This window comes from Falco cherrug, chromosome 9 (genome assembly GCF_023634085.1).
Source record: "Falco cherrug isolate bFalChe1 chromosome 9, bFalChe1.pri, whole genome shotgun sequence".
NCBI lineage: Eukaryota > Metazoa > Chordata > Aves > Falconiformes > Falconidae > Falco > Falco cherrug.
In genome coordinates, this window is record NC_073705.1 from 51,396,057 (window position 1) to 51,506,324 (window position 110,268).

The window sequence follows — 110,268 nt, forward strand, 5'->3', positions numbered from 1 at the left end:
ACAAACCCACACTGAGTGCTTCTGATTCCTTTGGAAAAGCAGGAAGCACAGGGATAACTCGTACCCATCTTTATGCAAGCTGGAAAGTTTACTGTATTAGGGTGAGGGCTTTTGGGTTCCGGCTGCGCATTGCAGTGTGTGCATAGAAAGCTGTATTTAGGATTTCAACTTTTTCCCCTCTGAATTTCTTACAAATGTCTCTGTTTACCACAAACAGACTTTTCTCCCTAGAGTACCTAATCTGGAAATGGGCTGCCCTTTGCAATCTTTGGCAGGGGTCTGCATGCCACTGTTTTGAGGACCAGGTTGAGAGGCACTTGCTCCCTGCTGCAGCAAAGGCAGAATTTCAGCCCCAGCCCCCTGCAGCACACAGAGCGTGTGATGCTCGGGGTCGGCGGCTGATTTCAACCCCACCTGCAGCGAGTTACTGTTAAGACTTTGCCATAGCGTTTCTGTACAGTATCTGGCCGCCTGCCCTCTTCCCTCGCTGCAGACCCAGGCATGTTAGCACAGATATTTTTGCCTTACACCCCTCTCCAGGGCTGAGCTCATAAACCATGTCCAGGAAGGAGGATAAATCCCCCCCAAGCAGAGGCAATGTGGAGGGTAGGAAAGAGCTGCCATAAAAGCGGGCAGCTGAGGTGGGTAGGACCCCCCCCACACACCCCGTGCCAGCGAGCATCACAACGGGAATAGAGAGCTCGGCAGCACATACTGCTCTTACTTCAGAGACGCGGTTTGCACAGAAGTTCTTAGCTATATATATTTATCTGCTTGGGCTTTTTGTGCATGGTTGCTTTTTGTTTGCGTGTGTTTTCTTTCTCTGAATTAGAACATTTTTAGGGTTGGTTTGTGGGGGGGTTCTTAGTTTCCTTTTTTTTTTTTTTTTTTTTTTTATGTGCTTTTTTGAATAGCCTTAGCAATATGCCTTATTTTGAAACCAGCGCAATAGTACACCCTCCTGCTTCCTCTGAGACTGTCTAACAATGCAACTTTGATGCGGTAGTAGAAAAAAAGGTAAGTTCATCTTCATTCCATGTATACATAATCTGGAAGCAAAAGGGCTGGTATTTGTTTTCCTACTGAGCTCTGCATCTGTTGAAAAAATAACTTTTTTCCTATATTAAGAAAAGAAGAGTCTCAGTGGTTTTACTATTGTGAAGCTAGCTTAAAAAATACTGCCCTTCTGTAACTCCTTTTACAGAATCTTGTAAATTTTCTGGGGGAAAGAGACGTTCTGTTGGGGCAAAGGGAATTAATTTTTTTAAGCTAGTCATTAATTTTTAAATACTATACTTGTTACTTGTGTAGGAACTGAACAGAAAAAAAGAAATATTTTCTTTTTTTCTTTATATAAATTCTATTGACTTGTTAAGAAATAAGCTCATACTGCTTTTCTCCGTACTCTTCATCTCAACACTTCTACCCCTACAGCCATGGAGTTTCTATTTTCTTCAAATCAAGAAATTCTGACTTATCTGTAACTTTTGGTTTGCTCATTATGTATACTGGTCTCAGCAGATACTGAACGTGATTTAAGTCCGTAGGCGTTTGCAGCCGATCCAAAGCTGTGGAGCAAAATGGGGAAAAGCTAAAGTGAAAACCTGGGCTTGCTGGGCTTGCTCAGTGATTAATGAAGCTCTTCTAAAAATCCTAAGGAATAGAAAGCAGTGGAAAATTTAATTTTCTGCTTGGAAAACTAGCCCTAGTTAAGCATTTTTTAAAAAAATATTTTTGTTTCTCTGCATGTTTTTCCTTGGAGTAAAGTCAGTATGTGGTTGTGGATGCTTCATGTTCCATGGTTTGGGTAAATTTAACCTCAGCTGCTCTGTGTCTATGTGGATGTTTAAAGTTCTTGAGCTGTCATAGCTGTGTGACTGCTGCTATTGGATGTGTGCTTAAAATCTTAGTTTCCACTGAGTATGATGAGGATATTGGAAACTTGTGAGCTCAGGATGATGGCAGATTTGCCTGAGATTTAATATAACCAGGAAATATAGCACATCTTTTTATGAGTGGGCTTGACAATCTCTTTTAGAAATACGCGGAAAGGTGTATGATTTGGTTGGAGAATACCAGTTCTGGCTACAAAATGGGAAGTAAAAACCAACTTAGAAAAGAAACCACCGGCAATCCCAGTTCTGGTTGTATTGGTACATGTACTTAGGAAGAGATTTTTTTCTGAATACATGCTATGTCAAGCAATTCATCATCGCTTATGTATGGACTGCCTGTGTGCACCCACCCTTGAGGATGTGCCTTAGTCACAGGAATGCTTTTAGTATCAGGGATGATCAGAAAGCCCATCTTGTCACGTAAGATACTGTCAGGTTCCCTCTACCTACATACAGATGGCAGATTTATGCCTTATTCTGTGGCTTCTGTGCTGGGTGCGTGAGTAAGATCCCACCACTGAGTGTTGTGTCCTAAAATACCTCTTCTGTATGTGTCACTAACCTGCTCTAACCCACAAACTGGGAGGTTAAGAGAATACAGCTGCTTGCTTTTGTATTACTTGAACACCCGGGAGGGATCGGATGCTTCCCAATGCTTGCTCTGGGATGCTGTTTCCTCTTTCTGAAAGTTAACCTGCTCCTGACCCTCTATGGTAGAGCGTTTTTGAGCAGAATACGTAGTGATATCTGTACATAGCAAAGATCAGAGCCTGAAGGTTGTTTCTGTGTGATAAAACATGTTCCTTTAATCAATGTTTGCTGGCAAGGGCTACTGAGACGATTGAATAGAGCTGAGGTCTGCTGTGGCATGTTAAATAAGAGACTGGAGACTGAAGTAAATATTTTTAATTATTAGTTGATGACAGAGTTGCAGCAGCCCAAGCAAGTTTGTGGACAATGCAAGAGCTAGTAGGTGCATGGTGAAAACATAGTGCAACCAGTGCAATGAACTGCCTCAGATCCTTCTTTCTAGTGTCATGGCCCTGCTCTGAATAGGAAAATACCGTGCTCGTTGGTCCTAGATGTCTTCCTAATGCCTCAGAGTTCAGTGGGGCTACTGGGGACTTAGATTCAAAATTCTGCCCTGTGGTGGTTGCTTTTTTGTTTTTCCTTGTTGTATTTGTGGGGGTTTGGGGATGTTTTTTGCGGGGTTTGTTGGGGCATCCTGAACATACGCTTTCTGCAGTTTCTTTGCCATTGCACTTCTTTCTGTATTGGGATGAAGAGAAATAGTCACGGGTAATTCATTCATCGGCCTTCACTCACCTTGTACTTTCTGTAGCTTAAAAAAATGACAAAAACTCACTACAAGACTCATGATGGGCATACCCACAGCTGGGCACTGTGTGGGCAGAGTTTCATCACTTTTCCTTTTTTACAGGGAGGTAGAGCAACGTTGCCACTTGTCCCTGTGGGAGGACTCTGTTGCTGTCCCCATTTGGAGGGGGACCAGTGTCTGGGAGAATATTTGAGGGTATCCATGCTGTCCCTGACAGAGGCCACTTGGCCTCAGCTAGGCAAATAAATACCTGGTCTTCAGCTGCTACGCTCTGTTATGTGCCCAAGAGTGTGTCTGTTTCTTTTGGATGTACCAGTTGGTGGAATAAAAGTTATTGCATTTTCCTACAAACTGTGCTTGCTTTAGTATTCTAAGGGCATCTGAAGTGGAAAATAAAAAAAAAAGTTGGCTCCTTATGTCTTTAATTAACACACATCTTCAGGCACTACACCAAGAAATCCCGCCTTCTCTTACTTTACTCTTGATATGCCTGTTTGAATAGAAATTACTGTAATTAACTCCAGCCTTCAAAATATCAACATGTGGAAGTGTTTGTGTACCCTCTAAATGATCGTCGCTGGAAGAACACAGACATTACAGGATGCTGAGATAATTCCCATTCACTAGGCAAGGGAAAACATTAAGGACCTGAAAATAAATAGACAACAAGATCTGTAAAATTATCTTCAATGGGGTAAATCTTAAAGTAAAATGAAACCATTATAATGAAATACAAACAATTCAGCTTAATGGGGACAGCCTTGCTTGATTAAAAAACAAGCCGAGTCCTGTTATTCATTACTTCATCTGCTGTTACGGTAGCATTGAGTGCATTTACCTGAGTGCAGGCGAAGTAATGGAGCTGAGAAATGGCCAGGTTCCGAGGATGGCTGCGTTCGCCTCAGTGGAAATAGGTGATATTACAGCTGCTGTGATCTGGATATGAAGAATCAACACGGAGCTGGATAGTGCTACGGCAGGGGGAACAGGCAGAGATCCCAACCGCTCGCAGAGAATCCCTGAGCCATCAGCCAGCTCAGGCTGGTCAGAAAGGGGCTTATCCTCAGTGGCTTCAATTTACTTTGTCTTTTCTTTCTTTTTTCTCCATTCTTTCTGGACTTTTTTTCTAGGATCCTCAAAACCGACCCTATGATTTCACACCCTATTGGCTGGTCCTAGCTCTTCAGTATGTCTCTTGCCTTACACAAAACTGTAGGCTCAGGGGCTTATACAGAAATTATACCATCTGAGTAGAGCTCACAGTGCCTTGGGCACCAAAATCCTGAATCCTGGCTGTGGCAATCAGGAATAATTACAGTAGAAAATGAAATAATAGCTATTACATAGTTGTTTCAATTCTAATCAAAATATGAGCACGGGTAGCAGATGCAAATGAAAAAATGTAGGCAAAATAGTGGGCTGAGACAACACAAGGTTGGCTTCCATCCTTGGACTTAATGGCTAACATATTTTATTAGAAATAAAATAAAGTTAAAGCTGTCTAATATTAATGCGTGCTACTCATGGTTGGACGTACGGATTCCTATGGTGTAGGGCCAAGTAGCAATTAGAGAAGCACACATTCAGCTCTGCTTAATGGTCTGACTGGAGCCACTGGCACAGGAGGGCTTGGGAGCTCCACTCCTGGGAGGCAGCAGCTGATGGCTGGGTTAGCCATTACTTGGAGGGCAAAGAGAATAACACAATTGAGCTACAAAATCCTAACAAAAAGGATCCATTCTAGTTTCAGTTTGCGTTCCCTTTTGAAAGGGCATAACTCGCTATGTTGATGTCCTGGGTCCAACTTTAAAAAAATTTAAAAGTACTGGTTTAGAAAGTAGTTTACAAATATCAAACTAATACTGACTGTTGCACCAAGCTTTTTATTGTGACTTACAGAGCTATTTTATCAATAGAAGTATCTGAAACTGTCATAATGGCAAATAGACCAGTTTAGGTAAAATATTGGAACAAAGGACAGAAAAAAATGCTCCGTGCATCTGCTTCCCTTGGTCTACATTTGAGCCTGCCTACTGATTCAACAGATATTCCCACCAGTTTCCTTCTCATGCTGATTTTCAGTACTGTCCTACCAGACATTTCTGTTTCTTTCACATGAGAAAGTTTTTCTTTCTTGTGCTCTTTGCATGCCAACTACCTAATCCAGCAATCTGCTAGGCTAATTAAGGGGAGTGCAATGCCACTGTGAGGCCACCTGATCTCATGGCACAGTTCTCAGATGTGAACAGATTTATCAGCCGAGCCACCGCTGGCAGCTACCTAACTCCCATCAGTCACCTCTGAGACCGGTACACAGGACATCAATGCCTAGAGAGGAGATCCTGGATGCAATACAAGGGAATTACACAATTTACCTTCCTCCACTTGTCATGGACAGCATGTGGCTGCAGTGCTTGCGTGACATGGCATGGAAAAAGCTTAGCCTGTGTGCCTTGTCTGTTGAGAAGTGTCTAATGGAAGGATGGTGGAACCCAAGTGCTGCTTGTGTCCAAGGCTGCATCTGGGTTAGGCAATCCCAAGCACAAACGCAGGCTGGGTGGAGAATGGATTGAGAGCAGCCCTGAGGAGAAGGACTTGGGGGTGTTGGTTGACAAGAAGCTCAACATGAGCTGGCAATGTGTGCTTGCAGTCTAGAAAGCCAACTGTGCCCTGGGCTGCATCACCAGCAGCGTGGCCAGCAGGGCTGGAGGGGGAATTCTTCTCTGCTCTTGTGAGACCCAACCTGCAATATTGCATTCAGCTCTGGGGCTGCCAGTATAAGAAGGACATGGAGCTGTTGGAGTGGGTCCAGAGGGGGCCACAAAGATGGTCAGGGGGCTGAAGCCCCTCTGCCATGGAGCCGGGCTGGGAGAGCTGGGGCTGCTCAGCCTGGGGAGGAGAAGGCTCCGGGGAGACCTTAGAGCAGCTCCCAGCACCTACAGGGGCCGGCAAGAAGCTGGAGAGGGGCTTTGTACGTGGGCACGTGGTGACAGGCCAAGGGGGAATGGCCTTAAGCTGGGAGAGGAGAGATGTAGATGAGCTGTGAGGCAGAAATTGTTCCCCGTGAGGGCGGCGAGGCGCTGGCCCAGGCTGCCCAGAGCAGCTGTGGGTGCCCCATCCCTGGCAGTGCTCAAGGCCAGGCTGGATGGGGCTGGGAGCAGCCGGGGCTGGGGGGAGGGGGCCCTGCCCAGGGCACGGGCGTGAAGTGAGATGATCTTTGAAGTCCCTTCCAACCCAAACCATTCTGTGATTCTAAGAGTGTGAGCCTGTGTGACATGGGATGGAGTCACACAATTGCCCTGCCAGTGTCTTTAGGGCACATCAGAGAGACCTGGGAATGCAATATAGGAACTGCAGGTCTGAAGCCTTGCTCAGCCACTGGAATGCCGTGGCACCTTAACCAACTGCTGCTTCTGCTGGACAGTGAAAATAGTCACCTTAATAATACTGTAATGGTTTAAAAGTAGAACTAATGTGAATGACTTTGTTATGGAAGTTCTAAGCAGAATAAACTGAAAACCTATGAGAACCTATTTTACGTTTTGATGTCTCCATAAATAATGGCCTGGGTTGCTCTTTCTTAATGCAAAACAAAAAATAAGAGCAAAGCAAAGTGGTTTATGTTATATGTTTAAGGGGAAAGACCTGGCTTAGACCACAGTGTTTCAGTCGTTCTTTGAAAACTCTTAAGGGAATCTGCTAAAAAAGATCTCAACAAAACTGAAGAATCACAGAAATCCCATGTGGAGCTCAGCATCACTGTCTGAAGCACATGTGAGAAAGAATGACCAGGGTGTTTCTTTAATTGATAATATTAAGCACATGACAGAATAAGTAAACTTACTGCATGATAATTTTTACATCTTAATAAGAAATAAACAGGAAAGCTTTATTGTTACATATTCTTTTTGCAGCAGATCCTGCTTGTCAGTAGAGCAGGTTTAAAGCAGCAATGCCTGTGACTCATTAGATTCCCACAAATCCTCCAGGAAACTCCCAGAGTGAGTGATGGCATCTCTGCAGATCTTGTTCCCAAACTGAGAACCAACAAAATGATGAGCGGACAGTGATAACGAGTGTGTGATTTGCCTAGCTTAACCTGGGCACTCTAGCAGAGGTGCTTGGTGGAATATGAAAATGGGACAAGTTAGGGCGTGGGGGGAAAGCCTGGTCCTTCATTAGTCACTTAAATCTTTCCTGCAATGTTTGTCATGGACAGTTACTCTGAATGCAGAGGGCAAAACATTGTTCATCTAGCCATGTTAAACAGATTAAGTTTTAGGGTATGAAAATGCAGACCAAACGCTTCCAGCCTCTTAAATGAAGCTGTGCTAACACGATTTTTTGGAGACTAGGGGTTTGTATACCATCTGCCCAGCCATTATCAACAGGCAGTGTTCTACATGTATCAAGAAAGAACTGAGCATTAAAGCATGTGATTTAGCCTGGGTAATCCTATTTGAACTTCTTCTGAAGTTTTATTTTTCCATGCACATGCTGAAATCTAGGAAAACTTGAGGGTTTTAACATCCACACAAACTAAAACAATGCTAAAAAAGAGGTGCAGTTTGTTTGTTTACAGCTCTACATCTAATCTTAATTAACAGATAGCTCAGAAAAGTAGATTTCTTCAGTGGTTTTCTGGGCTTAATAAGTTGTCTTTTCCTTGCTACCAGTGTCTCTATTGCCGTAGGTGTTGTGGATGCTTACCAGTGTCTCTATTGCCGTAGGTGTTGTGGATGCTTGGTAGACTGCCTAGAAGTCATGGTCTAGCCAGGACAACTGCATCTGAAGGTGTTAGCACAAGTGACTGGCTCAAGAGCAAAAAAATCCTCATGGCAGGGGAGGGAAACGAGCACAGATTTCCAAGCACTTTGCCTTCTGCGTTTGGGATACAGAACCCTTCCTCTCTTGAAATAAAAATGAATGGTTTGTATCCAAACTATTCATATCCTTTCTGTTTCCAGCCAAGTTTTGGTCAATGCTTTTCCCTGGCTATTTTTAATCTAAACCATTTTACTCTACCTTATTCTTCTCAATTTTAATGTCAAGTCTTTTTTCCATCCCTTCATGATGCCAAAACCTCTTCTTTAGCTTTCAGCCAAGAACTTTGTCTGCTGTTGTCTCATACCCATCTCTACAGTTCAAACACTGGGCTCTTCCATCACCCAAGTTCTCATATTGCTGTTCCAATCTTTTTTCTTCCATACCAGTTCTTCTCTAAACTCAGTATTCATTTTCTCAATCTCCAGTATGTATCACTAGAGCTCTAAATGGACAAGATTTAATTCCATCTGCTGCTGCTTTCCTCAATTAAATTTCATTTTCAGTGATGAAGAGGAAAGATGCCATGCTTTATGGTAATTCATGTTAACCTCTAATCTGAACCTGTCAGTATAGCACCACGTGTTGACGTAGATGTACCCCTGGGAAAATCTTTGCCTGATTATGAAGACAAGAGATGACAAACCATAATGAAATGTATACTGTTGTCAAGAGCAGTCATGGAAGATCATCTATTAATTGTTTCTTTCCAGTACCTTCTGGAAAGCATTTTATTCTTTGCCAGACAAAACAAATATTTCTAATTGGCTGCTGGATGGAAAAAACATCCTGATATCTGTGCAAAAAGACCCTGATTAGAAAATTTAATATTCAGGTACCAGTGTATTGAGGCCAACCGGGTGACTGGAAAGTGTAATGAAATATTCAAAACAAAAAAGCAAGATTGCTTTCTGTTCTGTTTTTTTTTTTTACTACTTCAACGGCCAAAAGGTTCCGTATATTAACTTTTCAGTCACGGTGTGTAAGATAGCCATGAGTTGTGGTAGGAGATACAGGCAGGCATGACAAAAAGAAAGGAATGGCAGGGCAGCTTTCCTTCACCGCTTCTCCTGAGCACGGTGGCAATTGTCAGCTGTGGGAGTCACTCCAGCAAATATGAATGTTCAGAGCAGCTATAGAGGAAAAGCTATAAAATACCCGACTGTACCAAGAACTGCAACAAAGGTTTCCTTTTTGATCAAAATAATTACCAGCAAAAGAAAAGCCCCAAACGGTTGCAGCACAAAGTTTTTCATCCACATTAATTACTTTCCATAGGGAAGTCACTAAAAATCCAAATGGTGCTTGTCAGAGGGTTACAAAATGGTAGCACAAGAGCCCCAGGCGGGGATATGTGAATGGTTATTCAAACACAGACTGACACAATGAGATGGGGCTTTTAGGCTCAAGCATTTTTTTTATTATTTTTTTTTTCTGTAGGTAGGTGTGTGCTGCTGGATTTCGTCCATGCACAGCCTCAGCATTTGCTTTCTGTGACAGGCAAGCTGTAATGAATTACCTTGGTACCTAAGAACTGAAACTGGCTTTGTTTAAAGTGAAAGCCCATCATCATTAACAAAAGCGATATCTCAGAGAAAATGAGCCATAGAAATACATGTTCTGATGAGGAGCAATCAAACAATATTCTGAAAATCTCCAAGGTGGTTATGAGCGCTGTGTATGAAACATTGAATTTGGCTTGTTCAGTGCTGTTCAAAAAGGGAAAAGTTCTTTGTCAGTGATTCCCAGCGATCCAGACAAATGTGCCTCTTTCTGAAAAGCATATTTTACTGCATAATGACAAGGGGCAAGCAAATGCATTAATTAGCCATTGGAATTCACTGCTGCAGCCAGAGCGCATTGGAAGGGAAATCTTCCAATTGCAATTAAAATATCAGCGTTAGTTAGAGTGAGTTTATAGCTTTCCAGAGCCAAGTAACTAAGGGACAGCAGGGATGGGATATGATTAAACTTTACTGTGTTGCATCTAAATTGGTGAACTGTGGCCGGCTGGAGCAGAGGAGGGCAATGAAAAGTGCAGGCTAGTAAGACACTGGTAGCTAAATCAGAAAAAGTAGTTTTATAGGAACATTGAAAAATGCCTGTGATGGCGTTCTTATGGGGGCTCCTGAGAGCAAAGCAAAAGCCAGAGGCAACCCTTGTGCCCCCATCTCCCAGGATTTCCATGGGGCACTCATGTCCAAAAGTCAGGGAGGGGATAATTATTAATCTGTTCTGTCTCTTTGGAAAAGCGGGGTTATAGCACAGGGGAAATGATGCTTCTTATCCATTTTAAATTGTAGAAGTAGTTAAGATTACAGAACCATGCACTGCTGAAACCACTTTGCTGTTAAACTCCCTTGCAGCCCCTTGAGCTGTGAACATTTGGTTGGAGACAAGCTGGAATCTCTGAAGTCCAGAAAAGAATTCTCTTACAGTAAATGAGCCATCTCAAGAAAATCTGTGATACCTAGAGAATAAATAAACCAAAGCCCTGATAGCATATCTTAAGATGCTGCTTTTTTTTCCTCTGTCTCTTGGGTTTTTTTGGGTTTGGGTTTTTTTTGGGTTTTTTGTTTTTTTTTAATGGATGCCTGCAGGAGATTCAGGAGAGACTAAAACTTTAACTCTGCCATTAAACCCTACTATGACCATCCCTCTTTTATTTATTTTTTCCTGATAAAGAACTCGTATTTCCTATGAACAACACTTTACACACATCCATCAGTTTATTGGCTTTGATGGTTTTAAACTGTTGGGAAAAAAAACCCACAACAAAACAAAACAAAAAAAAAGCAAAGAAAACCCAGGAAACATCATTTGTAATGAGCCTACAACCATCTGTGGGGTTTTTGTGTGTGTATTGCTAATGATTCCATTTATTTAGTGGTCCAAAACATCTCCTTGCAGAGGTGTGTGTATGTGTCTGAGGACTGAAATGGCAAACAATTTCGTTGACACAGGATGCTATGCAAGTGTGAGCATAAAATATGGCTCTGGCTTATATCACTTATTGGATCCACTGCATGTTGCAGCTATAAAGCAAGTCATGCATTCGTTTGCTATCAATTTTAGCAAGTAAATGAGTTATGAAATAATTATATTTACAGTTCTGAATCTATAAAATGCCTCTGCAGAGCAATTTATACCTGCTTGTGTTAATTTTGTCTTCCATCAGACTTCAGCATGTTTAAATTCAAGATATGCTGAAAATCTTCTCTATGTCAGGAATTAAACTGTTAACAATCAATGATTGCTAATTAAAACACAGTTTCCTCCTTCTCTTGATACTTCTGTGACTCCCTACCTCAGGTTTAATATCTCTGTACATTGTAGCTCTGTGAAAGAGTAGACTGCTGGCTTTATTTTCTTGAAGAATAGAAGTGAATAGTGAAATAGAGTATTTTAAATAAGCAAAGATACTAGTTTAAAATGTTTCTTTTAGAATAAATAAAATATCTTCCTAAATCTGAAGGCAAATTATTTTCCTGTCTCCCTGGCACTGCATGTGGTAGTGAAGAACCAGTTGCATGTGACTTTTGCTTTCAAATACTACCTGACATTGGAACAATGTCACTGCAGCTACACCTGGTTCTCATTAGCACCAGTGAAGGCTAAAACTTCTTTGTTGTTTTGTTAATTATTTACTGTTTAATTACAGTGACTCCACACATTAATTTCAAAATAAAGTCATGCATATCCTTTATTGCTTATAGGGAAGAAACCTGAATGAAGGTAGTAAAATGAGATCTGCAGCAAACGGTGCTGGGAATCAGGCAAGAAATGGATGTTTTCCTAAGGCTGCTCTGCCAGGTTTTCTCTTTGCTGCTGCCCTCAAAGCCAGATGCTGGGAACAGGAGCTGGTGATAGGAAGCCAGATGATTTGGGATCATCAGTGTGCTGGTTTTAAGGTAATGGAAAAGGGGTAATATCTCAAAACAGAAAAACAAACAGAGAAATGACATCCTTGTAAAACAGGAGTCCGTGATCAGGCTCCAGGAAAATGGTTTTACTGAGTTTAGTTTAAATCTTTTCAGACTAAGAAAGCAGGAAACCTTGGGAGCGGTAAGTATGTTCCATCCTTTCATAAAATATAATACAACACACTCTGTTCTCCCTGTCCATGTTTTTATATATTTATTTTTTTCTCTGCTTGAACACTTCCTGTTGTTTTACTTTCCAGCTCTCTTTTCCAGACTAATTTCACCCTCAGGCTTTTTTTTGTCTTATGTACAGTCTGTTATTTGGGTCTTTTCACAACCTTTCAAGTGCATATGATTCCTCTTGTGATTTTCATCTCCTTTTAGCAGCTGTTTCTCCTTTCAAGTATTTCCTTTTCCTTCTTTAATGAGGTTTCTTAATGGTCATTTTCAGGCTTTCAGGTTGGATCCCCACCCTGCACTCCACTAAGCATGTTTTTGTCTGTGCAACTTTTATGTCTCTTGCCCCCTAACTCCAGCATCTCCCTTTTGTCCTTTTCTTCTTGCCCCTCACTGCCCTGTGATTAATTTTGTTTTGTCTGCACCTAATTTATCTCCTTTCATTGCACTTGGGTAACTCCCATGTTCTTTCATTATGCACCACGGTCATCCTAGATGGAAATTGCATTTAATAACCTAAAGATTATTTTTAATTAATTCCACCTCCTTTTCCTACCCTCTGTCCTTATGTTTACCCTGTGCTATGATTAACAAGGAAGATAACTGTTTTCTAGCTAAAGGATACTTTGGTATCCTCATAAACTAAAGCAAGCTTCACCACTGTCTCCCAGCCTCACAGCTTGTCACGGGGACTGAGACTCTAAATGACCTTGAAGGGAGGAAAAACCCATAAAAGAGGAAAAACAAACTGGAAATTGTACACAAATGACAGTTGTCCTTTTGGAAACCAGTAAGGATCCATTAAGACAATAGCCTGAAGCAGGATGTTGCAGGTGCAGAGTGGGGGAGAAGAAATCTCGTGTGTTCAGTAAGTTAGCCTTACCTGTAAAAAGCACAGTCTGTCTTAGAGCGAAACCCAGCTTTCTCCTGGCTGCCGTAAAACGGGGCGGATGAATAAGGGTGGTTTGATATGAAAAAAATGGAGCTTAAGGACCCAGGTGCTGACTTGATACCCTACAATCAAAAGAAACAGGTTTGGTTTGATCTCTAAGAAGTGGTGACCTGATTATTTTGGCTTTTTATTCAATGTATCAAAATCTGGCCAAAGTTCGGGTCTTGGCTTTACTGAAAACAATGGGAAAGTGTCTCTGAGCAAGTCTCCAAGATGGAGCAACTCAGGATTCGTTCCTTGTGGTGTGGCATGAATCACTGACGTGAATACATGACAACTACTGGATGCCAGGGCTCATATAAACCCAAGAAATTCTGTGGTGTGTGTTTTTTGGTTTTCTTTGTTGTTTAGTTTGGGGTTTTTTTCCCCCTGAAAGTGTTGTGATCAGATTCTTCCTTTAGAGTGCTCTACCTGCTTTATAGACGTCACCTTAGGCTGTAAGCCATCTATGGTGATCAATTTTCCTTAGTTATCCTGTTTGGATATTTCTATGTGATAAGAAAAGCCACTCCACCTTGTTCTTTCTCTTTCTTCTACGTAATTTGGGCATCAGTCGGCATGCCCTTCACTGTGCCATTTAAAACGTAACAAGTTTGTGTCTTTATTGATGTGGCCAGATTTTGGTGTTTGACAAGCTGCCACGGATAATTCCCTGCTTAGCCCACAAGTGAATCCAGGTCTTAAACCTACAGAGGTTGATGAGATCTTAAGCTTCTGGCTGCCTGCATGACAAGCTTTGTCCTCGAGCATCTTGACACCTTCTGCACTGGTGTCACGCTATCACGAGCATCATCAGGTTGTGTTTTCTGTGGGGACTTCTCATGACAAAAAAATACATTTTTCAAGTGTGTTCCTCAGGAACGTTTTCATGACCAAAGAAAAAATGATGGTACATCAGTTATGTTATTCCCCACCCATGTGTCACTCATATGGGAAGTACCCCCCCAGCAATCCTGCGGTCTGAGGCTGGGGGAGTGCTGTAAGAGAAATAGCTCTAACTTTTTATCCATGGGAAGGGCAACACTCATGCTTTCAACTTTAATTATCACTAAATGAAGGACTCTTGTCTGTAGTAGACAAGCAATTTGTGTTGGTTTGTTGTGTACAGGACCAGGATATTTGTCAAGGAAAGCAAATATGATAGTTCTTATCACATACAGCTGGCACACAAGTTCTTGCTTTCAGTCAGAACTGAACAATGCTGAGTTGTACTTCCCACTAGCAGGTTCAGTGTTATATTGAATGTATTGGGGCTGATATGAGCAATGAGAATATTTTTTTCACAAAAGTTCATTTACAATCAGGTAAACATAAAGATGCTCTATTGTGCATTCTTTTTTCCTTTTATTTTTTTTTTCTTTACTACTTCAGTGAAAATTACTGAAAACATCTTCACACATTTGGGGATTTAACTTGCAGGAACTTTAAATTTTTCTGGTTCTGTCAATGAAATGTACTGGGATCTGAAAGTCCTCCATCCTAATCAGCTCTGTGAAGCTCTTCTGAGCAGCACTTCCTTCTGTGATTGTTCTTTGCTATACAGCAAGCATTTCAGCATGTTTGGTACTTATTCTGTGCCAGTGGTGGAAGGGTAGCTTTTATATTACCTTGTGATTCTCCTTTAATATTCATATCCCTACACTACCTGCTTGTCAAGGCTTTTAGCTGAAAGCTAGGACTGCAGTTGGATACGTATTATTACCACTTTCTTAAAAAGAGGGGAAAGTACAGATACAGTCAGTGCTGATTTCTCCAAGGTCAGGGAGAAAGCGAGCATACAGGGGGTGGGGAAGTACTTCAGATATTAGGAAAAAAAACCCATATATATCACTACAGCTGGAGTTAGATTGTCCTGTTAAAATTACAAATCCGCACCGCTAATGCCATTCAACCTCTATGAAAAAGGCCACTAATGGTATCACTCACTGGAAGCTGACAGTTACCCTTTGAGGCTGACCTTTTGATAAACCAATTCTCCCTGACTCAGGCTGTAACGCATCAATATTTCCTCTTTCAAAGAATTGATGTAGAGTAATAGTCCAGAAAATTAGTAACAGTGGAAGAATCTACACCAGCAAAAGGAAAACTTTCTGTAGTTGCCACTCAACAATTTTTTTTTTTTTTATGGGCAGGTCAACATTATCATTTCCGATCAGGTCAGGCATGAGCTTTGGGAGCAATTCAGTTATTCCACCCTCAACACATTTAACATGTTGTGGAGTGGTCTTAGAGTCCACAGCTGGATCCTTTTTGAAGAAGAATAATTAGAAGATGCATTCCTCCTACTAATAGGTGTCCAGTTCTTTGGAGCAGACAAGTCCAAAGCACATAGTGAGGTATGTAGAGTAAGAATATCAGATCCTCAGACAAATGTTCTGCTCTGGTGACTGTCTCCTGCTTCATGATACTACTTGCTAATGAAAACACAGACTCTGTGCAAAAAGAAAGCACCCAACCTGAATCAGATATTGAATTTACAAGTGAATGATGTTCTTCAGGCTTCCTACTTTGGTCTGATCTGAATTTGAGTGTGGTCAGTGTCTCACACAGCTTGTTGGGCTGCATGGACAGTCACGTAAAGAGCAGTTTCCAGTGGAAGCTATTCCTGAGCAATATGTTTTTCTGTACAAAATAGCGGCTGTAAACACTCATAGGTTGGGCTTGAAGTCTCCATACTGTGTTAAGAAGTCAGTTTAGGATATTGTTAGGCACAAGACTTCATGCCTTTTCCTCGTCTGGTCTGTCCACGTTGCTTGAAAGAGCGGGGAGCTGCTCCAGGAGACCTCAAAGTTTCCCTTCTAGTAAGCTGGAAGGCTCAAGCGGTCTATAGTGTGTACTTACCACATCTGATGTGGGTAATAAGTAGTATTTGGCTCTGGAAAGGGCTCAAACTTCCCTTCAAGTGGTTGCTGACATTATCCTATTAAAAATTCTCCATTGAAGCTTTTAACTAAAGTTGGAACACAAGAAATATTTTGATCCAAAGAAAACAGAAACAGAGGAGCCTGCAAGTATGATTTTGACAATCGTACAAATCAATATTTGCCCTTTGGGCTCTCTCTTTGAAAAAAACCTAATCTGACATATCTAGAGGAGCTGGGCAAGAACTGGTGGGGCCTCCTGCTTGCCCTTCTCTACATCAAGCTACAACGGACATCCCCACTGGGCCACTTCTGTCTGAGCTCTGCTGCCAGGAAGGTCGGCTGGCCGTTGGGAATTGGCCAAAGCTTTGCGGTCCTGAGTGAAATAACAACACACAGAGGCCATCCATCGATCCTGGGGTCGAGTTGGTACCTTTAAGTTCTCATCACAGTAGTTCTGGAGTTTTAAGTTATTACCTGAAAAGGCCATTCTGTCTGGAAACTGCTTTACAGCCACATTATCCCCCACGAATATGTAATTCAGTGAATTGTATTATAAACATACTAGATTTCATAATGATATGATGAACTAGGAAGCTTAGGTAATAAATTCCTACGGGTAACCTGTTTTACATTCAGTACTTCAAACCACAGTATATCAACAAATGTCTTGTGTGCTATTGGGAATTGTATAAATAATATCAATAATAAGGACTAAAGGAAACCATAGTAGTAAAAGTCACGTGTGTCTGAAATTACAAGGTAATACATCAGCCTGCAGAGCAAGACAATGTTTTGAGATTGAAAGAATACATTGTTTTAAGTATATTGCCTTAGAGGATATGACATAAATATGTCATTTATGAATAATTGGTGGTATTTAAAATAAATCTTCTGTGTAAGAGAGCTGTAGCATGTTAAAATGTTACACCAATCACAGTGTTTGGATCTAGCTTGAGACTGATGATTTAAGGATGCTTGTAGCCAGCATTCTGTGGTGCAGGTCCTGATTTCTGGATGTAGATCTTTCTTTTTAATTTCTTTCCTGTTTACCAAATAAGGATTACTCAGCTCTTTGGCGTATATTTACAAGCTGTTCTAAAGTGCTCTAGAGTCAATGGAAGTGTTCAGTAGGCATCAGACGAGACCCATTTGAAATGGGTCCTCGGCTGGTATTTTGCAGGGATGAAAGTCTGATACTTTTGGGCATTTGATTCTTAATGGGTCTTACTGTGCAAGCCAGACCTGGAAAACTGGTCTCATTTAAAGCACCAACTGTTTGACTCTCAACAGAGACTTGAATGTCCAACACTGCAGGCTTACCTTGCCGGAGGAGGGCAGCCACAACACTAGCTTTACTGTTCCTACAGCCAGCAAGTGTGACCCCAGGCATGGCCGGTGGCGGTTCTCACATAGAGTATGGGCTCCCAGAAACTCCCACCAGCAGTTTCACAGGCTTCTAGACATTGCGCACAACTATACCTACGGCTAGTTTGCTGGTGCTGCCAAAGCTGGGTGAAAACTCAGCTCTGCAGTTGGGAAGCAGCTGAACTGCAAAGCACCCCGTGCTTTACGAGCACTTTTAAACCCACTCACAGTTGACATACACAACCCAGCAGACATGAAAGCACCTTTTGCAAAAAGGTATAGCTGCAAGGACAAGAGTAATTCTTTCAGTTAAGCATCATGCTAATAGATAATTAGGTTAGACTGAGGGAGGGGTGGAAATGTAGGTGTTTTCTCCCTTTCCGCTGCATAATTCAATATTAAATTTCTGCCAGTTCTCAGATGTCACTTGTTCAGTCCTTGCTGTCTGTAGCAATCCTGAATGCAATCTTTTTTTATGTTGTCTTCAAAGTTTGATTATGTTGGAAGTGTCAGTTTCTTCCCTCTTGATGAGGAAATGTGTTTGTCAGTGTTTACCTCTGCAGAGAATATATATTCAATATTATGTTAAGCAGCATTGCACCAATAGATATTATTGGCAGGAGCTTTGTTAATGAGAAAATGCATTGGATGTTTACCTGGCTGACAAATGATACCGACTTCTAATGTGGTTGGAAGCAAGAAATTTCATTAAGTACTAACAGTTAACGATTTGAATAATTGGCCTCAGAGAGGAAAAGAGATCAGTGATGATACACAGAGAACTGTGGTGGTGCTAGCCCTGTAAAAATGACAGCAAGCAAATAAAACACGTCTGACCTAAGAAGGCAGTGGGGAAGGTTCTTGGGTAACAGAAAAAGTTCCTGTCTGCTTGTAACATTAAAATATTTTTGAATATTCTCAACATTTTACTTTTCAATTTCAGTTTTTTTCTAGACAGGAAATCCCCAGGCTGTCACGGATGTTATCTTCCTTTTCTTTTAACCACATATGGCTGCCCGTGATTCACACCAGGGAAGTTTTAAAATTTGATCTAAAATTACGTGGAAAAAATAAATGAGCAGAAGTTGAAGGTGGTAGATAATCCTCCCAGGTTACCATAGACTGCCAGTAGTTAGTATGATTCCTACCATAAAAATAGTTCTGCCCCAGTATCATGGCTTTATTCCTGCAGGTTTTATCCTGCTGAAAAACTGAAGTTCTGGAGATCCACCCAGCTCACGTGCAGCTGCATTTGCATGATATTCTGATTCTGCAGAATTTCCCAAAAATGTCTCATGCTGCAGTGTGGTCACCTTTGCCAGAAAGGCCACCTCGCTGCTGGCCAGCCTTGCCTTCCAAGCTCTAAAGAGAAACGGGGTGGGCATGGAAGTACAGTTTACAGCAAGATGCTGGGTAAGCGGATAGCTTCAGGGTCAGCAGCTTCCCGAGAGATTCCTCTTGTTCATGGAGAGACACATCTGGTTACGAACTAGGAAACAGCCCTGGTGAGGACGCACAGAGCTGAGATTGTACCTATCACTTCATCAAAACCTGATGCAGACCACTTCTTACCTTCACCAAATTCAATGTAGCAAAATTAATGATTCCACTGCTATATGGATAAAGTAAAGCAGGCCTCCCGTGGGCTGGAGCTGTGCTAGCTAAGCAGTGCTCAGCTCCCAATCCTTCCTTACTACACACGTGCACTGGCACAGATAATATCAACCAGCAATCTGGAGCAATCACCACAGAGAACCCAGGACTGGAAGCAGAATTACTGGTTCATTTTAGGTAGTCCCTCTACACGACAGCTGAGGTGTGTCAGAGGAAAAATGGGATGGGTTTTATTGGCAGCTGTTTTGTGTTTACCTTATGGCTAGCAAATTCTTACTTCCAAAACTCACTGTCCAGTGCCTTTCATTAGTGATACCTCTGCATAGTTACTTGTTAAAACAAGAGACATTCTGGAGAACCAAGATCTGTAACAATCTCTAGGTAATCTCCTGCATGAATGATCTTCTGTAAGTTATTATAGTCACATGGATGTTGCTATGAACTGGTCAGGATCTTCACAAGTTTTACTTCTCCATATTAAACACGTGCATATTGAGCAGTGAGCATTGATTTTGCTATAACATCTCATTTTAGGTTGCTCATCATATTACAAAATGTAATACCATACTTATCAGAATCTCCTAACCCATAAGTATGTTTGTCAATGTCTTTGTCTAGTTTATAATTTTTAATTTTTTTATATTACTGTTGCGCAGTCTGTGCATGATCAGAAATATACATCTGAAGAGCACTTATATTCTCTTAATCTGCCAAGCACAAAATGTTGATTAAAAAACTCTTGTTTATTACAGTCCGAAAAGTCTTATCAATTATTAATTCTTTCCAAATCTCTCTGCTTTGCAATGAAATCATGAGTTCAAGTTATGCTTTTATAACTCTATATAAATTGGAGGCTATAATTCTTGTGGAAAAAAAGTTATTAACTAAGGCAATTTATTATGGAGTCTGAGAAGTAACCAACTTCTCTGTGAGCAGCTATAAATGTAGGTTTTCAGACTGTATAAAAACGCAGCCAGTTTGGAAACATCCAAAAGCTGGAGAGCGAACGGCACGCACCAAGAGATGCCCAGGCAGCCCCAGAGGCACAGGTCCAGCCTCGCTGTGCTGTCCTGCTCTGGGTTCCTCTCTGTGCGTTTTCCCGCTGCACAGAGGAAGGAAGAAGGAAATCTGGCCTAGTGTTTCTGAAGAAGGTGAGAGGACAGACTAACAAAGCATGCAGATGTGCATATGGATGTCCCACTAAAACAGTAAAGCTCACCAGCTTCCTCTTTCCCAAGAGCTGTCTCAATATTTCTTCATGCTATTCACCGTCCTTTTCAGACGGCATTGCAGGAAAGCTTCCACCTTCTTCCCACATCTCCAAACACCTTTCCCTGCTCCCTAATATCCCCAGTTCCCCTGCTTCTCTGAGATTAGCTTGCTTGGCTGGTTTAGAGCCGTGCCTTTGCCCAGCTGCCTCCTGGGACAGATGAGGGCTGATCTCCACCTTCCTTATCTCCGTGGGCTCTAATAAGGTCTCTGTCCTCCCGGTTTGTCCCAGCACCCATCTAGACTCGAGTTCCCTCTCCCTCGTATGCAAGCGACAGGAAAGACAACGGACCGAGAGCATATCGGCTGCTTTGGACATCCCACGCTTCTGTGGCCAGAGAGACGTTAAAGGGGCCTGAGGATGCAGAAAGTTCATCCTTTGCAAATCAGGCTTGTTAAAAAACTTCAGGCTGAATAATCAGAAACATCATTAGCAATTTGGAGAGCTTGGGTACAGCCCCTGCCCTGAGTCCTTGCAGTCGTAACTGAACAGATCTGTGTTCTGCTTTTTTTCTGGATTGGAAAAGGCAAAGCACTAGTCCCTCCGTACACCTCATAAACACGTCTTCTGCGTTTTACCAGCCCTCCAACTCTTCTCCTGTAGCTGCTGCTGCTCCAGGGGGTTCTCCTCCTCCTGCAAGCCTTTACGCAGCTCTTCTGCACGTCTCTGACTTGCAGTACTCCCTTTGCTCCACACCTCTGCTCTTGGCTTCCTGACATCTCCTCATCAATAAGGAGAGCAAAACTGCCCAGTCGCTGCACCACACTGCAACAGCCTTCATATTTCTGATGTCAAAGACATCCCAGGGCAGACTTTGAATCATATGACAAAGTGAGGCTATCTTTACAAACTCCTTGTCAAGCAAAGTTCTTAGCACCTTTTATTTACTACGCAGATTTTCATATTTAAGATGCATTTTTGTTGAGCGGGATTTAAGGACTCGGCTTCCTATCATAGCTGGATGTCATTGAAGAGGGGCTATTTTGAAAAAAAAAACCATCCAGGCAGCAAGGACTCGTATTTAGTGTGGCTCATAGCAGAGAAAACCCAGTGTTTAGAGTAATGTGTGATTTCAGCTGCTTAGGTTATCTTCTGTTGTCTTGTTCTGCAGCGTATTTTCATTTGGGTGAGATATTATGTTTCATTTTCTGCTCCAGCATGGTCAGAGCTAACAATAGACATCTTTATTCAATTCTGTCCTTTGCAGTTTCAGCTTTAATTCTGAAAATTTGGCCCATAAGCTTCAAGACAGATAAAGAGTCCCCAGGATCAAAGAGGTGGTAGCAGATGAAAGGCAAGTAGGGAATGCCTTTAGGGATTAACCAGGAGTCTTGAGGAAAAAGGCACCAAAGGTCCAGTCAGCCACCACCAAACTGTGAAGAAAAATCCTCTTTGTAGAAAAAAAGCAGAATTACGTGGGGAAGTATGATAGCTATTATTTAGGCAAAAGCAAAATTTCTGATGGTGGTGTGAGAGAGAATACATAGGAAGAAAAATGGGTTTTGCCATCATCTTAGAGGCAAAACCAGAAATGGCAACATTCAGTGACCCTCGCTTGAGTCAAAATATAAAATCACTCATGTTCTTCATTCACCCCTGTGATATAAGCTTCCCTTTCTGATATGTTCACGCTGTTCTAAGACAAGTTAATGTTTCTGTAAGAAATCCACTAGAGTTGCAAGACCATGTGTTTCACTTAAATATGGGAAATAACAAATTGCGCTGCAAATACATAAGAATAAGCAAATGCTGACCTGCAATAAATGATCTTTCCGAACAGTATGCTTAGATAACGAGCATAGGAGAATACTAATATGGAGCCTACTACTTAATGGAAATTCTTCCTACTAAATTTAGTTAGCTAAAGGCTATGGAAGAGGAATAAATATCTGCTACCAAATTCTAGGTCGTTATTGCATCTTTCTCTGACATATAATTAGAGAAACTACCTGGAGCAGTCAATGGCAATAACCTGTTCTGCTTTGCTGGAAATGTGGAGTCTAACAACTTTGCCATGTGGCAGCTGAGAGCATCCTTTGGCTCACTGAACACACTGAGTCAATAAAAGCTGAGTAAAGAGCTAAAATTGGCTTATATTGCTTGAGTGACTTTGTCTTAAACTGTTTGTTTGTTCTCTCCTTGAACCACCCCAGAATTTTCACGTCTGAATTACTCAGTTACTTTTTAAAATATGTTAGTTTGTGCAATTAAGGACTCTCTCAGTGAATGCATTCAAAGTGCTTAGCCTAACTAAAATAAAATGCAGCTACTATTTTTAAGTGTTCTTAATTGTATGCTATGTTCAGTGTCCTGTGACCCTTCTGAAGGGTATATGAACCATTCGCTGTTTCATATGCCTTAAATCGTGGGAAATATTTTACTTGTTTAATTCTATCTAGCTCCAATAATTAACTTTTTTCTATAGCTCGCAGCCAGGATGTCCAAGGGAAGAGGCTTTACCTAAGTTCACAAATGAAGTAATTTATAGAAAAGTGCCCTGCAACAAGCCAAGCTTGCAGCAAGTCAGAGTTGGGTATGTGAAAAGACTCAGCCTGGGCCAGACTGTTCTGCTAAGTGGGTAGCTACTGGGATGAGAAAATGATGGGAGGCAGCTACAGCGGCACTGTAGGTCTAACACTTCATCTAGCTTAATAAAGGACAGGCAGGGGGAGGACTGGTGGATTAGGACGACCCAGAAAGCTTAAAGGAAGCTTTGGCAGACAGTCTTAAGAGGCTGGTAGCTGGGAGACTTGCAGACATTGCAGGTGAGGGGGGGTACTCCTTGCCCAGCTATAGGCTTGGTGGAGATTTGGGGTAGTTGCCCTGCCTCAGTCCCTGCAGCCTGGGTTGCCTCGCTCCTTGGCCTCCTTCACTGCAGAGGGAGTCAGGAAAGACTTCAGCTTAGCGTCGCTGGGGCACACAGCCTCTGGAGGGGCTGAGAAGGATCACGGCAGTGTGAATTTCCCACCTTTCTGGAGTGCACTAGGATTTTCCCTACCTATCCACAGTCCCAGGACAGTGTAAAGGCTTTTTCTCACCCTGGCGCATGTCTCTAAACACTTGGGAAATCGCTGACGCTCAGCATCTCAGCGGGTCCAGGTCTGCTGCAGCTTGGAAAGTCCACACGTAGCTGCTGTGGGAAGGTCCCTTCAAGCCTCAGGCTTTTGAAAAATGAACAAGGTTTACTACCAGAAATGTCATCACAAGCAGCTATTTATCACAGCATGGTACACTGCACACTGGAAAGGCGACGTGCTACGGTGTTTGCTTTCACTGGACATTCTGGGAGAAGAAACAAGCCTAGCAAAAATGAAACAGCTTTAGAAATTATTGAAAGAAAATAACACAGTGATCCAAAATATACTCTCATTAGGTTACTAAATTACAGTAAAAACATTAGTCCTGCCCAGATCACTACTTTAGCTTAATGTCACCAGTTAATTAAGACTTTCAAGAAACATTTATGTATGTTTTAGGCTATATACCCCCATGGATAACAGATGCAATTAAAATCCTGCCAAAATCACAATCTTTGCAACAAAGCTTTGTAAGTGCCTATCCGTGCTCCAACAGCATAGGGGTTTTGGTGGTGGAAAACAGTTTTAATTTTATCTATATGGAGTTTTGTTTCTCAAAAACCCTAATTTTGCCCGTAGCACCAAGATAGGAAGTTTTCTGTCATAAATGATTTATGGTTCTTGCAATACCACCCCCTCCTCCTTCCGTGCTTTAGGAAGGTGTATGTTTAGCATATGTCACTGGTAAGGAGGAAATGAGATAGTTAGAAAAGGAATAAGCATCTAATTGATGATAGCCCTCTAGCAAAATTATCATGCTAATTTTTAAAATGTTTTTCACTTCGTAACCTCTTGGGACTGCAATTTGTTTCAACAGCAACTGTATCAAATTTCAAAATATACTACCCAATTCTGCAAAATAAAGATTTAGCATCTTTCTACCAATACTATAAGTTTTTAGTGAAGAATTAATTTAATCTCACTACTTTTTATGATAGGGATGTTAAAACTCATAGTGGAAAAGATACGAATTAATTAAGCAGAGCTGTCGGTATTTGCTCATTGGGACTGCTTCAGTAGATATAAAAGACTTCCTTTCATTATTTAAAGAAAGAGTAATCCCAATGAACTGGTTAACATTTGCTCTACTTGTTAATAGCACAGAATGGCACTGATACGGCATACCTGGAAAATATTGCACGTTAACTGCGACTTCAACACGTCTGTTACCATTTCAGGCTATGAAGTCCTCTGGGGCAGACTGGATGAAGGAATGTTAGCTGTAGTAAATCCCCCTGGCCATTCGCACCTCCCCGCACAACACATGAATTTCTGCCTAGCCGGTAGAATAAAACTAAAAAAATAACAATAATAAAAAAATATGCTTAAGCATAAAAAAAGTTGCCAGTCAGTTTGAATCTGTCGCTTCAGAAATCTAAATCTGCTGTTTGGTTTTCAAAATGTACTTCTCTTGAATGGACTTCATTCTGAGATGAAATAACAATGAATATAAATTCGAGATATGTGCACGTCATCCATGAGTTTTAGCTGATATTTTGAACGAGGTTTTCACCTGTTAATCTTTTTCCTGATACTGTCCCTTCTGCAAAGAAGTTCATGATTTTGCATTCATGTTTACAGATGATGTCCTACAAATAGGTTGTTCTACCTTGTAAAAGCGTTTGCAAATAACGTTTGCTGGAGACCACTGAAGACCTGCTGGACATCAGGGAATGAAACTGGAGGTTTTAAATTCATAGGTTTTGTATGTAAATTCACCATTTAAAAACTGAATCTTTGATGATTGTTTAGCAAACTACCACTATACGCTCTGAGTACGTGTTGTCTTCAGCTTGTTGAGATTAAACAAAGACTTCCCCCATCTCTGCCAGTGTTTTCAGGAGAAAGCTGAGACAGGGCAGAGCAGAGAAGCTCATAAGGTCACTGGCCAGACTGTCAGTGCAGTATATTTCAGAAGGAATAGACCGATTTTGCAAAACTTCAGCCAAGCAATTTAATAAAGAAGCCTGTGGTGCTTGGGAATGTACAACCGTTCTTGGGCTGAAAGGTTATGAAGCATTTCTGCAGAGCTTAAAGATTTATTTGCACATTGTTGCTCATCCCTTTTCTACAAGAAAATGCTAGGCTTTTGGAGTTGTCTTTTGCGGCAGCTGTTCCTTGAACTGTGCCATCTGTTAGCAGGAGAGGAAACAGAGATGGGGGCTTCATACGGTCACTCCTCTATAGAGGGTGCATTACTGATCACAGGGAATTTATCAGCATCACCTCTTCCTCCTGTGTTCCCTGTTTGCACAGACCTCAAGTAAGGGACACTGTAGGCTGTGCTATTGCCTTTTCAGTGTTTCCTGCCCTCAGTGGAGGATTGGGGTCCTGGAGAGTGAGGCCACTGATTGCTCTGACCATCAGAAGTGGCAGAAGACAAACTGCAGAGGCAGCCATCCTGGAGTGGCTGTTGTTCTTCCTACTTGCTGGCTGGGAATCTGCAGACTGGTAGTGACAAAGAGGGGAAATCGTAGCCAGCTCACCTCAGTTATCTCTGTGTGTTGCAAATAACATCCTGAGACTTTCAGCTGCTCATCTCTGGGGAAAAAAAACAAAAACAAAAAAAAAAAAAAAGAAAAAGAAAGAGGATTTTCTTGAAATCCTTACTATAATTAAATAACTCTTTTCCTAATATTCTTCCTAATTTAAATTGTTGGATTTTCTGCCTTTAATGACATGCATGCCACATGGCCAGGACTACAGAATCGTACTCTCAGATTGGCAGATGCTTCTCATAATTAACCTAGTTTTCAGCCGAGGAAGGAAGCCAACATTTTTCAGACTTGTGTGTTGAAGACCTATAAATACACATCATGCCAAGACGGTCTGTTTTCCAAAGGCACTGAGCAAAATCAGGACCTTTTAATGCAAGCAAAAATCAGGTAATTTGAACTGGGGAATCAGGTGTGGATTTGAGCACTGAAGTAGGCAAACCAGCCTGAACAGCTGCTGGGGTAGCAATGGGCAGAGGGGAAGGAGCACAGGGACAAACCCAGCTGGGCGCACGCTGCAGCAGCGTGGGGGCAGTGCGAACGTGGTCGCCCCCCTTGCAAGGCTTGCTCCTGCTGCAGTCGGTGTCAGGGCTGACAGCCCTGGGCTGTACAAAACGACGAAGGTCTTACAGAGACCTTTGCTGCAATGAAAAGCAGTTCTGAATACAGCTTCTTCCTCTCGATTTGAAGTTCAGCAAACTACGTGGACTGGGAACTAATACGTTGTTCTAAAGTTTACGCTTGATTTTGTTTAAAAATCACGATGAAAAAGCATTGTGCACCAGCTGAATCTCTATTAGGTTATTAAAACAAACTTGATGAGCTATAGCAATGGATTTTGATTTAGGTCCACTTAGTTTCTTAACCAAAATTCTGTATTCAGTCAAGAATATCTCTGAGAGGATTTTTATTGGGGGATTGCAACTGGGGAGCAGCTACTTTTCAGGAATAGCAATAAACGCAAATGCAGTGCAAAACATCTCCAAGAATCTTGAAATGCGTTTGCTGAGGTGAGTAAAACTTGCAGCAGGAATCTTGGTGTTATTTGTTGTTTTGGAGGAGTTTCAGATCTTCATCTATAAGAGAAAGGGCTTGCAAGGTTTTGGTCCTGGCTGTTGGCAGTTGTTAGCATTTTCTATAATTTATACATCAATGTAACACAATTTCAGCAGTCTGAGGAGAGAGCTGGGTTCTTGGAAGGAAACCGGGATGTTTCGACTGAATTTGCCAGACAGACATGTTGAGTTGGTTTTCAGCTCTGCAGTGAAAGTTAAAATATTTTGCACAACGCGAGTGAAGATAATGGCAGCGTTTATGCTGGTGAGCGTACTTGGACACCTTAAAGAGCCAGTAAGGAAGGATTTTTTAATAAACTCATCTGTAACTTAGAGTGAACATCAGGATTAAAGTAAGGTTTATCTAAAAATATAATCCAGTTGATGTATATCCTCATTACAGGTGTTTAAGAAATGTTATATACAAATGTAAGTGCCAAGACTACTATTTCACAGGGGATTCTTTTAGGCAAACAGAAGTTTGGGAACGCTTGGAAAGCAAAAGGGAAGTTTCCATTTCGTTTCAGTCAAGGGCTGAACTGTACAAGTTTCTGCTGTATCTCACAAGGGTGGGGAAATTCAGGTTTTTACCAAAAGGGAGTCTGAGGGTTGGCTGTAGTCCTCATTAGCACCATGAGCTCTGTGTGCAGAGAAGAGGATGCAGGTGGAGAGGATGTCTGACTGAGCAAACGCCCTTGAAAGGGATTTGCTTTCTAGGGGGAAAAAAAACCCAAAAAAACAAAAAAACAAACAAACAAACAAAAAAAGTTATTTAAAGTATATCCTGAGCTTCCTAGACTTGTATTTCTTAAAACTGTCCAGTAGTGCCTATCAGTCTAGCAGTCCCTAACTGAGAAAACCATAAACACTTTTACTTGAAGACTGTCTCAACCACAGAAGTGCTATTTGCCTGGCAAAAGCGCTAGTTGCCAGCTTCACTTTCTGAAGGGAAAATGTGATGGGGGATTTCTGGGGAAATCTAGTGTAATTAATTCAAGCCCTGGCACAGGCTGCCCAGGGAGGCGGTGGAGTCACCATCCCTGGAGGTGTTTAAAAGACATATAGATGTGGCGCTGAGGGACATGGTTTAGTGGTGGGCTTGGCAGTGCTGGGTTAACGGTTGGACTCAGTGATTTTAAAGGTCTTTTCCAACCTAAACGATTCTGTGATACTAATATTGAGGTCAAATCTGGGGCAGCACCCTTCACTTTCCTTCCCACTCTGAGGGAATGATTTAACACGATTTATCAAGTGTCTTTGTGCGAGGCATTCGAGGGACTGTGGTTAAGAAAGATTGCTTTTCGCTTTTTACACATGCTGGAATCTTAAACTTAGCATCTCTCAAACTCGAGTAAGTTCTGTCCACCCAAAATGCTAGTGTTGATTCGCTTTCCCACTTTCACAATGATCAGCTAATTTATACTTCACATATGACTCAGCGTACCCACATTCATTTCTGCAGAGGAAAGTCATTTTACACCGTGTAAGCATTAGTTCATCAAATTTTCTCTGGCTGAAAAGACTTATATTACTGTTGTGATAATAAACTATATAATTAATAAAGAAATTGCAGGGTACTGTTACAGTAAACTGCAAGTTGTTTCCTCTGCCTGATCATTTTGGTAAGAAGACATTAATTTCTTCCTACAATTTCATTTCTTGCGTCGTTTAGGGTCTGTAGAATGAAGGCACTTATTCTTACTTTCAGTAAAAGAATGTTCTGTATTTTTTCATAATATATAGTATTATAATCATATGTTTTCACCACTCTTCTTAAAAACAGATTAGTTTTATTAGTCCAAAGTGACAAAGAACCAAACTAGTCAGCCTCTGGAATTCACAATACATTACTATATATCCTGTCTATGATCTGAAAGATTGGTTGCCCTGTGATTGCATAATCCTATTGATTGCAGCTTTGTATTGTTGATCAGTTTAGATGCATGTGTCACTCCCACGGTATTACTGATTAATTCCTTCTCATAAGCTGTTTATGGAAATATTATCCAATTATTAGGGAATACCAGGATATATATGAATGGGTCAACAGATGAATGCACATTTGCTGCGCTATAGACCAGAAGCCGGAGCTCTGTCCTTGAAGTCCATCAACACCTCACAGCTGCCAAAGACCTACCATTATGTCATTGATTAAATTCTATTAGAAATGAGTAGGTGAGATTTTGCTTATTATCTTTCATACATCCCAGTAAATATATGAAATAATGCTAAGCCAAAAAGAACATAAAGTCATGCTTCATACTGATTGCATCCTTCTTTTACAGCCAGACTAGAATTTTTTTATTAAACCTAGTGGTTTTGCATTTATCTTAGATATAAAGCTAATTTTCAGAAGTTTGAAATTACTGGCATAATTTCTGACTTTTGGGAAACTTATGATAATGTTAGGTGTTAATCTAAACGATATATTTTTCAGTATAATGAAATAGAGAAATTGGTTAAATTTAATCAAAGATACACTTCAATCCAGAGGGAAGCCTTTACCATTAGTGCATTGGGCAATATTAGAATGAGACTTTCTATGAAATAGTTCATGCCCTGAAGGCTATTCTGGCTACACTTTTCCATCATTTCAAAGAAAACTCTCTTCTGAGGTGCCAGGAAGAGAGATGTTTAGTTTGCATTCGAAATGAAGTCTGGAGTCTCCATCGTTCTGATTTGTGACTATCCAGTCTTTAGCCTTAGGGTTAAGAAGTCCTGTGGCTTGAGAGTGTGATAAAGCAGATCCCCTCATTGCTTGTGAACCTTAAACATGAGGTAGGAACGGGAAATTTGGGGAATCTGCTACTTGCTCTTTGAAAAATCACTTATTGCAAAGACCGAGTTAACTTTTTTGGTAATGTCCCTTTTACCTATGGAACACAGAAAATGACTTAAAAATCACAAATATAAAATTAACATTTTACAGCATGTGTTGTGAAATATATAAGCCCAGTGTATATTTAAACACAACAAAAAGAAGATACCTATAATATCCAAACGTTTTAACTGTAAGGTATTAGGGAATAGTAACAGATGGCTAGTCTGCAAAACATGACTTTTACCCAAATGATTTACAATAATTAAACAGAAAAATAGTCAGCCACTTGCTGACTTCGTGGGTAGAGTATGTCAGGGGAAAACGACAGTCATATTCAACCTAGCTTTTTAGAAACCTTTGATTTATCACTGCTGGATGTGACTGAAATCTCATTCTCTAGTCCTTTTTCTTTGCATTTCTTCTTTGCTTCCAGTTTCTGATCTTTCTCTCCCTATTTTCTGGCTTTTGGAAAAGACCTACTTTACAAAAACATGAGAGCAATAAAACATAATGAAAAACAAGTCAAGCTAATGCCTAAACCTTTTTGTGTCAGCCATGAACTTGTGGGGATACGTTTTTAATATACTCAGAGCTGTTTGTTAATTAGAAGATGCCATTGCCTTTGAGGGCTCCAGGTGTTATAATCAAAATTCCTAAAGTTCTTGCATGTTTCTAGACAGCTCTGAAAACATATCTCTACAGTGACCAAATGGATCAAAATATGTAAAAATAGAAAAGCTACAAGGGGGTTCAAATGTTTAATCAAAGAGATGGATAGGAATTGCAAATGTACGAGCAACTGCCTTTGGGAAAAGCTACAGTAAATAAGGCAGAGTGTTGTATGCAAATATGCTGACAAAATCCACTTTCTTGTAAGAGACAGGTCATCTCACTGGTGCAATCCATAATCTTTAGAAAGGCTGCAGGGCTGATTTTTTTTAAATATTGTTCTTTTCCAAAATTAAATCTACATTTTAAATCTTAACTCATGCCATCTGAGTAATTAGTTCCAGCATCTATCTGTGCCAGTCACTGCCACTGTAATTTTTGTTAATTAAAACCAGCCATGGCAAGGGAAAATTAAAAATTTAAATGTCTCAAGTTTCATACCAGTTGCTGTTGTTGGAAACTTGGAAGCTTTGTTTGAAAAGGCAAAAATATTTCACTGAAACAATTAATTTGCTGCTGTTGTGTTTCTTCATCAGAATATCAAGGCTGAGGTTACTTAATATGATAAATTCTAACAAGTAGGCTGCATTTCAGTGAACTGTGAGCGAATGCATCAAGTGCTGCTTCCAGGCAGCACCCCTTTCGCCGGGAGAGTGATTGGCCAAATGTGCATGGCAAGAGCGCTCCCATCCCAGGCTGTGCACAGCATCGGCTCCACTTCCACAGTATATGCAAAAACCCAGAAGAGCCAAGAACAGCTCGTTTGCTTTCACATGTCTTTTGCAACTACTTCTCATTGCACCTGCTTTCTTCTTTGCTGTTAAGAGAGAAAAGAACGGATCAAATTCATCCTTGCAGTAAATCCACTGATGTGAGCTCACATTAGAAAACTTCATTCTTTTCAAAAGCAAAATTATCACAAGCAGTGGGAAGGGGTTTTGTGTCACATTAAGGCTTTGTAAAAGAGCCAGAATGCTCATACTTTATTAATGAGGATTTTCTTTTGACAGATGTGCTTTGTATCCCAGTAGCTGCAAGTGGTTTCAATGTTACAAGTATTTTTATGGGAAATGCATGGGTTACTTACAGCTAAACAGCGATTTTCAAAGAAAAGTTGATATGAAATCCACAATGCATCAGTTAATGAGGAGCTTTCGCTGCACAGCCTCCTGCTGTTTGTGAATCCTTTTATTTGTAGGAACACAGACAGGGCATCAGATTGGGACATAAGAGACTCGCATTTTTCCTAGCTGTGCCACCGGTTTGTTGGATGACCTGGATGAGCCTCTTCATGTTCCTCTGAGACAGTTTTTCCTGCAGCAAAATAAGCATCATGACCCTTCTTTCCTTTAGGAAGCATACGGTGAGGAATGTTAAGTGCAGTACAACACATAAGCATTCTTATTTCAGCTATAAGAAGGTAAACAGGTAAACGTTTTCTTTTTAAGGCAGATTCCATCACCGATCCCTTCCTGTGAATGCCTTTGCCAGGCCACCCCAGCAGCAAACTCTTAACGGGACTAATTGCCGCTGCAGTTGCCACTTGGTATCATGTGAGGAATCACAATTAACCAAAGGAAAACTTTTTGGAGTCTAGGGTCCCACTGAGTTCGAACCAGTAAATGCTTCCTTTGTGTAACTGAGACACACAGTGCACAGGCAGCACGGTTTTTCTATTCCTGCTTCAGAGCTACTTATGAACAAACCCATAATTTCCCCACCCCTACATATTTACCAGGATTTTGTGATCTCTCTGCAATCTGGCAGCGTCGCCTATTACTTGTTGTACACTAAGGTGTCTCAGACAGTGACTCACTGAGCTGAATAGGACAGATATTGAAAAATTGCAAATCAAAATGTTTTCAACCTAATGAAAGATGCAAGAACTCATTTTGCCCAGTAGCCTTTCTGAGGACGAAGGAGATCAACATGGAAATTGGAAAACAGCAAAAAGAGGTTGCTGACAGTTAAGAATAATGCAGTTGTATTTTTCATTGAACTTTGCAATGAAATGAGGAATGCACTTAATTATACAATCCCAATGGTAATATCTGAAATAATTAGGTTTCTATTTGGTTCCCTGCTTATTCTTCCCTGCCACCATCCTTGTGTAATTTCTAATCTTGCTAAAATAACTGTTAAATTACTGTCCAGCATTTAATGCATAAATAAGGCTAGGAAGAGGGCTAGAACAGTGCAAATATTAAGTGCCAGCATAATTAGTCTCATCTGCTGCAAAAGTACTTTCCTCTGAGTCACATACCTAGTCCTTCCAAGTTTTTAAAACATGGAAAATAAAGCAAAAATTGAAGAAATGTGATATCATTTAAAGGGGAAAAATGGGTAAGTTTTTTTGTGATGTTTTTTCTCTGTAAATGAGCAATTATCCCGCAGTACATTGTAGTAGAAAGGATTAGACATGCTTGTCAATACCATGTAAAAATCAAGCCCTTGAGATCACTTGTGTTTAAATTACTTTACAAAGGACTACAAAATATTAAGGACTACAAAATATGTTTCAAAACTGGCTTTCTTACTTAAAATTGTGCAAGAAATCATGACTGCTGGCCATGCAAATCATCTGCATCTATCCAATTTGTTGACTTTACATGCCAATCAGCATTTCTATACACTGGAAAGTCAGGGGACTTAAAATCTTCTGGAATTTAAGACTTCCCACTTGAAAACATTTTGCCAAATACAAAACCTTATGGATCTATGTCTGTCTAATTTCTACAGCACACTTTGTGCGCTCAACAATATTGTGTGTACAGCGTGCACAAAAGGTTATGTCCAGACCAAGTAAGAGGGGGATTAACTTGTGCTAGCACGTTCTTTCTTTCTGCATGGTTTCTCCTCCTTTCCTGGAGATTGAAGGCAACCTGCTCTGGCTGCCTTTCCTCTTGCAGGGAGACAGCACCTCTTATGCTAGCGAAGGGGTAACGGGGTGAAGGGTCTCAGCACTGGGCTCTCTGAGGCACAAACTTCAGCACCCACGGGTGGGGAAGTGAGCAGTGAGGAGCTGATGGGCAGGGACAAGGAGAACTGTGACTCCACTAGGCTGAAACCCCCTGCAAGGGCTACCGTGTATTATAGCTGATGGAACAAAAAAGGTTTGTTATTAGAAAGCCTTAAAAAGTCCGAATACTCGTATCTATGAAGCAAAAGAAACTTAAATCTAAATTGTGCTTTCAACCTGTCCAAATGCACGTCAGAAGTTTTGAGCAGTATGTATTATCCTTTCAGAGATACATTGTACAAAAAGTTTGGAAGTTAAATATAGGAACTTGTAGTTTTATGTGAGAAATTATTTGTTGATGCGTTGAATATTTTTTGGTATCAAAATTAACAATTCTTTCTAAATGTCACTGCTGACTTCAAATCTCCTTTCATTTTAATATTGTATAACTCATGCTAAATATTTAGATTTTTTAATATGTTTTCTGCTCTGAAGCTTGCACATCTGGGATGTGATTCAGATTGATAAATGTGCCTTCAAATCAGGGATATTTTATTTAAAATTCTGTGGAAAATAGGAAACTACAGAGCTGTTTTATCATGGAAAACTAAATCCACTACATGAAAAAAATCTCTATTCCCCCATATGCGCAAAATGTAGCAAAGAGAGACAAAGAGGAGAACATGAAAATACAAGAATGAAGATGGAAGAGAATTGATAAGCAGGGAAAAGATGCTTTGGGCTCACAGCTTTAGATCTGTTGATATTGTCAGTGAAAAAGTGGCTCTTTAATTTGTAAAAGCGCATACTGGGTCTCTTCTCATAGCAGAAATTCCAAAAATTGCTGGAAGAAACAGCTTGCAAGGGAATAGGAAATAAAATGAAGGAAGCCTTTCAAAAGTAGCTGAAGATGTAGCCTGTGAAAATTATATTTACCACAGACTCATGTTCCTCCTGGTTTGCTAACAGCTGAGCTCTGTTGATCAGCATTGCTTCAGTGTCCTCCTATAGTCCTTCATCCTTCAGATTTCTCTGCTGTCTCTTGTCTGATACTTCAGTAACTTTTTAGGAGCTCAGGTTGTGGAGCTTGGCTTGTTGAGCTCCAGGTGCAAAGTTCTAACCATGGACCACGGCATCAGCCTCTTTTGGTAATAAAACGATGATTGAAGGGAGATGTTAGGCTATAGGAAACTAGCTCCCTATTGAAATGAGAGTGGTAGCTTCCTTGGTAGAGAGTGAGCGTGTTTGTTTCTCCAGACTAGGAAATTATATCCTCGTTCTGATACTGCAGTAGTCTGTTTACTTTGATAAATAATCATACAATTAATCTTTGCTTAAAACAGGGGTGATTCTATTTGTGCTGCCAGAAGTATACTCAGAGGGAAATACCAGCCTTTGACATTGGAATGTTGGGGCTCTCCACGAATCCCAAATGACATCATGTGAAGAAACATCATCCCAGGACTGGAGAGACCTGACCATCTCCCCACGGTATGTAGGAGACAGTAGCATTCTGATAGGAATATCCCTTTAGTTTGTCAGATATTGCTTAGATTGTTGGTAACTTTTGATAAAAGGTGAGCTGATTTTTTCAATTGACTTCTCTACACATTGGTGCTTCTTGAGCCCACGGAGCCTCCTTTCTTTCATGCTTTTCATGGTCAAAGAGGAGCGGGGACTAAGGTAGTCTCTGCTTCGTAGGGTATGTGAGAAATGCTTCATGTGTTAAGCACTACACCACTGGCAGCGTGCAGAAACTGAATTCCCTCCATTGCTACCACAAGCAGCCACCTGTTGCTCACATCTGCTGCACATTAAAGTTTTGAGGATGGAAACTTTGGTGACATCAGAAACTGTGCTTTTAGTACAGACTTCTAAGCCTTGAAACTCACTGTTTGTTCCCCAAGTGAGTTCAAGAAATATTCTTCTCCCAACATCCATCAAGAGCACTAAGTCTTAGAAAAGTCATTTCTCCTACACTGAAAGCCTCAAGTATACTGGTGCCACATGGTCACCAATACACATACTTATCAAATTATATCCATAAAAAAATAAGGAATAGATAGTCCTTAAAATATGCAAATTTTAGCAGTACTAATTTTTTTTGAATGACTTCCTTCTCAAGGGACATCATGTCCCTAGCAGAAGAATGTTCTTGCTTCTCGCTTTTGAGATATTGTGAAAATGCTATTATAAGGGATCTGGGAGGTTTTAGCATAATGAAGTACAGATACGTTTTACCTAATCTTGCCAGGTCTGGTAAAGTTTGAAGACAGATACATCACAAAGCGAGATGAAACCAGACATAAGTGAACTGTGGTTTTCTTGAATTAGGGAAAATATCCCCTGACTCCACAGAGGAAGACAAATAGTTTTGTTTTGTATTCAACCTTCTGTTAGCACTTTTTGTAATTTAGGCAAACAAACTACAAGCTGGATGGGCAGGCTCCAGTGGTAGGGACCCCAGGGTTGGGATGCTCCTTTGTGCCAGCCCAACTGTGCAGCACAAAGAGCACCTTCTCTAGGATGTAGGTACAAAATTGTTAATAAAGAAGCAAAAGTTCAGGTGTGATTTTAATGGAAAGAAGTACTTTCATTATCACTCAGCACTGTCAGAATTAACAATTTGGCTTAGAGTGAAATCTGGTTTATTTTTTTTTTTGTAGAAGAAAAAGAGAAATGGTTGCATATAAAAATATTTGGGAATAAAGGTTTCTTGCTGGCACAATTTACATCCCATTAAGAATGCCAGTCATCAAGTACATTAGTGTAAATATGGCCTGAAAAAACTGGCTTCAAATGGAATATATCCCTTCCTTCCTGATCTCACAGGAATCCTACTTTGGAGAGGAGAATCAATGGTAAACTGAAATAATCTCCAGTATTTGCAGCACAGGAATATAGTGACTCCTTTATGGCACAGTTTCAAGGCAATAATCCAAAAATGTTTTGCAAGAAAGACGTAGAGGTATCATTTTCATGAGTAACAAAATCCCACTTAATGCCATAGATTTTAAATTCCCCAGCCACATTCTACTCTGCGAAAATCTGCCTTCTTAAATTACCTTACGCAGTGTTGCTTTTAAAGGTTATTTCCACATACGTTTGTCTTAAAAAAGGAGTTGTCAGATGCTTCCAAATATTACTTGTGTGAAAAAATCACTACACATTTTTGCGTTCCTGTATAAATTGCCCTGTAAATTTAATCTTCCACATGCATTTCTTACAGCTCTGCTCTATGACCCTACAATGAATGAAGTTTAAAAAAACCACATCAGGTAGTTTATCTTTTCTGAACCTTTTCAACACTGACTGGGTCACTTCAGGCAAGCTTAATGAGGCATGGAAGAACAGTGTGTATCCTTCCAGAAATCCTAGATTTCAGAGATTTCTTAGTCCTGCATTTCATCATAATTCCCACCTGAACAGAGATCATACTTCTGAAGCGCAAGATGTCTTTAACTGATAAATCTCCTAAAAAGAATTTCAAGCCAACCCCTGAAGGTCTGGTTAGGGGTTTTTTGGTTGGGTTTTTTTTTTTTTTGGTTGGTTTGTTTTGGTTTTGTGGGTTTAGGTTTTGTTTGCGTTTGGGGTTTTTGGTTTGTTTTTTTATTATTATTATTTTAATCTGCCTTTTTTTCTCTTCTGTGCTGAAGAAAGAAAGGTCAGAAATGGAAAGGTAAATAAAATTAAGTATGGGAATATTGCCACAGTATGGATGGCCTTACAGTCAATTTATCACATGGCTGAAGCCAGTGAAACCGTCTCTTGCATACAGTAGAATGAATTAAAACAAGAGCTGCTATTATTTCTCTGATATCCACTGCACGTTGGGAGAACAACTTTACATTTTAAAGAATCTTCTTTAAAGAAAAGGACGTGAACATTTTAGAAAATCACCAATAAAGCAAAGACACAACTCTCTCCCTCCCCACTACTTTAACCAAAGGAGAAAAACAGATGAACACTGCTGATGCCACAGAATATAAACCCAGAGATACAGCTCAAACAGGACTGTAAAGGTGCAACTTTTACTCACAGCTGGTGAGGCAGGGGTCTGATCTCGACTACAATGTCAGAGTTTTGTTTTTTTTTAAATGGACTCTTCAGAGGATGATTTTCATATCTATAGATACATGGTATTTGTCTATTAATAGAGTATTTCAGTCATTTTCTACCCTGCAGACGTTTATAAGAACCGGACACTTTATATGTCAAATGTGATGAGTCTTGTGAGGATTTATCTGAAAGGTCTTTTCCAGCCTGAATGATTCTATGATTCTATGACTTTTACCTCTACATTACCTTTACCAGTGATCATAAAACTTGCTTTTTTAGCACTATTTCAAAGTCAGGTCAAATAATTATTGTACTTATGGGAAACCTTTACATAAGCTCTTTAAAATCTGAACAGTAACACCACACCACAGAAATAGTACGAAGACTCACTTGGTTTCTTTCATTAACTTAATGCCACATAAGAAAGCACTTTTGAGTGTGAAAAACAGCCATGGCAGGAGTCAGCCTGCTGGAAGAAAAGGCCCTTGTGACCAGCCTTCACTCCACTGACCACGTATTTTTCTCTTTGCCGTCATTCCCAGACTCTAATCTACACTAATTGCTATTGACTTCCATTTCTTTCCACTTCTCGCACGTGTGGTGTTTCTGCAGAGCTGCCTTTGACCCTGGCCAGTCTGTCTCACCTGATGAGGTGGGGGCCACCCAAACCGCACAGCTTCCCACAGCCTGCGACCCATGCTTCTGGGCTGCTCACCATGCTGGCTTGCTTTCAGAGCCTTTTCCAGGGTCTTCTTTCATCCTTTACCAACATCAAAGGCCGTTTGTTGCTCCCTCCTCCAGGATATGCCAGTGTCCTTCCCCTGCCCACCCAAGGGCCACAACCTGTGAAGGAGCCTGTAAAGCATCATCAGGAAACCAACTTCAGAAACTGATTTATTAAACACTTCTATTTAATATTTGGATTCCAATGACTCTGTAGAATTTCTCTCTGACTGTCACAAATCTGGGTATTTTTTTCTGCTGCCAATATACAGACTGTATAGACCATAATTTTGTTCTGCCAGACTGCTGCATGATTTTCTGATTCTTACAGACTGGTTCCTAGGAGATCAGTCTTTGCTTTATTTAGACTGAAAGAGTGGCAAATCCCAAATCAATTTGACCAGGAACTCTGATGCACTTACACTCTGTGTTCCAAAAACTGCATCTTTTCCTCCTGCCTGTGATCAATTCATAATTACTCCAGAGGAAAAAGAAATCATGGCACAGCCAGAGAGAAGTTACAGGTCATCACTGTGCCAAGTAGGAAGGAAAGCAAACTTTGTGCATTGTATTTCCAGAATTTTTCTGGAACTTCTATTTTTTGCTTTCATTTACCTGCAAGGCTTTGGTCCTCCACCTAGTATACATCCATATATCAAAGAGATCAGAGCGTTTTCCAGGGGGTTATTCAAAAAAGAGCATTAAGGTTCACCAAAGAACCCCAATCCCACAGCAAAATATTTTGTAAGGCTCTGAAAAGTTATTTTATTAGGAAAAAATGGGAAATTACAAAGCTGCTACTGAGACTGAATACGTAATGCTTCATCAGAAACTACTACCTAAAGCTCCTGATACCTCTCAGAGGAACTGGTGGGAATACCCCCATAACCTGTACTAGTGGTCATCTATTGTAACAACTGATAGCCAAGCCACTGCCATGAGGACTGGAGGCCTCTCAAATGTGTCGAACAAAACCTTACTTTAATATCACTGTCTGCTTGCTAATGCCGTCTGTGTTTAAACAGGGACTTTGTCTTTCACAGGCCATCTTGGCCTTTGATTTGATTCTTTATATCGTATTATCTTGCCATGCTTTAAGCATCCCCAGTTTCCCTTTGAGGCTCAGAGCTCCACGCTATCACTTGGTCGTAAACCAGGCCAGACCACAGAATTCACATCCCATTTTGTGGAGGAGAGACACTGGCGAAGGAATCACCGCGGTTCATGTGGCTGATACGCTAGGCTGTGTGTTTCCTTGCCCTGTGCAGTTTGCAGTGCCACATACTGAATTACACACAGTTATTCTGCACTGTATCAAGATTTTCCATGGATGTCTTCCATCTAAATCCTGGAAGCAGGGCCATACTTGGCATCAACTGCCAAACGTCACTGGACACTGGAATTAGACAAATCCTAATATATATTTTTCCAAAGAATGTGAAAACCCTTTAATGAAAATGTTATACATTATGAAATAAGAATAACTGAAGGCTTATACTCTCATAAGAATCATTTGTGAGCTGTATCCAATCTAAATATTGGTGTGTAGGATATATTACATGCAGAAATTAATGATACTTTACTGGATATACATGGTTACTGTGGGTTTTTGAATATCCAAATTCAGTTTTTTTTAAAAAACACACAACCCGAAACATTAATGGCATTAAAACTTTTCCATCCATTTAATATGCAATATACACAAAGACACTCTTACTTCTCAATATACACTTTATAAAATCCAATAAATTGCTACATTCACATTTTCATTAGCTGTAGTCATGGAGTTGCAGATGGCTCTTAAAATCAATCTTTACTTCATTTTCCTTAATTTTTTTCATGAAGCATGTCTTCTCACAGATTTCTTCTCCCTTAAATATTTATGTCATGGAACATTGGGTTGTCAGGATCACTGACTGGTTTATCAGTCTTGAGTACGCTGCATTGTTTCACATAGATTTCAAATCCCAACTTCACATCACTGTTACTCTTGCCCTGTATATTAAAATGCACTGATGCTGATAAATTATTAGCTACAAAAAAATATTACTTTGAGTACAACTAATAAAATAGTAAACAAATGCTTTCTCAGATTTCTCTGAAATACTCCAAGCTTCTCTCCTTTTAATCATTTGTTGGCACGGATGTTTATTGCACAGTCTGGCATTCCAGGCACAAAACTCCCATGCTTACCTACAGCCGATATGTGTGCACAAGAGCCAGTGTCTGAACTTTAGCAATAGTCACCACTAAAAAAGCTCAGGGCTATGTTAGTGGAATTTTTAATTTCCCTTCTTAGGAAAAAAATAATTTTTGAAGTCCAAATAAATCAAATGGTCATTGGATGTGAATGTCTGGGATTAGCATTCTCATTCCTTCTTTGTGTCTATGAGTGATTACACCCATATTTCAGATCTATCTGTTTATCTGACGGATTTCTCAGGAGAATTTTCACAGTTAGTGTGCAGGATATAACAGGATTGATGGGTACACTTTTTTGCCTTGATATTTTCATGTAGGGCCTCTATGCTGCAATTTAACTGAGAACTTCCATGAGTTCTGAGCACATGAGATGCTGTACAAATGCAGAGTAACAGACAAACCCTGTCTCAAGACCTCATAAATTGAACAGACAAGAGAGAAGTGGAAGAAAAAATGTGCTTCCTTGTCTTGTACTGTTGGGAAATGAGGCAAAGAGATGTAGATTCTAATAAACTCACATAAACTCACTCTCCCTGGGTACTATTTAATGCATGGGACTACACTGGTCAGCACTAGATAAGGTGGAATGATTTAGAGATCGGCACATTTGTGGTAGAACTAGACTGAGCTCTATCCTATTAATTAGCCCTCTCTGTTGTTTTGTGTTTTTGTGGGTTTTTTTGTTGTTTTGGTTTTTTTTTAATGACTTCTCTGGTGCTGTGTTTCAAAGTATTCAACAAACTATTATAACAGTCAAGGTTGATGCAGAAGTAATTTACCTGTTCAAGATTATTCCAGTTAATTATTTCATGGCACCAACACTCAGAAGAGATGTTGCCCAGGTAACAGAATAATCCTTTCTTCTTTTTACAAAAGCTTTAAATCTTTTATGTTTCATTTCATCCCTCATTCAGAGGATTAAGCCACCCCAATATTTTGGTATAGCATCATTACACTGTTATGTTTCCAGCTCCAAAATAGTTTTTTAGTTTCCCTTCATAAAAGTCTACCAAAGCCAGACAAAAGAGGAAAATACACATATCCACATTTAAAAGAGAGAGCGGACACAAGCTGTTGCTTTTACACGTAGGATCTTCATCAACCACAGGCAGCATGGGTCACATAGAACCACTAGCAGTAGGAAGCTCATCCTGGCCTTTGCTCAACATGCTCTTCCCATGTTGACCAGATGCTCACTCTCGTTCCAGATCTCCTCAGACACATCCTGAGCTGCACACTAAGAACAGACACCCATGGGGTGAGATTTCTGCCCCCAAAACAGCTAAAAGAAGCCTTGACAGAGGCTGCCAGCATCACCTTTACCAGACACAAGAGGAGCATCATGGGTCAGAGGACTGTTCTCTTAACAGCTGTCCCTAAGATTTCCTGAAATCACACCTAAACCCCAAACAGTTAAAATTTAGTGAAAATTCTCTTTAACGATGGCAGAGTGCAAATCTACCCCAGCTGTGACCTCAGTTATAGCAATATGTTTCAGGGAGGTGGGTGAATGTTCATCAGTAGCAGTTTGCAAAGGAAGGACACAAAAGGAAACACAGAGGCCAGAGCCCCTCTGTGATGGTGTTAGAGCAGTCACAGATACTCGAAGCTAGGATGAAATCAGAAAGAAATGGAATGAAACTGGCTCTCTTCATAGTTTGCTCCACTGCCCTTGAAAGTTTACATTTACAGGTCCAACAGTTTCAGTGGAACTGGATTGGACCACAGGTGCTCACTTGGAGGACAGTTTCTGGTTAATTTTTGATCTTTTAAGCTGAAAGCATTAGGGAAGGGAGACAAGTATTTGAGCTTTTGTTCAAAAACATCTGGTCTTGCATAAAGCTGATAGGGTTCTAGGTACCAAATATTTCACACTCTGAAATCCATATAGTGACTTATTTTTATGTTAATTTTAGCAGAACTCTGAAGTCCCAGAAATAGAATCTTTTTCATCAATACCTTTTATTTAATCTTTTTCTGAAAATACATGAAATACAAAGATTCCAATTAGGATTACAAAATTAAGCTGTGATTAAATGAGTCTTGACTTCAGACACATTCCCTTTGCAAAAAAAAAAAAAACCAAACCAGCAAAAAAACCCCCAACCAAACAAAACCAAACCCTCCACTTGCTTGATACTAAATAACAAAGTTGTTTACACTAACACTCAAAACAAGGGAGGGCACATTGAATCCCACCTGCGTCCGGGGTGCCTTGAGATGCTTCCATCCCCTTTCTTTAGTGCAGCTTTAGAAATACCTGAGGTGTTTTGCTGCACAGCATGCTTTGCTGAATAAGGATGTGATTGCTCATGCTTTTTTGTTGGAGTGTTTCACTGAAAGAGGACCTAATCCTTTGCTGATTCTAAATGTAGACCTCTCGGTTATCTTCTTGAGAAAACACAGTGTCAGGACAGGTAAAGTGATGGGGAACATGTCTTCTCAAGGGAACTACCTTCCTGAACACAGAGTCTGTGACGTGACACGGCTGTACCATATCTGCCTTTACACTTGGTGATCTCAAGCTGCAGGTGCAGAAGGGCAGCTTGTTTCAGATGAGCTATCTGCCATTTGAGAAGGTTCCAGTTGTGGGGGTAGAGGACATGGCCTGGAGCTGGGGGTGTGTAAGGTATACACACAGCTGTGAGGCTGTACAAGGCAAAGGACAACTGCACAAGTCTCATGTTCTGTGCTTGAGTCCTGGTAAGAGAGAAAGGCACCAGTTCTGTGCATAGCTTTCATCGTCAGACCCCATTGAACAAGGGACACTTAACTAGGAGAGAACTTAAGAAGCCTTAAATGCATAGAGTAGAAATGATAACACTAAGGCAATAGCAACATAGCTTGCAAGGCAAATATAACCCTGTCCCATAGAATATATAGGTTGGTGACATTTCAAACTTGGTTTTGTATAATGGAATGCAACAGTACAGAGTCTCAGACCATTGTGGTTCAGTGGTGGATCCCAGAGCTTCTGGAGCAATAATGTAAGACCCTGGTAATTAAAAGAAGTCTCAGAAGCTTTCACAGGATTATTCCTGCAGTAATTATTATATAAAAGAGAAACCTTAAAGAGGGAGACTGTGCACTCTACCTTGGTCTCACTTTTTTTTGTTCAAACTCACAGAACAATTATTTAGAATCATGATCCAAAAGCTATGTAAAATCATAATTATCACTGTTTATTTAATCATTAATTTATTCAAATGTTTTTTATCATCACCCACAACTTTATCCTCCATATGTACTTTCAGAGGACAACTGGAGCTCAAGCTGTCTGGAATTAAGTCTCTCCCACTGGGTATCATACCTTGGACATTTGCTAGTCCCAGAGATTTTCGTGGATTTCATAGTACTACTGAATATGCAGTTAAACAGCTTTAAGTTTGGTATTTATTATATGTATAGCAGGGAAAAGTGTATTGCTGCATTTACAGACGAATGAGAGGACTAAGTGCCTTGATGTATTTTGCATTCTTGTGTGGCAACGATTTAAATTAACAATAGGATGTAAAAGAGGGCACGCTGTTAAGGACCACTTAGCATCTCTGGTTTTAGTTCACATCCATTTACTGTGCATCAGTCTCTGTGTTGGTGAGTAGCTATGGATGGACCCCAGGAATCACGTGTAGTTCAGCCAGCACACCCCCTTCTTTCTCTTTGACATCTCACAACATTCCTGTTCCTTTCAGCTCTTCCAATGATCCTTATCATTGTTCACAAACCTCTTCCTCATCTCCTCTCTATCCCCCTGACGAATCTTCAGCATGTATTGGTGGCATGCACCCTGACTTTCATCCCACTATCTGACCCTGAAAAACACTAAGATTCTTAATTTTTCATCCACTTTGGTGACACAGCCCCCATTTCTTCTTTTGTGTCCCTTTTTCTGGTACCTTTGTCCTTATCTTCAACTACCTTAAAGTACCTATTTTCTTTAAGCATTTCATTTATCCCTTTTCTCATGTCAAGAAAATGGACCGAAAGCTGTCAAGAAGAGGCTCCGTTGTGCAAAAAAAAAAAGTTCCAAAGCACCCTTCTCAGAAAATCCCAATCCAGCAAAGCAAGCAAAGAACCAAACCCATCCAAAAACATGAGCAGCAGCAGGTTGTCCAAGGACAGAGTAAAAACACAGAATTAGCAAAAAATAATTAAAAGTCATGATGCTGGTGGCTGCTTAGGCTCCCACAGAACTGATATCTGGAGGTGTAGATCATGTCCTCAAATCAATGTTCTCAAAAGAAAAAGGAACAATAAAGCCCTTTACTTCTCCAGTGATTTTTAAGCTTTAAGAGTAAAGAGAGATAATTTGGGAGGAGAAGGTTTTGAGAAATAACTTCCAATATTAAAGTGACCTTAAAGCGGTATTGGGCAATGTACTGTTTCAAAAGCAGATTTCTTTAGAAGGGATTTTTGCATATCAGCTGCAAGTTGTTTCTTTCATTCACACTTGCACAAATTAACTTGTGATTAGAAAGAAAAGAAAGGGGGGGGGGGGAGTGAAATAGCATTATTGCCTCTTCTGTGACAAAGTGACACTGCGGCATCACAAAAACGTGTAGCTGGTGTTACAATCTTGCCGACCTTGGCCATCTAGTGGCATCTTTTTCACTACGAAAAATAAGAAATAAACAATTACTAGCCATCTCTATCTTGAAGAGAAAGAAATGCCCAAACAGTGCATGTTATGTCAAGTAACGTGCCCAGAGCTACCTGAGTCTGGCCACCTTAATGCTGTGGCACAGGAAAAGGTTCTGGATGTTTCAGCGCTTTGCAGCCTGGTGTGTGCCCGTGCAAATGCGGTGTTCTCGCACACGGGTGTGTCAGGCTGGGATGACTACCAAGTGTGAGCCGCAGCTGAGGAGCAGGTTGGAGGAGGAGTTGCTTTAGGTAGGACCTGGTGCCTTATCATGCAAGGCAAGCGCTTTATGCTGCCATTGAGGGATGCTGCAGCAACACAGTGAATACCGTTGAGGCCTATTGCTGTTGAGTTCTGGCGTTTATGAGGTAACTTTGGACCAGAAATTACTATGGTGAATTAAATTCTCTGGTTCTAGTACAGGCTCCTGCGGCACCCATGCACCTGGAGATGGCTGGGGAGCCCTTCACACGGCAAGGTGTTACGGGTGCCGCGTCCCAGGCCGACATCAAGCACGAGTTTCCCTGGAGCTGTTCAGCCAAGGCAGACGGGGCCTCCCGCAGCCCCACGGCGTGTTTTCCCTCCCGACTGCTGATTTAAAGCGAGCGAGGCAAAGCCCGTGTCCCCTGGCCCCGGTGGCTGTCCTGGCGCTGCCCGCAGGCACCGTGGGGCGGGCTGGAAGCCAGACACGGCGGGCCGGTGGCCCAGACGACGGGCCGCCGCCGTGCAGGGGCCGCCGCGGCCTAGCGCAGGCCCAGCGAGCAGCTGCGGGCGTGGCCGCCGCCGGAACTGCCGTTCCCGAGCCACGGGGCCCCGGCGGACCACGGCGGGCCGGACCGGCGGCACCGCTGAGGCGGCGCTTCCTACGCGCCGGCGCTCGGCAGGGCCGCGGTGCTGCTCGGCCACCGACCGCCCGGGCTTGGGCTGCCCCGGCGGGCCCGGCGCTCCCCGGCCTCGCTATGCAGCGCTTCACGGTGAACATCAAGCTGCCGGCGCGGACCCTGACGGGCGCCCTCAGCGCGCCGAACAGGGGCGCGGCGGACTGGTGAGGGGCCGGGCCGCGGCGGGGGCGGTCTGCCGGGCTCGGGGAGGGGAGGGGGGCGGCTGCGGGGTCCCGGCCTCTCCCCGCGGCGTCTCCCGGGGCCGCCCCGCGGCTCCTCCGCCTCAGCCGCGGGCTGGGTTTCGCTCTCGGCTGCCTGCCCCGGTTCTGCCTCCTGCCGCCGCCCGCCAGCCCGCGCTGGTAGCCGGGCCCTTCGCACAGCCCCACGCCCCGGTGCCGAGGCTCCAGCGGCGCCCGGAGCTGCCGGGCGAGCAGGGCGGCGGGGGCAGCGGTGGCCAGCGCAGGCACTTGGGTCTTGTTTTGTGCTGCTGTGGCCGAGGCGAGCCCCGTCCCACTAGCCACGGTGCGAGCTGCTGCGTGCCCGGCCTCGCCGCGGGGCCGGGCGGGGTTGCTGCTGCCTGGCTCGGGCATGAGCGAAACCGCGGCCCTAGGGGAGAACGTTCCCTCCTGGCGATGGCATCTGCCTCACCGGGCAGAGGTCTCGTTGGTGCAGCGAACTGTACAGATCAGAGCAGCTTCTGGTTTGCCTTTCTGTTGTTTTTGAGGCTTGATGTGCAAAGCCAGTACATACCTCGGGGTTTGTGTTCCTTGCTCTGAACAATGAGCTCACCCAGTTGTGCTGTAAAGCATTACCCTAACGCTGCTGAATCTTAGGGCAAGAAATTGAGAGCTGGACCAAGTCATTTTTTTGAAATTTTTAGGTTTGTCAGCTTGCAAAGCAGTGAACGCTGAAGTACTCTGAAGTTCTTACTTTAAAACTTTGGTTTTCTCCTTTGTTGCCATTGCTTGAACTCCACCATCATTTTATAATTGTCATCTCTGGCCGCAGTAACCTCTCCTGAAGTCAGGCCTAAGCAGATTTTGTAATTACTGTATCATTGTTCACATGCTCCTTTTTGTCTCAATAAAATAAAAAAAAGAGAGATGCAATTAATCATATGATTTCAAATATATAGCTTACCTGCGTGCTTATATATAAAATTTGGGAATGCTTTTCCTGAACTCCAATATGAAGTCCTAAATCTACAGAAGATGATTTTATAGATGGACACAAAGAGATGCTTTGCGGTGGCATAGGTTTCCATCAGCAAATGTTTCAACAGATAGTGCAGCAATGGCATTTTATAATACTTTTGAGTTTTATGTTATTAAATAATTTTCACTGTTTGATGTTTGTGTCTAGTAGCATGCAACCAACTTATAAAAAAAAGCCTCGTTCTTGATGTGAAGTGCTTTTTGTTCTTTGATGATGATCATGCTTTCCTAGGGGCTGGCAAGGTTTGATTGCATATGGATGTCATTCTCTGGTGCTGGTAGTTGATGCCAATACTGCTCAGACTTTACAGGTCTTGGAAAGACACAAAGCTAGCGTTGTCAAGGTGAGATGTACGTGTTTTAAGGTATATTACTTGATTCTGGTGTGTGTATTATTTTTCTAGATCACTGTAAATACTTGACATTATATTGCCCTTGATTTTCACATAAAATCTGTTGTAACATGTCTGTATTTTACATGATCTCTTTTACAGCTAAATCAAACCTTACATGCTGAAATTCGAGCTGAGGTTGGTTGTATACCTTCATAGAAGGTACAGAATATACAGAAACATTTGGTAGCATTATAGAACACAGACAGAAATGTTTCCAAGAAAGCTCTTCATGTGACAGAATTTCAAGTGAACATCACAAAATATCAAATGAATGTCTTCGTTGATATCCTGGCTGATCGTTCCTGTTGTGTGGGTAACCAGTGCACCATTCAACTAGAAAGTTACTTTTAAGTTTTTACTTCTCTTCTTACCTATAGGAAAGAAACAATAGCAGACTAAATTGAACATGTATTTAGCAATAAAAAATGTTTAAAATTTAAGCTTAAGGAATTTTATTTGATTAGAGAGAATTTTTAAACTGACTGGCAAAAAAGGAAGGTAGAAGGGTTAGGTTTCAAATTAGATATATTTATGTTGTTTTTTGAGTCTTGTGTACTGTGACATGTTTAAAAATAATGCTGAAACATCACAAAGGACTGAAAACTGATTTTTTCCAGCATGTTTGTGTAGGTACCCTAATCTTTCTGTGAAGTTTGGGGGTTCTCAGGGTTGCCCAAACATTGCTTTCAACTTACAGCTTTTGTCACTGTTATGAATTCGTTGGTGGTAAATGTTAGGCAACTTCTTTGACTCGGTAAGGAGAGATTATTTCTCAGTTATCTCAGAGCAAAGGTGTGTTCATGACAGCAACCACAGAGAATGAGCAGCACTGTGAATCAATACTTTTGCTTGCCTTCTGGCAACTTAACTTCTTTGGGTAAACATGCCTGTAGCCTCAGTTGTCTTCAAGCTGCCCTTTAAGGTGAACATATCCATTCCAATGTCTGTAATTGTGTAAAAAACAGAAAATGTAAGTGGTACAGAGGTAGCAGCTGTAGTGGTGACTGTGTTTTAAAGTTTTCACTTAGCTTGGATAATAAGTTGTCGCAAAATCCGTTTTTGGTCCATGTAGCGATAATATTTTAATGTGCTTCAGCTACATTCACTGGCTTTGAGAAGCAGCGTTATTTCGATGGGAAGCCAAATGCTGGAGTCCAGATAGTTTTTATATAATTTATAAGATAATTTTTCAAAACCACTATGTGATACTTTATTGATAGAAATAGACTGGAAGAAAAAGAGTAATTTGTAAGGAGGAAGAATGAAGTGAAATTCTGTTTTACTTTAAGAAATAGGCATTATATGAGGAAGTTATTATAAGGCCATGAACACTGCAGATACCTTTACATTTCTGAGAAATTTTGTACAATTCCTAACTTTTTTTTAAGCGTTTGTAAGTGCTAACAGCATAAATAAATTGGAGGGGATCTGTAAGAAGTCTGCTGTGTATGTCTGACTTAAACTCTTGGTAGCAGAGGTTCACGCCAGCAGGCTCAGTCTGCTGGTGGTCTTCTCCCCAAAACCCCACTTTCCAGTTCTGAAGAATTTCAACACACGTGAATCTGTAATAAAAACCCAATTGTTCCATAATTCTTCTGCAGTCCATTTAACTATTTTTCTAGAAGTACTTCCTGGCCTTTGGCTGTCATAACTGTGCATGGAATAGGTCGTGGTTTCACTGAAAATTGATCCATCTTTAGTTGTCCATCTGTCCACAGGGTGTTTGTGGGAGACTGATAAGTTTGTACGGAGTGGATTATGTCTGATTTTTTTTGAATCTTAACAAAGAGTACTTGAAAGAGTGCTTTTACAAAAGAAAATCTAGTTACAGGAGGAATTTTTTGATCTATCACAAAAATGAGAAGATTGAAATTGTATTTGTGTCTGTTTCAGTGTATTAATAAACAGATAATAAGGCATTATAAATTAGGTGAGATAGATTGTAAAAAAATACAGTTACTAAAAACCTCGCCTCTGGTTCCTGTTTCTGACAAATGCTGCTGTATTTTGAAGTCAGGGTAGAGAGTAGACTCGCAGTGACCAATACAGTCAGAAAATAATTTCTTGTAGCAGAGGTTCAAGTTGTGTGTGGGGACACTGTTGGAGCAGTGCGACTGCAGTAAGGAAAGGGGGCTTAAGATACCTCCACCTGAGCTGTGGTTAAGACTGATAGTGTAAAGATCTCCTTTTTGTTTTTCATAATTTGGTGACAACTCCTGCCTTGGGAAATAATGTTTTCCAGACTTGGAATTTGCTTCAAAGTAATATATGTTTAACTGAGGAATAAATAGCTTTGTAGGTATCTACAATTACCTTTTTTTAATAGCTACGTATAGGTATCCTTATGGGTAATTTTTTTTTGAACAGCAGGGAAGCAGGAACTGCAAAACTGAAATTTGCAGGTTGAGGAGAGTTTCCCAATAATTCTTTGTTATTCTGGTAGAAACATGGTTTGGGTTTACAGCTAAAGCTCTATGAAGATTGCTTGTCGTGCATGTGTTGTGTTTAATTTATTCTGCTAGGCTTTTGAGATGCGTATCTTGGAGGTGTGACTAGGATGTAGCACAAAGGTGGCTACAGTGCTCTGAATGTCGTTATAAATCTTAATTTATGTTGCAAAGTTAGTGATGCCTAATGAGAACTCTATTTGTATTTTTTTAATGTCATGCTTTCAATATCTGCAAAAAGTCTTGTGTTTGGCCTCACTGTTTCTCTGGTCTGGTACTGTGACAACACATAGCGATCTACAGCATCATTTTTGTAATAGGTAAATTCCCATTAGCTTAGCATTAAGGCTTCTTTATTCTGTTACTGTCTTCAGTCTCTCTTAGGGGCAGAAGTTCTCCTTTAAAGCAGAAAGCAAAACAAGTCTGTATTGAATAGATCAGGAAGAGGTCAGTGTTATCTCCTTATAATCTCATTAATTATAATGTCCTTATAATGTAGACAATGTTTCAAATTTTAAGACACAGTTTTCATAAGTATTTCCAACTTGCAAGCCTGTGCAGCATGAAATCCCAAACCAGAAAGTTGGTATGTAGAAAAATCAGTGGGGGCAACAGGCTGAGGACAAAAAAGATAGTAGATGTCAGCAATAGCGTGGCATGAGATAACACATAGATTAAAGACTAACCTTCCTTCCCAATACTGTAATACATTTATATTTGATGGATTAGGAAAACAACATGGTTTAGGAGGTATATGAAAGTTAGGTGGCAAATTTTTACCTTGCATTTGTTTGGAAATCGTTGGGTATAGGTTTGTGGATGCCCACAGAGCCTTAAACATTGCCATTTAGTTTCCTCTATAAACATTTGTGTAAACTTTTTATAAATATAGCATATATTTACGGATTGATTTAGTTACCATCAGGAACAAGGGTTGTTGATTTATGTAATTTGAAAATACCAACCATCAGCCACGCAGCACAGTTACAACATAACTTAAATTTGCACAACTCATGATCGCTTAAAGGTATGCTCACAGAGATGCTATTAATATTAACTATTACTGCGCTTTTTTGTTAAGTTAATTGTTATTTGTGTATCCATCTGAAAAACGTGAAGTTTGGTATCTTTGTTAGATATGTTTGCCGCCTTTGACCAATTTTCATCTGTATCTTCAGGTTAAATGGGCTAAAGAAAATTACCATCACAATATTTGCTCTCCGTATTCTTTACGTTTAGCTTCTGCTGATGTTAGTGGAAAAATAATTGTGTGGGATGTGGCAACAGGAACAGCTCGTTGTGAAATACAAGAACACGCGAAACCAATTCAAGGTAATGATAGTGCGTGTTGTTTGTATGGAAGTTACTTTATGGTGCATTGTGTACAAATCCATCACCTAGCTTTTGTAGATTGTGCTCAGTTCTGCCATTAAATTTTACTGGTGGGATACTAGCTGCCTGTATGTTTGTTTACTCATTTTATATGTAAATGTAAGATTTACTGTTTCCCAGATGGATGCTGTGAGATTTAATTCATTATGGTAATACCTTCCAAGATTGGCAAAAAGTGGCAAAAAATGTGGCAAAAAAAGTATCTATTTTTATTAATGTTGTTGATTGAAATAGGAATATTTAGTGTCAGGCACCTCAACCTGCTTTTGAATTGGCGATGTAGTGCAGTTTGCACCTGAACGTTAATGCCTTCTGTAGTGGTGTAGTACTTTCTTAACTTACAGCAATGTAATACTGATAGTTTTGATTATGCACGTATACTTTGACAATTATTTAGATCGTTCATTATGTAGCTACTTCTGATCAAATATATTATCATGCTAACATACCTTTGCAATGTAACTAGAGAGAGACAGGGATTTTGGGCATCTGTGCAGTTGTCAAATTTACAACAGCAGGGAGGCTTTTCTGTGCATAGTAATATTACGATGTGAAAAGTGAAATGGAGAAAGAATGAGGTACTGTGTAAATTCTTGCATAGGGGACAGTTGTAAATCAGGTAGGTTTCACGTTGGAGTTGGTCTTATGAAGTCTTGAAACTGAGTATGACATGTTTGAGTAGGTTCAGTGTAATTAAGTAGATGTAAATGGTGAGGACATAAACAGTCCAGAGAAAAAAAGAAATTTAGAGATGGTATAAATAACTGAGTTTGGCTTTCATTTGAAAAAATCTAGTGGTAGTGTTCTCGTCCTTTGATTCTGTTCTGTGGGTGGTAGCCCAGTGCAGCTGGGAAGGTCTGAAAAATATCCAATAAACTCTATGCGAGCAGTTCTGGACAGGTGGATGTTTGGAGATTCTTTATCCCATTACCAGAGAAGAAATTGTGATCTCATTCAGGAATTTCACAAGTCTCTGAGGGAAGTAAAACAACCCCAAACAACAAAACCAAAACCCACAAACAAACCCCAAACAAACAAACAAAATCCTACAAAAAAACCAAAACAAACAAACAAGCGTGGAGAAAGGAGCTATGCATTTATGATGTAAGCTATAGAAGATTTATGTTTGCTTGTGCTAGAGGCAGAAATCTCTAGAAGCTAGAAGCCTGCCACAGAAGTCAGTACTATCTTAGTTGGTCTGATGAAGGAGAGAGAATGGAAAATGTAGCCACTGACCACGTGTAACACAATTAAGAGAATGTATTGGAGAGGAATAATGAGTGTCTTTTTGCTTGCTTTTTTTTGTGCTCGTCTATTAGCAAGGTGTTGTCCATCGGATGCTCCTTTTCATTCGTTAGCATCTTTTACTTCATCAGTGAAAAAGATAAGGTAGTCGTTAGAACAGGGAATCAAAAGATCTAGACTTCATTCCTTGCTGCATCACGCACTCAATACCATTTTTAGTGTTGCTTTAACAGGTGCAGTTTGTAGTTGGTACTAAGTACTCTACTACTGTTGTAACACTTGGGTTTTTTGGTTCTACCTACTTGTGGTAGGCACTTTTCTGTCTGTTGGAACCAGTTCTAACAGAGTGGACCAGGAGCTGGCTGGGGCACTGGCATCTGGTTAGCTTTGTGGCTGTGCTATTGTGGCTGTCACGTTTCCAGAACCTGCGGATGCAGCGAGTGGACTGTTGCCAGCATCAGAGTGGCTCTTTCAGAATTAGCTGGGAGGAATAACTCTGCAAGTACAGCAGCATCTACACGCTCTGCTGCATATTCCAGATTTCTGTTTATTACTACTGCTGTCTATGCTAGCAGTATGCCTGCAGATTATTTCTGAAGTAAAATTCAGAACACTTTTTTTTTTTTTTTTTTTTCCCCCTTCCCTCTGAGAAACTACCATAATGAGTTTCTAAGAATAATTTATAGTTTATTTGGACTATTCTAAAAATTTGTGATGATGATTGTGTTATACCTGTTTTTTATTTTTGATTTCTATATGAAAGTCCACTTATGAGATTAAGTGGGTTTAATTTTATTCTATTTTTATAAATCTTGTGAAAGTAGATGCAATATTGTAAGTCTGATAGTGGGACACTGAAAATTTATTCTGTTGACTGCAGTTGATTTTATTAATTATTTTATTTCTCTGTGTGTGTGTGTTTATAAGTTGCATTTTATTTACTCCTGACACCAGTTCACTGAATGTTTGGTGGAGTTTTGACCATGCCATTTGAAGATTTCTCTAGGTTTTCAGACCCAATGAAGAATTTCCAGTCTGCTGGGTGAGAAAAAAAGTTAGTAAGCAACGGAATTAAAATTCTGTTCTGTCCTCAGTCCCTGATTTGATTCAACAATAACCTCTAACAAAAGCAGATTCTTTTCCTTTCCATTTCTGAGGCCTCTGGCTTTTTACAAGCCTGTAGAAAATGGTGCAAATACAGAGATCGAGCACCAGAGTCACCTGCTGGTTCTCTGTGTGGTACCTGTAAGAGCTTTGTAGGATAACGGGTGGAGCCTCACTGTTTCAGTGAGGATAAAAGCAGTGCATCGGTGTAAGGCACTCTTTATTTGATCCAAACTCAGCATTCAGCTGAGGAGGAGTTAACCTTTTGTTAACTTACGGTGTAGCTGATTAGCACACACATGGCTGATTTATTTATTTATTTTCTATGAAATCCAGTGAAGAGCACTTCCCAGCTCTGAAAAAGCTGAATTGATAGTACAGAGGAACAGCTCAGGAATTAAGTTTTTTGGGTATCTAAATACATATGAATATGCTGTAGAGAAGGTGTGGCTTGGTGGGATCAGGCAGTGAGTGTAGGAGCTGGACTGGGAGGACTTCATCCACTGCCTGGGTGACCCATTCTGTTGTCTAAAGTACTGCCCCATGGAGCATGCAGGTAGCTTTAAGACAGCTCTTTTCAAGTCACTGAGGCATCTCTGACTGTTCTTACTGACAGAAAACTTAGTATTTCATGTCCATTTATCTGGAATGTTTAAATGATGCCCAGCCATGATAACTGGTGACCAGACCTCTTCAGGCTGACCCTAGCATTTAATCACTGTACTTGTATGCTTGATGATGCTTTACAGTCCGTTTCGTTTTACTCTTGAACTTAAGACTCTGTTTAAAAGTATTTGAAGTGGAGAAGACATTTGTTTCCAGGTCCAATACTGATACCATCTCAAATATTAACTTCGGATGGCGTTATGGTTCGTTTGTGGTGTCATCCCAGATATTACCTGGGATGGTGCATGGTTCTTTTGTTTCTACTCTACAGTGGTTCTGTGCAGTGCGGTATGTTGTTTCAGGTAGGAATTCACTGTCTGAAAAGATCTGACTTCCTCAGATAGAGGGTGTGGGTTGTGTGCATGTGGGTAGATGTGTGTAACCCAGTTTGTTGCTGCTTGGTAAAAACAGAAATTCAGGCCGTAAAAAAAATTTATTTTTTTAGAATTGTGAAATAGAGGTATCTTGTTACTAGCAAGTCACTGTTCATTTCATTAAAGGTGGGGTATTACAGAAGAAGAATAGTTTTAAAATAGAACAGGCTTTTTTTGAGAATTAATTTCACTGTTGTTCCTTCTTTCTTTTGACAGACATGCAGTGGTTGTGGAATCAAGATGCTTCTAGAGATTTACTGCTTGCAGTTCACCCGCCTAACTATATTGTACTGTGGAATGCAGACACAGGCACCAAACTGTGGAAGAAAAGTTATGCTGAAAATATCCTGTCTTTTTCATTTGACCCCTTTGATCCATCACACTTAGCTTGTAAGTTTATATGTATAAAATAATGTGACCAGGAAAAATGTTAAACTAAAATGTTAATATTGAGATGAAAAGTAATGGACTGGAGAGAATAATGTCATCAATGCCAAGAAGAAGTTTCAGAACAAAGACGGGAGTCTTTGGCTAGTGTAGAATCTTCTAAAATAAGATGCCATTGTGTAAAGGGGAGATGAAAAGTAGGCATGAGTAGAGAGGTTAGAATTCTGAAAAGAAATGTTTGAGACTTTACAAAAGAAGGTGTAAAGTATGTAGGTAGGGAGCTGGAGGAAGCCAAGTACAGAGAGGCTTGTTAAACTGACATAAAAAGCTAGAAAAGAATGGATGCTGGGGGAATATAGAGTGAGATGAGTAGACAAAAAATAAATACTTTTTTCAACAAAAAGGATTTCTTTTTAAAGGAATACAATGTGAGCATCGATTTCAGAAGCAATTCAGACATCAAAGGGGGATGTAGTGCAGATTTATTCACATTTTAGCAGAAAAAAAACCCCAAGAGAAGTAAGAGTCACTGTTTTATTCTTTAATTAATCTTCATCAGTCCTGATCTGTAATGAGACAGTGCAGTTCTGAGGCTTTGTAGTTGTATTTTTCAAAAATCTGTCATATCGTTCAACCTTCTATAAACGTGTAGTAAAATCTTAGCTCCGTCTTTACAGCTTAGCTGAATCTTTATGCTGCAACATAAACAATGTAAGTTAATGATTCTTTAAGCTATGTTCTGCATGAGAACGAAACTGGTGATGTAGCTGATACGGGCAACCCTGCCTTCTATTTGCATTGTGAAGCTTAAAGAAAAAAAAGTTGATGAGAGAGAATAACTGTTCTGAGCAACCAAGAGGTTTCTGCCAGTAATCCTCACAGTATTTTTTTAGTATAGATTTAATTTTGAAAGATTTAATTTTGTGGATATTAATTAATTGTAATGACCATTTTTTCAGTAGAGTGCGCCAGTGGTCTCAGGTTAAGAGTTTTCTACCTAATACAGTATTATTAAAGTTATTAGCATTTATCTCCACCAAAATTTCATTAAAATGGAATGTCGCAATCAAATTGCAGATTGCATTTTGCTATAATAAAAATTGTTTTTCTTGGTACAGTGCTCACCAGTGAAGGAATAGTGTTCATCTCTGACTTCTCCCCTTCCAAAGCTCCTGCCAGCTCAGGGAAGAAAGTTTACATCTCTAGTCCCCACTCCAGTCCTTCTCACAACAAGCTGGCTGCTGCTACAGGGGCCAAAAAGGCCCTTGATAAAGTAAAAATCTTGATCAGTAACGAAAAACCAAGGTAGGTTGCAAATATTTCTTCTCAGATCATGCTTTGTATACTTACATATTTTATATATATAATGAGGTAATTAGTTTTTAAAAAAAGAAATTTCATTGGGTTAGGCAGATAGATATGCTAGGTGAGGACATTATTTAAGAATAAAACATTGACAGTCATTCATCCTGTTCTGTTTGTAAAAATAGACGTATCATCCCAGTATATTGTATATAAGTTAATCCCATAATGTTCTCCCTTCACTAACAGGTTTTCGTGCAGGTATAAATTCAGAAACGAGTTTCTTAGGGGAAAAAATGTTGAAAATGGCCTAATGTAATTAGTTTCAATTGTGGAATGAGAAGGGATATAATAAGAGAATAAAAATCATGTAAGTACAGATCCCTGAGAAGAGTTTGTCATTCTGATGTAGATGATACTGCAGTAGGGAGGCGGTTTTTAAGTTAATAGTGTATAAATAAAAATAGAATTTATACATACCTATTTGTGTATTTTCTGACCTTTTAAAACTGAAGTTGTTGTGTTTTGAGATACACTTTTTTTTGTTAGAAATTCTCTAGGCCACTTTCCTGTCCAGTATAATTCTTTTTTTTCCTCTTGTATCTTCTACTTAAGTAATACAAGTATTTCTCAAACCTCTAGTGAATGTGAGAACAAGCTAATTATCAGTTAGCAGTTGACACCAAAATTTAGTGAAGCTATGAAATTTATAATCTGTTTTAATAAGGTGTTTAAACTGCAAACTGGAGAGAAGACTTGATACCTCCTCTTGTAATCATTTAAGAATTGTGATTTCCCTGTGAAGTTAATGGCATTGATCTTGTCATTTTGTGTTTTATAATGACTGATTTATGCTGCATTGGACAGAACACATGATTTGCAAGTACTGAGACAGTACATATGCTGCTTCAGCCTTATATGTGCTATGTAGTAACACCAAATCCACAAAAATACAATTTCCCTGCATTCTGCCAACTGCATTTTCAGTTGTATGTGAATATTGCCAAAGGTATGATAGTCTTTTCTTTTCTCCCTCCTTTTCCATCTGGAACACCTGAAAAAACTAGAATGGGAAAAAGGGAAGAATAATTATAGCAGCAATGATTTATGTGGTTTTACATGAGTTTAGGGGAACTTTGGGGAAAGAGGAGCAGGAGGTTGTCAGGAAGGTGATGGCAGACAAAAGGGGACTTGTACTTCTGAAGCAAGGCAGGAGATACAACTGTGTAGGGGGGTTAGTTGTGTGGTAGAATCAGGAGATTAAAAAACACGACTCGGAAGGTGTGATACGTTAAATGAGTTCAGAGGCTTTCAGAACTGAGCACAGTTATGAGAATGGTTTTCTTCAGTGTCACTTAAGTACAGTTCATTGGATTGCATGTACCTAATGAACCTCTTTACCTTGCAGTCAATCTTCTGTTAACATTCAACAAAATAATGAACTTTCCTGCTCTTTGCTACTTTATCTGAGTTTTGAAGGCTAGTGTTCTTGATAGGCTACTTCAATTCATTTCAAAATAAAGTAATATGCATAATAATATAAAAATTGAACTCAGCAGTATGTTTAAGAGTAATTTCCCATGAATACCAGTAAATGTCATTGCAGCTAGCAGTGTTCATAATTGAATTGGTTTGTATTTGAGATATGCAAGAGTTACACTTCTTCCATTTGAATCACATACTATTTTAAAAACTATTTTATAATCTTATTTAGACAAAAGTCAGCAGAGTGTGTATCTTGAAGGTCAGTGATGCTTTGCTATAGCTGTAGCAATTAAATTGAAACCTACAGTTGCCTAGTGATCAAAATAAGGAATATTTGAAAAAATGCAGTTGCAGGAAAATGTGTACTGTTAATTTTATTTTGAACTTGACGTATTTGTTGACACAACTTGATTAAATTTTATATATGATGTTTTACAGTGCTGAATCTGTAACACTCAATGACTGTCTTCAGTTGTCTTATTTGCCTTCCAAAAGAAACTACATGCTGCTGTTGTATCCCAGAGAAATTTTGATTCTTGACTTGGAAGTGAATCAGACAGTGGGTGTGATTGCAATTGAAAGAACAGGTGTGCCTTTCCTACAGGTAATGAAAATTTGATTGGGTTCTATCATTGTGGTAGTTTATTAAGATGATATACGAGTTCGTGACCCTCTGATTAGTTCTAGAGGGTGACAAGGAGTTAGCTTATCAGGAGGAAAAAGGTCCTCTAAACCAAGCATTGTTTAATTTAGTTTTCTGAAGTCTGCAGCAAACCCACTTCATTTTGAGGTGTTACAAAAGTTACCGGTGTGGAAATAGTGCTGTGGAAAAAGGACATTTCATTCTTCGGTGGTGAAGCTGCTTATGCACAAGTTAACACTAGATCTCTGATCATCTGCCTTTGCTTAATTAGACAGCTAAGTCTAGCCTGTGGTCTTACTGATACATCATTATTCACTTGGAATCGTGAATTCTGATGCCAAAAAAGAAAGTGTTGTTCTTTTAAAAAAGTGATAGCTAAAAGGAGTATGTAGGAGTGCATCAGTGTTTATAAAAAAACAAATGGCCAAACCCAAACAAAGCCCAAACCAGCAAATGATTAAAACAAAAACTTTCAATGAATTTCTCAAATTAATGGACTTCTAGTCACAAGTACTATAGCTAAAGAAATCATTGAAATGTTGCATTAATGGTAACTCTTTGTTGACCTGTATATACATCGGGAATTGCATGTTCATTTGCAAGTGTACTTTGCAAAGGATAAAATTTTGATAATGGAATATAATGTAGTATCTCTTTACCTAGGTAATTCCTTGTTTTCAGCGTGATGGGTTATTTTGCCTACATGAAAATGGTTGTATAACTTTAAGAGTTCGCAGATCAAACTGCACTATAACTGGAACTCCAAATGAAGAGCCAGGTAAGTTTTGTATCAAAAAAGTCCAGAAGTGAACTTTGAGGCATTTTAATTAATACTTTAATACCAATATTAACCATCATGCTTCATACAGGGTAGTGAGTTACAGCCCTTCTGGTATTTTTTCTCTTATAAATTAAATTAAATTTATGCTGTGCTTTCCCAAATTTGTTTTTGACTTCTCAGATATTTAGTACAAAGTAAGATATATTAATATCCTGCAAATCCTTTTATCACTAAATAATATCTCAGTTATGGAAGTGGCTTAACAGTCACATATACAAGAATGTTTTAGATACAAGATGATTAGAGTTTTCTTTTTATCTTTCAGAAAAAACCATATTTTTCAAGGAAACACAAGGTTTTGGATGTCATGGTCAATTGGAAGAATTGAGTTTAGAACTAAGACATGGGCTTAAAGATTAAAATTTAAATTATTAAACCTTTGTCTCTTTTACGTAATGTTACCAAGAATAGCCTTTTAAGTATAATGGAGGAGACTGGAAAAAAGAAGACAAACCATAGTTCTGTAAATGTAAAAAAGTCCTTCTTTTTGGTTAGAGTTTGTTTGGCTTTTTCGCTTTGGTTTTGACACTTCGGTAATTTCTAGTGAGCTAAATTACTTGTTTCCAGTGTTACCAATAAACCAAATGAGTTTTGGATTGTGGAGGGCAGATGCACTTTCTGCCCAGAGATGAAACAGTAATTTTGTACATTTTCCAAGATTGATGTGGAATAAGAGATTTTAAAGACTAAGTTACACTTTGGAGAACTTTTCAGAGCTGTGTTGTGTACAGCAAGATGAACAGCGTATAGTTTTTGATTGTTTTTCCTAATTGTTGCACAGGAAGCACGTGGATTTCAACCAAAGAACTCAGTCATGCTGCAAATTTACCTCTGTTGATTGATCACGTCCACATGTTTTCCACTCTAATTGTTTGTCCCCTGTGGGACATTGATGTTACAGATCCAGACCCAGTTCAGGAGCTGATTTATGATTTAAGAAGTCAGTGTGATGCTATCAGAGTAACAAAAACTGTTCGGCCCCTTCAGTATGGTGTGTTGCCCAGTGAATGAGAACTCTGCAGCTCTCATAGTCAGTGATGGCAGGGTAATGATCTGGGAGTTAAAGTCCAGTATTTCTGGCAGAAATGTGCGTAACAGGTAATGGGATTTATTTTTCTTACCAAAGTTTCCATCTGTTATATTAACAAGTGGTGTGTAATATTTAATTATATTCTAAAAGCAACAGTGATGTCCTTGTGTGTATGGTATTGTGACATGTGCTATACATTTGTGTGAATGAAAGGAATAGTAACAAAATACATCATAGAAATAGGTTAGTTCCCTTGGTTTGGGGAAGTTAAGGAACTTATTTACTCTTCTTTCTTTAAAAAGTAATACCATACTAAGTGATCGGAATAAGGAAACAAAAGATAGAATGAATGTTCATATTATTTGGGGGAAACATTTTCTTCTCATTTGGCTTTCTTCAGACTGCATAATTTTCCTCAGGAATGGATCTTCCCTCTCATTTACATGAAAGGACTTCAAAATGAGAGTCTTGAAAGGACTAAATTTTTAGTAGGGCTTTCTGCTAGATAATGCATGAATTTGACACGGCACAATATGAGGCTGCACGGCAGGTGGCTGGAATACAGTGGTCTAAATATTGTTATATACAAAACCTTTAGAGTTTTATATTTTGAGCGGTCTCTAAAAATACTATACAAAGTAGCGTTGTTTTTTGAACATTCGGTGTATTAAGGTTGTTCAGCTGCAATAAACTTTTAAAGTATTATTGAATAAAATCAAGAACTTCCTGCCATAAAAGAAATAAAGAATTCTTAGTACGCTTTTAAATGACAGTAGAACCATATTGTCAATGTAGATCCCTTTGTTGCTTATCAGTCATTTAATGTTTTTATTCTTGGTGTTCTACAAAAATACTGTTAGATGCATTCTTTGTGATGCATATCCAAGACAGTTCTTTAGGATCCATATGTTGCTGGGTTTTACTACTTGTATTCTTAGACCCATTTCTAAAAAATTGATCTTTGTCATGATTATATAGCCAGGGAAAATGTAATAATAATATAAGAACTACTGAGTCTAGAAGGTTCTGGGTATGGTTGAATTGTACTGACAGGTAAAGCTTATTTCTAGTTGGCACAGGCTGTAATGGATTTTGAAGGAATCTTCTTCTGTTGGCTCTTGATCCTGCTGGATTTGATGGTCTTAATTAAAATTGGAACTCAAAGTCTGTTAAAGTGTGATTTTTAAAGAAAAAAGGCTGTGTATGTGCCTTAAAGTGCATTTTTGTGTACAGCTGGGTGCAGTCAGTGGTCTTTGGTCTTTGTTATGACGTAGACCTGCCCTCAGCCCAGCAAGATACGACTGCCAATGCTGCAAGGGCTGTTTGAGTCCCTTTTAGATGGAGATGTGCTGGAACCTAGTCACCCTCATTGGGGAAAAAATAACACAAGCCCTTGATGCACAGATATCCCGCAAGACTCTAAACGTAGGTAATACCATTAAGTTTCTGCTGTAGCTTTGTATATGCAGAGGCAGTCGTGTTTCGTATGTTTAGGTGAAAGGCACTGCTTCAGTTACGGGTGTCGTCATCTGGAACTTACATAAGAAGTTTACCTAGGTTAACAAAAACTGTTCCATAAGTTTGGGAATCTGTTCTTAAATGTCAAAATATTTATGATTGGTGCTCAGCTGTATTGATTAACATAGCTCAGCATATTAATACACAATATATTTAAAAGCCTTCATTCAATGCTCGCTTCAGAGCAAGGGATGTATCTGTTTTTCTGTTACTTACAAATATCTCTAAGAAAGATTAAAGTTGTTTTGTAAATTGTTCCTTTTTGTGTGCATTATGCTCATGGAAGTTGATAGGGGGAATAATCTTCCTAAAATATTGTGCAAGTAATAAGTGGTAGGAATACTGAAAGAACAACCTGGGGGAAAAACAAAGTCAAGGACCTAAGTCAACAGGCAATGCAGTTTGTATTAAGATCTTGTTTTCATTTCTTTTACAGCAGTTCAAGTGCATCACCTTTGTATTCCCCAGTCTCATTCTGTGGAATTCCTGTAGGAGCATTCCAAAATAAACTTCCAGACCTCTCGTTAGACAATATGATTGGTAAGAATTTCTTTCGCTAATATTACTGCTGCCCATTTCTAGGATTTTTGAATAATTTTGTAGATCTTAGCTTACTTGAGAAGTATGTATGTTAGAATTATTTTATATGCAATTTAAATAGTAAATCTGAAAGAAAAGAATTCCTGTTTGCTAAAGAAATTATCCAGTTAATCTTTTTGAGGATTTTGTGTTGAGGACTGATGTTCAAAGTTCATTTTCTCTGAGGAAAGAAAAAAGAAATTTCAAATGGAATTTGACTAAAGCTCCTTCATTTTTTGAAAGTAATCTTAAACGGATGAAGAGAATTTATGTGATGCATCCTATCTTTGTGAAATCTAGATAGTATCTGACACTTCAATATTGATAAATGTTCCATAAAGATAATGGTTACTGCTATGTTTTAAAACTAATTTTTGCTGGAAAAGCGAGTAGTGCTGCTCAAAGATACAAAGGTGCATATTTGGGATTGCTTTTATTAAAAATTGTATTAGCCACTGCAGGCAGCTTACCACTGTGGCAGGTTCTTTCGCATTTTATCTTTTATGTTTAAAAATGACATTTAGGGCATGATTTTTCTCTTACCTGCATTTCCTGTAGTCATTGACATCATAGCTATTGTTATTTTGTACCTTGCTTACCTGTACTTCCTGACTGCAGGTGGTGTACAGCAGTGGAATTAAATCTTTTTTTGTGCCCATCTGTGTTCTTGTATCTGAGCAAATTCACTGTATTTCTAGTGGTAGATTGCACTCAGTTTTTACTGTTTGGAGTTGTATCTCCATAAGTTTTTGAATTGGTCTAATAATAAAAAAATAAAGCTACCCTTGACTTCTGGAAGAAGACTGAAATTATTGCACTTACTCCGTCGTCGTCATCGTCCCCCTCCTTTTTTTTTTTTTTTTTTTTTCTCCTTACTGTTAGGGAAGACGGTTAGTATTGGAGAAATTAGAAGTGCAGTCTTCCAAAAAGTTTCACCAAAAGTTCAACAGGAAGGAATGTGTCTTTAAATAAACATTGCTATTTTATATGTTAGGCTATTTGTAGTTTTTATTATTGTTTATTTTATTGTAGTATTTATTATATTGTGTCTGATAACTTTCCATAACACCTCTGATTAAAATTTAATACTAACAAGTATTAATTTTTAAGCAGGGCAAGGCACAATTGCTGGAGAAGAACAGTTAAAGAGCTCTTTTCTGCAAGAAGTGCACCTCAAATTTCTGCTGACGGGACTTCTTTCAGGACTTCCTTTGCCTCCATTTGCTATCCGTATGTGCCCACCTCTTACAACAAAAAATATTAAACAGTATGAACCAATCCTTGCTGTTGGTAAGTGCCTTGAATAGGTTATTCATGGCTTTCAAAATCATATATTCTATATAAAATACAAGTATAGTTACTGATACAGAAAAAATCCAAATCAATCTGTCTTTTGATCCTTTGTAACTAATCACAGGTAGCAACCACTGTATTAGTTTGCATCCGTGATAGCCTTTGGATATTTTTTTTTCTGTCTAGGGTTTAAGTAATGCTACTTGAAGAATTGCAATATATTAACAGGTTTGTATTTATCCTTTCATTTACTATGATATTGGTCTGTTGACACACTCTGGTTAAGTGCTGCTTTCACTTCATTCTAAACACCAATAAATATGGACTTCTGCAGCACTGTGTTGCTAGAGTAAGTAAATGAGCTTCATAGAGACTGTATTTTTGTTCTGGTGTAAGTTCATAAAATTACACTTAAAGCACGTAATTTTCCCCGAATGAATCTATTCTGTCTTATTACAAATGTAGTTGAACTCCTCTAGATATCAGAATAGTTGCCAGTGAGCACCTGATTTTTAACTGTAAGTTCTCCCTATTTAAGTGTGATTCTTCTGGCATGCCTTTTCAGACCACGGATTTCACAGTGTATCGATACAGGTTGCTGTCTTTCTCTGCAGTCAGCAGACTGGAACTGTAGATACAGAGATGCTGTAATTTAAAGATCGTAGTAGTTTCTCAGATCAGACTTGCAGATTTAGGTTGTTGAAACCTGCTTCTGATATGTTTAAGATATCAGCTGATTCTGAGCTGCCCAGTCAAGACTGACTGTTGCAAGTCAGACTTGGGAGATTCTTGTTATTCTTAAGGTTGCCTGTGGTATGGAGCCTTAGGGTTTTGGATGGAGCACAGGGGTATTGCAAAGATGAATGTTACACAGGAGCTTACAAAGAGGATCCCACTCCAGTAATGAAAACACCATAATAATGCATGTATGTATGTATGTGCGCAGTTCTCGTAGTACTTCAGTTATTACTGAGCTAAAAGTACCATCAGTAGCTGTGTTCTAAAATGTAGGCAAGCTATCATTACATGATGTGATGCTACTGAAATATAACTTTTGATTTTATGTAAGCTGTGGCTGTTAAAACAGGTGAAATAATAAGATTAGGAAACTAACAGTAGGTATAAAGAACGTTTACAGCAAGGTATGCAACATTCTACACTTAAGGTACCTGAATTGCTCTTTAAGTATCCATTGTTGTGTTTAATAAAGTTGATACAGATATAAAGAAAAAAGAGAAGAACAAGTAAGTGTTCCCAGTGTCTAATAGAAAATTGTAACTTTCGGTGTTTCTGGAGGGTTTTGATCTTATTAAAGGTCATAGCTACTAGTTATTGATTTGTAATTTGAAAGAGGTCATTATTTCAGGGATGAGAAAGCAGAATTGCTTTAATGATTTGGTAAAACTTACCCAATATTCACCCCTGGGATTATTGGTGGGTAGCAATTAATAATTTTCCTGATCTTGAGTAATCAAAACAAAAAGAAACATTACTTTTTCCTGCAGCTGGGTATGTTGTGAAAATGCAAGAATAAGCAGATTTTCTACAGGCTCTACAAATAGGTTCAGGAAAATGTCTTGATCCAAATGGATATCACTGGCTGTGGAGAACCTTGGAGAGTTTAATGTTCGGGATTTAAGCACTAGATATCAAAATACTTCTTTAATTGTAAAATATAATAGTTAAAGATATTTAAAAATAAACCGAGAGAAACAACTGTAAATGCTGCATTTGCACTAAGTTACAGAAGAGAAGAATAAAATGGGTGTAAATATTCTTTTTCTAAAATCACTTTTTATAGGTACAAGTAATGGCTCTGTCCTGGTGTTTCATCTTACAAGTGGACTCTTACACAAAGAGTTAAGCATCCATTCCTGTGAAGTCAAGTAAGATTTTAACTCCTTCTATAATCCTTCTGGGAGACAAATACTAAAACATGTAACATTGTACCAGCAATGTGCAAGTCTTGCTTCATTGTCAGTGATGCTCAAGAAAATTTCCTGTTGAGTAACAAACCCTAAGAGTTTCTCTGCAATATATAAGCAGTAATACACTGTCAAAATCACAGTGAAACTTACATTGAACTAAATATTAGAATTGTATCTGTGCCTGCTGATCTAGGATGGATATCAACTACTTCGTTTCTTGAGTCCATTGTAGTACAAAGAAGTCTTTTTAAGACAAGAAACGTTATTACAGTGTCTTATTTTTATAACTGTTATGATTCATAGATTGCATTCTTTGAAATAATTCTGTTTTGTACGCCAGGGTTTATTTACTTTGCCCCCTTGGGGCTGAAATTGCTATTGAGACAGTTCTAGTCCTAACCGAAGTAAAAATAATTTTATTGTTGAAACATTATAAAGATTGAATACAGGACTCAGTATTTATGCATCCTCAGAAGGCACAGGGTTAGTTTTAAAGCTGTTGTACTGTGTGTTTGTGTGTAGACAATGGCATAACTTTTTGGATAACTAATGGCAAAGATACTCAGGATGGTGCTTGCTGGATACATATTTCCAGACAGATTTAATTGTGGAAATAAAACATATTTTGGTAGTAATATGAGTTAAAATTTGTATCAGACTTGTGGCATGAAGCCTTCCTCAGGTTAAGGTCTTCGTTTTACTATTCATTCTACAAAATGTTAAGAAAAGTACAGGTGACAGAGAATAGATAGCTTTAGGAATTCATTATGGAAACCTGCTTTGAATCTACCACCAAATTATTCAGTATATTTGTTTGGTGTGATTAGTCAACATTGTCCCTTTCTGTTATAAACCATTTCAGTTTTATGGTTTCATGCCATTACCTACTCAGAAAATTATTTTCGTTTTATTTCTTGTCGTGCAGCACAAGAGGATATTACTTTTTTCTTATTAAGGTCATAGAATTCAAAGTGAAAACCACTAATAACATTTCAGAGATTAAAAAAAAAAATTTAAAATGGGGAGACAGAAGAAATTCTGCTTTTTAAAAAATACTTCTTTATCTATTATTTAGGCTTCATGATTATTTGAAGTATTGTTAGTTTGGGCTTTTCAATTTCTAAAGGTTTTCCAAAGTTTTTTGAAAAACTTAAAGAATACATTTGTCTTTTTAGCAACTGTCCTCGTAAAAGTGGTAGTTCTAGAACACAATTAAAATTATTGTGAATTTTATTTAGCTGTGAGCTGTTATCTGGGTAAGTCTTAAATACTTGTTTTAATTTCCTCAATTCTGTACTTAATGATCTGAGTGACTTTCTACATAATTTTTACAGGCTCACGGGAATGCTTTAAGCAATGTAGAATAAGGCAGAGGGATTTTTTTTTTTTAATTAATATTCATGGAGTGCAACAGTTTTTCTTTCAGTGGGAATTGTTATTTTACCTCTAAAATGCAGATAGATTGGATAATGCCTCTATTTCATTTTTACCTGAAAATACACCTTCAGCAAACATCATTATTTTAGTATGTAATTTAGAATAACCTGAAATCGTAACTCAAGGCCAGCAGAGTTTTCAGCGCTCTGTAGTTTGAGAAGAGAATGTAATAAAAATAAGGTCTTTGGAATGGCAACTGTCCTGTACATAACAAGTGTGCTAAAACCATGGCCACTGAATTGTGTAGGTACTAGCAATTCTGACATATTTTTTTTTGGCTATTGAAGTGTTCTTTTGTAGAAGCTACATAATGTAGTCACATGCTACATGATGTTTTTTGGTTTTTTTTTAAACTTTGCAATTCTGTATTGTGCTTAGGAGGAGGGAGAATTGTCTTTCTGTCCTCCATTTAAGATAGTTCATACTCGTGAGTAACGCTGAAATATTCATTTCATTTATGATTATTAGTTGGCTATTTCACTGTTTGTTTAGATCTGTGTGAGTAAATCGTTCTCCTTTGAGTTTAATTTGGTTTTTATAAGGAGACTGAGGTGAGAAGCAGCAGAAACGCTTCAGAGCACACAAAAGGAAAAGTCAGTCGGGCTACTGCTAGGAGCAAGTGAGGGAAAAATCCAGAAGGAGACTAGAGCATGTATGCTGGGTGAAAGAAGCTGTGAGCAGGAGGTCAGTCTTTCTTCTTTCAGGATAGAGAAAAGCAAGTAATTGCTATTATTAAGAGGAATAAGAAGATCCATGAAATAACTAAGTCTGATACCTGTTCTGTCTTCAAAGTGGAGCAATCTGAGCTATTGTGGTAAGATAGGAGATGCTAATACACCTTCAATGCAGAGAAGACAATATTTGAGACATGTAAGTAAAATGCCTGTGATGTAACTTCTAGTTCAGTGAAACTGATGCGTTTGCAATGCCTCTCACTGCTACTTTTGCTTATTCTGGTAGATAGATAATTGACTAGAGCAGGGCTTCTCATTCTTTTTCACTGAAGCTCAGCAAGTTCAAGATTGCAACAGCTTTAATTTTTAAAATTTCCTTGACTGTAACAAGAATTTGCATGGCCTGCAGGCAAAACTTGAAAATTACTGCATTGCAACTAAATGTTAGTGGTTGAATTTAAGCTGTTTTAGCAGGTGAATTTAAGCTGACTCCGCTTTGGGAAACTGCTTTGCAAACATTCATCACCTCCTTAAAAACAACTTGCTTCACGTAGAGAAAGATGAATGAAAAATATCTACCACTTCCGTCACACACGTGCTGGTGTGCTGGTTTTATTTCTGTGCATTAGTAAATACCCGTTGCCTGAGAAGCGTAAGCAGTGCTGCAGTGAAATCCTCGTATTTGGAATTGAAATTTGAAGTCACCATTACAGGATATACAATTACCTCCACTTTCAGCGTTTAACTGTAATTTCTTTTTCTTAACCTTCCCCTTATTAAAAAGGAAAACCTTGATTCGTTGCTGATGTTCACTTTTGGACATGGAGACCATACAAATACTTTTGAAGTACTAGGAAAATTATTTTTAAGTAACAAAATTGGAGACTGAGGGTATTTTCTGATAATATGATTCAGATTTTAACATAGTATTCTTTAAAGTATGGTTTTATTTCCAGTTTTACCTCTTTTTCTTATAATTAATTTGAGTGGCAGCTGCCTTGTCATAAAGCCACAACAATCCATTCCCAGCTAGAAAAGTCATTTGTGTTTTTATCTGCTTCAGTACACTCTGTAATTTGTTTGCATTGGAAACATTAATCAAAACAACTGAATCTTACCCCTGAAGTAACTGAGACGAGTTGAAAGTACAGAATAGCTGAAATTCATATCCAGTCTGAGAAATAGTTTACAGCTGAGTGTAGCCCTTTATTCTAGTAGACAGAGATGTCTTTTATGAGGAATTTTTGCAAATGACGCTATTTCAATAGGGAAGGCATTACTTGTTTCCTTCATTAAAACTTGAACCACTGTCTGCAGATTCCCAGTTTACATGTGTGACGATAACAAATATTATATTGTTTCAGGGTAGCTTAGCAGTTAGCTAAGGGTTCCTTTTGGTTATGAGTGTCTTGGGTTTCTGAAGGTTTCCATTGGTATTGACAGATGGCCAGCCAGCAGCAAAGTAAAAGGGCCTGTCCTGTTAAATCTGAGCTGATGAAAGAAGTATGGAAAATGCCTCAGGTCTGTGAACGAGAATGGTGAATAGCTCCTGGCAGTAACCATGCATGATGGGTATCCTCTGCTATTTCCAAAAAACATAGGTGAATAATAGATAAACATTAGAAAGGTGTCAGGATTCGTATTTCTTCATTTCAGAAAGCTCCTTGTATTTATGACCCTTCGGAGACTTGCAATGTCACACGTTATTGCAATTTTAGATTTCTATTCAATCATTCCTGTAACGTTTAAGTTAATAATTGAATACTTTTCATTTTGATTGAAATTATTGGTTGGACTTTCATAGGACCTGGTGGGAAAAGGGCTGGGTCCTAAATTTTTAATTTTACTTGATGATTTAGGAGTAAAGCTTCCCTTTTTTTAAAGCTTGAACTCAAAAAATAAAGATAAATATGGCTGTAACTTACATGTGCGCAGTATTATGGGAGTGCTTTTGCTTTCACCCATCTACATTGCATTTAGGAAACTTCTAGTTAATACAACGTGAGTTGGATTTACTGACAGTAAATAATACATACAGTCATTTATCTCTCTCGTATTTCACATATGTTCTTGCAAAACAGACCATGATTTTACAATTGATGTAACAGAAGACTTAGTTGTCCTGAAAATAGTTCCTAAGTAATCTGTTTCAAGGATTTGAGGAGAACCTGAATCCTTTTATTTGTGTTAAAATAAACTTGGGCATATGTATGTATTAGAACAGTCTCAGTTTTCTTGTAGATTATGCTCCTTGATTTATTTCACAGATAAAGCACTTAGCAATTTTTGCTGGCACAAAGTGTGTGTGTGAAATGGGCCAAGAGGACGCTCTCATTTTGGAACAGGACCACCTAGTGCTGCTTTCTGTCATGTTGTGGTCTGTGGTATATTTCAAGAATTTGCTTAGAACACGTGTGTGCTGACAGTATGTTGTACACAGTGTAACTTTACCTACTTGCAACACTTCAAGGTAATGTGGTTCAGGGCTGCCTTGGCATGGTCTAAAAGAAGAGAAACAACGAACAGGTTTTCAGCTGTTTTGTAATAGCCTTTGAAATTTGTTCAGCGCCTCTTTTTTTTTTTTTTTTTTTTTTTAATCATCTTTGTTTCTCCTTTCTGGACTGAAAGAATCAAGTCTACCTACCCTGCTCTCCATATTAATATTTTTTTTTCTTTCTGTATGCCAGCAAAATTGTGTTACTTGATAGTGCTTCCCATCTAGTAAACCACTGATTTAATCGGAGCAGTGCTTATAGTCCACTCAAGCGCTGAGTATCTGTGAGGGATATTTTCAAAATTTGCCAGTGTTTCTAACTGAAATTTGTGTTCTAACCAGACAAGAACTAGTGTAGTCTGAAAAGAAAGCTGCTCTTTAATTTAAATTTGGTAATTTTTTATCATAGTTGTGAATGTATAGCTGCTTCTTATGCTTTTCTAGCCATTTGATTATTTTGGCTAATATGCTTCATATACTCTCTTCTGATGACAGGGGAATCGAGTGGATAAGCTTGACTGGATTTATTTCCTTTGCCACATCAACACCTAACAATCTGGGGCTAGTAAGGAATGAGCTGCAGCTGGTGGACCTACCAACAGGTTAGTATTTCCTAAGACATTTGTACAAGAGGCTGACAGATCTGCTGGGGAGTGACAAACATAAGTTCTTAGACCTTTTTTTTTTTTTTTTTTTTTTTTTTCCCTTCTGTTGTCACGACAAAATAAAGTAATGAGGAGTTTTAACTGGTTCTGCTCTTCTGTCCTTGTGAAGCCACATAATGTGTTCCATCTGGTGCTCTGCAGACAGACTTGAAAACACCACCTTTGCAAAGATGTTTTTGGCTTGGACTTACTAAAAGAATGACTATGTGTCAGCAGGAGGTTTAGGAGCATTCCCGCAGCCACGGGTATTAGCGGTGTATTTTGTTCACAAAATGCATGTAGTTCAAAATGTGTTTTGTCACAGTTACACCCATTGTTTTCTGTGTGCCTGAAATAGCGTTGAACCGTTTATTGTGATTTGTGTCAGCAACAGATAATTTTTCAAGTTAGGGCAGGCATGTGGCCAGAATTTGAGTGGGTGTATAAATGTAAAATGGGTATTATAATAATAAAATCTGATACTTTTGTAAATATTTGAAAATGTTTAAAAATAAATTACATTTTAGAAGATACTGTTGATAGCAAAATTAACATGTTATGTGTGTTTTTAAAACATTCTGGCTTTCTAACGGATGACAAATATATTTGTGACTAAACTCGATATATGTACAATACTAGGACGTATAACTTGGGAGATCAGACAATCAAAAATAGGAAGCACTTCAATAATATTAAATTATATTTGAATGTGAAAATCTGAAGCCATTTAATTTCTAATTGAAGAGCCTAAATCTTGTAACACATGGCTAATTATGAATTGCTTTATCTAGCATAAAGGGTTTTTTTATTGTTTTTTTTTAAGCTTATGGAAAAGACCAGGTTTTTTTATTTCCAGGGTGCTGCACAAAGAGGCTATTCTTTTAACATGACAGTATTGTATTTTTTTCCATATGTCTTTTGTTGATTTGTTTAATTTTTCAAAATATGTATCTTTTTTGTTTTGATTTTAATCTCATATAAAATGGTATTTTGATTTTTCACTCACTTTTTAAATCAGTATTGAAACAATTATAAATATAAGTGATAAAAGGTTCAGTATTTCCACGGGCAACCAAGTTTAAAGTAAATGTGAATACCTGAGACCTTAGCATGTGGTTTGCTTCAAAATAGGTACATTTCCTCTTTTAAAACTTACAAGAAAGGCATAACTACTTAACTGTTTGATTGCTGGTTCTTCTGTCACTAATTAGCTCAACTTTCTGTTTTGGTGCTAGGAAAACTCTGCTGATATGTATTTACTTCATGAATACTGTGACAAAATTCTCATTTACATCTCTGAACAAACAAATAGGACAAAAATTCCAAAGGTGTTTCATCACTGACGAAGAAAATAGAGCTGGAAGGTTTCCTTAGCCTGGCCTCTGACATGAGAGCACTAACTAGCATTGTTGATAACTAGATTTATTCACATAACTGGCATAAGTAACTTAGGTATGAGTAGCCACAAGAACAGCTGGAGTTCGAAAACTTGAAATTTTCTTGAAAGCTAAGGAGAATGAAACTTGCATAAGAGTTGCTGTGATACCCTGGTGTTTGTACATTGTTATTTATTTTAGTGATATGTATAACACTTTTAATTCTCCAACACGTTTTACATATGGGTGAAAATTTTGTTGGGGATAAGATTGTAAGTTCTTAAGGTTTATTGGTTTAGCTGGAAAGAGAGAATGGTTCTGTTAATTTCACCATGGAAATACTTGCAGAGTTAATTTCTCTTACAAAACTTGAAAACTGGTGAACTTCCTCCTTGGGGAAATAAGTGCTCGTTGGCTTTGAGTGCAAAATAAGTCTGTATTTATGTAACGCTGATGATGCATCAGTTTCAGTAGTGCTCTGGATGCAAGTCAACTCTTACGTTAGTAAAGTTTACATTATGTTTAGTCCTTCGAAATGCAGTAAAACTTCAACAATGACAAGACTAATATAAAAAATGGCAGGTTACTTAGAGATGTTCTGGTTTAGTTTGTAAACTGTTTCTGTTTACACACAGAACAATTTATAAACTATTTCTGTATTTATATTTAGTTTAGTAAATGTTTTTCTTTTCCCTGATGTTTTTGTATTCCAGGCAGGAGCATTTCATTTCGTGGGGAGCGAGGCAATGACGAGCCAGCTATTGAAATGATAAAGGTGTCTCATTTGAAGTAAGTAATTAGCCTTGTGACATTTGTAAATTTTACTGTACTGCATGAAGATCCTCATGACAATAGAAATTCCAGGAAAAAACAGTCCAGAGAGTATAGAAAAATGTGCAACAGCATCAAGAGAAAACTATTCAGAGTATTAGTTCAAAGTGCAAAAACTGTGAGTGTTCCCCTCGTTGACTTTGTCACTTCAGGACTCGATCACATTGCAGGGTCAGTCATTAATGTTTTCGTTCTTTTCAGAGTTGTGTGCACTGAACAGATGTTTTGATTATATTAGGGAGAGTAAAAGTGCTGAACAATTTTTGTCAGCTTTGATTATGTTAGGAGTTCATTCCCTTTTCTATAACTTAAGCCTTACTTAAAACCAGAAGATTGGTATTAAAGGTGGGATGATTTTTCACGTGTTTATTAATTTTTTCTAACTATATATTTCATACCTTTTATGATAATTTTCTGCTGGAAAACCACGTGTGAGGTTTAGTTGTTTGGGAAGTCAGCTGATAAATAACCACATTGTTTACCATCAAATCCTGCTTATTTTGAGGTTAGGCCTGTGACAGGAGGCCCTCATCTTCATAGTATCAAAAATAACATCAGCAGTACTCTGTGAGATTACTTTACTTTCCTGTGTAAATGAAATTAGTGTTGCCTTGAATAAGGCATTGTCTAAATTTTAAGTGTCTTTTCTTTACAGTGGAGGAAAAAGATTAATGTTCTTTAGCTTGCATAGGAATATTTTCAGAAGTATTTATGTGTTCCAGAGGATTTGGAAGAATTCAACTATATAATGGTCTTATTAATACATTAAGAATTAAGAACAGCCGTGGGTTTAGGTGAAGAGACTGGAAGGTTAAGTGAGAACAAGAAAGGATAGTTCATTTGAATAGAGGTTAATGCAGTTGAAAAGAGTGTGTATAGCTGCAGAGCCTCTGTATTTTCAAGTTAAATGTGAAAAGTGGTAGATGGAAGGTGTTTTACTCGGCAGGCTCCACAGGCGAAAGGTCTGAAGACATGAGTGACAAATGGTTTAGTGTAAGAGGATTTTGTGTTCATTTATCACTGGATTAGGGAAGTGGCATGCGTCTGGAGTAGTGAGGAAAAAAAAAAATATCTGTCCAGCCTACAGTCTTGATATGCCTTTCTGATATCTCGTGCAGTCATCGGCTCAGGCTGAATATGGCTAAGTGAGAGGTGCTGCTGCCTTCCCTTGAATTGAATTACTTCCCTTGTCTCCTTTACAGTAATTGAGCAGTACCACCTGACAGAAATTTCTAATTCTTTTAGCTTTGAAGGAGGTCTCTTTTGTACCTTAGTAACTCAAGGAAATCACAAGCTTCAGTGTGGGATTTGAGCCAAGTTAATTTACTCTGCTTCCTCTTAGTTTATGAGGGTTTCCAGAGCTGATATGAACAATGTGTGTGAAGTAAAATGCTCAAATTAAAATGGAATGATTACTTTTGACATAGTAAGCTCTTATTTGTTTTAGGCAGTATCTAGCTGTCGTGTTTAAAGACAAACCACTGGAGATCTGGGATGTCAGAACATGCACTCTACTCAGAGAAATGTCTAAAAACTTCCCTACAGTGACTGCTTTGGTAAGGAATAATATCTGTTACTTATTGTTTAGTAAATGTAATATGTTGAGATGGTACAAAAATATATGAACAATTTTGCAGCAAAATGTTGCTTTACCGGTAGCATACAGATAAGTGCTTTCACCTGTCCCTTTTCATCTGTCATCAAATAGAAAAAGAAGAAAAAAGGAGGTACTGGTGGAAAGATACGGTCTGCAACTTGGGTGACAGAGGGAGATGTCATAGAAAGCAGTTTTCATTGAAATCATAATTAACAGGAAAACACCCAGTAAACTCAAGGAATAAACATTTGTCTTTTCCGTTTTTCCTGGACAATTTTTCACAGGAATGGTCACCTTCTCATAACTTGAAAAGCCTGAGGAAGAAGCAGTTAGCAGCCCGTGAGGCCATGGCGCGGCAGACGGTTGCATCAGATACCGAAGTCAGCAGTGTTGAATCTTCTATGATTAGGTATTTCTCATTCTGATATAATTCTATACTGTATCAGTTGTTTTCCACCATGTGCCATTGTTCTATCTATAGAGCAGAATATTTTGGAACTGATTCTTGAGTACACACCAGGCAAAGCAACTCTAGGGGTCTCCCTTCATCTTTTAGATGTGAAACTTTGATTTACTGCTGAATAAGAGAAAGAGTGTACTTGTTTCTCTCCATTGTGTCCATAGCAGTCCATTAGTTACCTGATTCTTGAAATAAAGCTCTTTTTTTGCCCCGGAATGTTTACACATGTGGATAAATGGGTTAACTGTTGCTTCTGGATACATTGTTTTGGAGGATATATGCATTTTTGTGCTGCCTCTGTTCATTAGTTAGTGAGAATTTCCCTTGCAGTTCAAATTTCAAGGAAGAAACTCTTGTGTCTCATTGCATTCTCTTTAAAGCTTGTTACAGGAAGCCGAAAGTAAATCGGAGCTGAGCCAGAACATTTCTGCCAGAGAGCACTTTGTATTTACAGGTGCTGATGGGCAGGTTTATCACCTCACAGTAGAAGGAAACTCCGTAAAAGACAGTGCAAGAATTCCTCCTGATGTGAGTTCCAATTTTCCATATCATTGATGCTTTAATTTTTTCTTAGCTGTGATTGCTAGAAAAAGGATTGGTGATACGCATTAGGGTGACACATGGTCATTAATATAGTAGTTTGAAATATGAAATAAAAAGCCCAGCTTCAAAAACGGTAGCAATTCTGTTTTCACAATCTTACATGTTTTCTATTGAAAAAGCTGTTGAAATTAATGACTTTTTTACAAGTTAGACTCTTCATAGGCCCTGACTTGCTTTCTGAATAAATAACATGGCATATTTTAAAGAATTTTAGTAAAACATATACAAGAAGGTTAAATAAAAAAGAGAATGTTACTGAAACATGGCTATGTTCTGTTAATGGATTTTATTATACATCATAAGGACAACTGAAGTGGGCCAGGGCACCCTTTTGTGAGTTTTAAGTTTGTTTTTTTCCCAGTTACTCTGAAGAATGGTCTTTCTTTTTTCAGTGGTTCTTGAAGGCTTTGATAAATTGAACTCACAAATAGGAATTATTTTTATTTTTGTTTCCTACCTTAGTATAGGCTACTATTTTGATTAATGAAGTCTGTCATGTTGATGTTTCCTTGCAACAAGAGACAGAGAAGTGATTTCCATTGCTTTAAACCCAAAATTTCTTGGAAGGAAACATATGTTGAAGCATATTGAAGCAAATATGACTGCCTAGATAAATACTTCTATTCAACAGAATTGTTTCTGTTTTAACTGAGCAGAATGTGGTCTGTCATGTCATATAATATTTAAAAAGAAACTAAATACGAATGTTGAAATGTTTGTTCCTATGTTTGACTCTATTAATCACAAGATTTTGTTCTGCTTCTTAACTGTTCCCAGGGAAGTATGGGTAGCATTACCTGTATTGCCTGGAAAGGGGATATCCTGGTTCTTGGGGATGTTGATGGAAACTTAAACTTCTGGGATTTGAAAGCTAGAGTATCCAGGTATGAATGCAATTTAATTGACAAATATGAGGTAATGAGTGTTAGAGTGTTCCCCCCCTCCTCATTTTTGTCCTTCACTGTAAGAGGTCATCTGTGGTGTTTGAGGGGGAAAAATGCAAGCATTTTGAAATAAAATTTCAGAAAATGCCCACTGTGTTACAATTTACTGTATTTCATCTTTTGTGTCTTCAAATGGATTAACATTTTGTCAAGGTTTTTAAAACAGCTAGATATCTTTCTTACATTAAATCTGCAATTGCTTTTGGTAAAAAGTATTGTAGTTTCTTTTTCAAGCATTTGATCTTAGTTTTCATAATTTGGATAGCCATTTGTGCGTATATCGATAGATAGTTCTCCTTCTCGACCTGTACAATAATAGGATATGCAGGGTTCATTGAAAGGTTTTAACTACCCCTAATGTTAGGTGTAGAAGGATTTATATTAATTTGTACTTTTCTTAGGGGGATTCCTACACACCGAAGCTGGGTGAAAAAGATACGTTTTGCCCCAGGGAAAGGAAATCAAAAGCTTCTTGCAATGTACAATGATGGAGCAGAAATCTGGGATTCCAAAGAGGTAAGCATCTCTTGTTTGATACGTGCTACCTTGCAAAATACACATACTACATCTGAAAATCAGGATGAGTCAAGGATTAAGTTTTACTTAGTCATGATTTCTTGCTGACAGTTGTATGGTAAAGTTGTATGGCTTTTCTTGGAAGACTTCTCGTTCCTATGAAGCATTTCTAAGCAGTCATCAATAAAAAAAAAGCATCTTTCACTCATAAAGCTGCCAATGTGTCTGAGATACTCTGTCATTCCCTTATAATGTTTTTGAGGCAGACATTGAAAATTGAAGGGGGAGTCCTCGATCTTAGAATTTAATCTGTGGACAAGAGAGTATTTTTACTACAGGTTTCTTAACTTCTGTGCATAGTCAAGAGTATTTAATTTATTAGGATATACCGGAAAGCTAGACACTTGGTAATTAGCATTGTCTAGCTTCTCATCTTACTCAGAAATTCTGTAGTAACATTCACAAATCTTCTGGAGTTTTTCATAGGTCTTTCAGGGGATTATAGTACTATGGGGAAGGAAAGGGAATTATACTCTTTTACATGTCCCGGAGTAAGTTCAGGGTATGAGGGTATGAAACAGGAATTTTAATTTTTTTTTGTTCACTTTGTAATGAGCATCAGCTCTGAAATCAGACACGTAATTTGAGCAATATGAAACTCACCATTGATGATACGAGTTGGAGAGCAGATGTGACCAACAACTGTGAATTACATAGGCAGAGCAGAATATTGTCCTGCGTCTCTGCTTGAAGTTTGAATAGTTTTGATGCCATAGGATGCTCCTCCTGTAGCTGTTCCCTTTCTTTTTCTGGAACAAGGGAAGGAGTTTTCTACATGAAAGCATTTAAAATTAATTCACATTTTCGGCCAAAAATCTTTCAGAATATCTGTAGAAATATTTTGTAGTTTCAGTCCTGTTATCCATATAATCCTGTCCTTAGATCTTTACATTCGCCTACAATCAGTTATGCAGTATTTCCACGTTTTTCTCTAATTCTGTCACTGCTAAGAGTAAACATGTCTAGACTGTTGTATCTTACATCTAACTCCGTGCTTTGCTCTAAGACAAGTGAAAGGAAACAGGAGTGTTGACTGCAGCAGCAACTTTGTTAATATTTCCTTGTATTAACAACTGTAATGGTCTGTTATGTTACAGAAGAGCTACAAGATGTCGAACTACTGACCTGTGGTTAAAAGTGTGGTTTGGAATGTTTTGTTTATGGACAACAAATCATCCTGTTCCCATAATCTTATGTGAATAGTATGTTTAAATGTATTTTTAGACAAGTTCAGTATTTATCAAGGAAAAACATGTTTGTGAAGAGCATGAGTTAATTAATGAGAACCTCACTTCTGCCTTGGTGCATGTATGCTAGATCACAGACTGGAATTAAAGAGGGATTGTAAATTTCCACCAGTTTACTGTGAAAATTCTACGTCAGAATAAGATCACAAAAAAGGCAACTGTACAGCTATCCTCAAAAGGATCTTTTCCCAGCCCTCAGTTGGGGAAAATACTGTTTCTGGGCAACCGCGTGCCTTGCTCCAAGGTTTTTAAATTCCCTTCTCTCCAGAAAAGACCATCATTAAAATGATTTATGACTAACTTCACCTTTTATTGCAAATTTTGTGGTCTGCCTCACGGGCGTGTGACAGAGTCTTACACCGTGTGATGGAAAGCCTACTAAAAATGAAAAATAACTCAACTTTTCAAGGTACAAATGGTGAGCAGTATAAGAAGTGGAAGAAATGTCAATTTCCGAATCCTGGATGTGGACTGGTGCACTTCAGACAAAGTGGTCTTGGCATCAGATGATGGATGCATTCGAGTTCTAGACTTGTCCATGAAAGCATCGTGTTTTAGAATGGATGAACAGGACTTAATAGGTATGTTGATTTCCTTTTTGCTGTTTACTGCTAGATACTTCATTTTGTAAGTAGACCATAAAAATGTTCAGCACTTGTATTAGAACAGGGAATTGTCACATGTAGAGGATTTGGAATTCCTATAGTGTTCTCGTAGATGCAGATAAATGTTTTTAGGCTTAGATAATAGGGGTGTTTTTTCGTAGAGGTTTAATTAATAAACTGTACTTTTTGATGTCTTAATTGGAATATAAATTAACAAAATAAGAGCTTTTTGTACAGATGTCTAGCAAGTTGACCTAAAAAGCATCGGTAAATCAGTTAGTATCAGTACCTACATTACTGATATTAGTTACATGATTTTGAAACATTTGTTAATGTATGAAAATGTCTTTTCTGATATTTCCAGATACAAAAGGCGGTTTGTCAACTGGTAGACTGGTTCATTACTTTCCAAAGTAGATTTTCCCACTGAACTCTGAAATAGCAGTATTATGGCTGTTTGACTTTTTTTGCCGCATGTTTAAGAAGGGAATTTAAATATTTAAATAAGATACATTTTTCTACTTTTTATTACTATTGTTCCAAATAACTGCTTTTGGTTTGGTCTTTCTGGTTGATCCTGCCTTTACTCATACAATTTCATTAAAACATGTAGATTCTGACTAGGACATATGTAATAAACAAAGTCATGATGTGGGGAGCTGTGGTGTGGGCTGTTTGAGGAAATATGTAGTTTATCACAGCTTAGTTTTTTTTAGTATCAAGTGAATATTCTTTAATAGTAAGCTATAAAAATTAATAAAACCAAGCACGCTGAAATTAGGATATGCCAGTGGTAAGGTTGAGTGTGGTTTAGCTTCCTTCTGCCTCTACACTGTGATAATCTTTTAGTTACAAAATGACATTTACAAGATTCCTACAACATTCAGCGCATATGAAGTACAGGGAGTTGCTGTATATTTAGTAATGTGACTGGCTGGTACTTGTTTTGCTCCTAATTCACTGGGTACCATTTACAGCGTATCATCCAAACCTTGTACTGAATACAGGCTTACAGACTTTTAAATCTGTATTGCAACAGCTAGTACTATAATTTTCATCTTATTTGCTAGTATAGACGTGTATTAAACTTCACAACATCCTTTTTGGATGATGGGTGTTAATCCTTGTCTTATACTGTACAAACTACAAATGCAAAGTAAAACTGAAACGTGCATTATGATACATTTTGGGATAGCTGTGCTTATTTTTTCAGCATGTCCTTGCAATAGTAATAATAATTATATACAGCTCTACCTAGTGCTAGTAAAATCTATTCCAGGAGTCTGTGGTGAAATTCAATATGGAATATCCTGAAATTCTCATTTGAGCATGGCTGATAACCCTGTATCTTCTATGAAATGTTTTTGCTTGAGTGTAAAGATAAGCTTTATATTTCTAGTAACCCATGCTGTGTATATGAAAAGACCGTGATTTATGGTTTTCTTCTGGTGCTTGCAAACAAGGTGGTACGCTTTATGGTTACTGAACACAGTGTTATTACACGTTAGCCACTCAACAATGAATCTTTCCCTTTTGTTTCAGAACCTGCATGGTGTCCCTATCTGCTTGTTCCAAGGGCTTCGTTAGCTTTAAAAGCATTCTTGTTGCATCAGCCATGGAATGAGAAATATTCTCTAGAAATTACAAACATGTAAGAAGAAATATGTATCTCTATATAAAATATTAGTATTTTTTTAAACCCTACATGGTTTTATTAGTCTTTCTGTGCAATTAACTGTTGAAACTGTAAGTTTCCTCACTCTTTGGGACAGTCGAAAAGATAATAGCTTCATTATTTATTACTAAAAGTAATAAATGGAAAAAGCTTTAAAGTCAAGTATTGTATTTCTTTTGACGTTCAGTAGCACTTGGCTATTGAAAACTGTTTGGTTTAAGGTATTGGCAGTATTTTTATTTCATTTAAAGGTTATATAATTTCAGAGAAAAACTGTGTTCTCTTTGTTCAAGAAGTTAGTGTAAGGACAGTCAGGAGTTGGTTCCTAAAATGTAATTGAAAGTGATAGTCTAACTGCCAGTCTGACAGGCCTGTCTTTACTTTTGAGAGCCATGCTTCTCATCGTAGTAGGGGCACCTTTCTGTATCCTTCATTGTGTTTCTGTGCTGTTGGTGGCCACGTAACAACGGGCTAGGAGGTATTGACCCTTTCATTAATCTCAAGTTAGTGAATTAAAGTGGGAAACGGAAAACCTCTGACTCTTGAGGTTGAGAGAAAGCAGGAACAATCTTTCATTACTATTTTGGAACTAGCAACTGGACAAGGAATCTTGCATGCATGGCTTACCATAAGATTACAAAAGATTGTTTCCATATATGTTCTTGCGTTTTTCTACTACCAGTAATACTCTTCCATTTCAGATAATTCTATCATTTTGGTAATACAGGAAACCTTTTTCTTTTCCTTTTTTTTTTCCTTTTCTTTAATCCAGTGATTATCCAGAGAATGAAAATATTAAAAACCTTCTTCAAGAGCAGTTGAATTCATTGTCCAAGTAAGAATTTTCCTATTAATATTTGAGTAAGTTAAGGAATTCAGAGAAGGCAAAAAATGTGAAATCTGTGGGTACTCACAATTTAATGAAAAAAACTATTTTTGCCTCTTTAAAAATAAGATTAACAACAGCTTTTATTTTAAACAGTTAATTTTTGTTTTTATGTAACTTACAGGTGGTGCTGTATTAATTTTATTGAAGATTTTAATATTTATATTTTTATTTTTCTAATATAAACCATAATACCATCTGAAATACATTTTTTTGAACAAGCAAACTATCTCAAAGTAGCTTGTTAAATACTGACTCAACATTCAAAATGTACTGTTCTGAATATATGAAGTGTGATAAGCCAGTATTGAATTTTTAACAGTGCATTATTGTAGTACTGGTTGACAACAAGAGTTTTGAAGATACTGATTAAGGTTAGTATATAATTTGTAACTGACCACTGAGCATTCATAATTTTTTAGGCAATACTTCTCAGTGATGTATGGTTCTTTGATGTTGGTCCAGGCTGTCTTGGACGCTGCTACTTAAATGCTCCAAGGTTTGTTAAGAAACTTAAGCTCCGAGGAAGAAAAGACAAACAATTCTAAAAATCTTTTGTTGAACATATACTGCTTATACAAAGAACAGATTTTGACATTCCATTTAAACTATGAAAATTACATTTAAAGCTAGTAAACAGAAGTTTTTCCACTTTCCTTTTGTCCTTTCATTTAGTAGCATGGAAAAGATAACTTAGCATGTTTTTATCCGGTCTGAAACCTAGGTAACCTAAATTCATGCATGTGGATCTCTTAAGCTATGGCACTACATAGTTGCAAAGTTATATGTAATTGAATTAATCTTATCATTTGTGGGATCACTGTGGGCTAATTTATAGCTTTGTATACACCCTTGTGGTTGTTCCTTTTATTACAAGAATAAGGGGTTCCTGATAGACTCACTATTTCTATTTAAACTGGTAGAGTGACTTGCTCCTTGAGATCAGTTATATTTCAAATTATGTATGCTTCCTGTTCTAATTGGTTTTATAGGTGCATTTTTTTTCTCTTCAGAAAAAAATGTGTATTTTTTGGTTTGACTTTTTTTTTTTTTCAATTTGTAGCTGATATATTCTATTTGTGTTCAAAACCAGCGAAACAGAAATAATTGCACGGCATTTAACAGATTATTTTATGGCTTTGTCTTCTTGCAGTGACATAAAAAAACTTCTGCTTGATCCGGATTTTACTCTCTTGCAAAGATGTCTCCTAGTTGCCAGGTAGTAGCGATTCAGATAACTATATCAAGTGTTTCCTAATAAAATCTTGATCCAGTTAATGCATATGAATGTGCTGAAGTTTAAGTACTCAATTAGTTCTCCTTTCTGTCAGTGCAATGCCTAAACTACTTTGTTATGCCCGTATTAGAGTGTTTCAGGACTGAGAATGGAAATGTTACCTTGCTGAAATGATTAGTTTTATTAACTTCCTGGATGCAGAAAACTTCCTTCAGTCTTAGAGATACATTCATAAATGTCCTTCTGCTAACTACTCAACATTTAGTTGGACAATGCCCAAAAATGTCACTCAGAACTTCAGAACACCCAATAGATTATATGCAAACAGAGGAAGGCCTGGTTTTTATTTCAAATGTTTTGTTCTGTGTTATTCTGCCTAAACTATAGTTAACTTTAATCTGTCTGTATTCAGAGATGTTTTTCAAACTTGGTAACTGTCGTGTGGTTGAAAGAGGATATTGGCAATGAAGTGTAAAATAGTAATAAAATATAAATTTCCACATTGCTGAAATTCACAGAGATTAATTGCTATTGTAACAGTCTTTTGTCCAACCTCTTACTTACCTAGCTTGCTCGCTGTCATTCCTTAATCTTTTTCATGTAGTTTGTCCCACTGATCATACAAAGTACTTGTGGTGCCCTCAAGAATGCGTGGTCTCTGTAAAAAGATTTTAAATGTGTATTTTTGTGTGGCATATGAAAAAAATACATATTTCTTGTCCCGATTTGTTTCTTCTCAGACTGTATGGGGATGAGTCTGAACTGCATTTCTGGACTATTGCTGCCCACTATTTGCACAGCTTATCCCAGGAAAAGCCTGCAAAACCAACGGACACAGCTATCCTTCAAGAACAATTGGTTAATCCCTTGGATATATGCTATGACACACTGTGTGAAAATCATTACTTCCAGGTAATTCAAAAGGAGTTAAAAAATAGTTCTAATAAGAATGTCATCAGCGGAATAAATGCTCAGCGTTGTAACATTCTTATTATCTTACAGCTTTTCACTAGACATATTTCACTTCTGTTAGTATCATACCACTCTGGATTAAATCACTCCCTATTATTTAAAAATAGGAGATGTTCCAAAACCTCTCAAAATACTTCCATATCTTTTAAATGCTTATTTTTATTTCTTATGGTAGTCTTAATATTTAAAACATTTTTTGTTCTTTGTACAGAAATTCCAACTTGAAAGGGTAAATCTCCAGGAAGTGAAGAGATCAACATATGATCATACCAGGAAATGTGCTGATCAGCTTCTTCTCTTGGGCCAGGTTTGTGGGTAATATTTGAATTTTTTATTCTTCTTCCCTGTACATTTTATGTACTTACCCTATTCAAGTGAAGTTTTGTCTAAATCATACCTGTTGTTTCATACTTCGATTCAGCCAGTGCATGGTTTTTGCTGTACTAATATGTTATTATTACACTGCAGACTTTGTGTAATGACATGTTGTATGGTAATGTTTGTTGTTACCCGCTTCAGACTTACATGGGAACCCTATAAAAATCTTTCTTTCCATCTTGTGGCTGGAAAAAACTTACTTTTCCCAGAAATAACTAAAATTTAACATCTCTGGGATAACTCAGTCTGCACTTCACATTCTCATTTTAGGTAACAAAGGATGTAGCTAAGCTTTTGGGAGTTGTGTACTGAGCAGAGATGCTGTACAGAGCTGCTCACTGAGACTCTGATAGTATTGTTGCCTTTGTACGGTATATATCATGAGCTATTCCCTACTAATGCAGTTGTGCTGAATCCATTTCCAAAAATAGCTGTGGTAATGCTAGGTTGAACTTAAAAGATTTTTATGCCACTTTGCAAAAACGTCAACAAATGTTACCAGTAAAAGATGCCAGAAAGATTTAGTCTGTAGATAGTCTGTTTAAAATGCCAGTTTCTTAAAATATTAAAATGCCGGTTTCTTGAATCACTGTACTGGATTTTAATATGTATTTAATGTGACTTTTCATTATTTCTGTAATTATCTGAGCCATCAGCTTGACTGACCTTACCAAATTGACCTCTCAAAGTTAGGCACCTCATTTCAGGAGCAGGCAGAGATGACATACCTGCAGTGATTCATTCCAGCTGGAGACAGGTGCCTGCAGGCAGTGTAATGAGCCCAGCTGATTAGGTGCTCAGCTGTAGCGAACATTGTAAATGGCCAAATTCTACCTTTAAAATATCAGGTACTGAGTCAGTCCTTGAGATCTGGCCAGTTTCTGCATCTTTACAATTTTATTTCTTCTCTGCCTACCTTAAATGCCTTTCTTCCTTTTATAACATAGCAAAAGTTTAAGTAAACAAGGAAATAAACATACTGAACAAAATTTTTCTTTGGCCTGTTCTAAAAGCATTAGTCTGTGATTAAACATTATATTCATGGTGGGGTTTTAAATGCTATACTTCCTACAGATGATTTCTTTAAATAGAATTTTAATTAATACTATGCTGGTATATATTGTTGTAGTCTGTTTTAGAATAACTTTGCTTGTTCCATGTCTTCAAAAGGGTAAAACCAGAAAGGCTTTTAAACAAAAGTGAATACTTTGTGGTCAAAGTTGTGGTGTTTTTTTCTCCTGCCAGACTGACAGAGCAGTGCAACTACTCTTAGAGACAAGTTCCGAGAATGCCCATTATTACTGCGATTCACTCAAAGCTTGCTTGGTCACAACTGTCACCTCATCAGGTCCATCTCAAAGTACTATTAAACTGGTAGCAACCAACATGATAGCCAATGGAAAGCTCGCAGGTAAGATATGGTTTGAATTTTTCTTTTGCTTATTACCTAGTAATTCTGAACATGATTAAGGCTGCTAATGGAGATGGGAGAGGAGGAAGTCCTGTTGTAATAGATCTTATATGTTGCATATGTTATAGTGTCCATTACCTAGAGTAGTTAATGCAGAAATGATCAGTAACTCAAATATGAAGTTCAACTTTTGATTTTCATTGGAAACCATTTTTTGGAGTGATTCTCTTAGTAATTCTTTGCACAAAAAGAGGCCGAGCACATAAAGCTACATATTTTCCACATCCCAATCTAAAGAATTAATTAACTATTGATGTCTTATTACTGAAATAGAAATATGGACTTAGTTTCCTTTCCAGTTCAGAACTTGTTTCAACAAGTGTGTGTTCTTATAATACAGGTTAATTTTGCTTAATGCAAGATATGTTCACCATACGGTGATTGACTGAAATATTCAAAGATACCCAGAGAAAGTACAAATGCCTGTACTTGCCTGGAAAAAATCCTTTCCACTTTGTGGACAATTAAGACTTCACTGTTAATAATTACGCTACAGACAGCGTTAAAATTTACATACAAAATCCATTTATTTGACTTACAAAGATCATTATCTCTTGACGGTGGGACGTCGAGTGAACTTCTTTTGTCATTTGTATTTAGGACAAAGATAAATGAGAGCTTTGTGAGGTCCTTCTAAGCTCTGTAGCCCAGGAAGAAGATACAATAACTGACACCCAGGGTATATGGAGAGCCAGGTGGTAGAAATCAGTTTTTTTTGATATCTTCATACCTAAGAAGGATCTAGAGATCCTTTTCCTGAGGGTGATTGACCTGCTCACACTTCCGTAGCAACTCTTTTTTTTTTTTCCCTTAACTTATTATATTGTGTGCTTTTTATTTTCCAGAGGGTGTGCAGTTACTATGTCTGATTGATAAGGCTGCTGACGCCTGTCGCTACTTACAAACTTATGGTGAGTGGAATCGTGCAGCATGGCTTGCAAAGGTATGTCACCTCTCACATTTCAGTTTGCTAACATAAATGACCTGCTTAGTTTATGTAGGCATGAAGGCTGATGAGAGTGCTATAGTTCTCAAAACTTAAAAAACTGAAACACCAATTTGAAATAGGATCATTGGTTCTTACCATGTGTTGAGCTGTAACAAGCCAATCCATTCAGTAGGTATTGGCAGCTGGCTCTTCGGCCTTTTAACTACAGAGGTCTGCCCTGCCTGTCCAGATTTACAGGACTGGAACCTAAAAATTATTGGAATACTCAATTATCTAATTTTTGAGCAGTGGTTTGTGAAGTTGCATATAGCTGTGGCAGTACAGAGTTCATAAGAAACTGCAAAAAACCACTCCTGGAAGCGGAGAGGCAATTAGACAGTGACTTTGTGCTGAGCTCCAGGTAGTGTGTGAGCTGATTTTAAGGTTAGTACCAACCACATAAATTTGCATGAACTTCTCTTTTGGTATGCAGATGTAATTACAGTAAAGGAACCTAGACATAGCATTCATTCTCCAAATTATAATGGACAGGAGTCAGTAAGAATGACCTTTCACTGCCTCTAAGAAAAGTTTGTTAAATTTCCTGCAGAAAGTATGGAAAAAGGCCTGCTCAAATTTTCTAAATGAGTGACTCTCACTCTTAAGAAGAATAAGATGGTTTTTTTATTATTTTTTTTTGTCCTTAAGTCTTCAGTAAAGCATAAAAATTTCTAACTGCTTGATACTTGGGGTTTTAGAAAAGCCTTGTGGTAAAAATAATGTTAATCACATCTAAACGTGGAGTGATCTGAGTGGAGTATTTTTATCTCTATATATTTCTAATTTTTCTTACTTATTCTATCAAGGGATAAGCGTACTTTTTATTAAAAAACTGGTAATTTCAGATGCTTTTACTTCTGCTCAAAGTCTTTCACTGAAAAAAATGAAACAGAAGCAGAACGCTCTGTTTAACTGGCAGCTGAGAATTCATAATGGGCTTTCCCATCTCTTAAAGGTTCGTTTGAACTCAGAGGAGTGTGCTGATGTGTTAAAGCGCTGGGTAGATCACCTTTGCTCTCCACAAGTCAACCAGAAGTCCAGAGCCATTCTTGTCCTCTTGTCACTTGGATGCTTTACGAAAGTTGCAGAGATGTTGCACAGGTAAAGATGAAACTGCGCAATCTGTATTTTTTCACGCCCAGAATTGTTATGTAAGGATTTGTGACTAGAAGTCAAAGGGGAAGGAGGGAGTCTGCAGTTTTGACGTTTGTTTCTATTTTAGAATGTTTTTCTTTAACCTCAGCACTGCATCGTTTGTGCATGCTGGAACTGATGTTTTTGGTGAAATTTCAGGAGATACACCGGCATTTAAATTTACTGCTGGCTTTAAGATTTCTAGCCCCCATTGACCAAGCAGTAACAATTTATAATAGCTATGATTATTTTGCAGGAAGTTGAGCCTTGATCTTTCAAAAACTTTGCATCAAATGTCAGTTCCTTGAGTGCAAGGAGAAAGGGGAGATGTAAAAAAAAAAAAAAAAAAAGCTTGGGGAAAGGGAAGTGCCAGACTAACAGGTGCAAGAGGAGCACGATGCAGTACAAGGGACCAGAGTAACAGTATGACCTGTTCCTACATCCTGCCTGGGAGCGGGGCAGCAGCATCCCTGCCCGAGGAACGCACTTAGCACCATGGTGATGTAGTGAATACTCAAGGGCTGTGAAACGTGGAGGAGCAGAGAGCAAGGTAGAGCAGCATGTGCTGTAGGTGTGGATATGTGCCGTAGTGGCAGCTAAACAGCCGGACTGTTTAACCTTGGTGATGATCGGAAGCCTTGTTCAGCCCTCAGGGCAGAAGAGATTTGCCTCTCCAGATCTAGGTGCAAAGTTTTGAAAGCCTGTATGCAAGTCTTCTGATGCGATGTCCTGGAATACTTTGTTTTGCATCCTAACGCATTATTCCTTCTTTTCCTCATTTAACAGCATGAGGTACTTTGATAGAGCGGCTTTATTTGTTGAAGCTTGTCTGAAGTACGGGGCGTTTGAAATGAATGATGATACAAATATCCTTTTTCTGAAATCCTGTTTCTGCACCTCTGTGCTCGTAAACAGTGAGTATGCGTGAGCCAGTGTTAGGTGAACTGGTCTGCACAGGAATAGGTGTTCCTAGTATTTATTTTCCAGGTAATGTAGTTTGAAGGAAGTATGAGGAAACAAGTGGAAGGAAGACATTTGCATAAATCCTTAACATTACCTCCTCCTGATGCTCTGTGAGGCCTGTGGCACTAGAAACCAAACTAAAAGTGAAAAAAATAATCATAGGAGAGAAAAGAGCGGATGATAAAATGTTCTTTGCAGAACTTGAAATCATTACTGCAGCCTGTATAGTGGTTCAGTTATCTTTTAAACTCTGTATCTCAGGAAAAATAATCCCTTCATTGAACCCCTCTACAGATCAACATACTGTTTTAGCAGTTGAGGTTCTTTAGGAAGGAGTCAGTTCTGAGACAGTGACAACAAAGAAAATTAAAGGTCAAGATCAGATGAGCTGAAAATGTAGTATTTTAATAGTATCTAAATATTGGTCACTGCAGTCTGCACATCTAACATAGCGTTCTGGAAACTCTCAACAGTTGTTCTGACTTCTGTATTATGTGCAGTAAAAAATAATGCATATGTAAATAATACCTGATTGTATTTTATGGAGTCATCACTGATGTCAGCTTGTAAATAAAAAAGGCTACTAATAAGTCATGTAGATAACTCCAAATCTAATTTAACGAACGAATTTTGTAGTGTGAGCTTACAATTTCTTAACTTCTTTTGCAAGTTATGACATGGTATTATGGTAGGTACTTAAGTGTATCTGAAACCTATCTGTTTTATTTATAGCACTCTGCATATTGTCTAATAAATGATAATATGCATCAATAGTAGAATTTAAAGCAATTTTTTGTCTATATTTGTGCTGAAACATACTGGGTTAGCACAATTGGCAGCAATGTTCAGCATTTTCAGCTTGGGAGAGCTAAAGTGTGTGAAAAAAAAAAAAGAAAAGGATTAATATTTTTTTCATTTTGCTATTTATTTTGTGTTTTCCTTAATGCTTCATTTACATAAATTGATCCATGCTGTATATGCAGATTATGCCAGAAGCTTGAAGCTCCTGGGCTTTAAACAGGGAGCTATTCTTTTTGCCTCAAAAGCAGGAGAAGCTGGTAAAGACTTATTGACTGAGCTCAAACAGCCTAAAGAGGAAGTGATACAAGAGTAAGAACTCTGCATTTATGAGGAGATTTGGGTTCTTTATCAGACTGAGATTCCACTGTGTGAAAATACTTTTTTCTCTTGAATCACTGTACTAGCTGATATGTGTGATCTGAGCAAATATTGTTAAATGTGTGTGGAGGCAAGATTAAGAACTGGTTTATGTTTATTTTTATGTTAAAATTGTCCTCACTTTCACAAGAGGAGAAAGAAACCTATGGTAAAATTATACAAGGATATTTCCAACTTTTTCAACCGTAGCAGAAACCGAATTTAAAAACATGCTGAAAGACTTCTGTACCTGTGTAAAAGTCTAGTCCATTTACTTCAAAAAATCAAATTTTTATAGTTCTTCGCTACTGTTGTAATGATATGTATAAATGGTTCAGTCTGTAATATAAAAATATAAATATATTTAAAGAATAAATATAGATCAGAAAACACATGGGTCTTTCCTGGAACATTGTGTTTTCTCAATCCAATTTTCCTGTTTAAAATTACTGTTTAAATCAGTTCGCTGTATTGTCATTTTCGTAACTGTCTCGAATGGAATCTTTAACAGCTTTACTTATGAAAGTTTTCTAACATTCCAAAAATCCATGAAACGACCTGCTTTTCAATTAAGGTATTGTTATATTCTGTTATTCTGAAGTGTGCACTCCCTGCACGCCTCAGGGAATAAATTCTGCCTTGTGCTGACTGGTTCATGGCATCAAAGGATGGGACAAGACCCTACCTCAACAGCAGCAAGGTAGGCTCCTGTGTAATATTCAGGAGATCGCTAATTCTGTCTCTACAGTTACTGTTTTGTTTGTTATTTGAATGTGGGATTAACGATAGGTAAAAAAAAGCATTTTTTCAAAGCCAAAATGCTGGCTTTTTAATTAGATACTTTTTATGCTAACACATCTTATGGTCCAGATACTTAAGGATGCCACCGATTGAATCTGTTCTCATTTTTGTGCCAGTATTTCAGTATTTTAAGTACTTGTTTTCATCACTGCTTTTTATGTCAGATATGTCTTTTCTACTTACTACTGATTGACTGAGAAATTTTACAGCTGAGGAGTGGATGCTGATGTTAAACTGCCCTTGCAAATTGAAGACCGTGGCACGTGAAAATTAGTCTTGGCTAAGAAATAGAACTATTACCAAGTTGTTGGAGCTACTGAAGTTTAGTATGCAGTAGTGAAAAGAATCAGGTCATGGAAGAGGTCTCTTGTTTGGAAGTAATTAATGGCTTGTCTACTTAATGTGCGTTGGATTCTCCTTAGGTTTGAGTATTTGTGGATACATACTCTTCACGCCTTCCTAGAGGAGCACCAGCTTCTGGACATTTCTTAACTCCATAAACCTCCTAGTTTCTATGATGGCATTTTCAATAACTTTGGAAAGGTTAGGCTTTTCAATAATGATATTTTTTATACAAATTGAAAATGTGAGTTTCATCACTAAATAGAAAACTGTTATAACTGCAGTGTATCTTATTCTTTCTTGGCACATCTTAAATACACCATAAAATACTTTGTTTAGTGTTACAAACAACGCTTACATAGTTACATTAGCTTGGGGAAAAAAGTGTACAATTAAATTTGCCTTAAGTATTAACCGGTGAGCAACATAGTTGAGCAAAATTAACTGCCATTAACGAAGGCCTAAATTCTGGCTCACACTGACGGCTACAACACTCCTCAATTCCTGCTCGTTTGTGCTAGCCATACTCATGGGCAAGGTTACTGCAGAGTTGGCGTAAGCACGCACCAGCTTGTTCTTTGACAGATGGCGTAGAATTGTCAGTGGGTCTCTGGAATAAAATCTGCTTTGATATACACTTGGATTTATAAATGTGATGTCTTTAAACGAAACACATTGCAAAGGCCTTTTAATACTGAATGTTTCTATAAACTGTGAAGTGTGAAGGTTGCAGAATACTGTGTGGCATTCCCAAGTGAAACCTTTATGATGAAAATAGAGTGTAAAAGTGATTGAATAGTTTATTTAGATAATAATGCAGTCACAGTACAATAATAAAACCAAACTTTTAAAATCTCTGTGTGTCTGGATTCAATATAAAACTGTCATCGGTTGCACTGGGATTGAATGCTGATTGTGTAGTTAAAAACAGTTGTTTTGCCTTCTGGACCAGAACAATGCTCACGGCTGGGTTTAGTGGAGGAAGTGATTATCCTCCGTACATACTAGTCACATTTTCCATGTCGGTACTGATGAGACATTGGGTTTGAGCAGTAGCTTTACTAACATACATAACATTTGTACGGGTTAAATTAGAGCAGGACGTTGTCTGTGCTTTCTGATTCTTAAATGCAGGAAAATAGGTGATGTAAGAAAAATGTTTCCCTTCTGTTTTGGTGCTGCCCTGCAGCCAATAATGCAAGACTTCCTTGCTTCTCAGCTGACGCCGGTGAGCATTGCACATCTTGCTTTTGTCTAGGAGGCAGGTACACTTACGTCGGTGCAGGTAATCAGCTTCTCAAAAATAGGAAATGTATTCAGCCATGCTGAGATAGACGTCAGTGAAGTCTTGTTTTTCTCCTTCCTAGTTCACGTAGCTTTCCTCTTGGCTCCTAGGATGCTTCTGTCGCTTTGACTTAGAAGCTGTCTAAAAAAATACAGGTAACTGATCGCTACCTGGCTTGTACAGAATGAAATGTGAGAAGATCCTCACTTTTATGTTTGAAGGGCAAGCCTGAGAGTTTGGAATGTAAAAGAAACAGAATTGAATAAATTTTCTGAAGTTCCCAGTTTTAACTCCTTTAAATCCCTTTGAGAATTCTTTCCTGGAACCACTGTGAACAGTCCCAAGTAGCAGCAGCAGTTTATAATCCGTGTTTTCCTGGGTTTGCATTTTGAAGTTTCTGTCAACAGTAGAGTCTTAATTCTGGAACCTGTCCTTGGCCATTGGCAATGAAGAAACGGCAGAGGAGTTGGGTTTGCGAGCCAATGTATTGAGATTCTTTATTCATTTGTCTTTGAACAACGGAACGTGATGGTTGATTATCAGAGCAGATTATTCAGTAGCTATTTTAAGATTGTTTGCAAAAGGCCAGAACCTTTGTCCATAAATAAGGAGGGTTTTGCACATTTGGGTTGTCTAGATGAAGAACTGCTATATGGAGAACATCTTAAAGCATAACTAGCGATGGTTACTCCTTTCATTGCGTTACGTGAATCATTTTGGACTTGTATGACCAACGTAAAACCGTGCATATGACTGGATCTATAGGGATGCATAAGTTGTCTCCATTTCAGTGAAGCATTCTGCAATTTGTACGTCTGTGTGGAGCTCATCCAGTCCTGCAGACATTTTCTTTCTGGATCTCTGTGCTCATACTCAACTAGTGGTTTTACAACCCGAGAGGAGCTTATGATAAATACTATCATGGGACTCCTGTACTTAATTTTAAATTAAAACAGGGCTATTTTTTTTAAATTTCTGATTTGATTCTTTCAGTTTTACGATAATGGATTTACTTGTTCTAGCAGTAAATAAAAAGTCTAGAAAATAGTCTGGCAGCTTAGTTTTAATATAAGCAAGCCCTAATTTGAGTTTTAATTGGAGCATGGCATGCCTCACAATAAAGGCAGTCTCTGTAAATTAATCATTAAGTGTCTCTAAAATTGTCTAACTTGGACCTGTTTCTGAAGTACTTCTCCAAAAATATATATGTATATTATATGTCTGTATATATATACACATATGCATATATTTTATTTGGGGGAATAATTATGGAAAATGACAAAATTATTGTATTGCAGTGTAACAATGATTACTACTATATTGTGAATTATTTATAATTTACTTTCATTAAAATGCAAACAGTCTGCCAATTTAAAGACTTTGCAGCCAGATAGGGCCATATATGATACATAAAGGAAACCTGCTCCGGAACGTTGATGCGTTGAGTGTCTGAGTCAATAATCTAAGAGATGATGCTTCTCAGCAGTTGACCCTAGAGGCAGAAAACAAGGACCATCACAGATTCTTTAATGGGAAATGGGTTTGGATTGGGTGATCACTGGCTGCCCAGAGCAGCTCAACTAAAAATCGAATTGCTGGTGAACAGTAGAATAACAGCAGCTTGGGAAAGAGTAAGGGCTTTTTTTTTTTTTTTTTTTTTTTTTTTTAATTATTTAGCTTATTACTTTCTCAGAAGAATTCAGTACAACTTCAATATTAACGTGACACTGGTAAGAGAATTCATTAATGAGGTCAAGCTAAAAGTGTTGTTTCCATACTAGTATTTAGTACTTTTGAATTAGGAATTCTTGATAGTAAATAAACTTGATAGTTGTGTTCTACTTAAACACTGAAGATAGGAGCCACAGCCGTGATGGTTTCCAGGTATCTCATCTGCTTCTGCTGGGAGGCGGCAGTGTTAAGCAAAATTAAAAAGGAAAGGGCTGAGATTGGAACGTGTTGGCACGTAATGTGGTTTCTTTCACGTGACTTATCTTACTGGTCGGTTTGTATGAGGACTAGTGAAAAACTGGCACCTAAAAATTCTATATTACATCAGAAAAATCGGAAGAAAAACAAATCGGCTGAAATTGGTTGCGTGAAGGCCTTAATCCTGCACAATTTTTCACACACTGAGCTGTTAGTCAGAGGAGAGGACATCGCAGCGATTTGCTGTGCAGAGGCGATCCTGTGGGAAGAACTGTCCCTGCCTCCTGGTTTAGTAAAGGCAGGTGGAAACAGATATCAAAGCTCATCATAAATTTCCAAGAAAAATGAGAAAAACTTACAGAAATTGGGAAGGAAGGAGAACTCGACAATTCTTAAATTGAACTGGAGGGGAAAAGTCCTTTTTCTTAGTGTCAGGGGGAAAGAGTGTTTAAAAGGCTTCTGTTAAAATGTGGGAATGGGAGAACAGCAAAACAAACGCGGGCTAGATGCTGATGATGTATTGGCAGATACTCAAGGCATAAACATTTTGCTTAAGAGTGGCAGCTTTAATACAGATTTATTCTTAAAGGCATTCAGTAGAACTATGTTCTTACCTCTCCAAAGGCGGTAGTACTAAAAAAAATTAAATAGCAAAGTCAGTATATGTTCATTTTCCAAGATAATTTAGATTCTTTGCCAACTTCATACCTGCTTGCATGAGTTGCTGGCAATGTTGTGTGTTGCTTTGTGTAGGTGGGAATTTCATAGCAATAGTAAGTTACCCCCCAGGCAAAATGGATTTTGTCTGCACCTGTGGATCCAAAGGAAGGAGGGGGACCTTGATAAAATCTGAAATTGGTTGGGTTTTTTTTGAAGCAGACTGGTGAATTTGAACACAGTGAAGATTTTTTTTCTATGGAACATGTACAAACTTTCTATGTGGACTTAAAAGCCGGCTTCCCTTTGGATGGGCAGCTGTCAGCCCATACAATTAAACTTTGCTGCCCACGTGCAAAGTACTGGCCTTCCCTATTGTATTTTTCTCCCTTGTTGAAAAGTCAAAGTCTACCTTTCAAAAAACGTCTGGCTTCTGTCAAGTGTTTATTATGTGTAGCGAGTTAAGACATCCTACGAAAGTATGTGCTGACAACTGAAATGGAAGTCGCTGGTTTACCTCTTGCAAATTTTAGTAACAAAGGGAGCCTGGAGTTGCACAGGTACAGTCGAGAGTCAACTACCAGGTGGCTTTCACCCTCCTGGAACAGAGAACGTTGATCTTTTCAGAGTTCGCTATTATTTTGCTGTCTCCTCAGTCCATCTGAAGAAATGAAGTTGTAATGGGTTGGGTGTGGAAAAAACCACACAACTAAAATGTGAAATGCTGAAAGGGGTAAAACATAACATCTTGGCATAGGTTGTAGGTACACCTTGTGGATGAGGTACCTCATCCATCTGATTCCATCTGCTTTGGCAGTATAATAATAGAAAACGTGCAAATATAGTTGAACTAAAGCATCTAGATTTTTTTAATATTATTTTTTGAAAATTCTAGAATTTTTGTGTCTAACTTGCTGTTAACTTGTTTGTCTTAAGATGTAAATGGCTCTTCAGCTTGGACATAACAGTTGTGGAAGAAAAGGAAAAACGTGCATAGTCAGAGGAGGGAACCATCTAACATCTTTAAAACGCAATTGCAGAAGGTAAGTGATGCCCCCTGCTCCATGCCTGCTGGAGGAAGGGAAGTTTAAGTTGAATTTCAGTCTTGAAAATCTGAGATTAGCAAATACACAACATTAGGTTCATTTCCATGGTATTCATTGAAACTGTTGGTCCCCTTCCGTAGGTAGAACTTCCCCTCCACCTTCCTATTTCCCCCTCCTTCCCTGTCAGTGCAGCAGCAGCAGGAGGATGGCGGGTGGTCGGCGGGGACTGTAACCGCCTGCGTTAGGGAGCAGCTCATGAGCAGGGCAGGGATGCTGTGGGGTTGTCTGTTAGACCCCAAACTCAGCAGGTGGTAAAGGAAAGGACATTTAAACACGTCTTCAGGGTGACACTATTGGCCCAACGTAATGGTTTTCTTTCTGGGAATTAGGTCCATAAATTGAAAATACTTTTTTCCCATGTCATTGTCACCACTATTTCATTTAGCAAATACCGGCTGTAGTTCGGTGTGGTTCCCCACTGACAAACTCTCATTTCAGTGACTGCTTTCCAGAGGGTTATTGAATGGTGGTATTATATATTGTTCAAACCAGATGTCAACAGGTGTGTTGGGGTTTTTTTTGTGTTTTTTTTTTTAAAAAAAAAAAAGAAAGGCAGGGTTTTGTCATTACTTTCCACCCTAGGGTAGCAGGAGATAATGGAGTTATATTACACTTGTCTGGCTCCTATTTCACTTGCTGTAATTAATAAAAAGCTATAGGCCACAACTTTCAGTTGCAAAAAGAAGGTCATCTTTGTGGGTTTTTTTTTTTGTGAATGGTCATTTTTTCCAAATACATGTTTCATAGCCATGACCCTAGTGAGTCGATCTGTCATTGCTGAGGCACCTGCTTTTTGAATCCAACTGTAGACTCATGAATAATTGTGTATTTTGGTGACCCTTTGAAAATGTTTTTTGCCAGTGGTGTTTGTGAATGAAAATTTACCATAGCTTACAAGCAGTCACAGATCTTGACGACAAAAAAAAAAAGAAAAAAAAAAAAAAAAGTACAAAATGCATAGCATATGTCTTCACGGGTCACAGTTCCTTGGTAGTATACCACATAACGTTGATAAACCCCTCTTGGTGAAGCTGCTAGCCTTTTCACAGCGATGCTCCCTCGTCGCTGGTGGTTGCTCACGGATACAAAGGCAAAGGTTACCGTGTTTCTGCATATCTGTCTTCTCCAAGTGTATTTTTCAGTTACTGTCTTCAAGGTTGTTCCAGTATGCTGGGCTGTTAGGAAGGCTTTTAGATTCTCCTCTTCCTCCTGGTGTGGCATCTGAAATGGCTGTCTGGACAGAAGGTGGGAGAAGTCTCTCCAGCAGGTAGGTTGGTTCTCTCGGACAGTCTGTGAAATGCGGTCACTGTGTTACCCAGCAGCCAGGACGAGTTTTTGAACATATTTTCACGGTGAAGTGCAATATAACACTAACACTTGCAGGTTTGGAGGCAAAATACTTAAATAGAAATAAAATACAGGCTCATTTCAGAACATTTCCAAATACTCAGGGTATTCTACTACCGAGGCATATACTTGTTTTTTAATATGCCACATAACAGTGATTGTCAAGTATCGGTGTCCTCATTTTCAAAGTTTCTCCATCTGCCACTTACGACACATCTCTTTTTACCTTTCTGTTTTCTGTCTCTAGCAATGCTTTATATAAGCAGTAAATTAATCTGGTGTTTCACGTTACTTGCAGAACTAGTGTCTAGTCTATATCCAAGCTTTGTCAGCAAGCTTTGGTGAGGCTTTCGATATAATTCATCTTCTCTGGGCTCTGTATCTCTTATCTGGATTTACTGTGTAATTGTCTCCTCTTGCCTCAGCCCTAGCATTATCTTGTGCGACGGAAAACTAACAAGATTGCTGCTGCAGGAGTCGTTTTCCGAGACCACAGCTTTGATCACATCACCGTGCTCTTGAACTCCTTATTCACCATGTCAAGAAGTTGGTCTTATCTTCCAGCCTCAGCTCGCAGGACTCCCCCTCTGAACACTTGTTTTGATTTTTGTGGGCTTTGATGTTTTCTTATGTTTGGTAGAAAGCTGGGTGGGTTTTTTTCTTTCTTTCTTTTCCCATTTTTTTTACAAAGAAGCTGTTTATCAGATGGACAGTGCAGGATGAAGTTACGGACAGATGAATGGCAGCAAAATGACCCTGGAAATATGCCGTTCTGTCATAGCTCTGCCTCTGGGCCACCCTCCCATTTTTCCTTGCTTTCCTACTATTAAGCCAGGATACAGAAGCACAGAAATGGCAGCAGAAAATGAAACAAAGCAACCACCTCCTTAAGCCAAGGTGGAGCTATGGCACGGTGCTACGACAATAAAAGCTCCAGGCTGTGCTGGGGAAATGGAGGGGAAGAGGAGGAGGAGATCCAAACCTGGCTCGGCCCAAGAGCACCACTGGCTGCTTTGTCTTTCTCCCACCTCGGCTTGCTCTGGTTCTGCTGAGGAAGCTGCTCTGCCATTATCACGGTGTGCAAGTTTGTACACGTAATACGGGATGGTTCAGGACTCGTAACCTCCAGCTATAAACTACAAGACTTCTTAAAGCACGTTGACTTACTCCATCAGTCAAATTCCCCACTGTCCCTTGCACAATAGATTTGCAAGTTTTCATAAAACTCATAATCTGGGCTGAAAAAACCTATTTTAATCCTTCTTTTTTTGTTGTCAGAATGGATTTTATTCAGTCTTCTTGATCAATTATCTTCTGTGGCTCCTAGATGAACTTCTTCCTTGTGTACTACGTGGTTTGGTAACCAGGCACCTTTCTGTTGCAGAAGAAAATGGCCCTGGGAACAAGAGGGCACGTATTAAAGCAATGGACCTAATGTTTGGAGAACAACTGGAGAACTTTGGGAGTAGAAAATATGGTTTATTAAGTAACAAGTTATTTCTCCACTTTAACAGAATTCCATTTGCCTGAGAAAAAAGCCGTTTCCTATTCATTTCTGGGTGATAAGGGCATCCTGGGCACTGGTACACAGCTACAAACACAGCAGCTTTATACTCCTTTTTACACAGGATTTCCACGCCTCATCCTGCCAGAGGAAGTATCTCTGAAGTCAGGAGTTATGCATGTCGAGAGTCATATGAACGTAAGTTCGTATTTTAAGAATAATTGGGTCTTTCTTCATAATCAGACACACCCTCACAACTTCTGAATTGGTTTTGGCCTTTGCTTACGGAAAACAAAATCAGAAAGTCTTTCCTTGGCTTCTCAGGATGGCAAGGCGCAGGGTTTTTTAATTCAAGAGGTCAGTGGCTTCTGACACTTCCCTTGCTACGTATCTGTTGCTCCGCTCCCGGTTTGGGGTGAGGACAAGCCGAGCTGAGCCGTGCTGTTAGCACATGGGTTTGGCTGGAGAGAGGAGGCTTGGCAGAACCGCCCCGGCTGGAAGGGTTTCAACCTAAAGCCAAAGCCACGTGCTGAAGGAAGGTTTCTCTGAGCATCCACATCTCCACGGAGCAAGAACACGCCGTTGTTACTCTGCAGTTTCTCCTGAACAAGTTGAGATAAGCCAGTTCTCTTGAATATAAATAATATTAATTAGTCTTTTTCCCTTGCCTGATAGGAAAATTCCCCTAAATAATTCCCCTAAATGTCTTTTCTGCTCGGCTCTTAATTCTTTGAATAATCTGGCATATCTCCACAGCACTTTATGTGTGTATGCATGTCGTATGTCATACACGGGCTATACGTAACGTCCTTTTCAGGAATCAAGGAGCATGCACTGGCCAGCCTCTCAGCTAGGAGCTGGTCACACAGGCACAGGGCTGAGTCACTCCCTGGTGAGCTGGGGCAGTAAATGTCACGTCCTCGTGCCCGTCTTCGCTTCCCTCGCACCCACGCTCCTCTGCACGGTCCCGCTCACGTGGCACTGGTGCTTGTGTGGCAGCGTCACGAGAGAGGTCCAGAGGCTGAACTGGCTGGAAAATAGTGGGGTTTGATTGCTTTAAGGTCTTTGTGGGTTTTTTCAGATGAACATCTTGCTGGATGGGTTCCCTGGCCTGGTTCGCTATGTGCTTACTAAGGCACAGAGGGGTAGGCATGGATCTGAGGGTTTGGAGCGGGGGGTCGTCTGGCTTCAGGTTGCCTGTGCAGACGTGAAACCGCACTCTTGATTTGAAGCCTCAGGGGAGAAAGAAACACGTGAGGGGTTTGGTTTTTATTTTGAGTTACGAAATTTGACTTGCAACATCTATATTTGAAGTTACCAAGACAACCATTTGCATTGGAGGCAGCATACATCAGGTGTTCATGGTGTGTACTGTCAGTAGCTGGAAATCATTACAAGGAGAAAAAAATAAATCCCAAAACACAAACAACAAAAAACATAAAACAAAGGTATGAAGTTGCAAATATCTGAGTCTTTTCTATCTTACCTTGTTGTTATTTCAGTAATTTCTTACCTCTGAAATTTTAACTGCTATCTACAATAACTGAAGTATTGTATCATGACTTCTGGTTGCTTGCATACAATCCTTCCCTGGCGTATAAATCAACTGATTAGTTTGGAGTACTTGTTTGCCTGTTTCTTAATTCCTGACAACCCCAAAATTTTATTTCCACGATCTGAGAGGACTCGTTTGCAATGTATCATCATTGATTTTTCTGGGTTTTGTATGTTGCACAACTAAATCGGTGTTGCTGCCTGCAAAATGCTGTACAAACCAGCTCATCCTTCCTACGTTTGGGAGAAGGCGGCAGGCATAGCCATTTTTCCAAAGTGGAACAAAATGGAGTATTTTCTTTCTCCCTTCCCTCTAGAAAAACAATTCTTAAATACTTATCAAGCCAAAGAGACTTTTCTTTCTGACTGTTTCTTCCAGTCCTATTCTGTGGTTTACCTCAGCATCTGCTTTCTTTTTCCACTCTGCAAAGTTAAGCCTGGTTTTGATTAAAAGCAAGCTGAAAGGCAGATTAATGCATCGCAAGAAAAAGCAGCCTTGCTAATATGGAAAGAGAGCAGGAAGGTTAATTTGTCAGTGGTCGCCTGGTCCTGGATGTGCTGTTTTCTGGTAGCAGCTTTTTCTCCCAGTAGGGCTAAGCCAATGCATAGGGGGTTTATTATTATTTTATGCCACAACCATCTCACGAAAAAACCAAGACATTCTTTGAACTGAACTGAAATCATCTGTTTATCCTTTCTGACTGCTTTGCAGGCAAATTCCTCAGCCACAAAATTATTTGCGAACATTTTTTTCTATTTCCCATTCCACCATTTTCATTTTTGATGAACGTTTAAAGTGTTCATGTTTCTGTGAGATTCCAGTGCTTTCTGATAGTATCTTACGTGACTTCAGCTTTCAAACCCAAGAGGTAGTGTGAAATCAGTGTCTTACAAATTACTGTCCCAAGCAGCCCCCATAGGCAATCCTAGTTCTTAATATTCCTCAGCTTTTAGTCAAAGAAATGCTGAATGAGTTAAATAATAACAGAAAAGTTAGACAGAATAGGGAAAAAAACCCCAAAAGCCCAAAACCACAGCATGCAGAGTGCAAGTCAGTGAATGATGGAATGCTGAGACTGGAGAGGAGAAATAAAGGAGATCAGACTCTGCAGGAGGTGAGCGAGTTGTGCACCGATTCTGTATGCAGAACAAGATGGACATTTTTTCTGTAAACTGAAGGAGCCACGGAACTTGTCTTCTACCACCTGAAGGCAGCGTGAAGATGGGGCTGCTTCATTCCTGAGCCGGAGCGCGAGCATCTCCGAGGCGGTGGCTGCCCACGGGGAGCACAGGGCAGCGGAGCATCCTGCTCCCCAAGCACCGGGCTCCAGCACCACCCTGGGCTCCAGGCTGACCCTGTGGCTGCAGCAGAAAGCCAACGTGCAAAACCAGCGACTCCGCTGCTCAGGGGAGCAACAGAGCAGCTACCTATTTATATACGTGTAATAGATACATTTACCACTTTAAAAATTTCTGTTGTCTGCTGGATATCTCCCTAGCATAGCCTTCAAATACACATCAATATCTGGATTAATTTTTATTATTACTATTGTTATTACTACTATTATTATTTATTATTAATGATAATAATGATTGTTGTTATTTTGTCTCTTACTCCATTCAGGAAGCTGTCACGATCGCTTTCCCTTTTCAGCTTCAGTTTTCCTTAATTCTAGAAGTCCTGTCCTGTTCCCTCGGGATTTAAACAAATCACCATTAACAGCTTTTTATAAAACCCGTATTATTTCATCGAAGGAGTTTCCAGCTCCTGCAGGAGAGGGCAGCAGAGCTCAGCGAATGGAGCAGCCTGGGGGCAGCCACTTGCAGGGTGAGGGAGCAGGAACCAAAAACTGGGATTTTTCTTCCCTATATTCACTCCTTAACGATTGGCAGCACCAAGACACTAGCCAAGCAGGAGCAATCTCAGTTACAGATTTTCGTGTAGCTTATAAAAGATTTTAGTGTAATTGATAAATAGCCACAGGTGGTTTGGAAAGGAAAGGAGGAGAGTGAGAGTGTCCGCTTCCCTTCTAAAGCAGCAAGAAGTAGCAGCGAGGGTTGTTATTAAACAAGAGTGCACACCCCACTGGAAATCTGTTTTAATTTGGCAAATAAGAAATGCTTGAAAATAATAAGTACGATTGAAAACATTGTTTTGCATATAATGCAGGAACGGAAGGGATTGCTTTAAAACCTGGTGGCTGGTAGTGGTCAAGTCTGGTTCAGTTTATGTTGGTGTTGAAGGATTGCCTCTTAATTATTTACAATAAAGGGGAGATTTGCTTTCCAGAAAATAGTGAGAGTAGATATGATGCACACAGACATCACAGCAAGTGTATCCCATGTTCAGGTGACAGAAATAAACTGCTTCTATGGTTACCTGGAGGATCAGGGGATGCTGATGCCAATAGCCCACCGTGCACGCCTGGCAGCATTCCTGCCTACCGGCAGAGATCACAGAGGCTTGGGGTTTATGTGTATGTGGAGGAGGAAGAAAGGAGCAGAGAAAACTTATGACAGGAAAAGTTATCTCTGGTTTTCAAAGATGTATACCTCAGCACTTGCTGGTATGAGCGTTTCTGGTCAGCAGCGAATTGTTGTCCGTGAATTTGAGTATGATTTTTAGCGTATTTCAGTCAACTAAAAGCACTGGGAGTACAACCGGCCAGAGACACCGGTGCGTTTTGCACAACAAATATGCTGAAATAATCTTTTATTGTTATTAAAGCTTATTAACTCTTGCATCACGCACTGAATGCTCCTGTTGACTTCGTGGCATCCCCTTCGAAGGGAAACCAAACTGGATTGTTTCTCTTTCAACATGCAGACTTGCCATGGTGCTTAAAGCCCTGCAGGAGAGAACGCTGAGCCCAGAGCTGTCCTGCTGCAGCAGGAAGCAACCCCTGCATCTTTAGCTGGAAAACCAATGCAGGTTTGTTTTGGGGTTTTTTTTGGTAGAAGCATCTAACATTTGTAACTAGTGACAAGAGTCCAGAGAGGTGCCGATCCCTGAGGCTCAGTTCTGCAAAAGGTGGTGGGTTTGTTCAAACTGTGTGCGTGTCCCTGCGGAGCTTCAGGTGGGTGACCAGTACGGGGAGGTTTGCTCCTGTGCTTAAAGCAAAGCATCTCACTTGCTAGGTAGTTTTTCTGCTAGCGTAGTCAAAAGTGGTGGGAAAACAAGGGGAGCGATGAATCTGATATCGAGAGAACCTTATTATCAAAAAGGACCTTCTTACTGAAAGGTCTCACCTTCACCCTGACAGTATCTCCAAGGAGCTTGTACCATCCTCTGACCTCCCCAGAACCCCTCCGATCCCTTGCCCTTTTTCTATTGCAGGCTTAAGAATTACATGGGTTTGGGGACCAAGGAGACTATATTTGTACCTTGCACATCATCCACACCATTTCTCAGGAAAGATCACGGCTCATCAGCAAGAAAACGCACCAAAAACCCTGAAGACACGTGCTGTGCAATGTCTTTATGGAAGAAGGGTTTGCAGCAAACACAAAGATAAGTATTGCTTGATGCTTTCTTCAAATACTGATGTTTTATGAGGCAAGTAATTCTATTTTAAAGCACAGACCTGCTCACGCTCATACCCTGAATCTAGGGATTTAAGAAATGCTTATGTATAAAGAAGCTCCTAGTCCTTATTGAATTGGCCCCCTCCAAGGTCTTAATTCGCTCTGGGGTCCCATTTGGTGTGTGCCCGAGGGACCAGGCGATGGCAGGGTGTAAGGCTGGCCTGCGGCAGGGCTGGCTTCGGCAGCTGCTGCCTGGATCTGGCCCCACCGCAGCGCGGGGACGGAGGAGAGGTGCCCCCTTGCCCCACGGGTTTGGGGGCTGCGCTCGCTTTGGGCTTGTTCACCCAGGAGTCTGAGGAGGTAGTAAGATGCTCTGAGTAACAAGCGTTATCTCTTTCATTTGCAACTCTAGTCTGAAGCCAGCTCAGACTGACAGCGCTTGCACCCCAGGAGAGTGATAAATTGCTTACATAAATAAAGATGATGTAAACACTGGCAATGTTAGGGGAACTCCCTCCCAAAAGCAGTTCTGGGCTCACTGATGCAGCCTGTGCTCAGCTCTCCTGTTATAAGAGGTCCAAGAAATTCATCTCCCTCTCCCAGCAGCGAAGCTGGGCCATGCTGGCAGGGCTGCCTCGGCCCCCCATCCGTGCTACAGGTCTGGCTGCAAGGGGCTTTGTCATTTACCCTGGTATGAATCGGGAATATCTGTTCTGAAAGAATCAGTTTCATTTCCTTTTTAAAATACCTGTTTCTCACGGCTCCTTGCTCTGTTGGTGAGAACTTCTAAAGCATCCTTTTGGTGGATGATTCACTATCTGTGAATATAAGTATAAATGCCACAATTCACCCCTGACTGCTGGAAAGGCCAGAAGACTCATGAAGACAAGCAGCCTGATTAAAAACCAGTTTACTGAGTGTTCCACAAAACTAATTCACCCAAGCTTCAACACCGTGTCTAATGCTTGATGCACGGACACTGGAAGGCTCCTTGAACACTGTCTGCTAGAGGCGCGCAGCGAACGGGACTGCTGCGGGGAGCAGCGGCAGGACTGCCTGCAGGCAGGGAATCAGCGCAGTTCCCAGCAGCAGCAGCAGTCAGAAAGGAAAGCGAGGGAATGGTTTTGCCTCCTGATTTTGCCTGCTCAGTCACCACGTCTCTAAGCCTGTGGCAGAGGAAGCTGAAACGATTTTCTTTAGGGCTTAAAGTAACTTTTGCCTTTGTTCTCCAGCCCTCGTCACGATGGATATTCAGAGCAATGCTGGTAGCTGAACACCTTGTCTCTCTAGGCAGGCTTCTGAAAGGGTCCATACGTGTAAGATGTAGGCAGTTTTTCGTTATGATGTGCAGTGCAACGATTTGGTGATTTGCATTAAATTCATGGGAATGGCTACCAAGTTCTGGACTCGCCCATATGCCTTGGCATAATAGTCAGAGTACAGATAGCAAAATGAAAAAAGGCGGAAAAAAAAAAAAATACCTGCTAACATTTTCTATATTGTATGTGGTTTTAGCTTTACTAGAGTAAGAATATTTTTCACAGTAGCTAAATGTAACTGTTAGAAGGTGACCTCTCTGTGTATCAAGTATACATCTGTATTCCAAAGTATAAAATTAGAATTGATGAGAAAAAGGGGGGGGGGGGGAAGCCCAAATTGTTTTGTTTCAAAATTTCAACACATTTGTTGGTAGATATGTTTGACTAGCTCTGCAGCTGTTGAAAACATTTTAAAATATATCAACGACATTGATATGTATAATATATCCCTTTGCCATATAGAAATTTCAGGAAAAAATTATGTCCAAGCTATCTTTATCTGAAATCCTATAGGAGTAAGTAGTCAGTGGGAAAGAACTCTAGTGTATGGGCTGGAGCGTTTTCCTGGGACAGCTGTTGGTGTGACATACATACCCATGGACGTGGCTTTTTGGAGGCTTGTAGCGATATTGCTCCAGAGGAAAAGAGCACTTTGGAGATCTTTGCAAGTGTGTTTATTTGGCAGTCTAAAGCTGCTTAGCCAGTGAGCTAGAGAGCTCTAAAGCTTCTTAGAGAGTGAGAAAGTGATGCAAGATATTGGTCAACCTTGTTTATATTAAAAAGCACGTGTCATTTCCCCACTAATACAAACCAAACCCAACACTTAGGAAACACGGCTATGGCAGGGACTGAACACTGCTTTGCTCAAAGAGTTGCTAACATCCTTGGGTAAATGCCAAAATAAGCATGACTGGAGCAAAGGACACTGCCAGTTTTAACGCTGGGTGTCTCAGAAACTATTGTAATGGGAGAGAATGGAGGAATCCCAATAGCAGAAGACATTTTTTGGTGGATTATAGCACTTCTTGTGCCATGGGTAAAAACTTGTGTAATTTCAGTTTTCATCACCTGTATTGCTTACAGTTGGCCCAACTGTTTTTCAAGATCCAGTTAGCTGCTATTCATTTTTTTTTTTTTTTTTTTTTTACGCTTTGTTTGCTTATTTATAAGAGGAACTTGCTTTCTGCTGGCTAATCTTCCCCATCTTTTTCCCGTTTCAGAGTCTTCTAAAAGATACCATGTTTTCACAGAGGAATGACTTATGCTGAAAGGCTCCATTCCCTCCAAGATCTTTCCCTCTTTTCATGTCTCTGTAGGGTTTCTTCCTTGCCAACTCTTTTCTCAAGTTCCACGCTGCTTACGTATGTAACTTTTGAGGATGGTTTTCTTCTCCATGTCTCTGTGGCAGAGGATTTTGTGGCAGTAATTATCTCAGAATGAATACTTTGTTGGGATTAAAGGTTTTGATTAATGTCCTTTTGGGTTTGTGTTTTTAAAAACATGTTCTATGCGCAAATCATGGACTGCTGTTTAATTTTGTCTTCCGAACTTTTGATTATTTAATTTTTTTCTTTGTTTTCTTTGACAAACAGTGTTACAGGTTCTCTGTGGGACTCCAGTTCAGGATTCTGTAATAAAACCAAGCAAAGAGTTAATTGCTTGGGCTCAATCCCGTACGATTGTCTGTCCTCTGACTCAATAACTAAAATCCTTAAACTGAGATAGCTGATGGGAACACTGACAGTCACGTGAGGTGAATCATCTCCAAGAGAGCTTTTCAAATTCACTGTGATGCATCTTCAGGATGTAACTGAACACAGCTTTTCTGAAGCCAATTGTATACTAGCTGAGGACCTGCCCAAAGATTTCTTATATACCACGCCTTCACTAAATTCATTCATGCTAAGTTATTCAAAGAGAATCAAATGACAATGCACATAAAAAAAAAAAAAAAAAAAAAAAAAAGGGAGGAGAAAAAAAAGCCAGCAAAGCAAACTCATATTTGCTTTGAAAGTTTGTAGAAAAGGGTTGGATTCTTTTCTGTAACGTTGGCAGGTTCTAATTCAGCTCTGGCAGTAATTATTCAGAGCAAAGATGGATTCTCTATGAGAGACAGAGAGAGAAAATGCACATAATTCCCAGGGAGTCTTGACAGTCTACACAATTAAACTGATTTCTGATGTCTCTGGACAGTGGGAAAGGATAAAAATGAAGCCCGTATTTGATATACATGGATTCTTTAGGTAGAAAAGCCAGCTTGTCTTCCAAGGTGCCACATGACTCTGCATCTGCCCGGTGGCTGTGGTTAGGCAGGAGGTCAGCTCTTAGGTGCCCTCTCCAGATTTGAAGTCTCATTTAAAATTGCAGCTTCTGCTGGAAAAACGTCTGCTGTATTTCCAGGTTGAATTAGTCCAGCTTCAGCTTCGAGCCGTTCGTCACGAAGTCAAGCTGAGGGCGTTTCGGCGTGCGGAAGCCGGAGAGCGGCCAGGTCGGACCCCTGTGCAAGGCTGGGTGCTTCAGGCGGAGTGCCGGGTGGCCGGGGTCCCCCAGATCCCAGCACGGGGGGGCTCCTTCTGCCGGCACCCCATGCGGGCGCAGCGGGTGCACGAGGTTTTCACTGCCGGCTCCCCCTGCTTACGCCAACCATCATTGTCCGCTGCGGCTCTTCCCGAAGTACGAAAGGCCGCTGGCTACGTCGGCACGTGCAGTGACGTTCAGCGTTGCTGGTGCCGTTGCAGGACAGGGTCAGTCTTTTCCTTTCGAAGCCCCAGCTGAAACGCGGCATGTGAGTTTTGCCAAATGGCTTCTGCTCCCCTTCCCGCTCAGGAGTGCTTTCGCCAAGGCATCGTTGCACAGCCCTCTGCCTGAAAGCCAAACGCAGATTGCATTGTGGTCAGATTTCAGATGCTGAAAATCATTTCTGACCTTCCCAGCGGTAGTGATTCCTTCAGGAAAGACTTTTATCAGGAGGTCTTCCGTAATATCGGGCAAGTCACCTAATGAAAACAGAAAAATCTAGACATGGACACACTAAAAATATTTCTCGGGCTGCTAATTGATAGAAAGTGGTCGCTCTAATGTGTCCTTACTCGCACCTTCTGGTGACATTTCTAGACACAAATAATTGCCTGATCTGTTATTTTTTCCATAGGTATCAATGGTTATAAAGAAAGTTAAACTCATGCCTACAATGTTGCTCTCCATTTCTGCATGCTGCCCTAGCATGATGTTCTGAAGCAGGCAACCTTCGCTACTCCTGTCCCGAATAGCCCAAAGCAAATTGTGTGTTCAGCACTACTGGTCACAATAAAACCAGCTTTCCAGTGGCAGTTGTGACTGGTAACTCTAAGGAATATGGTTCAGTTTAAATATTGTATACAGCCCGCTTAACGGACAGTGTATAGCACATTTGGCACAATGCTGCAAGGACTCGCTTTGTCCCGTGCTGTCGAGTGAAATCCAGAGGATGAATTCAAATTGAGTGGAAACATTGTAGAACCATTGTTGATGAATTTGTTTGGTGGTTTACTCTTTTTTTAAAGCAGAAGCTGTCATCTCTTCTTGCTGGTAAATCAGCACCTTTTATTAGCTATCATATTTTCACATGTTGTACCCGGAAGAATCTTTTTATAGTGACCGTCTTCCAAATTAAACTTAAAGATTCCAGGAAAATGGTAACAAATGTTTTAAGTCAGGCAGACGTAAAGCTAATGAAGGAGGCTGGAGGAGCGCTCCTGGTGCAGTGTTTACTTTCTGCCTACAGCACCAGATAATTTCATCTGAAAAGCTGGACTAACTTACCTAGGTTACGTATAACAGGACAGGAGTTTAAATAAGGTAAAGCTGAGCAAATGTCAATAAACAATTTACCATAGGAAAGTTTCTCCTTAAGACTGTTGACTGCATCGTCTCCACAGCAATGCCCCAGCCTTTCCTAGGAGGATGCAGGATGTATGGATTCTACACCTTGCTCTGCCCCTGAGTCACTTGCTTTTTTCTCCTGTGCTTACCTGTCTGTTAAGTGAGAGTGGTTTCTGTCTTCCTATAGCAAACTGTCTGAAATCTGTAGGTTAAAAGGTGTGGCGTAACAGACTAGGAGTTCACAGGATCCTAGGGGCAGATTCAGCACTGGAAAGACAAAGTAAATGGAAAAGCGTATAATGCACTTTATTGTATAATCACTTGTTGCTGCCGCAAAATCATGGAATGAGGAAATACTGCAGCGGTTGTATTTACTGAACCCTTCCTGTGCCCTGCAGTGGGCTTCTCTGGCGAACACGATGCCTTTGCCGCTGTTCATTCACACACAGGTTGCAATGCAGAAACCTAAATGCTACCTAAATGTCCCAAGGTAAAGAATTCAAGGTTTCGTAACAAACTGGTAAAATAAGAAAGCAATGTCAACAGCTTCCAAATATACGAGCTGTTTCTGATCCACTGGTGGCAGAGAGACTTTCTGGTGACTGAACACCCAAAGCTGCTCGGATGAGCTTTCCATAGCAGGACAGACCTTCTGGGAAGACTGGTCAGACATAAAGCAGGTTGGCTTCCTAAAAAAACCAGACAATTGCACTAAAAATAAGCAACAGGGATCATCTTAGGGCAAGGTAAATAAAGTCGTTGGAAGAATTTGTACCCATAAAACTGTCCTTGTCCTGAGTTTTCCAGTGTTGTCTGGCTCAACTTGGATGAAAAAATACATGAAATTCACCAAAATTGCCTGGGGAATAAAAGAAGCAGGACAACTTTCCAGTGAAAAACGTTCAGTTAGATGCGTTAGTGGGGTCTGGTAAGTTTTTTGGTGCATATGGTTTTGAATCATGGTGAATACTGTCCAAATTTGCTGTTCGGAGATTATCTACCCCTCTCAAGCCTTTGAGGTTTTTGTGCAAACTCAGGCAGT

The 110,268-nt window shown here is 39.2% G+C and overlaps 1 protein-coding gene across 1 annotated transcript; it reads left to right on the top strand.

Annotated features, from left to right (window-relative positions):
• The first annotated feature begins 45,736 nt into the window (after positions 1-45,736).
• On the top strand, positions 45,737-91,994 carry WDR11 (WD repeat domain 11). The gene is given in 30 exon segments (XM_055720643.1): positions 45,737-45,967; positions 47,250-47,361; positions 51,038-51,191; positions 54,857-55,030; positions 56,146-56,332; positions 58,253-58,418; positions 59,121-59,235; positions 60,200-60,276; positions 60,278-60,396; positions 62,283-62,386; positions 63,539-63,715; positions 65,520-65,604; positions 70,747-70,853; positions 72,985-73,060; positions 74,550-74,658; positions 74,984-75,108; positions 75,540-75,687; positions 76,540-76,646; positions 77,108-77,222; positions 78,939-79,110; positions 80,677-80,785; positions 81,582-81,644; positions 82,849-82,914; positions 83,673-83,844; positions 84,116-84,211; positions 85,528-85,693; positions 86,599-86,696; positions 87,697-87,842; positions 88,662-88,741; positions 89,795-91,994. Coding segments are annotated over 30 exon segments (3,669 nt in total). The 5' UTR covers positions 45,737-45,881; the 3' UTR covers positions 89,953-91,994.
• The last annotated feature ends 18,274 nt before the right edge of the window (positions 91,995-110,268 follow it).